Raw genomic sequence first — 144,179 nt, forward strand, 5'->3', positions numbered from 1 at the left:
TGATCAAATTATATTTTTCCTCAATCTACACACAATACCCCATAATGACAATACAAAAACAGGGTTTTAGAAATGTTTGCTAATTTATAAAAATAAATAAATAGAAATACCTTATTTACATAAGTATAAGATACACAAAAAGAAAATGTAAAAAATATTCCTATAATTGTAATATCATATTTGTGCTAATAAGTCTAATTTTCATTTATGTCTCAATAACATTGAAATACAGTATCAGACAAAAGTTTGGACACACCTACTCATTTAAGGGTTTTTCTTTATTTGTACTATTTTCTACATTGTAAAATAATAGTGAAGACATCAAAACTATGAAATAACACATATGGAATAATGTAGTAACCAAAAAAGTTACCACCTGATTCCATATGTGCTATTTTAGAGTTTGTGTCTTCACTATTATTCTACAATGTAGAAAATAGCCAAAATAAAGAAAAACCCTCAAATAAGTAGGTCCAAACATTTGACTGGTACTGTATATAAATTCAATGTCAAGCTATTTTGATTGTTTTTCCTAGTTAGATATTGAGAGCCACGCGGCGCAGTAATGTAGTCTGCTCTTATCTCTAGATTCCTTGACTTAGCTAGTGCTTAATCTGGTAATTAAGAAATTCTAACATAGTTGAAATAGTTAGAGTATTTGCAAGTACTGTAATATTCAAGCATTGTAAAAGGATGTGGTACCAAAATTATTCCCTTTATGGTGAGTCAGTATGTACATGGCCTGTTCCAGGTATAAGAGACATACAGTTGAAGTGGGAAGTTTACATACACTTAGTTGGAGTCATTAAACTCGTTTTTAAACCACTCCACAAATGTCTTGCTAACAAACTATAGTTTTGGCAAGTTGGTTAGGACATCTACTTTGTGCATGACACAAGTAATTTTTCCAACAATTGTTTTCAGACAGATTATGTCACTGTATCACAATTCCAGTGAATCAGAAGTTTACATACACTAAGTTGACTGTGCCTTTTAACAGCTTGGAAAATTCCAGAAAATGATGTCATGGCTTTAGAAGCTTCTCATATGCTAATTGACATCAAATTTTATTTGTCACATGCACATGGTTAGCAGATGTTAATGCGAGTGTAGCGAAATGCTTGTGCTTCTAGTTCCGACAACGCAGTAATATCCAACGAGTAATCTAACCTAACAATTTCACAAAATTACCTTATACACATCTCCAATCCAAAGTTAAATCTAGGATTGGCTTCCTATTTCGCAACAAAGCATCTTTCATTCATGCTGCCAAACATACCCTCGTAAAACTGACCATCCTACCGATCCTCGACTTCGGCGATGTCATTTACAAAATAGCCTCCAATACCCTACTCAATAAATTGGATGCAGTCTGTCACGGGCGTCATATGAATTGGACCAAAACACAGCGGGAATGTGAATGCTCATTATCTTTTTATTTAAAAAAATGAACACTGAACAAAAAGAACAACAAAAACAGTCTTGTCTGGTGCAACAAACACTAAACAGGAAACAACTACCCACAAATCCCATAGAAAAAAAACACCCCTACTAAATAGGACCTTCCATTAGAGGCAACGAGGAACAGCTGCCTCCAATTGAAGGTCAAAACAATAAACTAGACATAGAAAAACTAGAAAATAGAAATACAAAATATAGAACACAACCCAAAAACCCCGACAACACAAAACAAACACACCCCTGCCACGTCCTGGCCAAACTACAATAACCTCTTTTACTGGTCGGGATGTGACACTATCACAGTGCCATCCGTTTTGTCACCAAAGCCCCATATACTACCCACCACTGCGACCTGTACGCTCTTGTTCGCTGGCCCTCGCTTCATACTCGTCTGTAGCGCACCGGGCTTTGAACGCGCACTGGGGACACCGTGCGCTCCACAGCATAACACGGTGTCTTACCAGTACCACGCTGCTTCCGGTAAGCACGGGGAGTTGGCTCAGGTCTACCGCCTGACTCCGCCAATCTCCCAGTGTGCCCCCCTCCAAAATTTTTTGGAGCTGCCTCTCGTGCCTGCTGCGCTCCCTTTCCTCATACCAGCGCCTCTCAGCTCTCGCCGCCTCGATCTCCCACTGCGGGCGGCGATAATCCCCAGCTTGAGCCCATGGTCCTTTCCCGTCCAGGATTTCCTCCCAAGTCCACGAATCCTGAACGCTCCTCTCCTGGCGCTTCTCCTTCCTCCGCTGCTTGGTCCGTTGTTGGTGGATAATTCTGTAATGGCTGTCGTCAGAAGAAGACCAAGGTGCAGCGGAGGATGTGTTCATCTTCAGGAATTTATTAAAGAAAGAACACGTTAGACAAAAACAAGAAACCGACAGCCAAACAGTCCTGTCAGGTGCAAACACTAAACAGAAACAATTACCCAGAAACCCCAAAGGAAAAACATGCTCCTTATGTGTGACTCCCAATCAGCAACAACGAGCTTCAGCTGTACCTGATTGGGAGCCACACACGGCCCAAAACAAAGAAATACAAAAACATAGAGAAAGGAACATAGAACGCCCACCCAATGTAACACCCTGGCCTAACCAAAATAAGGAACAAAAACCCCTCTCTATGGCCAGGGCGTTACAGCTGGTCACCATAGCAGCACCCACCTGTAGCACGCGCTCCAGCAGGTATATCTCTCTGGTCACCCCCAAAGCCAATTCCTCCTTTGGTCACCTCTCCTTCCAATTCTCTGCTGCCAATGACTGGAACAAACTACAAAAATCTCTAAAACTGGAAACACTTATCTCCCTCACTAGCTTTAAGCACCAGCTGTCAGAGCAGCTCACAGATTACTGCACCTGTACATAGCCCATCTATAATTTAGCCCAAACAACTACCCCTTCCCCTACTGTATTTATTTATTTATTTTGCTCCTTTGCACCCCATTATTTCTATTTGTATTTTGTACTTTCTTCCACAGCAAATCTACCATTCCAGTGTTTTACTTGCTATATTGAATTTACTTCACCACCATGGCCTTTTTTGCCTTTACCTCCCTTATCTCACCTCATTTGCTCACTTTGTATATAGACTTATTTTTCTACTATATTATTGACTGTATGTTTGTTTTACTCCATGTGTAACTCTGTGTTGTTGTATGTGTCAAACTGCTTGCTTTATCTTGGCCAGGTCGCAATTGTAAATGAGAACTTGTTCTCAACTTGCCTACCTGGTTAAATAAAGGTGAAATAAAAATACACACAAGTGTAAAGGAATGAATAAGAATATGTACATAAAGAAATATATGAATGAGTGATGGTATAGAACGGCATAGGCAAGATGCAGTGGATGGTATAGAGTACAGTATATACATATGAGATGAGTAATGTAGGATATGTAAACATATAAAAGTGGCATTGTTTAAAGTGGCTAGTGATACATTACATCAAGATGGCAAGATGTAGTAGATGGTATAGAGTACAGTATATACATATGAGATGAGTAATGTAGGGTATGTAAACATTATATGAAGTGGCATTGTTTAAAGTGGCTAGTGATACATTTATTACATCAATTTTTCCATTATTAAAGTGGCTGGAGTTGAGTCAGTATGTTGGCAGCAGCCACTCAATGTTAGGGATGGCTGGTTAACAGTCTGATGGCCTTGAGATAGAAGCTGTTTTTCAGTCTCTCGGTCCCTGCTTTGATGCACCTGTACTGACCTTGCCTTCTGGATGATAGCGGGGTGAACAGGCAGTGGCTCGGGTGGTTGTTGTCCTTGATGATCTTTTAGGCCATCCTGTGACTTCGGGTGGTGTAGGTGTCCTGGAGGGCAGGTAGTTTGCCCCCGGTGATGCGTTGTGCAGACCTCACTACCCTCTGGAGAGCCTTACGGTTATGGGCGGAGCAGTTGCCGTACCAGGCGGTGATACAGCCCGACAGGATGCTCTCGATTGTGCATCTGTAAAAGTTTGTGAGTGTTTTTGGTGACAAGCCGAATTTCTTCAGCCTCCTAAGGTTGAAGAGGCGCTGCTGCGCCTTCTTCACCACGCTGTCTGTGTGGTTGGACCATTTCAGTTTGTCCGTGATGTGTACGCCGAGGAACTTAAAACTTTCTACCCTCTCCACTACTGTCCCGTCGATGTGGATAGGGGGGCGCTCCCTCTGCTGTTTCCTGAAGTCCACGATCATCTCCTTTGTTTTGTTGACGTTGAGTGTGAGGTTATTTTCCTGACACCACACTCCAAGGATCCTCACCTCCTCCCTGTAGGCCGTCTCGTCGTTGTTGGTAATCAAGCCTACCACTGTAGTGTCATCTGCAAACTTGATGATTGAGTTGGAGGCGTGCATGGCCACGCAGTCGTGGGTGAACAGGGAGTACAGGAGAGGGCTGAGAACGCACCCTTGTGGGGCCCCAGTGTTGAGGATCAGCGGGGTGGAGATGTTGTTACCTACTCTCACCACCTGGGGGCGGCCCGTCAGAAAGTCCAGGACCCAGTTGCACAGGGTGGGTTCGAGACCCAGGGTCTCGAGCTTGATGATGAGTTTGGAGGGTACTATGGTGTTAAATGCTGAGCTGTAGTCAATGAACAGCATTCTCACATAGGTATTCCTCTTGTCCAGATGGGTTAGGGCAGTGTGCAGGCGATTGCGTCATCTGTGGACCTATTGGGGCGGTAAGCAAATTGGAGTGGGTCTAGGGTGTTAGGTAGGGTGGAGGTGATATGGTCCTTGACTAGTCTCTCAAAGCACTTCATGATGACAGAAGTGAGTGCTACGGGGCGGTTGTCATTTTGCTCAGTTACCTTAGCTTTCTTGGGAACAGGAACAATGGTGGCCCTCTTGAAGCATGTGGGGACAGCAGACTGGGATAAGGATTTATTGAATATGTCCGTAAACACACCAGCCAGCTGGTCTGCGCATGCTCTGAGGACGCAGCTGGTGATGCCGTCTGGGCCTGCAGCCTTGCGAGGGTTGACACATTTAAATGTTTTGCTCACGTCGGCTGCAGTGAAGGAGAGCCCGCAGGTTTTGGTAGCGGCCGTGTCAGTGGCACTGTATTGTCCTCAAACGAGCAAATAAGTTGTTTAGTCTGTCTGGGAGCAAGACATCCTGGTCCGCGACGGGGCTGGTTTTCCTTTTATAGTCCGTGATTGACTGTAGACCCTGCCACATACATTTGAGTCAATTGGAGGTGTACCTGTGGATGTATTTCAAGACCTACCTTCAAACTCAGTGCCTCTGTGCTTGACATCATGGGAAAATCAAAAATAATCAGCCAAGACCTTAGAAAACAAATTGTAGGCCTCCACAAGTCTGGTTCATCCTTGGGAGCAATTTCCAAACGCCTGAAGTTGCTACGTTCATCTGTACAAACAATAGTATGCAAGTATAAACACCATGGGACCACGCAGCCGTCATACTGCTCAGGAAGGAGACGGGTTCTGTCTCCTAGAGATGAACATACTTTGGTGCAAAAAGTGCAAATCAATCCCAGAACAACAGCAAAGGACCTTGTGAAGATGCTGGAGGAAACAGGTACAAAAGTATCTATATCCACAGTAAAACGAGTGCTATATCGACGTAACCTGAAAGGCTGCTCAGCAAGGAAGAAGCCACTGCTCCAAAACCGCCCTAAAAAAGCCAGACTACGGTTTGCAACTGCACATGGGGACAAAGATCGTACCTTTTGGAGAAATGTCCTCTGGTCTGATGAAATAAAAACAGAACTGTTTGGCCATAATGACCATCATTATGTTTGCAAGCCGAAGAACACCATCCCAACCGTGAAGCACAGGGGTGGCAGCATCATGTTGTGGGGGTGCTTTGCGCAGGAGGGACGGGTGGACTTCACAAAATAGATGGCATCACGAGGGAGGAAAATTATGTGGATATATTGAAGCAACATCTCAAGACATTAGTCAGGAAGTTAAAGCTTGGTCACAAATGGGCCTTCCAAATGGACTATGACCCCAAGCATACTTCCAAAGTTGTGGCATAATGGCTTAAGGACAACAAAGTCAAGGTATTGGAGTGGCCAACACAAAGCCCTGACCTCAACCCTATAGAAAATTGGTGGGCAGAACTGAAAAAGCGTTTGCGAGCAAGGAGGCCTACAAACCTGACTCAGTTACACCAGCTCGGTCAGGAGGAATGGGCCAAAATTCACCCAACTTATTGTGGAAAGGTTGTGGAAGGCTACTCGAAGCGTTTGAACCAAGTTAAACAATTTAAAGGCAATGCTACCAAATACTAATTGAGTGTATGTACACTTCTGACACACTGGGAATGTGATGAAAGAAATAAAAGCTGAAATAAATAATTCTCTCTACTATTATTCTGACATTTCACATTTTTAAAATAAAGTGGTGATCCTAACTGGCCTAAGACAGGGGATTTTTACTAGGATTAAATGTCAGGAATTGTGAAAACTGAGTTTTAATGTATTTGGCTAAGGTGTATGTAAACTGCCGACTTCAACTGTATACCTGGAGGGCCCCCAACCCTAAAAAATAGGGAACTCAGTTGGGGTCAACTTACTGAGAGTAAGACTAATAGAATATACACTGAGCAATTTAGAAATTTAGTTGTGCCAAAGCGGTTTTTCTCTTGTTACAGTGCCTTTAGAAAGTATTAACACCTCTTTACTTTTCCCACATTTTGTTGTGTTGCAGCCAGAATAAAAAATTGAGATCTACACACAATACCCCATAATGTCAAAGTGGAATTTTGTTAGTAGAATTTTTTTTTAACTAATCAAAAACTAAAAGCTGAAATGTCTTGAGTCAATAAGTATTCAATGTATTTGTTATCCCAGGCAGTGGGGATTTTAGCATGTAAATCTAGGTTGGGCAATGCCGGCAAAAAAAAAACAACAATATATTAATTGCACTATAATGGTGACAAACGGTGCCCACAAACTGTTAGGTACTACATAAAGCTGTCCCAACAGCAGTCCCAACATCTTACCACTGTTACACCTGGCTATCAGCAGAGCCTTGTCTGGCAGCAAAACAGTTCATTTAGCCTCATTTACTGCCTTTTAAAAAAACATAGCTGATATGGCTGACTTGCTTAAACAAATGTGGTTTCTAATGACAATTAAGATGTACAAACTATGGCATAAGTGGACAGCAAGCAGATTAGAGGCAATCTGTAATTTTGATTAAGATGTTAATGAGCGAGCTAGGATGGATGTAGTCAATATAACTATTTGTTTAGTACCTTTGAAATGTACAGCGACAGAATTCAGAACTTGGGCCGTTTTTACCGGCCAAGTTGGGCCGTTCTGCCCCTGAACAAGGCAGTTAACCCATTGTTCCTAGGCCGTCACTGTAAATAAGAATTTGTTCTTAACTGACTTGCCTAGTTAAATAAAGTTTATATTTAAATTAAATGTAAAAAATACAGTGTTCTCCCTGTACACCAAGTCAGAAGCATAGGATAAATAAAGGAGGTATGCTTGCAGACTATGAAAATTCTTACAATATTTGAAGATTTCATTTCTCTAAAACAGGTTATAAGCTACATATGCACCAAGTCAGATCATACTTCATTGACAGCATGGCCAACGTTAAATGTTTATCAATTTAAACTTGGAAAAGAGCCCCGTTATCCCAGATGTAGGACCACACAGACACTCCATTGAATAGCAGGCTAGTGATTGCTTTGCAATGCTTGCAGTTAGCCACTGATTTCTTCCAAACCACTCATTGTTGAATTTGCGATTTCCAACTTGTTGTGTAATGTTTATGTCCAATGGCCAATGAGCACCGATACGTTTTATCTATAATTTCTCTTCATTACTTCTCTTCATATGACAAGGATTAAAAAATATTTTCCATTAGATTGTCGACTTGATTCATGTTGATCACGGCTAGCTAAGATTTTGAAGGTATGATGTTGACCTGTTCAGTCCAATCAAAGCTACTGTACATATAACGTGATTTGACATCATTTTATCTGTGGCCAATGACCTTGAGCCATCTTGGATTGGCACATCTAATGTAACTCTATGGCAGCACCCAGGGGGATAGAATTTTCTAGCTCTACCCCGATCACTGAGCCAATCCCGGTTCAACGCTTCGTGTTATCTGCTGGCTTGCCCCACCACCACAGAAAGCACTGAGCTAGGCTGAAACACCTGCATTTTGGAGCTTCCTTACTCAAGAAAACAAAAAAGAGACCATGTTTGTATGCGGCTTTATTAACTCAATTATATATATATTTTTTACATTGTTTGCAAACTGATATGTGACACGTATTAATGCCAAAATAACATGCAAAACAGGCAAGACCCCCCCCCAAAAAAAATGTGGGGCTTAAAACAGGTGGGGTTCTGGCCCACCTACTCTGAATGACGGGTCGCCACTGATGCCAGGCCTAAATAAGTTCAGGAGTAAGAATGTACTTAACAAATCGAATAATACGTTGCAGTGGTTAACATGATTTTTGAATGACTACCCCATCTCTGTACCGCACACATAAAATTATCTGTAAGGTCCCTCAATCGAGTAATGCATTTCAAGGACAGATTCAACCACAAGGTGAGGTTTGTCAATGCCTTTTAAAGAATGGCACCGATTGGTAGATGTATAAAAAAAAAAAAAAAGCAGACACTGAATATCCCTTTGAGCTTGGTGAAGTTATTAATTACTCTTTGGATGATGTATCAATACACCGAATCACTACAAAGACACAGGCGTCTTTCCTAACTCAGTTGCCGGAGAGGAAGGAACTCCTTAGAGATTTCACCATGAGGACAATGGTGATTTTAAAACAGTTACAGAGTTTAATGGTTGTGATTCGAGAAAACTGAAGATGGAGCAACGATATTGTAGTTACTCCACATAACTAACCCAAATGACAGAGTGAAAAGAAGGAAGGCTTTACACAATAAAAATATTCCAAAACATGCATCTGTTTGCAACAAGGCACTTAAGTAATACTGTAAAAAAAATGTGGCAAAAAATATACTTTTTGTTCTGAATATGTTTGGGGCAAATCCAACACGACTGAGTACCACTGTTTATATTTTCAAGCATGGTGGTGGCTGCATCATGTTATGGGTATGCTTGTCATTGGCAAGGACTAGGGAGGTTTTTTTTAGGATAGAAAGAAACGGGATACAGTTATAAGCACAGGCAAAATAATAGAGGAAAACTTGGTTCAGTCAGCTTTCCAACAGACACTGGGAGACGAATTCACCTTTCAGCAGGACAATAACCTAAAACACAAGGCCAAATCTACACTGGAGTTACTTAACAAGACAACATTGAATGTTCCTGAGTGGCCTAGTTACGGATTTGACTTAAATTGATCTAGCAATGATCAACAACTAACTTGACAGAAGGGCACAATGGCAGTAGGTGGCACTCGATATTCTGATGCTAGCAATTCTCTGGTTGCCATCTCATACTCCTAACAGATTTCCATTTAACCCTGGGATTCAGACCATCAACCCTGCAGTTACTGGACTGCTTCTCTAACTTAGAGGCTAGTGTAGAAGCAGGAATCATAGACAGACAGACAGACACTGGCAGATGGGCAGACAACCAGACAGACAGACAAACAAACAGACAGATAGCCAGATAGACAGACATGGACAGATAGGCAGACATACAGACAGACGGTCAGAAAGACAGACAGACAGATTTGTATTTAACATTCCCCTCTCGTCAAGTTGGTGGAATCGCGAGGTACAGTGCGTGTGTATGAATACCTCCAATGCCCATATTAAACATAGTAATCAAGGCCGACATTTCCCTGGAAATAAATGTCTAATATAATTCTTAAAATAACAATTAGCCTGCAAATAGATGTGGGGTGATTATAAATTCCTTTCAGGAGGGGCGGCTTGGCTTTAAGCTGGGGGGATGGGTGGCAGGGAGATCTGGAGGAGTCATGCGGTTTGGGGATGAAGGGGGGGGGCAACCAGTCTTTGCAATCAGCGTTAAATAGAGCAGTTTTGTGCCTGTGTGATTGTCAAGTGGGCCATTACTGGCTGATAAGGGCACTTTTTCCCCCACGTCGCCCTGATTGGGCCCGAGGACGTCGCACCACCTCGCATGCTGTCCTGATGCAATCAGAGCCCTTTTGCCACTGCCATTTTCACCGCCGTGATTTCTACTGAATCCCTCATCGGCCCCCAGTCAACACTAGGCCCCCTTGAGCCTCAACGAGGAACCATTCACATCAAGGAGAAAAGGTCACGCCAAAGTCATTGTTTCAATTGTAAACCACCACAATTTGGCCTCATTTCAATGAAACAAATAAGTAGTTGAAGCCCCAAAGTTTGAAAGAAAGCAAGGAAGTAGCAAATTATGGGATTTTAGAAGACTCCTTTTTGGCCAATGCTTGTAGTTTCTATTATCAATGATGCCCCAAATCTTGCACCTTAATCTTTGATCAAGCGGAATTATTATCTGTTCAAAACCCTTGAATGAAACTATTGACATAATGACGATGTTTTGTTTCTATCAAATTCTTAGAGGAATCTCAAATAATCTACTACACTTATATTTGGTTGTGTGTGTGACTGGGCCCGGTTCCCCAAAAGCATTAGGGCTATGTTCATCGTTAGAACATTTGTTGGAGCATTGTTAAATCTCTGAGCTGTTTCCAAAACCATTGTTACTAAGGTTGCTCTTGAAAGCCCTTGTTATTTAACGACTGTGTTTTTTTTTTATATAAATGAGGATTGCCGAATCATTTTGGAAGTAGGCCTACACGGGGCACGCGATGTCACCGTGTAACTATATACACTACATGACCAAAAGTATGTGGAGAGCTGCTCGTCGAACATCTCATTCCAAAATCATGGCATTAATATGGAGTTGGTCCCCCCTTTGCTGCCATAACAGCCTCCACTCTTCTGGGAAGGCTTTTCACTACATGTTGGAACATTGCTGCAGGGACTTCCATTCAGCCACAAGAGCATTAGTGAGGTTGGGCACTGATGTTGCGTAATTAGGCCTGGCTCGCAGTGTTCCAATTCATCCCAAAGATGTTCAATGGGGTTGAGGTCAGGGCTCTGTGCAGGTCAGTCAAGTTCTTAATCTCGACAAACCATTTCTGTATGGACCTCGCTTGGTGCACGAGGGCATTGTCATGGTGAAACAGGAAAGGGCCTTCCCCAAACTGTTGCCACAAAGTTGGAAGCACAGAATCGTCTAGAATGTCACTGTATGCTGTAGTGTTAAGATTTCCCTTCACTGGAACTAAGGAGCCTGATCCAACAGCCCCACACCATTATTCGTCCTCCACCAAACTTTACAGTTGACACTAATGGAAGTGAGCTTTACACCACTCCAGCTGACCCTTGGCATTGTGCATGGTGATCTTAGGCTTGTGTGCGGCAGCTCGGCCATGGAAACACATTTCACGAAGTTCCCGACCAACAGTTATTGTGCTGACGTTGCTTTCAGTTTGGAACTTGGTAGTGAGTGTTGCAACCGAGGACAGATGATTTTTACGCACTGCGCACTTCAGCTCACAGCGGTCCTGTTCTGTGAGCTTGTGTGGCCTACCACTTTATGGCTGAGTCATTGTTGCTCCTAGACGTTTCTGCTTCACAATAACAGCACTTACAGTTGAAGTCGGAAGTTTACATACACTTAGGTTGGAGTCAATAAAACTCATTTTTCAACCACTCCACAAATTTCTTGTTAACAAACTATAGTTTTGGCATGTCGGTTAGGACATCTACTTAGTGCATGACACAAGTAATTTTTCCAACAATTGTTTACAGATAGATTATTTCCCTTATAATTCATTGTATCACAATTCCAGTGGGTCAGAAGTTTACATACACTAGGTTGACTGTGCCTTTAAACAGCTTGGAAAATTCCAGAAAATTATGTCATGGCTTTAGAAGCTTCTGATAGGCTAATTGACATCATTTGAGTCAATTGGAGGTGTACCTGTGGATGTATTTCAAGGCCTACCTTCAAACTCAGTGCCTCTTTGCTTGACATCATGGGGAAATCAAAAGAAATCAGCCAAGACCTCAGAAAACAAATTGTAGACCTCCACAAGTCTGCTTCATCCTTGGGAGCAATTTCCAAACGCCTGAAGGTATCACGTTCATCTGTACAAACAATAGAATGCAAGTATAAACCGCTCAGGTAGGACGCTTTCTGTCTCCTAGAGATTAACGTACTTGTGTGCGAAAAGTGCAAATCAATCCCAGAACAACAGCAAAGGACCTTGTGAAGATGCTGGAGGAAACAGGTATAAATGTATACATTTCTTCAGTAAAACGAGTCCTATATCGACATAACCTGAAAGGCCGCTCAGCAAGGAAGAAGCCACTGCTCCAAAACCGCAATAAAAAAGCCAGACTACAGTTTGCAACTGCACATGGGGACACAGATTGTACTTTTTGGAGAAATGTCCTCTGGTCTGATGAAGGAGGGACGGGTGCACGAAGGAGGGACGGCAGGAGGGACGGGTGCACTTCACAAAATAGATGGCATCATGAGACAGGAATATTATGTGGATATATTGAAGCAACATCTCAAGACATCAGTCAGGAAGTCAAAGCTTGGTCGCAAATGGGTCTTCCAAATGGACAATGACCCTAACCATACTTCCAAAGTTGTGGCAAAATGGGTTAAGGACAACAAAGTCAAGGTATTGGAGTGGCCATCACAAAGCCCTGACCTCAATCCTATAGAAAATTTGGCGGCAGAACTGAAAAGTGTGTGCGAGCAAGGAGGTCTACAAACCTGACTCAGTTACACCAGCTCGGTCAGGAGGAATGGGCCAAAATTCACCCAACTTATTGTGGGAAGCTTGTGGAAGGCTACCCGAAACGTTTGACCCAAGTTAAACAATTTAAAGGCAATGCTACCAAATACTCATTGAGTGTATGTAAACGTCTGACCCACTGGGAATGTGATGAAAGAAATAAAAGCTGAAATAAATTATTCTCTCTACTATTCTGACATTTCACATTCTTAAATAAAGTGGTGATCCTAACTCACCTAAGACAGGGAATTTTTACTCGGATTAAATGTCAGGAAAAGTGAAAAACTAAGTTTAAATGTATTTGTCTAAGGTGTATGTAAACTTCCAACTTCAACTGTACAGTTTACCGGGGCAGCACTAGAAGGGCAGAAATTTGACGAACTGACTTGTTGGAAAAGTGGCATCCTATGATGCTCGAACGTTGAATGTTGAGCTCTTCAGTAAGGTAATTCTACTGCCATTTTTTGTCTATGGAGATTCCATGGCTGTGCTCGATTTTATACAACTGTCAGCGACGGGTGTGGCTTGAATATCCGTATCCACTCATTTGAAGGGGTGTCCACATACTTTTGTATATATATTGTAGCTCCACTACACATTTTATTGTAAATGTCTACTGTTTGCAAAATCCATTTTTTCAACTAGGTTATGAAATAATGTTTTTTTGCAGGACAAGAATTGTCCTGACTTTCAAGAATGCCTAAATTGGTTCATCTTACTATTCTGGTTGGCTGGCAAGTTTCATCATCAACTATTTCAGATCTACAGGTGTGCAGGTTTCACCATGGCACATACCGTGGTGACAAGTTGGCACATGATAATTATTAGAATATGGCAAATATTAGTCAATTATTACATTCTAGCCATGAAACAGATAGCCTGTATGCCCTCCCACCTTTCGTGAATTTGTTTGCCTAAAAGGGTAATGGAAAAACTTCAACCACTACATTTGTATTGCAAAACAATACATGTTATTTATCTACACAATATAGTTGTGCTAAATGGAAACACACCCTAGAATGCAGGCGATTGTCGCATCTATTTTCTGTCCGAATTTAAATATCAAAGAAAAAAAAAATCACTGGGCAAGTTCATGGAAATGTTGCTACTGATAATAATACAAAGTTACCCATTTCTTTGCATATCTAGTGAAAGATATAGATGCTTCAAATGAAAACCGAGAATATTGTTTTAAAATTACTGTAGTTTTTGCCTTGATATATTTTGTGATGTGTAACATGTGCGCAATGATGTGCCAAATCTTGATTTAGTGCATTATTATAGGGTAAGCATTAGAATAAGCCTCAATATTTGTAACCATAGGTGATAATATTTCTCTAGAACAGTGGTATTCATACTTTTTCAGCAGTGACCCTTTTTTTTGGCTCCAGAATTTCCGGGGACCCATTATATCCCCAAGAATTTCTCCCCACCCCAACCTAAATCTATAAATTGGCAAATTTTGGGATTTGTCTATTTATTTAAAAAAACAAACAATTACATCAACAAATAACATTCAATTATAATGCATTTTCATCTAAAAGAAACCAGTAAATACATTTACTCAATATATTTTTTTCCCTGAAATTATGTTTCTCAAAAACATTGTCCCATAGAATAATTTGTAATCTTTTTTACGACTTTGAATATCACTGCTCTAGGAGCTGATCTATCATCAGTAGGCCATTGTGTTTGAAGGCTCCGTTGCGAGATCGACACGACATACTTTCATTTTTTATTTAACTAGGCAAGTCAGTTAAGAACTAATTCTTATTTACAATGACGGACTACTGGGGAAAAGTGGGTTAACTGCCTTGTTCAGGTGCAGAACGACAGATTTTTACCTTGTCAGCTCGGGGATTCTATCCAGTAACCTTTCGGTTTTTTCGGCATGTTTAAGATTTTCGGCATGTTTTTACAAAAAGATAGATTCAGAGTTACATAAACTTAGATTTTTTGGAAGGGGCATATACAGGATGCTACCCTCCACAACATAACCTTCACTCCGAATCAAAACTCCCAACCTGATTTTGGACGGACTTACCTGGAAGGCTTCCTAATACCAATGATTATTATTCCCAAACTGTACAGCAAATGCTCTGGCAAACAAACAAAAACCTGAAAACACCATCCAACCTGGAACTGAGTGAGTAATGTTAAGTCTGAAGTTATTTTTTATTTTCAAAAGCCAAGAAGAAAAATCCATTACAATGATATATTTTACTTTATAAGGACTGAATGCTAAGTTAAGGCTACCAAGCTTGCTAGGACAAAGAGATACAACTTAATTTAGCACTGACGTGTGAAGTGAGAGGTGTCAAAGCCCTTGAGCCCAACAATGGCAGGAGAGTCGCACAGCCTGCCCCAACCAAATGCAGAGGCCTTTAAAGCCCCCTCCTGCTGTTCAGAGATAATTAAAATACAGTACCCTCTGTACGTAAAAAACAATAAGGCACAAAAAGAGTACAAAATGACACTCCTTATGGAAAATCAAGAGACACTTTTTGCTGACTGTTATAAAAATGGGAACATAAGCAACTTAATCTTCCACACAGACCATCCCCACAGACAATGCTATCAACACACAACTCCTCTGTTAATAAGAGGGGAGGTGTTACCGATGGGTGGAAACTCAGGATGCTAGACAACGAGGACTCTGAGTCAGCAAATGTGAACGTGTATACATCTGGAACAGTAAAGGTACAGGGAAACCCCAAACAGTTTCAGCTGGACTTTCACATTATCAAAGAGAGAGCTCAGCAGGATAATCTCTCTCTTGAGAAAGATACCCCCATCCCGAGCGTGTCATACCAGACCTCTTCATTACCCAACCCCACAGACGAGCCACCCCAAGCGGAAAGTTAACCTCCTAGCACAGAGTACACCCACTGAGGACATACACAAGCCACAGATTGTACTCCTTATGGACTCAATTGGGAAATATATACAAGAAAACTACTTTTTCCCAAACATACAATGTCTAAACACTGGTGTCCAAACACCCAGCGCACCCTAGACCTTCTGTCCAAGTAGGGTCACCCAGTGTAACGATCGTCTGGAAGAGGGGACCAAGATGCAGAGTGGTAAGTGGTCATAATGATTTTTAATGATACACTTCAAAAAAACAAACAGGGACAACGAAAGCCAACAGTTCTGTCGGTGCAAACCACACAACAGAAACAACTACCCACCAAACCCCAAAGGAAAACAGGCTGCCTAAGTATGATTCCTAATCAGAGACAACGATAGACAGCTGCCTCTGATTAGGAACCCTACTGGCCCAAAACAAAGAAATACAAAAACATAGAAAAAGGAACATAGAACGCCCACCCAATGTAACACCCTGGCCTAACCAAAATAAAGAACAAAAAAACCCTCTCTATGGCCAGGGCGTTACACCCAGCCACATAATAATACACACAGGCACAAATGACCTGAGAGCACAGCAGGAAAGGGTGGCCACAGCACTCAAGGGAGTGATTGAAAAAACTTATTCTACTTTCTCCAACGCACAAGTGGTTATCTCCACCCTGCTACCACGAAAAGACTTTCACCTTGCTACCATACAGCGGGTAAATGCAAGTATTTCCCGTGACTCTGCCTCAAAAAAAAATGTTTACCTGGCTCCACCCTGGTCCACCTATACAAGGAAGCAGTGCCCACCTTCGCCCGGACCCTAAAGGACATCGCCCTTAACCGCAGTCCCAACACATCACACAGGAGCAACAGATCAATAGACACTCCGCCCAGACCAGCGAGACACTCTCCAAGACCTGCGGGACCCACTGGCTGCCCTCTAGGTTACAGAAATCTGGTAGTCCCATCCACCAAACTACCAAGTGTGAAACAGGGAAGGGACTCGGGGGGTATGCTAATTTCGTATAGAGCAGACCTAACTCACTATTAAATTTATCAAAACAGGAACATCTTACATTTGGCTAGAAATTCAAAAGGAAATTATTTCAACAGAGAAAAATGTCCTCCTGTGTGCTACCTACAGTATATCCCCCCACTAGAATCCCCATACTTTAATGAAGACATCTTCTCCCTCCTGGAGGGGAAATCAATCATTTCCAGGCCAATGGACATGTACTAGTCTGTGGCGACATAAATTCCAGAACTGGACAAGAACCTGACACTCTCAGCACACAGGGGGACAAACACCTACCTGAAGGTGACAAGATTCCCTCCCCCATATGACCCCCTAGGCGCAACTGATGTTGCTCTTGCTGCGGGTGATTCCCTGATCCACCTCTATGCAGACGACACTATTCTGTATACTTCTGGCCCTTCTTTGGACACTGTGTTAACTAACCTCCAAACGAGCTTCAATGCCATTCAAGACTCCTTCCGTGGCCTCCAACTGCTCTTAAACGCTAGTAAAACTAAATGCATGCTTTTCAACCATTCGCTGCCTGCACCCGCCCGACTAGCATCACTAGCCCGGACGGTTCTGACCTAGAATATGTGGACAAGTACAAATACCTAGGTGTCTGGCTAGACTGTAAACTCTCCTTCCAGACTCATATTAAACATCTCCAATCCAAAATAAAATCTAGAATCGGCTTTCTATTTCACAACAAAGCATCCAAACTTACCCTAGTAAAACTGTCTATCCTACCGATCCTCGACTTCGGCGATGTCATCTACAAAATAGCTTCCAATACTCTATTCAGCAAACTGGATGCAGTCTATCACAATGCCATCCGTTTTGTTACCAAAGCCCCTTATACTACCCACCACTGCGACCTGTATGCTCTAGTCGGCTGGCCCTTGCTACATATTCGTCGCCAGACCCACTGGCTCCAGGTCATCTATAAGTCTATACTAGGTAAAGCTCCGCCGTATCTCAGATCACTGGTCACGATAACAACACCCATCCGCAGCACACGCTCCAGCAGGTATATCTCACTGGTCATCCCCAAAGCCAACACCTCCTTTGGCCACCTTCCCTTCCAGTTCTCTGCTGCCAGTGACTGGAACGAATTGCAAAAATCCCTGAAGCTGGAGACCCTAACTTTAAACATCAGCTATCTGATCAGCTAACCGATCACTGCAGCTGTACATAGTTCATCTGTAAATAACCCACCCAATCTACCTACCTCATCCCTATACTGTTTTTATTTACTTTCTGCTCTTTTGCACACCAGTATCTCTACTTGCACATCATCATCTGCTCATTTATTACTCCAGTGTTAATCTGCTAAATTGTAATTACTTCGCTACCATGGCCTATTTATTGCCTACCTCCTCACGCCATTTGCACACACTGTATATAGACTTTCTTTTATCTATTGTGTTATTGAATGTACCCTTGTTTATTCCATGTGTAACTCTGTGTGTTGTTCTTTGTGTCACACTGCTTTGCTTTATTTTGGCCAGGTCGCAGTTGTAAATGAGAAGTTGTTCTCAACTAGCTTACCTGGTTAAATAAAGGTGAAATAACATTAAAAAAATTAAAAACTGCGACAACATAACCAACAAAAATGGGTCACAACTCCTGCAGCTCTGTCGCACGCTGGATATGTACATAGTCAATTGTAGGCTTCGAGGGGACTCCTATGGTAGGTACACCTATAGCTCATCTTTTGGCAGTAGTACTGTAGACTACTTTTTCACTGACCTCAACCCAGAGTCTCTCAGAGCGTTCATAGTCAGCCTACTGACACCCCTATCAGAAAACAGCAAGATCACAGTCTACTTGAACAGAGCAATACTCAATCATGAGGCATCAAAGCCAAAGGAATTAAATAATATCAAGAAATGCTATAGATGGAAAGAAAGTAGTGTGGAAACCTACCAAGAAACAATTAGACAACAACAAATTCAATCCCCTTTAGACAACTTCCTAGACAAAACGTTCCAATGTAATAGTGGTGTAAACTTCGCAGTAGAAAACCTAAACAGTATATTTGACCTCTCAGCCTCCCTATCAAATCTGAAAATGTCAAACAGAAAACCTAAGAAAATTAACAACAATGACAAATGGTTTGATGAAGAATGCAACAAAAACTAAGGAAGAAATTGAGAAACCTGCAGTGGGGGGAAAAAAGTATTTGATCCCCTGCTGATTTTGTACGTTTGCCCACTTACAAATAAATGATCAGTCTATAAATTTAATAGTATGTTCATTTGAACAGTGAGAGACAGAATAACAACAAAAAAATCCAGAAAAACAGATGTCAAAAATGTTATAAAATTATTTGCATTTTAATGAGGGAAATAAGTATTTGACCCCTCTGCAAAACATGACTTAGTACTTGGTGGCAAAACCCTTGTTGGCAATCACAGAGGTCAGACATTTCTTGTAGTTGGCCACCAGGTTTGCACACATCTCAGGGGGGATTTTGTCCCACTCCTCTTTGCAGATCTTCTCCAAGTCATTAAGGTTTCGAGGCTGACGTTTGGCAACTCGAATCTTCAGCTCCCTCCACAGATTTTCTATGGGATTAAGGTCTGGAGACTGGCTAGGCCACTCCAGGACCTTAATGTGCTTCTTCTTGAGCCACTCCTTTGTTGCCTTGGCCGTGTGTTTTGGGTCATTGTCATGCTGGAATACCCATCTACGACCCATTTTCAATGCCCTAGCTGAGGGAAGGAGGTTCTCACCCAAGATTTGACGGTACATGGCCCCGTCCTTCGTCCCTTTGATGTGGTGAAGTTGTCCTGTCCCCTTAGCAGAAAAACACCCCCAAAGCATAATGTTTCCACCTCCATGTTTGACGGTGGAGATGGTGTTCTTGGGGTCATAGGCAGCATTCCTCCTCCTCCAAACACGGTGAGTTGAGTTGATGTCAAAGAGCTCCATTTTGGTCTCATCTGACCACAACACTTTCACCCAGTTGTCCTCTGAGTCATTCAGATGTTCATTGACAGACTTCAGACGGGCCTGTATATGTATTCTTGAGCAGGGGGACCTTGTGGGCGCTGCAGGATTTCAGTCCTTCACGGCGTAGTGTGTTACCAATTGTTTTCTTGGTGACAATGGTCCCAGCTGCCTTGAGATCATTGACAAGATCCTTCCGTGTAGTTCTGGGCTGATTCCTCACCGTTCTCATGATCATTGCAACTCCACGAGGTGAGATCTTGCATGGAGCCCCAGGCCGAGGGATATTGACAGTTCTTTTGTGTTTCTTCCATTTGCGTATAATCGCACCAAATGTTGTCACCTTCTCACCAAGCTGCTTGGCGATGGTCTTGTAGCCCATTCCAGCCTTGTGTAGGTCTACAATCTTGTCCCTGACATCCTTGGAGAGCTCTTTGGTCTTGGCCATGGTGGAGAGTTTGGAATCTGATTAATTGATTGTTTCTGTGGACAGGTGTCTTTTTTACAGGTAACAAGCTGCGGTTAGGAGCACTCCCTTTAAGAGTGTGCTCCTAATCTCAGCTCGTTACCTGTATAAAAGACACCTGGGAGCCAGAAATCTTTCTGATTGAGAGGGGGTCAAATACTTATTTCCCTCATTAAAATGCAAATCAATTTATAACATTTTTGCCATGAGTTTTTCTGGATATTTTTGTTGTTATTCTGTCTCTCACTGTTCAAATAAACCTACCATTAAAATGATAGACTGATCCTTTCTTTGTCAGTGGGCAAACGTACAAAACCAGCAGGGGATCAAATACTTTTTTCCCCCCACTGTATCTGACCAAAAACAGAGAGAGACCCAGAAAACCTGAGCCTACGCCTTCACTATGGTGAATCACTAAAACAATACAGAAATACACTACGGAAAAAGGAGGAACAACACGTCAGAAATCAGCTCAATGTATTTGAAGAATCCATAGACTCTAATCACTTCTGGGAAAATTGGAAAGCACTAAACAAACAACAACACGAAGAGTTATCTATCCAAAATGGGGATGTATGGATAAACCACTTCTCCAATCTTTTTGGCCCTATAACAAAAAAACAAACAGCAAAAACATATACATGATCAAATACAAATCTTAGAATCAACTATTAAAGACCAGAACCCACTGGATTCTCCAATTACATTGAATGGACTACGGGACAAAATACTAACCCTCCAACCCAAAAAAGCCTGTGGTGTTGTTGGTATCCTCAATGAAATGATAAAATATACAGACAACAAATTCCAATTGGCTATACTAAAACTCTAACGTCATCCTTAGCTCTGGCATCTTCCCCAATATTTGTAACCAAGGACTGATCACCCCAATCCACAAAAGTGGAGACAAATGTGACCCAAATAACTACCATGGGATATGTGTCAACAGCAACCTTGGGAAAATCCTCTGCATTATCATTAACAGCAGACTAGTTCATTTCCTCAGTGAAGACAATGTACTGAGCAAATGTAAAATTGGCTTTTTACCAAATTACCGTACGACAGAACACGTATTCACCCTGCACACCCTAATTGACAAACAAACAAACCAAAACAAAGGCAAAGTCTTCTTACGTATTGTTGATTTCAAAAAAGCTTCTGACTCAATTTGGCATGAGGGTCTGCTATACAAATTGATGGAAAGTGGTGTTGAGGGGAAAACATACAACATTATAAAATCCATGTACACAAACAACAAGGGTGCGGTTAAAATTGGCAAAAAACATACATATTTCTTTCCACATGGCTTTGGGGTGAGACAGGGATGCAACCCTCTTCAACATATATATATATATATATAAACAAATTGGCGAGGGCACTAGAACAGTCTGCAGCACACAGACTCAACCACTAGAATCTGAAGTCAAATGTCTACTGTTTGCCGATGATCTGGTGCTTCTGTCAGCAACCAAGGAGGGCATACAGCAGCACCTAGATCTTCTGCACATATTCTGTCAGACCTGGGCCCTGACAGTAAATTTCAGTAAGACAAAAAATAATGGTGTTCCAAAAAAGGTCCACTTACCAGGACCACAAATACAATTCCATGTAGACACCATTGCCATAGAGCACACAAAAAACTATTACATACCTCGGCCTAAACATTAGCGCAACAGGTAACTTCCACAAAGCTGTGAACGAGCTGAGAGACAATGCAAGAAGGGCCTTCTATGCTATCAAAAGGAACATAAAATTCAACATACCAATTAGGATCTGGCTAAAAATACTTGAATCAGTTATAGACCAAATTGCCCTTTATGGTTGTGAGGTCTGGGGTCCACTCACCAACCAAGAATTCACAAAATGACTCTGCATGCAGAATTTTGCAAAAACATCCTCTGTGTACAACGTAAAACACCAAATAATACATGCAGAGCAGAATTAGGCAGACACCCGCTAATTATCAAAATACAGAAAAGAGCCGTTCAATTCTACAACCATCTTAAAGGAAGCGATTCCCAAACCTTCCATAACAAAGCCATCCCCTACAGAGAGATGAACCTGGAGAAGAGTCCCCTAAGCAACCTGGTCCTGGGGCTCTGTTCACAAACACAAACAGACACCACAGAGCCCCAGGACAACAACACAATTAGACCAAACCAAATCATGAGAAAACAAAAAGAGAGGGCACTACAAACTTGACACATGGGAAAGAATAAACAAAAAAACTGAGCAAACTAGAATGCTATGTGGACCTAAACAGAGAGTACACAGTGGCAGAATACCTGACCACTATGACTGACCCAAATTGAAGGAAAGCTTTGACTCTGTATAGACTCAGTGAGCATAGCCTTGCTATTGAAAAAGGCTGCCGTAGGCAGACCTGCCTCTCAAGAGAAGACAGACTATGTGCACACTGCCCACAAAATGTGGTGGAAACTGAGCTGCACTTCCTAACCTCCTCCCAAATGTATGACCATATTAGAGACACATGTTCCCTCAGATCCACAAAGAATTCACAGATCCACAAAGAATTCGAAAAATAAACCCAATTTTGAGAAACTCCCAAATCTATTGTGTGAAATACCACAGTGTGCCATCACACCAGCAAGATTTGTGACCTGTTGCTATAAGAAAAGGGCAACCAGTGAAGCACAAACACCATTGTATTTATTTTCCCTTTTGTACTTGTTACAACTATTTGCACATTGTTACAACACTGTATATAGACATAATATGACATTTGAAACGTCTTCTGTGAGTGTAATGTTTACTCTTAATTTTATTTCACTTTTGTTTATTATCTACTTCACTTGCTTTAGAAATGTTAGCATATGTTTCCCATGCCAATAAAGCCCTTAAATTGAAAATAGAAATGAATTGATATGGTCTCTGCAGATGGCAGGAGATTAAAACGTCTTGCGCTTTGCTGAGCAGTGCAGAGCTGTTGAGCAGAGCTCTTGTAAAGGAAGTGAGTTTGTGTTTATACAGGACCTCCTGCCCTCACCTACCGTCAACCAATCATGTCAATGCGGAGCTATAGGAAGCCCTCCGCATTGTTATAACATTTGGGAGGTGCACGGCGATGCGGTACTGAGCTCAGTTTGGCCTCTGCATGCCTCTAGAGCTCCACGATTGCATCACATCCTCCATATGGAGCCTCCAACCACATTTTTGGATCAAGCATAGATTGGCTTGAAGTTCCATCTACCATTTTTTTCAAACGCATCTGTCATATTCTGTTTTTTTCATATTTATTTTGTTACCACAGAGCAAGACTCTACAGGATGGTAACATCAGAAAGTTGAACAATGATACAATATTTTTGAAATGGAAGGGTCCGTTGGTACTTAAAGAATACGATGTCAGATCAGTCATTGTTTTGGTAGATTGTTACTGATGATGATAGGACGACAGAAGTGTATATTTGAAAGTCTACACATTCTAAACTCAGCAAAAAAATAAACCTCTCACTGTCAACTGTGTTTATTTTCAGCAAACTTAACATGTTTAAATATTTGTATGAACATAACATTCAACAACTGAGACATAAACTGAACAAGTTCCACAGACATGTGACTAACAGAAATGGAATAATGTGTCCCTTAACAAAGGGGGGGGTCAAAATCAAAAATAACAGTCAGTATCTGGTGTGGCCACTAGCTGCATTAAGTTCTGCAGTGCATCTCCTCCTCATGGACTGCACCAGATTTGCCAGTCAAAATCAAAAATAACAGTCAGTATCTGGTGTGGCCACCAGCTGCATTAAGTTCCGCAGTGCATCTCCTCCTCATGGACTGCACCAGATTTGCCAGTTCTTGCTGTGAAATGTTACATCACTCTTCCACCAAGGCACCTGCAAGTTCCCGGACATTTCTGGGGGGAATGGCCCTAACCCTCACCCTCCGATCCAACAGGTCCCAGATGTGCTCAATGGGATAGAGATCTGGGCTCTTCGCTGGCCATGGCAGAACACTGACATTCCTGTCTTGCAGGAAATCACGCACAGAACGAGCAGTATGGCTGGTGGCATTGTCATGCTGGAGGGTCATGTCAGGATGAGCCTGCAGGAAGGGTACCACATGAGGGAGGAGGATGTCTTCCCTGTAACGCACAGCGTTGAGATTGCCTGCAATGACAACAAGCTCAGTCCGATGATGCTGTGACACACCGCCCCAGACCATGATGGATCCTCCACCTCCAAATCGATCCCACTCCAGAGTACAGGCCTCGGTGTAATGCTCATTCCGTCAATGATAAACGTGAATCCGACCATCATCCCTGGTGAGACAAAACCTGGAGAGCACTTTTTGCTAATCCTGTCTGGTCCAGCGACGGTGGGTTTGTGCCCATAGGCAACATTGTTGCCGGTGATCTCTGGTGAGGACCTGCCTTACAACAGGCCTACAAGCTCTCAGTCCAGCCTCTCTCAGCCTAATTCTGTGGTCCTGCGACTCACAAACACGACAGCTCACTGGCTAACACTGTCAAACAAGCTCAGAATGAACACCCACAAGCTTATTATCATAGGCTTCGTTCAGCTTACTTTGGCCTACTTAACTGAAACAGGAATGGAAGAGCTGTTACCATTCAAACAAATGTTTCTGTTGAACATGTATCTCAACTTCATTACCTACTTGGGCCTTACCGCCCACGTTGGTTTGCCAATCTCTGAACTCAGACAGCTTACGCGCTCAGCTTTTGAGGCATCAAAAGGTGTGCAGCTCTGAGAGCCCTGACATCCCAGTTCTGAAGTTTGAACAGGAGCACACACTCCAGTTAGAGAGTGCATTGTTAGGTATTGAAACATCAAGAGATGACACACAGCAACAGTTTCTACCACGAAACCACAATACTAATACCCACCGCGGTGGACATAACTGTAAAGTACGTCGCCAGCGAAATGGCTACCGTTACAATCGACCGGATTACTACGTTCCTGCACCCCATCCACCCGAAGTGTCAGAACACAAGGGTGACGAAGGGTTCAATAATGACTGAAACATACGTGAATACTCTCTAAAGCTCTGCTAAGAGAAGTAAAGAAAAAATGTGATAACCCAGACAAGTCACTATGACTAGACGTGGAATTGCCGAACAACAGGTCAGCCAGAATTTACACCCTTAGCAAGGACGTTAACAATTAAATTACCCCCGCTCTCACTCAAGACCCTATCCTGGGCCAGCTAGAGCAAGACACAAGCATGCAGGCTTTGTCTACAGGCTCTGATAAAAAGGTTGCGAAGAAGATCAAAAACTTCGCAAGATCCAATTCCACTCGAAACCCGAGAAGTCAGTCTGTTTTCACCATGAACAGAACGACACACCACGTCATTGCAAACGACCACCCCACTTTGTGGGCTACATGGCCACAAAACGCAACTCAAGGCGCCCATACCTGGAAACAGTCCTGGAGGACTGCTTAACCTGTCATGTGCTAATTGATTTGGGCTCGAGTAAATGCTTTGAACTCAGCTAAACGTTTGTTGAAAACAGAACGATGCAATACTTTCCTTTGAGGTGTCACTCAGGCTACCTCGCCTCTCACAACGCGAATCATGCTGAAACTACTTTTCCAAGACGTATCGCTTGTTCACCCTGTGTATGTTGCCAGCCTCGAATCTGAACCACTGCTACTCGGAACAGACTTGATGGATCGTTTGATCCCTCTGATGGATTGGAAGACCAACCAAGTATGGTCACAGGCAACTGTGCAGTCTCCACCGACCACACTGTCATCTCCAACCGCTGACTGCAACACAGTCACCCACAAGAACCATCTATCACAAGGACCCCTTTTGAAAAGGATGTCTCAACACTTCTCGGTGCTGTATCTGACCCAAGGAGATATTACGGTATCTCGTAACCTTCAATCAGCAAACCTGATTGAAAAGCCTATTCATGATTTAGAGCCAGCAGTCTCTGTGAATGACCAGCTTCCCTCCTCCTTGGAGTCATGCGATACTGTTGTTGAGATTAACTTCTCTTGTCCTCCGGACACTTCCGCAAGCACTGCAGCAGTCTCAGGATTAAAAGCATTGACGCGCAGAGTGTACTCTGCTTCCGATGATACATTTTCCGATTTGAGGGGGACTGACACCCGCAACTGACCCGATGATTCCCACTGGTGAAACGCTGTGCCATATTGCAAAACCATATCCTCGTCTCAGTTCGCAGGTACTGGAACGGTCGCCACACACGGACGCTGTGGTGACTGACAGGCCTCGACAGCCACTGAGCGTTTTGAAGCACAAACACCAGGAGATTTGGTTGAATGGTTACAGCCAATCTACAACCTACGCGGCTGCTGACAACTCGTACACAGGGTCCGACCTTTTCATTTGTGCCTCGGATACCCACACCAACATCTGGTGGGGGGGTCCCGAGACACAAAGGGGGGAATACCAGCCCAGAACCATGAGCCTCCTCGAGGCCGGTGGGGGGGTCGAGACTATGAGCAGCATCGTACGAGGCCGCCAGAGCAGGAAAAAAATCTATCTGTAAACTTTCCCATGAGAACAGAGAGGAGCGGACAGGCTCCTCGATGGGGATAACTCAGAACACATCTGAGATATCACTGAGGTGTACCACACTAATCGTAAAAGAAGTCCAGTGGACCTTTCCACCTCCCCAAAAAATTGCAACAATAATGATTCTTTGCCATGTGTAGTAGCCACTAGAATGCAACTAGTAAAGTGCTCTAATCATTTATTCCAGTAGGATAACATTTCAGAACAAATCGGTAGGATACCTGGTCCCCTTGAGTACCAGTACCAATGCCAGCAACAGTTAGTCCAGCTACAATCAGTAAGAAGGTTAGAGACCTAACAAATCAAACCTTGCACTTCACCAACAGCACTCTTCCAATGGTTAACATACATGCCACTAATAAATAGAACCCTCCATTCAGGAGGAAAGTTATTAGAAGTCATGAACCATGATCACACCACGTACGACTGGTTCAGTGCTTATAGAGTACTTCCGTCGTGAGGTTAGCTCCTCCGTGGATATCATAGCTATGAAATAGTCTTCTTCATACCTACCGCCACTACAATAGTGGAAGACACAATGACTTGTAGTAAAACCACTACAGACTCCCTCGACACCAATTCTGACTGACCTCCAGGCATTGACCTGAAAATGACCTGATTGTGTCAGACTCATTCTGAACAAGTTGTAGGAGACCAGGATACTTGGTTTTCTTCCCTTGGCACGCACGCTTGTGTAAGCATAAACGCACATGTACATCGGAACATTCAATGAGGATTGTGGCTAGGATCACTTAATTAAAAATTTACCTTGAGGCCTTTGACCCTACTGCCGCCGTACTCACCAGTTTCTCCCCAGAAGTCCATAGGTCTTGTAGACTGCCCAAAACTAGTTCCTCACAGCTGTGGACTTAACATCTAGTTATCAACTTAGGATAGTGCCCTAAGCAACACACCACAAATTAGGTATGCCCTAGACATGGCATTAGAGACAATGCCATGATAGTCATTTTGCCAAGACCTTGGACGTATATAGAATACAGTCCAATTAGAGGATTAAGGTGTGATAACTATATTTTGTATTTATCTTTTGTTTATGCTTTTATTAATTTTCTTTCATTTTCTTTGACACTTAGGAAGTGATAGAGCCAAAAATAACTTCCCCATACAACCATCAGTTAGTGCCACAACGCCACTCATTTGGGAGGAAATGTAATTATATATTTTGTGAGTGTGTGTGTGTTGTTAACATCTGCTTAAGTTACTGCCCAGATCCTCCAGTCTGGATGACCAGACGACAGGTCCGGAACGGCGATCCTCAACCCGGACATCAATCAATCAAATTTATTTATAAAGCCCTTCTTACATCAGCTGATGTGTAACGGCTGTCTGAGGAAAAAGTGGACCAAAATGCGGCGGAGTTAGGGTTCGTCATATTTAATACAAGAACACTATGCAATTCACAAAAAAACAACAAAACTGACAGCCAACACAGTCCTGTCAGGTGCAACCACAATGACAAGCACAATTACCCACGAAACACAAAGGAAACATAGGCAACTTATGTGTGACTCCCAATCAACCACAACCCTCTACAGCTGTGCCTGATTGGAAGTCACACGGCCAAAATCAATGAAACAATAAAACACACACACTCCCTTCTGCCACGTCCTGACCCAACTACACCCTCTACTGGTCAGGACGTGACAGTACCCCCCCCTCAAGGTGCAGACCCCGGGATGCACCTAAAAAAGGAAAACACAAGAAAATCCCCAATACCCCAACAAAAAATAACACCTAAACAATAAGGGGGGGCCGGAGGGCAGGAGGGCCCCTCGGGCTGGGCCGGAGGGCAGGAGGGCCCCTCGGGCTAGGCCGGAGGGCAGGAGGCCCCCTCGGGCTGGGCCGGAGGGCAGGAGGCCCCCCTCGGGCTGGGCCGGAGGGCAGGAGGGCCACTCTGGCAGGACCGGAGGGCAGGAGGGCCACTCTGGCAGGACCGGAGGGCAGGAGGGCCACTCTGGCAGGACCGGAGGGCAGGAGGGCCACTCTGGCAGGACCGGAGGGCAGGAGGGCCACTCTGGCAGTTCCGGGCAGTCTGGCCACTCTGGCAGTTCCGGGCAGTCTGGCCACTCTGGCAGTTCCGGGCAGTCTGGCCACTCTGGCAGTTCCGGGCAGTCTGGCCACTCTGGCAGTTCCGGGGAGTCTGGCCACTCTGGCAGTTCCGGGGAGTCTGGCCACTCTGGCAGTTCCGGCTCAGGATTCACCAGGCTGGGGAGACCCGCTGGAGGCCTGGTTTGAGGAGGTGGCACAGGAGAGACCAGGGTGGAGAGACCCACTGAAGGACTGGTCCATGGAGGAGACACGGGCTTGACCAGGATAGGGAGACCCACTGGGGGACTGGTCCGTGGAGGAGGCACGGGCTTGACCAGGATAGGGAGACCTACTGGAGTACTGGTCCGTGGAGGAGGCACGGGCTTGACCAGGATGGGAAGACATGCAGGAGGCTTGGTTCTGGGCGTAGGCACAGGACGTGCAGGGCTGGGAAGACATGCAGGAGGCCTGTTTCTGGGCGCAGGCACAGTCTTTACCAGACAACCAGCACGCACCTCAGGACGAGGATGGAGAGCTGCCTCAGGTGACATCATTCCCACGACACGCTCATTAGGGCGAATGCCGTATTTTATGCACCATACTAGCAGCTCTCTCATCTCTCTCTCTCCTAATTTCCCCATTAACCCCGTCACAGTCTCTGCCTCATATCCCTCGCTCACCTCCAATGTCATCCCGACTGGCTCTGGTTCCGACCTCAGCTCCACCGACTGTCCCGTGTGCCCCCCACAAAAAGAATTATTGGGGCTGCCTCTCGCGCTCGTTGCGCTCTCTCTCCTCGTAATAGCGCCTCTCCGCTCTCGCCGCTTCAATCTCCCACTGCGGGAGGCGATAATCCCCAGCCTGAGTCCATGGTCCCTCTCCGTCCAGGATCTGTTCCCAAGTCCATTGGTCCATCACGCTGTACTCCTGCTGCTCCTTCCTCTTCCGCCGCTTGGTCCTGGTTTGGTGGGTAATTCTGTAACGGCTGTCTGAGGAAGAAGTGGACCAAAATGCGGCGGAGTTAGGGTTCGTCATATTTAATACACGAACACTATGCAATTCACAAAAAGAAAAAAAAACTGACAGCCAACACAGTCCTGTCAGGTGCAACCACAATGACAAGCACAATTACCCACGAAACACAAAGGAAACGTAGGCAACTTATGTGTGACTCCCAATCAACCACAACCCTCTACAGCTGTGCCTGATTGGAAGTCACACGGCCAAAATCAATGAAACAATAAAACACACACACTCCCTTCTGCCACGTCCTGACCCAACTACACCCTCTACTGGTCAGGACGTGACATGATGTCACAAAGTGCTGGACAGAAACCAAGCCTAACATCCCCTGGCCATTCCTGTGGTATGTTGCAGCATCCAGAAAACCTACCAAGGTAAACCACCAGAGGGGGACAGCAACGATGACCCACAACCAGGACAACCCACAACATTTTTATGTTGGTTTGCTTCTTGCAGGATAATCACAAGATTGAACCCAACAGAGGGGGACTGTCATGACTTAGCCCTGTTGGGTGAGGGTCATAACCCCCCCCCCCCCTTTCTTTCTCCCCCCCACCAGTTTATGACCTTTCATAAATACCGAAACTCTCTCTCCACTCTACAGAATGGACTTTTGGAAAGCCCTTTTGTTACCACAGAGAAAGACTCTACAAGATGGTAACATCAGAAAGTTGAACAATGATACAATATTTTTGTAATGGAAGGGTCCGTTGGTACTTAAAGAATACGATGTCAGATCAGTCATTGTTTTGGTAGATTGTTACTGATGATAGGACGACGTAATTGTATCTTTGATAGTCTACACATTCTAGTTATCAGATTTACATCAAAATGTTGCAAAATCTTGTGATTAAACATGAAACTATTTGTGAGAAGATAAAATGTGATTTTAGCTTCGAAATGAGAGAATTGAATCATAAGTTAACTTATGCTCAATCCGTAACCCCACCCATGGGAGCACAGACATTGGTTAGAAGGATGAAACATGCCCCTTCTCCTCCCCAGTACAAAAGCCCCCATAACGATCATTAACATTTAGCTCAAGAAATGTTTAGAAGGGCGAATTTCAACGTGGAGGTGACGATCACCACGCTGGAATGGTGAATTTCAACTAGACCAGCCAGAATACAGCACAAGCTGGTTATGGCAACTTGGTATGAACTTTGAACTATTATTCACTAAAGAATAAGTGATAGATCCTAGACATCGCGTTATCAGCTGCAGCTGTAAACGTACGTGGCCTAGGAAAGGACAGGCAATCTCCTAAGAACGACAGGGTACTTCAATGTATCCGCTCTACAACACTACGACCAGAAAGATTCTTCAGAGGACAATGGCGATCTCTGCTGGGCAAACGGGTCTTCCATCTATCGAAGTGCAGCTCTGAGTAAATATATATCTTGCATTTTCCTTTCCCGAATGGGCGGTTATTAGAATGCATAAGATTCTGTATTTATGGTAGCATAGCTTCTCAAGGTTTTTATTCAGAAGACAGCAGCTCTATAAACATGCTTCCGTGGTGCCCAAGGTTATTAATGAGTTAATTGTTGCATGGTTTAATTCAATCAGAAGCTCAAGGTCCTAAACGATATCATAACCACCATCGATGAAAAGTAGTTCTGTGCAGCCGTCTTCATCGACCTGGCCAAGGCTTTCGACTCTGTCAGTCACTATATTCTTATCGGCAGTTCTCGGGCCGATATGTGGACAACTATAAATACCTAGGTGTCTGGCTAGACTGTAAACTCTCCTTCCAGACTCATATCAAGCATCTTCAATCCAAAATTAAATCTAGAATCGGCTTCCTATTTTGCAACAAAGCCTCCTTCCCTCATGCTGCCAAACATACCCTCGTAAAACTGACTATCCTGCCGATCCTTGACTTCGGCGATGTCATTTACAAAATAGCCTCCAACACTCTACTCAGCAAATTGGATGCAGTCTATCACAGTGCCATCCGTTTTGTCACCAAAGCCCCATATACTACCCACCATCGCCAAACCCACTGGCTCCAGGTCATCTATAAGTCTTTCCTAGGTAAAGCTCCGCCTTATCTCAGCTCACCGGTCACCATAGCAACACCCACCCGTAGCATGCACTCCAGCAGGTATATTTCACTGGTCATCCCCAAAGCTAACACCTGCTTTGGCCGCCTTTCCTTCCAGTTCTCTGCTGCCAATGACTGGAACGAATTGCAAAAATCACTGAAGTTGGAGACTTATATCTCCCTCACTAACTTCAAGCATTGGCTGTCAGAGCAGCTTACAGATCGCTGCAGCTGCACACAGCCCATCTGTAAATAGCCCATCCAACCAACTACCTACCTCATCCCCATATTTTTTTTCTGCTCTTTTGCACACCAGTATTTCTACTTGCACATCCTCATCTGCACATCTATCACTCCAGTGTTAATTGCTAAATTGTAATTACTTCGCCAATATGGCGTATTTATTGCCTTACCTCCTTACTTCATTTGCACACACTCAATACATATTTTCTATTGTGTTATTGACTGTACATTTGTTTATCCCATGTGTAACTCCGTGTTGTTGTTTTTGTCGCACTGCTTTGCGTTATCTTGGCCAGGTCGCAGTTGTAAATGAGAACTTGTTCTCAACTGGCCTACCTGGTTAAATAAAGTTGAAAAATAATAATAATAAAAAAAATCACATAATCAATTAAACGTTAGGTAATCGATTTGATAAAACAGCCTGTCATCTCATTTAACCTTAGTCAGAGACATAACACATCTTAGGGCTAAGTTCATCTTTAGAACCTAGAGCATCGTTATTAACGTTGCACTTGAAAACTATCTTAATCTAACACCTGCCTCAGACTGCCTTTTAGAACAGCTAAGTGCGTTGTTACTTTTATATACGGAATATCTCCACTAAACCTAGAATCACATGGTTTATCCATCTCTCTGTGACCGCCATAACTTCAGATCAAAGTTGACAACAAGTACAAAGTTGCCAATGTCTTTGCAATTGATACAAGAAATGTATACAAATATGCTTCAAATGAAAACTGAGATGACTGCATTGAAATATAGATACAGTAGGCTATAGTTCTATTTCAATCATATTGAAATACATTTCATGTTCAATACATTTAGTTCTATTTTTCTACTTAGGCTACTGTCTGTAATTTGTCTCAATACATGTCATGATTTGTAGCCTCACATGTGGGCAATGATGTGCCAAATCTGTGATTTTGTGAATTTTTATTGAGTACGCATTAGAATAAGCCGCCTCACTGTTTGCAGCCGAGGTGGTAATCAGTGGTGGAAAAAGTACCCAAATGTCATACTTGAGTAAAAGTAAAGATACCTTAATAGAAAATGACTCAAGTAAAAGTGAAAGTCACCTAGTAAAATACTACTAAAAAGTTAAAAAGTATTTGGTTTTAAATACACTGCTCAAAAAAATAAAGGGAACACTAAAATAACACATCATAGATCTGAATGAATGAAATAATCTTATTAAATACTTTTTTCTTTACATAGTTGAATGTGCTGACAACAAAATCACACAAAAATAATCAATGGAAATCAAATTTATCAACCCATGGAGGTCTGGATTTGGAGTCACACTCACAATTAAAGTGGAAAACCACACTACAGGCTGATCCAACTTTGATGTAATGTCCTTAAAACAAGTCAAAATGAGGCTCAGTAGTGTGTGTGGCCTCCACGTGCCTGTATGACCTCCCTACAATGCCTGGGCATGCTCCTAATGAGGTGGCGGATGGTCTCCTGAGGGATCTCCTCCCAGACCTGGACTAAAGCATCCGCCAACTCCTGGACAGTCTGTGGTGCAACGTGGCGTTGGTGGATGGAGCGAGACAGGATGTCCCAGATGTGCTCAATTGGATTTAGGTCTGGGGAACGGGCGGGCCAGTCCATAGCATCAATGCCTTCCTCTTGCAGGAACTGCTGACACACTCCAGCCACATGAGGTCTAGCATTGTCTTGCATTAGGAGGAACCCAGGGCCAACCGCACCAGCATATGGTCTCACAAGGGGTCTGAGGATCTCATCTCGGTGCCTAATGGCAGTCAGGCTACCTCTGGCGAGCACATGGAGGGCTGTGCGGCCCCCCAAAGAAATGCCACCCCACACCATGACTGACCCACCGCCAAACCGGTCATGCTGGAGGATGTTGCAGGCAGCAGAACATTCTCCACGGCGTCTCCAGACTCTGTCACGTCTGTCACATGTGCTCAGTGTGAACCTGCTTTCATCTGTGAAGAGCACAGGGCACCAGTGGCGAATTTGCCAATCTTGGTGTTCTCTGGCAAATGCCAAACGTCCTGCACGGTGTTGGGCTGTAAGCACAACCCCCACCTGTGGACGTCGGGCCCTCATACCACCCTCATGGAGTCTGTTTCTGACCGTTTGAGCAGACACATGCACATTTGTGGCCTGCTGGAGGTCATTTTGCAGGGCTCTGGCAGTGCTCCTCCTGCTCCTCCTTGCACAAAGGCGGAGGTAGCGGTCCTGCTGCTGGGTTGTTGCCCTCCTACGGCCTCCTCCACGTCTCCTGATGTACTGGCCTGTCTCCTGGTAGCGCCTCCATGCTCTGGACACTATGCTGACAGACACAGCAAACCTTCTTGCCACAGAACGCATTGATGTGCCATCCTGGATGAGCTGCACTACCTGAGCCACTTGTGTGGGTTGTAGACTCCGTCTCATGCTACCACTAGAGTGAAAGCACCGCCAGCATTCAAAAGTGACCAAAACATCAGCCAGGAAACATAGGAACTGAGAAGTGGTCTGTGGTCACCACCTGCAGAACCACTCCTTTATTGGGGGTGTCTTGCTAATTGTCCATAATTTCCACCTGTTGTCTATTCCATTAGCACAACAGCATGTGAAATTTATTGTCAATCAGTGTTGCTTCCTAAGTGGACAGTTTGATTTCACAGAAGTGTGATTGACTTGGAGTTACATTGTGTTGTTTAAGTGTTCCCTTTATTTTTTTGAGCAGTGTATACTTAAGTGTCAAAAATAAATGTAATTGCTAAAATAGACTTAAGTATCAAAAGTGAATAAGGTATAAATAATTTCAATTTCCTTATATTAAGCAAACCAGACAACACAATTTTCTTGTTTTTTAAATTTACAGATAGCCAAGGGCACACACATAATTTACAAACAAGGCATTTGTGTTTAATGAGTCTGTCAAATCAGAGGCAGTAGGGATGACCAGGGATTTTCTCTTTAAGTGCGTGAATTTAACAATTTTCCTGTCCTGCTACAGTAAGCATTCAAAATGTAACAAGTACTTTTGGGTGTCAGGGAAAATGTATGGAGTAAAAAGTACATTCTTTTCTTTAGGAATGTAGTGAAGTAAAAGTAAAATAAATAAATAGTAAAGTGCAGATAACCTAAAAAAAATACTTAAGTTGTACTTTAAAGTATTTTTACTTAAGTTCTTTACACCACTTGTGATAATACAGTATCTCTCTAGGAGCTGAATTGAGAAAGAAAGGCAGTGGAGCTCTCAGAAAATATTTCTCAATTCAAATCTTACCTTAACATTATAATTATTTCACAATACTGACTACGGATCAGCTCTTAGAGAGATAGGCTATTACCACCTAGTCTGCAAATATTGAGGCAGCTTACTCTAATGTCCATCCAATACAAATGCACTAAATCACCGGTTGAAGTGTTTCCAAGTGTAATGGAAACAATACAACCACTACATTTTTATTACACACTTGGTTTTGCGGGATTTTTTAAAATGTTTATATAGGTGTGACGTCATTACGTCCAGCTGTTTTTATCGACACAAGATAGTTAAATGGAAACGCACCCTATTCTGCTAACGGTGGAACAGGCTAAATCTGATAATAACACAACAACAACTTGATGGCAGGAGCCAACTACTGTAGCTAACTAGCCAGCTAACTTCTGTAACTAGCCAGTAAGCTAGCTAGCAAAGCTAAAGGGATTGCAAACAGGTTAACATAACCCTAGCCAAACAACAACAACAACAACAACAAAAACATTTTAAAAATAAGCTAGCTGTCTAGCATTTATGAAACCAGAAAACACATTCCTCACACACTAGGAACGTATTTCCTCCAACATTTAATGAAAGAAATTGCCTCTTGCTCCCAAAACACACATTTTCTGGAGACTTGTAGGCGGAGTGCTGCTGACATCGCACACTGTATGCGCTTTTGGTAGCTTGATTGCATCCAGACCAAAGGTGACCCGTCATTCATGGTTCACCTGTTTTGAGCCACACCTTTTAGTTTAAAAAAGTTTTGCATGTTATTTTGGCATTAATACATGTCACATATCAGTTAGCAAACCGTGTAAAAAATAAATGAAAAATCATTGAGTTAATAAAGCCACATACAAACATGCAGGTGTTTCAGCCTAGCTCAGTACTTTCTGTGGTGGTGGGGCAGCCAGCGGAAAATATGGAGCGTAGGGGTTGGTAATGCTCTCTAGTTGAACCAGGATTGGCTCAGTGTTCTGTCACTCATGGGGACACTACATCACCGCCAAATCTAAAGGTAGAGCTAAAAAATTCGCACATCTTGGGTGCTGCCATAGAGTTACATTAGAAGTGCCAATCCAAGAAGGCTCAAGGTCATTGGCCACAGATAAAATGATGTCAAATCACATTATATCTACAGCAGCTTTGATTGGACTGAACATGTAAACATCATACTTTCAAAATCTTAGCAGCAGTCATCATCATGAATCAAGTGGACAATCTAATGGACAATCCTTTTTAATCCTTGTCATATGAAGAAAAAGAACGAAGAGAAATTATAGGTACATAAACATTACACAACAAGTTGGAAATCGCGAATTCAACAATCAGTGGTTTGGAAGGAATCACTGAAAGCATTGCAAAGCAATCACTAGCCTGCTATTCAGTGGAGTGAGTGTGTGGTCCCAGGTCTGGGTTTAAAGGTCTCTTTTCCAAGCTTAAAAGGATAAACATTCAACATTGGCCATGCTCTCTGTCCATCATGACTTCTGCCACGCTCAAAATAACTGGAAACTCAAAACTGGGAAATCTGACATCAGTGAGTTCAAGACAACTGGGAACTCTGGAAAAAACAACCTCTGACTGGGAAAATACATATTGAAATTGTAAGTCGGGAAATTGGGCTCTTTCTAGAGCTCCGACCTGAAGATCACTGACATCATCATGATTCGACCATGTTTTTTTCCGAGTTCCCAGTTGTCTTGAAAGAACCATAAATCCAGAGAATGCCAGACTTTGATGTTTGATGACAAAGTTTGCCCATGAAGGATCGCCACCCCACCTTCCTGTTCAAGTGAGAACAGCACAACAAGGTGAGTCCAATTATGTCTTGTATGCTGCTGCATAAATTATGTAATATGCCAGGGAAATATGTATACTGTAGCTAAGAAAGTAATACTAAGTGTATGTTGTGGAGTAAGCTGTTTGTAGCCCATGTGCCTCACCCTAATAATTTGGTCCCTTTTCCCCTCTTAATTTCACCTACTGTTCTGACTTGGTGGTGCACATGTATCTTATAGACTGTTTTAGAGAAATGTAATCATCGAATATTGTAAGAGGTTCCATTGTCTGGTTATCTCTTTATTTATCCTACGGTTCTGACATGGTGTACAGGGAGAATATTGTATTGCCCATGTTTAGAATTCTGTCGCTGTACATCTCAAAAGTGCTGAACAAATTGATATATTGACTACGTCCATCCTAGCTCGCTCATTAATGCCTTAATCGACATTGCGGATTGCCTCTTATCCGCTCGTCATCCCCTTATCCCATAGTTTCAATTGCCATTAGAAACCACATTTGTTTAAGCAAGTCAGCCATATCAGCTGTTTTTTTTTAAGGCAGTAAATGAGGATGAATAAACTGTTTCACTGCCGACAAGGCTTCGCTGATAGCCAGGTGTAAAGTGTTGGGACTGCTGTTGGGACTTTGCTGTTGGGACAGCTTTATGTAAGCCCTAAAAGTCTGTGGGTACCATTTGTCACAGTTATAGTGCAATTAATGTATTGTTTAGTGTTGTGTTGTGTAGTAGCTTTGCTGGCATGCATCAAAAACATCTAGATATTTTTGCCCCCCCAAGATTTACAAGCTAAAATCGCCACTGATCCAGACTGAAGAGAAATCTGCACATAATGTGTCCCTGATCACCTGAAGTGGTCAGCCAGATCTGAACCCAATCCAACCACAATGCAACTTTTGTTTGTCTAGACCTGTAGTTTTTATGCTTTCTTCGTATTATGATATCAGGTCAATGTCCCATGTAAGTGTCAAGTGTAGACACAGCCGTAGAACAGCTAAGTGCCTTCCCGAGTCACTTTATACACAGAAGATCTCTGCTAAACATAGAATCACATGGTTTAGCTCAGGGGTAGGCAACCCTGTTCATTGGCTGCAGTCCAAACCCATTCGTTTTCTCCCCCCAGCCCTTGCGCTAGTCACTTTCCCTCTGGAATCCCAGTAAAAGTCCAATTCATAAATGTAAAATTTAACCAACACTGCTGCATTTTCAGCATGTCAGACAAAACTATGATGCTAGCTCGCTAAAAAATATATATACTGTAGATACCATTGATTTTATCTTGAGTAAATTGGCTTAGTCTTGTAGTGAAGAGCCTAAAACGTAGCTAGATTCATAAACATATTTTTGGAATTCTGAAATGTATCGGAATAAATGACCAAACTATTACACTAGCTTGCCAGCTTGCCAGCTATGGGTAGCTAGCTACCTGACAGGAGTGCTAGCTAGCTATGTTAGCTTGCTAGGTGCATTAAAGATTTAGGTGGGTTGCTATTAAGCTCAACTTCAAGATTTCCACAAAGGACTTGCCTCTCTGATCATCACTCTCCCTCTCTTGGGCAAGGGACATTTAAGGTACACTCGGATGTAACGATGTAAAACGTCATTCAAGGGCTGAGGGTTTAGGGCTGTCTACTTTAAGTTTGGACTGCAGCCCTGGAGTGAGAATTTTGTTCCAGCTAGGTACCTCAACTGACCAACTGAGAAAACGGATCAGTTCAGTGATTGCCTAAATTCAACACACCTGGTCTTCCAGTTCAGTTCAACCAAAAACATGAAGTGCCTGTGGCACTGTAGACCTGGGTTGCCTACCCCTGGTTTAGCCTTTACATCTCTCTGTGACCACGATAACTACAGAACAAAGTTGACGACAAATAAAAAGTTGCCAGTGTTTTTGCAATTGATTCAAACAAGCAACATACACAAATACAATGTTGCCAATGTCGTTGAAATTGATAAAAAACAAGTGACATATAAAAATAAATGCTTCAAATGAAAACCGAGAGGATTGCATTAAAATATAAACAGTAGTCCTAAGCTATAAGCCTATTCAGTGGCAATTTTTAGCATGTAAATCTTGGTGGGACTAAAAAAAAAAGTGGGATGCATGCAGGCAAAGCCACTACACAACACAACACTAAACAATACATTAATTGCACTATAACGGTGACAAAAAGTGCCCACAAACTGTTAGGGCCTACATAAAGCTGTCACAACAGCAGAGTTCCAACAGCAGTCCCAACACCTTACCACTGCTACACCTGGCTTTCAGCGGAGCCTTGTCTGGCAGCGAAACAGTTCATTCAGCCTCATTTACTGCCTTTAAAAAAACATAGCTGATATGTCTGACTTGCTTAAACAAATGTGGTTTCTGCTAACAATTGAAATGTACAAACTATGGCATATGGGGACGACAAGTGGATAAGAAGAAATCCTTCATTTCGATTAAGACATTAATGAGCGAGCGACGACGGACGTAGTCAATATAACTATTTGTTCAGCACTTTTGAAATGTACAGCGACAGAATTTAGAACATTGGCCTTTCTTACAGTTTACTCCCTGTACAACAAGTCAGAACCGTAGGATAAATAAAGGGGGCATATAAGCAGACAATGAAAGCTCTTACAATATTCGATGATTACATTTCTCTATAACAGGTTATAGGCTACATGTGTCCCACCAAGTCAGAACAGTAGGTGAAAGTAATAGGTGAAAATAGACCAAATTATTAGGGTGAGGCACATTGAACGCCGGTTGGGTCTTTGCGTGTCAAAAACAATACACGTTATATACCACTATTTGACGCATTAAAACAAGCTTTTAATTTGACACGTCAAATAACACAATTCTAAAATAGAATGTTGTGTGTTCTGAATATGCACGTGCAAGCCAAGTGCCACCGCTACTATCAGTAGCACTGTCAAAGCTGTACAAAAAAAGTTTGCAATCAAGCACACACCAGGCCACGAACGATGTGTTTACAATACCGCGTTGGTGAAAATAGACCAAAAAAGACCAGGCACATGGGCTACTAACAGCTTACTACACAACATACACTTAGTATTACTTTCTTAGCTGCAGAATACATATCTCCCTGGCATATTACATCATTTATGCAGCAGCATACAAGACATTCTTGGACTCACCTTGTGAAGGTGGCGCAGCGGTCCTTTGTGGGCAAATTGTGTCATCAAAGTCTGCCATTCCCTGGATTTAAAAGACACAGCCACTCTATTAAATGGCAGGCTAGTGGTTGCTTTGCAATGCTTGCAATTAACCACTGAGTCCTTACAAACCACTCATTGTTGAATTTGTTATTTCCAACTTGTTGTGTAATCTTTATGTCCAATGGCCGATGAGAATCTATACGTTTCTATAATTTCTCTTCATTATTTCTCTTCATATGACAAGGATTAAAAATGATTTGCCTGTAGATTGTTGACTTGATTCATGATGATGACTGCTAACTAAGACTTTGAAAGTAAGATGTTGACATGATCAGTCCAATCAAAGCTACTGTACATATAACGTGATTTGACATAATTTTATCTGTGGCCAATGACCTTGAGCCTTCTTGGAAGGGCACTTGTAATATAACTCTATGGCAGGACCCAATGGGCTGACATTTTGGATGTCTACACTTACTAAGGATTTAAACTTGGCATGACGTACTGTCCACATGAGTGACAGAACACTGAGCCAATCACAGCGCAATGCTCGTATTTTCTGCTGGCTCTCACCACCACCACAGAAAGCACTGAGCTAGGCTGAAACATCTGCATTTTGGAGCTGCCTCACTCAAGAAAACAAAAAACAGACCATGCTTGTATGCCTTTATTAACTCAACGATATATATATATATATATATATTTAATTGTTTGCAAACTGATATGTGACATGTATTAATGCCAAAATAACATTGGGGGGGGCAAGCTCCCCCCGATTTAAAAAATATATATTATTTGGTTGAAAATGAGGGGCTCAAAAGAGCTCCACCTGCCCTGAATGACGGGTCGCCACTGAGACAATTTCAATGATATTGAAATACATTTCATGTTCCATCAATTGGGTTCTATTTTGTTACTTGTAGGCTACTGTTTGTAATTTGTCTAAAAATATATCATGATGTGTAGCCTAAGATGTGTGCAATGATTTGTCAAATTGGTGATTTTGTGCATTTTTATTGGGTAAGCTTTAGAATAAGCCGCCTCAATATTTGCAGCCGTAGGTGGTAATATCGCTCTAGTAGCTGATCCGTCATCAATATTGTGAAATAATTCCAATGTTAAGGCAAGATTTGAATGGAGAAAGCTGATCTGAGAGCAGCGCTCTCTTTCTTTCCGTCCCATCACCATCGACACATGCTCCAACAACGGACTTAGCGACCGTTATCTCTGCGTGGCGTTTTGGGAAAAGCATGATACATCTTCGGCCGTTGTAGGAAAGATGCATCGTTAAGATACCCGTAGGACTAAGTTCCATCGCTATCTGGAAAACGGTCACCAGACCGCGCCAGAGCTCACCCACGACAGTAAGGCAGTGATGGCAAGACAAAAGCAGGAAAAAAACTAAGTAAAATCAGTCCATAAGCATGTTGATAGAGGAGGCACTTCTACCCTCCCTCTTATCTCTCATGTTTTGTCTGGTCTGCATCATGCGATACATTTGTGGATTCACTCAGCCATGCAAATGCCTATAACTTTTAGAAGGAAAACCTCATGCCTGGTTCAAACCTTACCCATGAAACACTTGAAATCTGTCAAATATCCAATTGATATTGATTTTGTAATGTGATACACAGTGATGTAACGCAGGTAAAGAAGTAAATGTTATTGGTTTGATTCTGTGTTTAGATATCTGAGAGGATTCTATTAGGCACTCATAGCCATCTGAATTTTGGTGATGCATGTCCAGGGGCGCAGGACACACATTGCATTTGCCCCAGGCCGCTATTTTCATGCCACCCCCCAAAAGTGTTTGTCTGCTACAATGTGCCATGCTTGAGATGAGTCGTCTGATAGGAGAGTATTTATCTCCAGAAGGTGAAACAGGACGCATCTCGATGGAAGCACGCTAGGCCCTTTATCCACCACTGCAGCGGAACTTAGATGGAATGATAAGGCACATTGCTCATACCACCGCAGGTCTCCTTTCTCCTTGTGTGAGAGCGAATGCGTGCGTAGGTGCATGTGTGTGCGTGCATGTTTTTTTGAGTGTGTGTGTGTGTGTGTGTGTGTGTGTGTGTGTGTGTGTGTGTGTGTGTGTGTGTGTGTGTGTGTGTGTGTGTGTGTGTGTGTGTGTGTGTGTGAGAGAGAGAGGAGAGAGAGAGAGAGAGAGAGAGAGAGAGAGAGAGAGAGAGAGAGAGAGAGAGAGAGAGAGAGAGAAAATGCAAAACACTGCATGTGTGTATTGCTTGCAAGGCAGATATTTACAGAATTCCTTTTCCTCACTCCCACCCCTTCCCCTCATCTCACGTGTGTTGTTATCATCATCAATGACAAATGCGTCAATCCAGACAATTTGAGTTGAAAGAAAAATTGGTAGTGAGTCTTGTATGATAGTAACATTTAATGAATTGCCCCATATCATAAGATGAGATGAGATGGGTATGTTGATGTTGATGTTGATGATTTGCATGCTGATTTAGGAAGTATGGTAATAGTCATAAAACTTGTTTTCCAATAGCCACCTCTCAGTAATGCAGAAACACTGTCATCTGAATGAGTTTGCATTTTGAGAGCATATGAGCTGGCTCAATGGACTTCTATGGAGACTGTCAATTCAATTCAAGTGCAATGGAGATTTTTATTTTGCAGGTGGTTTATTATCAAAACCTGAGGGACTCGCCGAAAAAAACAATAAAGTGAACCGCCTAATCGTTCATTTAATTTAATCAATGAATGAATAATCGTTTTATGATGAAAATAAATACCTACGATCAATAAAAGGAATGTAAAATACCCCCCTGAAAAACACATGACATTCTAACCGACTGCAGCATGTTTCCAGGCTTGGGTGTGCCATAAAAGCGAGATAAGATGATAAATGAATTTCACTGAAGGTAATACAGTATATGACAATGAGGTAAAACTGATAGGTAAAACTTCCTAGTACCGGACATGTGCTATCATGTCAACTCCTTGTCCTGGAATGGCAAGGAGTGGCATGATGGCACAACAGACTGGCTATAACTTTCCTTCATCGGGACAAGTAAAAATATAGAGGTTGAGAGAGGTGGAGCTGAAAAGAACTTGAGGGTAAATTGAGATGACAAATCTTCACAATCTGACGGTATATGTAGAATTTGATAGTAAAATGACAATTGACTATGAAAAATCACTCAACACTCTAGCAAGCTTCGTGTAGAATTACTATTCCAATATCTTGTGATATTTTGTCATAAAGCATTTGTTATGAAACACGAGATACAGGCTGAAACTAAGTGACGTTTTGTTGCATCTTTTTAGTCAAATAAATTAGGTAGTCTAATGAACATGTTCAGGTACTATACAACCAGCCTTTCATGATCAATTCATTTAAATAAATATTGTATTGTCAAATGCCCATGCGATAAAAATAAAATACGCATTACTGCCTAGCCTGTCATTTCATTGTTTATGCTGAAACTGTTCTGTGCCGTTTCATAAAAACGAATTTGAATCGAAAGTGATTTAATTTGAAATAACCACTTCGGCATACACTTACATGCCTTTACATAGGCTATCAAATACTCAAAAACAATGGCACCAATTACAATACTCCATTGGGGTTAATTATATACCATTGAATGGCATTTTCCTCCTCCTAGACTTATACAGTGGGTCTATTTAAAAACAAAAACGATAGTGAACATTTGACAGGTAGGCGCGGCCTTAGCAGACAGGGAAATATGAATTATGTCCCTCCCTCAAGAAAACAAAACCTCCTGGGTTGGTATAGGCTAAATCTATAAGTAGGCTATTCTCGGAGTCGAAGGAGACAAAAGGAATAATCTTACCACAAATTTAACTACTCTTGAAAGGGATATTGACATTTGAAACTGTCAGGAAGTTGCTGTTGGGTTGTTCAGCGCACTACCGATAATTACAATTTAAATGCACTGGAAAAGTGAACAGAAATTAGAATGTTGCAATGTTGTTGATGAGAATGAAAACGTTTCCAACGATGGGGTAAGTTCTGTTTTTCTAGCCTAGGCCTAACCTACTTAAAAAAGAAAAGGATGGGTCAAAGATGCTGCTTTCATCGGAACAAGAATTGTGCCCTCCTTTCACAGCAGCTTGCAAAGATATAGCTATAAGTGTATTGTAAAAAAAGTGCGCAAAATTATAACAAAAGGGGTTGAAATAGAATTGCTTGAAATTACTTTGCCAATTATACCTGTCAATATTATATTGTCCGTCTTATATAGCGGCAGGTTCAGTGTTTTCACTTCTTAAATATTCAGCAATTAAGACTCAAGTAGTTAATGAGACCTCTTCACCTTTAGGTTGTCCCGGGCAAACGTTTGTGTCGAAATTAATTGGTGTTATTAAATAAATCAATTCCCTTTCCCTGTCTACCTCGCGCTGGTTTTGATTGACATGCGAAATTGATACATTGGGGAGTCAAGCGATGTGCTAAGCAGTTCAAAATCCCCAAATGCAAATCTCAAGAGCATAATGCACATTTGATAACTATTACCTCAAGTGTCGCCTGTATTTTTAAAGTAATGGCTATCCTTCCCTTTTTAAATGTAATTTTGATAATCGCTGGGGTTGTCATGTTAAAAGGTGAAGAGGATGATAGTTATGGGATGTAGCTTGGGGAGTTTTTTTTGTTGAAAGCCGCTGAGTGTGACAGACCAAAACCCCAGTTCCTATAGCTTGTAGTCATGTGTGAAGATTGCAAAGGCGACGTAGAGGTTATCAGCAGGTGGAGAGAGGGCAGGAGAGAAATTCGAATGGTAAAATTTCCTAATTTGATCTAATGAATAATTTGAAAACTAAACAATATTTTTTTGCTTACAAATTCACCACGCATTAGGCTACTCACATGCAATTATTTTTAAGTTATAAAGGTAGAGATGTTTGTTTGTTTGTTTTGTTTCAACCCTATGAGTCTGTCAAAATCAAAAAAATAAAAATAATTTAGCAAGTAAGAATAATAATTGGAATGGACCGGATAACCTGAGACGTCCAATTCCCGCATTAGTAATTGGCACCAATGCGTAATTTGCGCCAAAGTTTTTGTTAGCAGGTGTATAAAGTAATATTCCGCAGAACCTGCGTCTTAACCGCGGGTATGTTGTTCTATTCAGGGCACACCGGTGGAAGTTTTGGATCACGATTCCTGCTCCCACGGCTCATCCTCCCCGTCGCTACAGGCGATGGTGTCTGCACCTCTGTTGGGTAGAACTGTTTGTGCAAGTTGCAGTGAGGACATTTTGGATAAATACTTGCTGAAGGTAACATTTGTGATTGCATCTTGTTGCAACGTTTCACATTTTCTTGGGGTGGTCATTTTCGTGCATAGCTTGTACCTTTTTGTATTGATTTTAGTCGACTTACTGTACAACAATTTTTCTATTAGCATTAGCCTACTACGAAATAACGTAAGAATATTCTTGTTATTTCATTATTGTATGTTTTTTTTCATAGGTTAACGACTTGTGCTGGCATGTGCGTTGTCTCTCCTGTAGCGTGTGCCAAACATCGCTTGGCAGTCATACAAGTTGTTACATCAAAGAAAAAGAGGTCTTTTGCAAATTGGACTACTTTAGGTATTGGAAATTGTTCTTGAACACATATACAATCAAATCGAGTGTTTTTTTGTTTTGTTTTGAATGTAAGGCATTTCTATGCGTGTTCACATCATCGTATTTGGCCTAAATAATAAATAAATAAATAAACATATTATTATAATTTATTTGTAACATGTTATTTACAAGATTGGATAGCATGTTGCGGCTACATTTAAAAATGTATATTTTTTACCCTTATTTTACCATGTAAAATGACACATTCTCATTTACAGCAACGACCTTGGGAATAGTTACAGCGGAGAGGAGGGGGGGATAAGTTAATATGCTATTTATGATGTCCTTTTATTTGATTTAGCATTTAATTCCACGACTAAACCACCATCTAACCAAAATGGCAAGTATTTACCTGACTATTAAAACCTGCAGACTATTTATTGCAGAAGATATGGAACATGGTGCGCGTGCTGCGGTCGAAATATCCACTCTACAGACTGGGTCCGCCGGGCGAAGGGCAACGTGTACCACCTGGCGTGTTTCGCCTGTTTCTCCTGTAAGAGGCAGCTGTCCACGGGGGAAGAGTTTGCCCTGGTGGAGGAGAAGGTGCTGTGTCGTGTCCACTACGACTGTATGCTGGACAACCTGAAACGCGCCGTGGAGAAAGGTGAGCATTCTGCAGCAGAGTAATACAAATATTAGCACCATTTATACTGGTATAGCGACCTGAATTATGATAGAAAATAAATCGAGTAACTCGTTATAAAATGCAGCAATCTTTGTCAATTAAAAAATATACTAATGCTTATTTATTATCAACATAGGTCAAGTGGAGCCTAAATAAGTAGTACTAACAAAATAGATAATGTTGAAAGTGTTTCTTACTTACATTTCTGATATTTCCACCTGTTCCTGAATAAACCGATGCTTAATGTGGTGCCTGGAGAACTATTGCACCAGCAGCTCCCAACAACAATGTATATTGTATTATGTTTGTTAATACGTTCTGGAAACCACTGAGGAAAAAAACAATACGATGAATGCATTTTCTTTGATTCATCATTTCTGGTCAAATTGATCATATATATGTATACCTTTACTATACTGTAAAATACATCAACCAAAAGATAAAGCCCCTTGACATTTATAATAAAACAGCCTAAATTAGATTGTCAATTGATTATTTTTTTTTTTTAACTGCCTATTGTCTCTGATAGGGAACAAAAGTAACTTCCCATTTCTCAGATAAGAAGCCATTTGGTGTATAGATGTCAATAAACAAGATAAGCTTTAATATTATTGTCTTATGCTTGCCATGTCGAGTATCATGATTATGAGCTCATTAATTAAGAAGATCCATCATCTCTAATTAGGAAATGGTGTGAACCTAGAGGGGGCGATGCCAACAGAACAGGAAGTGAATCAGCCCAAGCCGTCGAAAAGAGCGCGCACCAGCTTCACCGCTGACCAATTACAGGTGAGTATCACTGTACTGTCAATCTCTCCCAAACATAGCCACAATATATTACATAGCATTTTGAGATAGCTGGATATTGAATTTTGGTTCAATATGGATTAATGCCACAGGTTTGTTCTATTGAGATTTAAAGTCTTAATGGGAGCATAAATTCTGCTTGGCAGGCATTAATTGTCAATAGTGTCTGACTGTTCCCAGTCAATGGGTTCAGGCCAAGTGAGGAACAATGGATGACCACATGGGATTGACCTGTGATTGACCTCTTTAGACCTTATGACCCCTCCAGGTGATGCAGGCCCAGTTTGCCCAGGACAACAACCCAGATGCCCAGACCCTGCAGAAGCTAGCAGAGCAGACAGGCCTGAGTAGGAGAGTCATACAGGTTAGATATTCATACACAGTTCTAATCGACGCATGCCTTAATCAACATAGGATATTACTGAATTTCTGCAGTTCATTTGTAATATTTTTGAGGATTTGTACCTTCCGGGTTTCCCGAAATGTCTTCAAAAACAGCATTCTGGGATTGGTACATCTGTTTACCAAAACAAGTGGTGGGGTGGCAGCTTTGTTGTTGTTTGAATGTCAGATTTCCCCTTTAACCCTCATACTACCAACATATTTTGCATAAATGGATTACCAACTGGGGTCATTTTGACCCAATAAGAAACACCATTAGACATGTAAAAATCAGTAATAAAAAAACGAATGAAAACAGACTGTTTAGTAAAAGTACAGATTAGCATATTTTGTTAAACAAAAAAATTATATCTAATAAATACACTACAGTTCAAAAGTTTGGGGTCACTTAGAAATGTCCTTGTTTCTGAAAAAAAAGCAATTTTTTTTTGACCATTAAAATAACATCAAATTGATCAGAAATACAGTGTAGAGATTGTTAATGTTGTAAATGACTATTGTAGCTGGAAACAGCTGATATATTATATATATATAAATAAATGTTGAAAAAGTGTGAATACTTTCTGAAGGCACTGTATGTGGATTGTATTATATATATATATACTTTGGAAATATTATATATATATATATAATACAATCCACATACAGTGCCTTCAGAAAGTATTCACACCCCTTTACTTTTTCAACATTTTGTTGTGTTACAAAGTGGGATTAAAATTGATTTAATTGTACATTTTTGTCAATGATCTCCACAAAATACTCTAATGTCAAAGTGGTAGAAAAATTCTAACATTTGTAAACAATTCATGAAACATAAAACACTAATATATCTTGATTAGATAAGTATTCAACCCCCTGAGTCAATACATGTAGAATCACCTTTGGCAGCGATTAGAGCTGTGAGTCTTTCTGGGTAAGTCTCTAAGAGCATTCCACACCTGAGTTGTGCAACATTTGCCCTTTATTCTGTTCAGCATTCTTCAAGCTCTGTCAATTTGGATGTTGATCATTGCTAGAAAACGATTTTCAGATCTTGACATATATTTTCAAGCCGATTTAAGTCAAAACTGTAACTCGGCCACTTAGGAACAGTCACTGTCTTTTTGGTAAGTAACTCCAGTGTAGATTTGGCCTGTTTTTTTAGGTTATTGTCCTGATGAAAGGTGTCTGGTGGAAAGCAGACTGAACCAGGTTTCTCCTCTTGGATTTTGCCTGTCCTTAGCTCCATTCCATTTCTTTTTTATCCTGAAAGACTTTGTAACTGTCTTAAAGTCACCATTGGCCTCATGGTGAAATCCCTGAGCGTTTTCCTTCCTCTCTGGCAACTGAGTTAGGAAGGACACCTGTATCTTTGTAGTGACTGGGTATATTGATACACCATCCAAAGTGTAATGAATAACTTTACCATGCTCAAAGGGATATTCAGTGTCTGCTTTTTTACATTTTTACATATCTACCAATAGGTTCCCTTCTGCGATGCATTGGAAAATCTCCCTGGTCTATGTGATTGAATCTGTGTTTGAAATTCACTGCTCGACTGATGGACCTTACAGATAATAGTATGTGTGGGTTACAGAGATGAGGTAGTCATTAAAAAAGTATGTTAAACACTATTCTTGCATACAGAGTGAGTCCAACTTATTATGTGAAACGTTAAGCAAATTTTTACTCCTGAACTTATTAGGCTTGCCATAACAAAGGGGTTGAATACTTATTGACTTTTCAGCTTTTCATTTTTTATTAATTTGTACAAATTTTGAAAAACATAATTCCACTTTGACACTATGGGGTATTCTGTGTAGGCCAGTAACAACAAATCTCAATTTAATCCATTTTAAATTCAGGTTGTAACACAACAAAATGTGGAAAAAGTCAAGGGGTGTGAATACTTTCTGAAGGCACTGTCAGTACAAAAAATCAGATTTAGCGTCAGTTAATTGTAGTATCATTTAGTTTTTAGAATTTTTAAGTAAATACTAATTATGTCATATTTATGTGGTAAAAACAACACTAAAATTCTAAATATACTTTATTTTATTGACAAAAATGTATTCATCCATTGATCCCAAGAGACAAGGCCCATGAACATGGTGTAGTTTTCTTTAAGTACTTACCCCACAGCCAGCATTAGCATCACTGATAATGAAACAATGGGAGTGGCAGTACCTATGGCAGGATGCTTCAAAAAGCATGCCCAAATCCTAAAAGTCACTTTAAACCAAATGTTACAGCAACCCAAATACCATAACAAGTTGAACATATAGAATTTTGGACAATATTATAGGAAGTCTGGTATTTATATAACATTTCCCAAATAATAACTTTTTTTCAGAGAGTAAACACCAATACAGCACTATGTACAGTGCATTCGGAGAGCATTCAGACCCCTTGACTTTTTCCACATTTTGTTACATTACAGCCTTATTCCAAAATTGATGAAATCGTTTTCCCCCTCATCAATCTACATACAATACCCCATAATGACAAAGCAAAATCAGGTTTAGAAATGTTAGCAAATTTATTTAAAAAAACCAAACTGAAATAGCACATTTGCAAAAGTATTCAGACCCTTTACTCAGTACTTTGTTGAAGCACCTTTGGCAGCGATTACAGCCTTGAGTCTTCTTGGGTATGACGCTACCAGCTTGGCACACCTGTATTTGGGGAGTTTCTCCCATTCTTCTCTGCAGATCCTCTCAAGCTCTGTCAGGTTGGATGTGGAGTGTCGCTGCACAGCTATTTTCAGGTCTCTCCATATATGTTCGATCGGGTTCAATTCCTGGCTCTGGCTGAGCCACTCAAGGACATTTAGAGACTTGTCCCGAAGCCACTCTTGCGTTGTCTTGGCTGTGTGCTTAGGGTCATTGTCCTGTTGGAAGGTGAACCTTCGACCCAGTCTGAGGTCCTGAGCGCTCTGGAGAAGGTTTTCATCAAGAATCTCTCTGTACTTTGCTCCGTTCATCTTTCCCTCAATCCCAACTGGTGTCCCAGTCCCTGCATCTGAAAAACATCCCCACAGCATGATGCTGCCCCTACCATGCTTCACCGTAGGGATGGTTTCCTCCAGACGTGACGCTTGGCATTCAGTCCAAAGAGTTCAATCCTGTATTCATAAGACCAGAGAATCTGGTTCCTCATGGTCTGAGAGTCCTTTAGGTGCCTTTTGGCAAACTCCAGCGTGCTGTCATGTGCCTTTACTGAGGAGTGGCATCCATTTTGCGACTCTACCATAAAGGCCTGATTGGTGGAGTGCTGCAGAGATGGTTGTCCTTCTGGAAGGTTCTCCCATCTCCACAGAGGAACTCTGGAGCTCTGTCAGAATGACCATTGGGTTATTGGTCACCTCCCTGACCAAGGCCCTTCTCACTCGATTGCTCAGTTTGGCCGGGTCTTGGTGGTTCCAAACTTCTTCAATTTAAGAATGATGGAGGCCACTGTGTTCATGGGGACCTTCAATGCTGCAGAAACTTTTTTGTACCCTTCCCCAGATCTGTGCCTCAACACTATCCTGTCTCGGAGGTCTATGGACAATTCCTTCAACTTCATGGCTTGGTTTACGCTCTGTCGTGCACTGTCAACTGTAGGACCTTTTATAGACAGGCGTGTGCCTTTCCAAATCATGTCCAATCGATTGAATTTACCATAGGTGGACTCCAATCAAGTTGTAGAAACTTCCCAAGGATGATCAATGGAAACAGGATGCACCTGAGCTTAATTTCGAGTCTCATAGCAAAGGGTCTGAAAACATATGTAAACAAGGTATTTCTGTTTTTTAATTGTAATACGTTTTCTAACATTTCTAAAAAAACGTTTTTTCTTTGTCATTATGGGGTATTGTGTGTAGATTGATGAGGATTTTTTTTTGTATTTAATGCATTTTAGAATAAGACTGTAACGTAACAAAATGTGGAAAAAGTCAAGGGGTCTGAATACTTTCCGAATGCACTGTATACATTTAGAGGGTTGCTAGTTTCTGTGTTACAGTTCTACCAAGTATTCATATGACTGAAATACTTTTATGAGCTGTTTTGACTGCAACTAAGCATATATGTAAGGTGATTTTGATTTTGTACAGTGTCATACATAGTTATAACTAGGTATAACCATAGGGCAGTACATAAGGTGCTCCATATCAGCAGGTGATCTGTCTATCTGGTCAAAATCACTAATACAGGTCCCCCTCCACCCACTGATGATACCATATGTATAACTGGATATAATGTCTCCAAAGAAACCTGGATTCAAAAAAATACTTTTTTAGATTTGGCCTACAGTAACTATTTTTCAGAGAAAACACACCAATACTGCTCTCTGTAGATTCAGAGTGTTTCTGAGTTCTGTATTGCAGTTCTATCAAATATTTATACCATTGACTAATGTTTTATACCACCAAGTAACTTTTTCTTTTGTACACAGTTGTACGAAACGTGGTATAGAAAAGTACAATTTCAGGCAAGAGTACATGGTGTGCTATATCTCGGCAGATGATCGGTCTATCTGGTCAAAATCACTGATACAGGTCCCCCTCCACCCTCTGGTGGTATGGATAACTTGATATTACGTCTCCACAGTAACCTAGATTCACGTAAAGGTCCTATTTATCAAATTACTACACTCTTAGAAAAAATAGTTCCATAACGGTTCTTTGTGGAGGGATAGGGTTCTACCAATAACATTTTTGATCAGAAGAACCCTTTTTGGAAGTCAAGAGTTCTTTGTAAGGCACAGGGTTCTACTAGGAACCTTTAGCATATTAAGAACTGTTTTTGGAAGAAAAAAAAAAGATTCTTTGATGATTCTTTGGAAGGCAAGAAGGATTATTTAAATCAAATGAAATAAAATGTTATTGGTCACATACAGATGGTTAGCAGATGTTAATGCGAGTGTAGCAAAATGCTTGTGCTTCTGGATCCGACAGTGCAGTAATATCTAACAAGTTATCTAACAATTCCCCCAACAACTACCTGTGAATGAAAATATGTACATATAAATATATGGATGAGTGATGACTGAGCGGCATAGGCAAGGTGCAATAGATGGTATAAAATACAATATATACATATGATATGAGTAGTGTAAGATATGTAAACATTATTAAACTGGCATTATTTAAAGTGGCATTGTTTAAAGTGACTAGTGATCCATTTATTAAAGTGACCAGTGATTGGGTCTCCATGTAGGCAGCAGCCTCTCTGTGTTAGTGATCGCTGTCTAGCAGTCTGATGGCCTTGAGATAGAAGCTGTTTTTTAGTCTCTCGGCCCCAGCTTTGATGCACCTATACTGACCTCGTCTTCAGGATGATAGCGGGGTGAACAGGCAGTGGCTCGGGTGGTTGTTGTCCTTGATGATCTTTTTTGGCCTTCCTGTGACATCGGGTGCTGTAGGTGTCATGGAGAGCAGGTAGTTTGCCCCCGGTGATGCGTTTTGCAGACCACACCACCCTCTGGAGAGCCTTGCGGTTGAGGGCAGAGCAGTTGCCGTACCAGGCTGTGATACAGCCCGACAGGATGCTCTCGATTGTGGATCTGTATAAGTTTGTCAGCGTTTTGGGTGATAAGCTAAGTTTCTTCAGCCTCCTGAGGTTGAAGAGGCGCTGTTGCGCCTTCTTCACCACACTATCTGTGTGGGTGGACCATTTCAGTTTGTCGTTGATGTGTACACCGAGGAACCTAAAACTTTCCATTTTCTCCACTGCTGTCCCTGCGATGTGGATAGGGGGGTGCTCCCTCTGCTGTTTCCTGAAGTCCACGATAATCTCCTTTGTTTTGTTGACGTTGAGTGAGAGTTTGTTTTCCTGACACCACACTCCGAGTGCCCCTACCTCCTCCCAGTAGGCTGTCTCGTCGTTGTTGGTAATCAAGCCCACTACTGTTGTGTCATCTACAAACTTGATGATTGAGTTGGAGACGTGCATGGCCACGCAGTCGTGGGTGAACAGGGAGTACAGGAGGGGGCTGAGCATGCACCCTTGTGAGGCCCCAGTGTTGAGGGTCAGTGAGGTAGAGATGTTGATTCCTTCTTTCACCACCTGGGGGCACAGTTCTTGTTAGCGGGCCGTGACGGTGGCACTGTATTATCCTCAAAGCGGACAAAGAAGGTGTTTAGTTTGTCTGGAAGCGTGACGTCGTTGTCCGTGACGTGGCTGGTTTTATTTTTGTAGTCTGTGATTTCCTGTAGACACTGCCACATACGTTTCGTGTCTGAGCCGTTGAATTGCGAATTCCCTTTTTCCCTGTACCGGCATTTCGCTTGTTTGATTGCCTTGCGGAGGGAATACCTACACTGTTTATATTCAGACATATTCCCAGACCTCTTTCCAAGGTTAAAGGCGGTGGTTCACGCTTTCAGTTTAGCGCGAATGCCGCCATCCATCCACGGTTTCTGGTTAGGGTAGATTTGGAAGCGAAGAAGGGTTTCACATAGAACCATGAATAATATTTCCCAGCATGCTCTATTGCATGGAGATTTTCAGAATTGTTTGTTTTACTTTATAAACTGGGTGGTTCAAGCCCTGAATGCTGATTGGCTGAAAGCTGTGGTATATCAGATTGTATAACATTGGTATGACAACATTTTTACTTTTATGTTGGTAACCAGTTTATAATAGCAATAAGGCACCTCGGGGGTTTGTGATATATGGCCAATATACCACGGCTAAGTGCTGTGTCCTAACACTCCGTGTTGCGTCGTGCATAAGAACAGCCCTTAGCCTTATCGCTTAAGTAATATCTGTGTTTTTCCATGCACATTGATTGGTTGATTAATTTAATGCTACACAAAGATAAATAACATACCGTTTTCTAAACGAATCCAATCTGTTTGTAATTGGATTTATTGCACCAGTTACTGAGATGGTTGCTACAGTTCAGATGATTGAGGTAGTCTCAGTATTCAATCTTCCCTACCTTGGCAGTCATTCTGAATGCAGGTTGTGGGTGATTAACAAATCCACTTGTTGGATATCCTAACTTTGGCTCGATTCCAATAGGAATTACACATCACTTTACAAGCCATAATGCATAATGTGACTTGCAGGCCTGAAAACCAGGGGATTCCTAACACCACTGTGTTAGAGTATAACTTGGCCCTCAAAGAAAGGCCTTATGATATACAGTACAGTATGTAATGTATTGTCATAAATAATACAATTTTAAAGGCTAATAAGGCTGGTGGAACCATTTATAGAGGGTTCTAGGAAGAACTCTCCAAAGATAAAAGGGTTCTCGTTAGAACCCATCACAGAGGGTTTTAGGTAGAACCATATAAAGGGGGTTATTTGAAGAACCCTACATATAGGGTTTTAGAACCCTCTGCAAAGGATTCTACCCAGCACCAAAAAGGGTTCCCCTATGGGGACAAACCGAAGAACCCTGTATGGTTCTACTTAGCACCTTTTTTTCTAAGAGTGTAAAGGCAGAATTAGGTCCTTTTGGCTGGGGTCAAAATTACCCCAAAGGTCCATATTGATACAGAAACACTAAACAATTATATGGATTCATTAAGAACAAGTTGATTGACACGGTCATGAAAAAGTTTATTAATTAAACAAACCACCCTAAAATGACCCCAGTCGGTAGGTAGTAAGTATGAGGGTTAATTAAATGTGTCACTATTGAATGCCAGTACTAAAACATGACAGACACTTCTTATATCCCATCCAGGTTTGGTTCCAGAACTGCAGAGCGCGCCATAAGAAGCATGTGAGCCCCAACCACTCCTCAGCCACCCCCCTGTCCTCCCTGCAGCCCGGTCGCCATTCCCAGCCCACCCCGGCACCAGAAGAGCTGCAGTACACAGCCTACGGCACCCCAGAGGGCTCCATGCTCACCGCGCTGCACTCCTACATCGATGGTAAGCTAAGAGATAGCCTGCGAGATAGCTTGCGTCCCAAATGGCACCCTAGTCCCTTTATAATGCACTACATTTTGGCCCTATGAGCCCTGGTCAAACGTAGTGCACTATAAAGTGAATAGGGTGCCATTTGGGACACAATTTAGGCTGCACCAGAGCCATATAGAAAGACATATGAGTATATCTCTGGGCTGCAGTGTGTTTAGCAGTCAAATAGAGTTATAGGAGCAGTAATCTCTTCTGGATAGACTGGAACATAAATGGTATCATTTAACGTTATGTCTGTCCAAAGACTGTGGGTTGCGATGACTTAAAAGAGACAGTGTTTCTGGTGCTCTGGTTTTCTGCCACTGGTTATTTGGACGTATCAGAATTGGGTGGCGGTGGTGCTTAAAGTGGGAGGGGGTATTTCTAGCAATGATTTCAAGCATAACGTTTTCAGAATGGGTTGAGTATCTGACCCAATTACTCAAGATTTTAGTTCTGGTTGTCTGAAATTATAGAAACAGATTTAATAGAAGAGATATTAGGGCTTTGACGAAACATTTGTTTTCAATATGGGATGCGTCCCTAATGGCACCATATTCCCTATATTGTGCCCCTACTTTTGACCAGAGCTCTATGTGCCCTATAAGACCAGAGTAGCGCACTATAAAGTAGTGATGTATGTATTATTAGTGTCTCATGCTTGTCCTCTATCTCCACAGTGCACTCCCCTCAGTCTATGCTGTTCCATCCTCTGCTGCCCCCCCACGCCATGACCTCCCTTCCTGTGACCCACGCCTGAACCCCCCCCCCCCCACACACACACAGAAACACAGAAACACACACACACACACCACACACACACACACACACACACACACACACACACACACACACACACACACACACACACACACACACACACACACACACACACACACACACACACAGATATTTGCCAGAGCCTCACACACCACCAGGGATCTTCAGTCTAGTAGGTTTCTTCTTAACAAATTAATTAAGTGTAACATTTCATGTGACTTGTCAGTAAGGGTCATGTTAGAAGCCTTATCTGTCTGAAAGGAGCCCCATACACACTTAAGTTGTACAACTGATGTTCAATGCATTTGTCACAACGGTTGATACAGCAGTTATTTTTCCCTTTCAAAAATATATACACAATTACTACACAAGTACAATGGTTGAGTAAACACGTTTGCACGTACAAACTCTTTCTTGTACAATACAAATATGAGTTGCATCACAACCATTGTCATACTTTATACATCAGTTGGATAACCGGAGTGGGTGCAGAGCTTTGTGTATTTATTGCAAAGTGCCACAGTTTGATGCCGATCTGTTATCTAAGGGGGGAAACTAGACTGCCATTGACAAACCATTGTGAAGTTTATCTTAAATTATGAATTATTTGTACATCAGTATTTAAATTGTTGTTTCATGTATTTATTGTATGTGATTAAGAAAATAAATGTTTATTGACAAAATGACTTTATAGAATAGTGACAGTTTCTACTCACACCAACAACCAACAGTACCACAATGAAGCTAAGCTAAACGGGAAAAATGGACTCAGTCAACATCATAAATGTAATGTACATTTTTTGAGAATGATACAAGGCATGGAAGGCACCTCCATATACTCAATAAGGCACAAATGGTTGATTAGCACCAATTTATAACAAAAACTAAAGCAAACCCCAATCAAATATTCTTGTTATTAAATAATATGCTTATATACAGTCCAAACATTCATACATACTCACTGTTGTTTAAAATAAAGCATATGCAAGATACGCAAAATTCTTTACATAAAAAAATAAAAACATCTCTGAACGAAGTTAGGAATCTACCATTGGAGAGAAGATACAGTAGGCATGCTGTATGCATCAGTCACAGACATGTCAGGCACTCTCTCCGCAAGAGTCTTTTAGCATCTTGTCGCCGTGCTGTTTGTGATCCGTCCATGCGATGTCCTTGAGAGGTAGAGGGGAATGTAAGGCACACACTAACCATGAGCTTTTACGTGTGTCTACTTGTTTACTGTGGCAAACCAAAATAATTCACTTCCTAAAGAGGGAGGGATTCCTCTTATTGGCCTCCTTGTCTGATTTGTCAAAGGTACAGTGTTCTACCACATGGCAATGGAATTGAGTGGGAGAGTAGAAAGATACATTACTCTACAGACTGTATATTCTTTTGTCATCTTGTACAGTTCCTTCAGAAAGTATTCACACCCCTTGCCTTTTCCACATTTTGTTGTGTTACAGCCTGAATGTAAAATTGATTACATTTAGATTTTGTGTCACTGGCTTACACACAATACCCCATAATGTCAAAGTGGACTTATGTTTTTAGAAATGTTCACAAATGAATAAAAAATGAAAAGCTGAAATGTCTTGAGTCAATAAGTACTCAACCCCTTATGGCAAAACTAAAGTTCAGGAGTAAAAATGTACTTTAATGACTACCTCATCTCTGTACCCCAACATTCAATTATCTTGAAGATCCCTCAGTCGAGCAGTGAATTTCAAAACACAGATTCAATCACAAAGACCAGGGAGGTTTTCCAATGCCGCGCAGAGAAGGGCACCTATTGGTAGATATGTAATAAAAATAAAAAAAACAGACATTGAATATCTCTTTTAGCATGGTGCAATTATTCATTACACTTTGGAGGGTGTGTCAATAAACCCAGTCACTACAAAGATACAGGCGTCCTTCCTAACTCAGTGGCCGGAGAGGAAGGAAACCGCTAGGAATTTTATGAGGCCAATGGTGACTTTAAAACAGTTACAGAGTTTAATGGCTGTGAACGGAGAAAACTGAGGATGGATCAACAACATTGTAGTTACTCCACAATACATGTACTAACCTAAATGACAGAGTGAAAAGAAGGAAGCCTGTACAGAATAAAAAAATATTACAAAACATGCATCCTGTCTGCAATAATTCACTTACAGTACCAGTCAAAAGTTTGGACACACCTACTCATGCAAGGGTTTTTCTTTATTTTGACTATTTTCTACATTGTAGAATAATAGCGAAGACGTCAAAACTATGAAATAACACACATGGAATCATGTAGTAACCCAAAAAGTGTTAAACAAATCAAGATACATTTTATATTTGATATTCTTCAAAGTAGCCACCCTTTGCCTTGATGACAGCTTTGCACACTCTTGGCATTCTCTCAATTTTTCTTTCACTTACAGATTATTTAGAGTAGATCGTTGACAAAAATTACAATTAAATCCATTTGAATCCCACTTTGTAACACAACAAAATGTGGAAAAAGTCAAGGGGTGTGAATATTGTCTGAAGGCACTGTACATACTATAGCATATGCATAGTCATAAATAGTTTATTAGCATCGTTGCATTAAAGTGGAACTGTTCTTTCATGGCAATAACAGGGAGAGAAGAAAGCACAGGTGCCTGTAGTAATCCATTGAAATTATTCCCGGATATGCATTACTTCCATATTTACATGATCATGAAGTTGTTGTGCCCTTACACAGGTCGAATTTCAATAACAAAATGGCGTGTGCATGTATGGGCATGTGCTACTGTATACCAGTGGAAAAGGATGCTCTATCTCTGATACTGGCAGTGATGCCACTATGGGACAGACATAGTAATGGCACATTATCTGTCCCCACGGTGCTGCTGCACAAAGAAGGAATGGGACGAAGACCAAAAACCTTGAATGGCATACAAGAGGGAAACATAATTTGTAACACTGTGTGATTTATGATCAATGGTGGCTAGAATCCAACATATACAGGTAAGGGTCCTCGACGCTGCATTCCTGCTGATTTCCATTGCTCTTTGGCACTTACTGAAGCACCTAATTGTAGGGCTATTACATACTTACAATTGGACAAGTTAGAAGGTTGATTCAACGAGACATTAGCATAACGGACAATGTATGGCAAATAGCTTTCTCAATAGGAGAAAATAAAAGTTAGTGCTCCAAGGAGCTTGAAGAGCATAATTATACATGGTAACTACGGACATTTCATGTACAGTATTAACCCAAGCAGCCGTTCACTCAGCTGCCTTGGTGTAACCTCTTGGAAGGTTTCTTAAAAGGCCCAGTGCAGTCAACATTTATATTTTCTGTTTTGGTGGGATGGAGTTTTGGCCTGCCTGGTGACATCACCAGGTGACAAATGAGCTAATAGACCAATAAGAACGAGAGTTCCTAACCTCTCTGCCAATACAAGCTGGTTTTCAGTTTCCCCCTCCCGACTCAGACCAGTTCCAGACAGTCCTAGCATAATTCTCGCTTGAGAAATTGCTCTTTTGCTAAGAAGCTGTTTTTGCTATTGAAACCACAGTAATGTACTTAATTGTTACCCAGACATGATTTGATATCGTGATTAAAAACAGCTGTACTGGACCTTTAAGATGTCCACCTTAAGAGTAGCATCTTGTGGCTGGTTTGAGTTCCTACATACAGAGTGACATGGACCTGCTGACAGGCAGTATGTGGTGCAACCTATTATTATACAAAATGTACACTTCGCTGTTCACTCAAGTAAGTGCTTCACAGTACATTGGTAAAACCAAGAACTTGCAGTTGCCTTTAAATGCACGATTTGGCCACAGTTAAGCTAACCGTACTGTTGTCATTGTGCATTCATGGTGATAGTTTGTTAGTACATCCAAGTACTGTAAGGCAAGATAAGACAATTCACATATTATGTCCAAAGAGCATAATAATAATGGTATCAGGTACAATATGGACCAGGATTAGAATTGTCTGTCTTCCATCTCTACATCATGCACCGGTGCCTTCCCCCATCTCCATCACCTCTCTCCTGCCTCTGTCTCTTCCAGTCACCCTGTATCTGTTCCTCTCTTCTCATCTTCCCCGCTATCTCTTGTCTTTCCTCCTCTTGCTGTTCTTCTTGTCGAGAATTTGTCTCAGGGTGCTGCTCATGTAGAAGGGTCTGGCAGCAGAGCCACTGTTCACCTCCAGATCCACCACTAAGGACAGGAACACACAGCCAGTCACATACTACAGACACTATGTTACATACCCCTTAACCTACCATTAAACATTCTCTAACACAGTCATATTACTCCAAATCTATTTGAAATACCAAACTCATTTTTCTGATACTTACTCTCGGTTTCATAAAACCCACTTGATCCCAACCAAACCATCTTTTATTACCTCAAACCCATTGTTTGACAACAGGTCTTCCCCAAATCCTTTGCAATACCACAAACCCAGCGTCAATGTAAATATTTCATAAACCCTCTGTTTAATACAAATTAAGATATCAATTACCCAAGAGTTGTGCTATAATGGAACCATTCACAAAAACAAACAAAAAAAAATTAAAAATGGAGTCATCAATACAAAAGAGTTCCGCTGTACAAAAACATTACAAATCCTCCAAACAGATGAGAGTTACAGTACCTAGTATTAAAAACAGCACTACTATTCCATATAAAATTACTAAAAATGGCTTTAACATCCTTTTAGAAACGGTATTTCTTTTAGAAACGGTTCTCGGCGTTAGAATGTAAAACCACAAAACAATAAGAGGAACGTTTCTCCCATGTGGAATTAGGCACGTTTACTAGCAACTGCATTCAGGAATTCCTCAAAACGCGCCAGGGTCTATTCAAATCTCATTCTTAGCATCAGCATCCGTGTGTACACGACCGTCTTGAACCGTCGTTAGCCAACATTACATCGGTCACTTACAGTAATATCAATGATTGTAAAACCAAACCGTCCGACAAGTGTCTGTGACTCTGTAGACTCATGGGCGCGTTCGGGTTTATCTGTGTAGCGTTACACATAAAGTTTGGAGCAGTGTTCTTGTGCCCAGGACTCTGTAGAAGTATCTGTAACAGTGTCAATAAATATGGTGGACCAAAAGTGCCTCTTCAACTAATGTTAATCATAAATATCCTAAAGAAAATGATCATGCTTGACAGAAAAGCCACGTCAAGGTTATTTTCCACACGAGTGCCTAAAACAGCTCTGGGGTTTGGTAAAACCTACCCCAATCCTAACCTTAAACCACTGGTGAGGAAAATGCTAAACAGACCAACCCAAGATCAGCGTCTAAGGGCAACTTCACCTTAAACATGACCTTAAGTTACAGTACATATAACCGTTGCACAAACACAGTAGTGTCAGAAGGGGGTGCCCTTGTACTGTGTCACCCCACAACTCCATAATGTCCTGACCATCTGAAAAAGTACACCAATTGCATCCGAAATACAGAGATCTCCTTTTGCAGTATGTGTGCCTCTTGCTATGTGTTGGGCTAATGGCAATTTCACCCTTGTCTCTCTCTCTCTCTCTCTCTCACACACACACACGCTGTGCTGCTGCAGCGCTCTCTAAGTAAGGCAGAGATCAGCAGTGTCGGCACGGCAGAGAAAGAAAGGGACAGAAGCATGACAGAGAAAAAAGGCAAGTATCAGAAGTATCAACGGCAGTGGCAGCGAGAGGGAGGAAGTTGAATTGACATAACCCCCACCCACATACACCACCCTATTGGGTCCTGCCATGTCCTGCAAAGGCCTTTCTGGTCAGTCCTGGCCAGTCTGGAGTCCAGCCCAGCCAATAGGCTCTGCTCTAGTATGCTCCAGACCACAAACACTCCCACTGGGCCATTCCTTCAGTGAGTCAGTGTTCTGGCCTATCACTAGGCAGATGTTCAGTGTGGTGGCCTATCAGGAGGCAGCAGAGAGTTTGGAGCCCTGCTCTCTGCGGAGGATTCGGTGCAATTGAGGGGACATGAAAAAGGGCTTGAGGGGCGAGCCGTCGTTCCTCTCCAGGTCTTCACCTTAACCGGGCCCCACGGGATAGGAAGCATTGCCACAGAGAAGGAGGAGAGGAGCAGACAACGTGTAGGTAGGAAGGCAGAAAGAGAGAATACGAGAGAAAGGAGTTAGCAGAGCCAAACAATTTAGAAAGTCAAGCAGCAAAATTAATTAGGAGAAAAGTTTAGAATGGTTTAAGTCAGCCAAAATGGCCAGTGAATTATAACCATCTAGTTCAGTGATTAGAGTGCAGCCAAGGCAAGGTTTGACAGAGGACATGCAAATAACAGTCTCCAGACAATTCAAATCGTTTAATAGTCTTCACTAATTCTTCACTGTAAGAACACGTGATAGAAATCATTTAATTGGTAAAACAATAATTACAGTGTAAAAACATTTAAGCAATAATAACCTTTCTGCCTGACTTATTTAAGAAAACTGTCCACCACTAACGTTCTAAGAGGGCCATATGACATGGAGAACCTTTCAACTCACCAACAAAGTTCCAACACAGACCCTTGTGTCTTTGTGTGTTCACTTTGTATCATATAAAAACACCCTTGCACCCCCAGACTGGGCTGTATTTAAAGAGATGAATGGTGTACTTACAGAAACAAAGGAATAAGGTGTCCACACACATAGCATAGACATTGAAGAAGCCATGGGCAATCAGGTAGGATCCAAATATCACCGTCTGTCAATGAGAGAAAAGTCGAAGTCCGTGAACACACTTTTCAACAAGCGTTGCTGACCCAAACTACATTTGATGTAGTGATATGTCTTACCAGCAGGGGGACCCAGTAGTAATTTAGTGATGGCACTTCTTCTTGAATAACTGGTATCTTACGGGTGAAGAAGAAGAACGCTAGAACACCTGGGGGGAAATAAAAAATAACAATAGAAAAATTAACGACTAATAACCAGAATAGAAATAGCGCCTTTCAAAGAGAAGCCTGAACTCAAGCATGCACAGTGTCACTGTTTCAAAGTACTCCTTCCCTTTGCGTATCGTGACTCATACAGTGGTTAGACATAGTCAGCACACCAGGGTGTGGGAAAGACAGGGAACTCACCAACACTCCCTGAAATAAGCACTTTTCCCAAGAAGAGCAGAAAGTCTGTCACCTTGTCCAGCACTGCCACCCTACAGAGGAAAGGAAACTCATTGGAGAAACCCAGAGGCCCAAGAGAGAGACAGTCACCCCCATGACAGACAGACTCACTCTATTCTAATGGAAAGCAAGCTTCACAGTGCCTTACCTCACTACGTTCCTCATCAGGAGGAAGAAAGCATCCTTAGCCGAGGTGCAGAAGTTCTTCCCATATATCGCGATCTGGTGCGAGAAAGTATTCATGTTTCCAACAGTTTGCGTAAGATGTTTATCAGAACTGCCTGATCTGCTGTTCTTGAAGGAATGGTATCGAAAGTAAATGTCTGAAAACAAGAGATTTAACTCTGCACCGTCCCAAACTCACCATGATGTAGGCGTTCCTGTTCATGAACTTGATGAAATGCTCCAGGCACCAGAAGCAGCATTTGAGACAGCAAATCAGGAAGCGGGTAAAAGCATTGTGCGCACCTGAAAAGGCATGATGATCATCGTCATGAAATGAAGGTAAAATAAATGTACACCACTGTATATAAACATATAAAAAAGGCAGTGGGTTTAGTATGAGCACAAAACCCACCTTTGAGTTTGTGATCCAGATACTCCAGAACAATGCGGAACATCTGCACTACAGCCAGAATCAGAGAGCCAAATGCCAGAGAGCCTGTGTGGTACCTGGAAGATACACCATATGCTGTATTACCAAACTGCTCATGTGTATGTTGAAAAAATGTGCTTACAGTACATTCGGAAGGTATTCAAGACCCTTGACTTTTTCCACATTTTATTACATTACAGCCTAATTCTATAATTGATGAAATAGTTTTTTTCCCCCTCATCAAATAACACACAATACCCATAATGACAAAGCAAAAACAGGTTTTTAGAAATGTTAGCAAATTTATTACAAATCAAAAACGGAAATATCACATTTACCTAAGTATTCAGACCCTTTACTGAGTACTTTGTTGAAGCACCTTTGGCAGCGATTACAGCCTAGAGCCTTCTTGGGTATGAGGCTACAAGCTTGGCATACCTGTATTTGGGGAGTTTCTCCCATTCTTGAGATCCTCTCAAGCTCTGTCAGGTTGGATGGGGAGCACCGCTGCACAGCTATTTTCAGGTCTCTCCAGAGATGTTAGATCGAGTTCAAGTCAGAGCTCTGGCTGGGCCAATCAAGGATATTCAGAGACTTGTCCCGAAGCCACTCCTGTGTTGTCTTGGGTATGTGCTTAATGTTGTTTTCCTGTTGGAAGGTGAACCTTCATTCATCGTTCCCTTGATCCTGACTAGTCTCCCAGTCCCTGCAGGTAAAAAACATCTCCACAGCATGATGCTGCACCACCATAATTCAACGTAGGGATGGTGCCAGGTGTCCTCCAGATGGTGCCAGTTTCCTCCTTCAATCTTGGTTTCATCAGACCAGAGAATCTTGTTTCTCATGGTCTGTCCTTTAAGTGTCTTTTGGCAAACTCCAAGCGGGCTGTCATGTGCCTTTTACTGAGGAGTGGCTTACATCTGGCCACTCTACCATAAAGGCCTGATTGATGGAGTACTGCAGATATGGTTGTCCTTCTGGAAGAATGATGGAGGCCAATGTGTTCTTGGGGACATTCAATGCTGCAGAAATGTTTTGCTACCCTTCCCCAGATCTGTGCCTCGACACAATCCTGTCTTGTAGCTCTACGGACAGTTCCTTCAACCTCATGGCTTGGTTTTTGCTCAAGTGTGTGCCTGTCTATATCAACTGAATTTACCACAGGTAGACTCCAACCAAGTTGTAGAAACATCTCAAGGATGATCAATGGAAACAGGATGCACCTGAGCTCAATTTCGAGTCAAAAGGCAAAGGGTTTGTATACTTATGTAAATAAGGTATCTGTTTTCGCTTTGTCATTATGGAATATTGTGTCTAGACTGATGAGGACAATTTTTTTATTTCATTCTTTTTTAGAATAAGGCTGTAATGTATCAAAATGTGGAAAAAGTCAAGGGGTCTGAATACTATCCGAATGCACTGTATACATCCACCATACACACTCACATCCCCCTTCAAATCATAGGCTTAAACACCTAAACACACTTAGGGCCAGTTTCCTGGACACAGATTAAGTGTAGTCCTGGACTAGAAGGCACGCTTAATAGAGACTCTCCATTAATATAGATTTATAGTGCAGGACTAGGATTACTCCCTTAGGGGATATCAACCCAACACCCTCCTCCTTATGTGCTAATCCCATATAACTGGGAAAGGGAAAGTCAGTTGTGTGACCTTCCGCATTTAACCCAACCCCTCTGAATCAGAGAGTTACAGGGGCCTGCCTTAATCGACATCCACGTCTTCGGCGTGCGCGGGAACAGTGGGTTAACTGCCTTGCTCAGGGGCAGAACGACTGATTTTTTACCTCGTCAGCTCGGAGGATTCGATCCAGCAACCATTCGGTTACTGGCCCAAAGCTCTAACCGCTAGGCTACCTGCCGCCCCATTCAATGAAGGTGGGGGTTTTCTGACGAGTGAAAAGAATTTGAGCCAGCCTACCTTACAGCCCTACTGAAGGAGGAGAACAGTGGACAGGATGGTATATCCTGGGGCTTCCTCAGGGCCCAGTAGTAGGAGGCGAAGGCCCCGGCCAGGGTGCATTGTCCCAGGGCGATGGTGAAGTTGACCAGCCACAGGAACACCAGCAGGTTACACAGCTGCAGCACAAAGATGTAGCGGTGGTAGAGGCTCTCGCCTCCGTAGAAGGCAAAGGTGCACTGGGAGCCAGGGCACACCTTGGTCACGTTGGTCTGACTGAAGGTCTAGAGAGATAAGGGAAGTTATTGGGTTAGAAGGAAATGGCACCTAATTCCCTATATTGAGCTGGTCAGAGCATACAACAGCACCCTTACCCCATTGTCGATTCCCTAGAATAGGGAGTAGGGTGCCATTTCATGAAAGACCGAATGTAACCAGAGCTCAGAGATGTTGTCACTGGCTAGCTAGTCACAGCTGAATGATGTGTACTCCTGTTCAGGATTTCAAGGCCAATAGCATACAGTAGTTTTCAATACAGCAATAACACCAATGTGATAAAGAGGAAGAGAGCAGAGAGAAAAACAAACCTCTGGATCACAGGTGAGGTTGGCATACATGCATTTGTCCTGCGTCGACATGACCTTGTAGACAGCATCGCCAGAAGACGCCAAGAAGCTGAGGGCAAAACCAGTTAAGGACAACACAGAGGAATGGAAGCAGAAACAAGCATCACAATTTGTACCTGCCTAAGAGCCATCAATATTGGGATTTCAACTAAGGGGTCAGCAGTTTCATTAGGTTCAATTCAATTCCAGTCAAGTTCAAGTATATTCCAATCACTATGACTCCATGGGTGATAGCTCAGAATGCTTCACCCGTAGCTACAATGGGTAACGCTGCATGTCAAGATAACTGTGTAAAGTGTGCACATAGTACAGTGAGGATGAGGCTTGGTAAATATATAGAGAGGATACACAGCAGTGACCGCCCAGTACGCTATGCAGATGGCCAGTAGCACAAAAGTGATAATCGGGTAGAAGAGAGTGGACATGATGTAGCCAATGGCCCTGGTCGAAGAGAGAGAGAATGGAGAGAAAGAGAAAGAGTAGTTAAAAGTTAGGTTAATGTTCCAACACTGAGCACACAGACGATGGGTTCTATTCAAAGTGACACAACAAGAGAAGGTCAGAGTCACTCTCCTGAGAAAAGATTGCCACTCACCTGCTCCCCTCCTTCAGCAGAGCGATGGCGATGCGCACTCTCCTCCTCAGGAATATCAGGATTATTATGATGACCGCCTCAATGACCGATAGGGAGATCACTGCAACACAAACGATTACTATTAAGCAGAAACAACGTGCTATTCCTCAGACCATCGCCTCTCCTGGCGTTTGCCCAATTCATTTAAGCAATATCATGTTGCATGCAGTTAACAGGAAATCCTATGGTTTCCCCATCTGTAATTAATTGACTGATTGAGAAGCAAACGCAACACCAGCAGACATGTTTTGCATCCAACTGCTTCACAGCAAGTTCAAGAGACTCTGCACCTTGTGATACACACAGTAAACGGAGCTGACAGCCTTGTGCTAGGCTTGTATTTCCTGTGCTAAACAAATAGATGGGAGAAGTGGATGCCCACGCACTGAAGATGAGCCAGGTCTGACTGAGCTGCAGGTAAACTCTGAAGTCCGTCTGAAAGCCGATGTCAGAGATGGTGACGTCACCATCCCCGTGCGGCTTCCCTCTCAGTGTACTGAACTCCCAGTAGCAGTGCCAGATCCCTGAGAAAGACAGAGAAGAGAGAGAGAGAGAGAGAGAGAGAGAGAGAGAGAGAGAGAGAGAGAGAAAGAGATGTGACACGGTGAGATACTGCACCTGTACATCTGCTACATTTCGCTTGCCATGACAACAGAGGGGTTGACTGACAGCTGGAAGTGAGAAGATGTGGACACTGTCTCCCACACAAATCTACATACTGTAGCGGTATGTTTACCTTCAGTACCGTATGGGCTGGTGAAGTGTGGATAATGTACTAAAGATGGCATTGTGCTCCTTTAGTGAGGCTAAAGTAGCTTTTGGGCCAGTGACGGAGAGTGTACTCTACTACTAACCGTAGCCCACCACAGCGATGACTCCGAAGATGATGAGCCACAGGAGCACTCCGGCTGTGAACCGCAGCAGCAGGATAAAGGCCAGGCTGACCACCATGGTTATCACCAGACCTCTAGAAACACACACAAACACACCTTTTGTGTAAGAGTGAGGACCACAGTAAAACATATACACATACAAAAATACATGCATGAATGCACGAGGACACACGTGTGTCGATCTTACATTAAGATCCAGTACCAGGAGTTGGCATAGTCCTCAAAGATCTTCATGCCAACCTCCTTGGCGTCTAGCAGACTGGTAATGCCACTGTGCGGGAGGGAGAGGAGAAGCGAGAGCGAAAGATTGAGTGAGAAATAAAGAATGAGAACATGCTCATTTACGGAGAGAACATTGGCCTGTGTTGTGTTGCAATCCTTCTCACTTGCACACACAGCACAGGGTAACGACACACTGCATCTTATGAGGGGGCTGTACAACGCTGGGAGACGGCACAGGTTGTAGGCAGGCGTCCCTTATAAATGTGTCACACGTCAACATATTAGTGTTATCAAAGCGCTAGGAAGCAGCAATGCTCTCTATGACTCTGAAGCAGCAGGTTACTACTCCACCACAGTAGCAAACGAACCCTCAGGAACGAGGATTATTAATACATACAAATGGGTCTTGAAGCTTAGTTATTCCTGTAGGCATCTCTTTCTGTCATAACTACATGAACAAGCAGAAAATGGTAACAGTTCAATGTACAGTACAAGCTGGACAAAGAGCTGATGGCAAAAATCACCAGGAATACTTCATCAGATATCCACCATAGAACCACTGTACCTACAGCTGTTCTGTGACAAAACATTGTGCAAATATCTGGCGTTGTGAGTCCTCATTACTGCATTGGTAAACTGACAACACTACACTCTTGGAAAAAAGGTGCTATCTAGAACCTTAGTGTTCTTCGGCTGTCCCCATAGGATATCCCTTGAAGAAACCTTGTTGGTTGCAGGTAGAACCATTTTGGTTCTACCTGGAACCAATAGGGGTTATCCTGTGGGGACAGCCGAAGAACCCATTTGGAACCTTTTTTTTTTCTCTAGAGTGTTATTGTAGATATCTGACCCAAAGTATTCGCTGATGCTTTTACTCACTAGATTATCAGACTCTACAGGACTGGTGAACAGCAGTAGCAAGAGACTAGAACCAACCTTCCCTGGAGCTGTGCAGAATGTCTCGTGAGTCGAGCACCAATCTCAGTCTGTTTTATGAGGACAGCTACCACCCGTCAGGAGGAAAGCTCACTCTAGGCATTTATTTCATCTGGACCATCATATTTCTCTAAAAAGCCCATGACCGTACAGCTATAATAGCACATAATGCAACCTACTAAAGTAATTTTGTTGTTAGGAAAAAGGAGCCCCAGTAATTCTGTGTGTACCAATGAAACCATAAGTGCTGTGCTATTGTGCCTAACGCACTCCACAGACCAGGCTTTAACAGATGGAGTTTGGCCAAACCTGTCGAAAACAAAATAATTGACGCTTTGTTAAAGTTTTTGGTGGGAGGCAGTGTAATTGGAAGGAAATGCTCTGTCCTTGGACAACTCTTTGAAGTGCTTGGCATTCAGGGGAAAATATGTGAAAGGCACTTATGGGCTGTTGACAAATCATGCGTGAGGGTGAGATGAGCCATGCCTGAGGGTTCACCATCAACAGAAGAAGAGCTGGAGAGATTTTTCTTATTTTTTCTTTGACAAAAACGCCCATCTACAAAGACTGTCATTTCTAATTGGAAATGGTGGCGCAGTCATCCTAACTACAGATGCCGAGGACATACACAGCTCAAAGTTTGGGCGAGATGAAAGATGGCATTACACCTGTCATAACAAAAGCATTACACCAGTCAAAACAATGACATTACCAGTCAAAACAATGACATTACCAGTCAAAACAATGACATTACCAGTCAAAACAATGCAGATGACATTAGATGACTAGTCACCTGTGTAACTCTATTTGTGTTCAAATATAGTCTATGAAAGTCAGAGCTAGGCCGATATATAAATAACTTGTGATAATTACTGTGGTAATAACACTAATTACTGCATTAATCTGATGCTGAGGCTGCTCTTATTCAGTTTCACGAAATGAAATCTTTGCAAACATTATGATAAGAAAATATCACTGAAGGGAGATGTTGATGAAAGCTAGGAGGTGACGTAACTCTCAGCTTTTAAAGACCAATATAGTACATTAACTGTAAGCTAAGTTGTAACTCTTTGTTAGGGCTTCAATATGGATGTTAGCTCCACATCAGGCAACATTTGAAGGTAATCTGTCCTCTTTCCTTTCCACAGCCACAGTCGGAGAGGAACAGCAGCAGATTACCCATGACGCACAGTCAGGTGGGAAGGTTAGTTTGCAGACAGTGAGCTCGGGGCTACAGAAGGCTACGGTTAAAGGTTAAAATACTGTAATTAGTTTGAGACCTTTCCACTCCTTGCTGCATGGCGGTAACTTGGCTAAAAAGGAAAAGCATTCAACTGGTCATAACATCCTTCTTTCAAAAGCAAACATGATGAACTAATGATGGCAGCTCGTTAACACAAAACTATCAAGACCCTGCATCTGCCTTAATTGCTCTTCTCTTATCTCTCCCACAAGTTAATCCATACGTATTGATCGTTTTATAGACTGTATATGCATAGCATGAGGAAAGTCACTTAACTGTACTACTCTGAAGCTACAGCGTGAGCTGCATTTCCATGCAAACATGCATAGACGGCTTTCAATGTGCATGAACGATCCACACTCCACACTCTACTGGGCATGAGTGATCATGGCCCAGTTGTCCTACCCTGCAATAGCTGTCCAGTTGACTCTGGGTTCCAAGTTAGAATCCCTATGACAATATAATAGTTTAAATGCATTTGAATTCCCAAACATGGCCTCAATGAGGCCACAGTGAACAGATTTGTACAGCGTTAATTAATCTTTCAGGTCTACTGGTCAAAAATATTAAACCATGTGAATCCACCAACCCTAATAGGCCTCCCACTTACACAATTCATCCCATAGTCTCTCTCGGCAGAAATTCCAAGATTTCGACAACAACAAAGGCTTCTGCAGAGCGACAATCGGGAGAGCAGGACTTACTTGGCAGCGTCTCGGAGATCGATCACGCTCCTTGTTTTACCTAAGCCGTCTTTGAAGACGGTCTTGTTGGCGACAGTTAGAGTCCCGTTCCTGGTGATGAAGTCTGGGAAGCACCGCTGGAGGACTGAAACACACAAACAGATATTTTGACAATTTGGTATTTAAATTTCATACACTGTGATATATATATATATATCCCTTTTCCAACCCGTCACATGCCCTCCCCTCCCACAGAATCTAAGTCTTAGGAATAGACAGTATGGAAGTCACAATAATGATAGTGGATGAACTGTGTGCAGAACCTGGATTCACTTACAAGGTCTGCTTGGCACTATCATGGAAGGGCAGTCCTCATCTCTCAAGACTTGTGCAACGGACTAAACAGAGAAAAGGCGAGAGGGAGAAGAAGTCAAACAATACCCACTTGGTGACGTCAAAGCCTCAGACTTGAGTTTTTATAAGTCGTCTGTTCTTTCGACGAATAAATTGGTCGGAATATTAAAATGTGTATTTTAGGTTAGGATGACTGGTAAGATATCCTATCATCATATCCTATGACTTTGCCATTATCCAACAGGACCATGAGGGGAGTGGGCGTGTGGCTGAGTTGACTCGGAACAGACGACTGTCTGTCATGCAGTACAGAACAGACTGGTAGGGAACCCTCTCTGATCTATCTTCTATTCCTCAGTTATCACTCTGCTCTGGGTACTGACTGAGTAGACAGTGTGGGTGGGAGAACCAACGATTCAGCAGTAACAGTGTGATTATGAGTTCCCACACACCATCTCTCACACTCTCCCTTCCCCCCTTTCTCTCTCTTTCTGTCTCTCTAAGTCTCATCTGATGTGCCATGCCAGCATGTCTGACGAACATGGACCAGTATCACAGAGCTGTGAGTGACATCAGCAGATGCCGCCTTCCTCACGCTTTTCTCTCACAGGACTTTCAAATGACATTCTCATTTGTTTCCTTACATAGTACATTAGGCCTAGTACTTACAGAAAAACACATCCAATGATATTGCTTTGTATCATTTCTATACAACAAGATATATTCTGTGCAACAACTAAATGACTCAATCTGACGCCAATAAGATTTGAATTCCTGAAAAGGAAGGGCCTTGGTCGCTACTATTGAACACTATTATTGATCTTATTTTAATTCCAAGAACAGAGAAAGTTCCTTTAAAGGCCCAGTGTGGTCAAAATAATGATTCTCCTGTGTTTTATATATATTTCCACTAGGGCTGTCCCCGTCTAAAACAAATCATGGTCGACCAAAAGTCGTCTGTTCTTTCGACTAATCGATTGGTCTAAATTTTAAAACGTGTATTTTCCATGTATAGACACACCGTTTGTGATTAAATAAAATCAACTATATGTATTAAGCTTATCTGATGCTTTAAGCACACTGTTTGATGAAATAAGACAGAAATTACTCAAGAGGGAGCCAAATAACAAGATAACCAGAAGAAAAAAACCTTAACCTGACCCGATCATCCTCCTCTCCCTCCTGCTGGCTTTTGCAGATTCTGCCGTTACTCTCCTGAAGTTGCTGGTAATAGGCTACACGAGGATTTGTCAACCTTTCTCATGTGGAATGCCAATTTATCTTACCATTTCTACCCATCTGCCTTCCAGTTATGGTTTTCATGTGCACATTTTCGTGGAACTGTTTCATTTCATTCATAATAACATCTTCATATCTCAAAATCATTGTCAAGTGGTTAATCTAAATTCTATCCAAATCTAAATGAAAGTGACACAAACCTAAAACATAGGTTGCCATTGCCAATGATGATACGCCTACTCCCGCCCCGGTGCTTGACGCCGCCAGACTACTAACCAATGGTCCTTGCAACCTACATTACGCACACCTGGCAACTATCATTACACACACCTGCTCCCCATCGTTATGCACACCTGGACTTCATCATTACTTTTATTACTTCACCTTCATTTAGCCTTCATTAGCCTCAGTCTTCAGGCAGTATTGGTTTTGTATATCTTCATGTTTCTTGTTATTAAACTTACCAACTGCACTTGCTTCCTGACTCCCTGTGTCTTCATTACAAACAATGTAAAAAAAAAAAAAGCCTACATAAAGCCAACAAACAAAAACATTGCAGCCTGCAGGTAGAAAATATCTGAATAAAAATAAATATCATATAAATCACATTGGCAATGCATGGCCTGTCTGCAACAAACTTGAAGCATTGTATCAACTTGGGTCAGGCCCAAAGCTTGTGCTAGCAAACTTGCAACATTGTATAAAATATCCTGGGAGCTTATTGTTTCCTGCACCAGTGAGCTCAGGACAGACACAGTTGTAGGCTATTTTGCGCAAGGGATAAGAGGTCATTAGGCAGGCCTGTTTCATGACGTTTCCACTGGATCACAGCATGATATTTTTTCCCTTTCATGCTGAGTGGTTATTGAAAGGAATAGCTGGAAAGATTTTTCAAATACATTGAGGAACTATTGTCATTCTCAATGGATGTAAAAACAGACTTTGTTTGCTTGCTGTTTGAGGTGAAGAAAACATTACTTTGAGAAGCTCCACAACTCATTAGTGGTGGTGCGTTAAGCCAATCAGAAATAGTATCAGATCCCCAAATGGGCACATTTACATGCCTACATTTGTAGCCTATAGACCTACTTCTATGCGTAATCAGGTGCGCGTCCTTACTCAACATTGACATGAGCACTCCAAACAAAAGACAATGACTAAATTGACAAAACTCGTAAATGGAATTAAATAAACAAAAATTGTTTCTCACAAGCATAGGTTGTGTGTTCTGCAAACAACGTGTCCACTCCGACAATGAGAATGATAATAGACTGAAATAATAATATATTGAATGCATGAATAGAAATGACCATAACATTGTAGATTAGATATGATAGGAATTAATGATAAATGTACTACTGGTGATATATGTAATGGTGAATTGATATACACTAACCATCCAACGCAAACAATTCACAAAATGAAGTTATGAAAGAAACAATAAATGTGCACAAATTGTCGGGAGAGAGCGCATTCTGCAGAGAGATGTGCATTGTGCATTTTAGCCACACTCCCCTTCTTCTTGGGCTGTGCCATCCCTACGGCCTCCGCAATGGATTCGTTTACTGAGATGGGTGCGAATCAGGCAGGTTTCTCGTGTGCCATAAAAAAAATAAAAAAATAAAAATGATATATATATATATATATATATATAGATATATATATATATATATATATATATATGCTACTGCTCAACAAAAAAAATATTGGTCAACCAACAGTCTATCGACCAAACAATCAACCAGTCGACTAATTGGGGTCAGCCCTAGTTGGAATAATACTGTGGAATTGTGTAAGAGCTGTCTGATAACACTGCCTGAAATTTCTGTCTATTTTGGTGGGATGGAGTTTTGGCCTGTCTGGTGACATCACTAGGCGGTAAATTAGTTAATAGACCAATAAGAAAGAGAGTTCCAAACCTCTCTGCCAATAACAGCTAGTTATCAGTTTTCCCCTCCCCACTAAGACCACTCCTAGACAGTCCTGGCAAAATGATTGCTTGCTCTTTGCTAGGAAGCTATTTTTGTTTCTTTTTGACCATTTTCATTTAAAACAATCACAGTAATGTACTTTAATGCTCCATAGAAAATATTTTAATATTGAGCTGAAAACGGCTGCAGTGGACGTGAGTACTCCACCGACTTATAGATAGATAACCATTACAGAAGATATCTGTTTCAGAACACTCAAGGACTTGATAAGTGAGACCATAAGTGACTGGAGGCATCAGTCTCGGTACCTTTCTAGGATTGTCGAAGCCCGGCTTGCAGAACTGCCTGTAATACTCCCAGTAGCTCTTGTTGTACCTGTAGTTGTACTGCATGTCTAGGTATGTGGCAAATCTGTCTGGGCACTTGGAGACACAGAGCTGGGAAGAGACGAGGAAAGGGACAGCCAAGCATTAATCAACGCTTAATGACAGAGAACAAGCGAGAAAAACGAGCGGGAACATAATAGCATAATGTCTGCAGCGTTAAGAGGCAGCTCTCACCTGGGTTGTAGGGCACTGGAGGTTAATGAGAACGGCAGGATTGGCACATTGCAATATGTTGAAGTAGAATAATATGGCTTTGTTGCTGTAACCACAGGGAAATGGAGAGAATAGTCATTAGTTTCTCAACACGAAGACAACGGCAGTTTTATTAGAGAACGCTGAGAACAAACGTTGTATTGAAAATCTAACAGCAGATTGATCTGTCTGTCAAACAGTGTTGTAAAAACACAGGGAGCAGGAAAGTCCGTGGTGGTTGTTCATGCTTCTTTATAAAGCGCTTTTCATACACGGTGCGCAAAGCACTCAATAAACTAAATATTACAGACTAATACAACTAGTAGGCAGCCAGTGTGATGCAGGAAAACCTATAGAAAAACTATATTCAGATTATATTGACAAAGATCAGCCTATGATTGTCATAACAGGACGCACAACTCCAACGTGTTTCAACTATAGTCTTCTTCAGGCAACGTTGCTCCTTATTTGTATTATTATACATTTTACCTGTATATAGTTCACAAAATGTTTTCCTGCATCATACTGGCCACCTACTTGTTTTCTTTACTAGATTACCTGCCATTTAGTGGGCCTACCTTCCACTGTCCACAACTCACTAAGGCTAATACAACTGACATGCTGAGGCCGGATATTAAATCGTAGGGAAAAGCAGTTTCTCTGCGTTATGATTTCTCTGAGATTGTTTGTGCCGTATTGCAGGTGTCAAAAGTGTTAAAGCCGACACACCTCCCAAGCTGCTTTGTATCTCTTTCAAGTGCACTAAAAGATTGGCATCTTTCTTTATACTCACGCGTTGGGGGTCCCCTGCTGTCCACAGAACTGTCCGTGGCTGTCGGTGGGGTAGACCACCTTCCTGGGGTCGCCATGGATCCAGGCTGCAACCAGACAAACGGCCACATCATTAGCCTCATTCCCTGCCCCTTCAACTGTCAATCACTCTGGGCATTTACGAGTCAGTGACAGGACCTCCCTGGCTGTGTGTATATGGGAATATTTTGCCCGCCTGTAACACACACTAACATAATCACTTCAGAATAAATTTAAAAAAGCAGGTCAAACGGGATCAAAAGGTAGACTCCTATTATGAATCACAATCAGAAAAGCCAGATATGAAAAGATTAGCGAGTCAAGCTGAGAGCTGGCTGTTCAGCAATTACAGGACAACCTGAAAACCTTGCGAGACTACCCTTACAGAATACAGAGAGATAATATGAGTGAAAACCACTGGGTCGTTTCACCAATTCGGTACCTTTTGAGAAGTGTAACTTAGTATAAAAACGTTTTGATTTCAACTACTTTTAACATTGTCATAAAGAGCACATGTTTAACTTCATTAAAAAAATACAAGTTTTCCCATCTCAAGAGGTTACATTTAAAAAATGACTTTAGTAAGTGCCTGTTAAGTGCCATATAAAGTAACAGCCAAAAATCCCCTTGTGACAGGGGGAATGGAAGCTTCATTCGTGCAACAGGGAGAGACAATTGAATGCAATACATTTAATTGTAAAAAAAAAAAATAGCCTATGGGTTACAGGGTTTACGTATTATGGTCAGTTTTCCATCACAAAACACCAGAAAATGGCCAAAAAGGGTAAAACCAGCTCACCTGCGTTTACACTATGATTTGACTATTAGATGTTCAATGTTTCTTTAGAAAATAACATTTAAAAAGGAATAGTTTACTCATATTAAATCGAGAGTTCTGCTTACGTAACAGGGTTGACCTTAAAATGAGGGACATACGTAAATGAGTCACTAATCACATTAAATAAATAATCATATTTTAGAAATTACTTTGTCAAGGCAAAAAAAAATTAGTAGGGTATAACAATAATGGTGAAAACTTGTTAAAATCTCCCTAGAAGTCACAGAACGTGCCTAGAGGGACATGTAAAAATGCTGAAATGTGGCACTTCAGCAAGTCTTTATTCATATAGAAAATCTGATTTGTTGAATTTTCCTTGAGGTCTATATTAAAGGGCACAATATTAAAAAAGGGCACTTCAAAGTCTTTTAAAATTCAATATTGGTGCACAATTTCTATTTTAAATATCAAAGTGATGCAAAAAGCATCCACCAACAAAACCAAGGCCAAGGTAATCCAATTATTGGAACACTCTTTCAACACCAGTCTGTATCTTTTGAGACTACTCTGAAATTCAATCCAAGCTGCAAATTTGTTTTTCTAACCTGTTCAAGACATTAACAGAAAATAATTACTTCAGAGGACAAGTCATTCTATTCTATTCCCTTTCTAGCCAACAACACGGTACCTGCCTCACCCAATAGTCAGGATGAAACGGAGAGCTTGTGCATGAGGAAGACCACGGGCGAGGAGAAAGAATGAAAAGGTGTTCACGAAATTGCGAACACGCCAGCGTCTATTTGAAGTCACCTCCATTTTCATGGCTCTGGCTCTCTTAAAGTAATTGGGCAACAGACAGTCCTTCCTCTGCCCAGACTGAGACGTGACTCCACTGCACATGGGAGTCAGAGGGACTGCACTTTGAGAAAAGACAGCTGATTTGACTAATTTAGGGTGTGTGTGGGGGGGAGGGGTGTGTGTTTGTGTGTGTGTGTGTGTGTGTGTGTGTGTGTGTGGTGTGTGTGTGTGTGTGTGTGTGTTTGGTTTTACTATCCTTCTGGTTCTCACAAGGAAAAAATATATTTTAGGCTTAGGGGTTAGCTTTAAGGTTAGGGTTAGGCTAAAGATTAGGGAACATAGGGTTTTGAATGGGATCAATTGTTTGGTCCCCACAAGAATAGCAAAACAAATGTGTTTGTGTGTGTGCACGCGTGTGTGTGTGTGTGTGTGTTTAAGCATGCATGTCTGTGTCTGTACAGACTGAGGTGTGTGCGTGTGAGGAGAGTCACATGATAGATTCCAATCTACTGAGAGGAACACACTGCAGTAAGGCTGCGTTTACGTCGCCACGCACAACTACTCAAAGTCCCTTAAAAGGAATGGAGGCCAGAGGATGTCACCCATAACTCTGGAGAACATGGTCAATCCCCCAATCAAGAGATTAGACGCACAGATTAGGGAGATGCCATACAGTAACCTCAGAAAGTGACTCACATAAAATCATTAGACTCTGATGTTGCTGACTCCCACTCATTAAGGAATGGGTCTGTCTCTGGGGAAATTCAAGTACTCATATTTCCACCTCCCACACACTTCACAATACCAGAGGCTCTGTTGCTCAATGCAAAACGGGATCCAATACAAAACATTATCTAGCATTTAAATGGCAACGCAGTCGGTGGAACGCAGTTCGAATCCCCGAGCCGGGCAAGGTGGAAAAAAATTGCTCCCTGGGCGCCGATGACGTGAACATCGATCAATGCAGCCCCCCGCACCTCTCTGATTCAGAAGGGTTGGGTTAAATGCATTTCCCTTTCCCACCCAAAGACTTTGTCAAGATGAGAGCTAGGCAAGCAGAAACTCATGAACGCAGACGAATGCCACACACACACACACACACACACACACACACACACACACACACACACACACACACACACACACACACACACACACACACACACACACACACACACACACACACACACACACACACACACACACACACGGGACTTAGACTCGCACAACGTGGAGCATCATCACAGGGTGGGCTGTGGTGTTGTGAAACCAACATGTCTGATGAAATAAGCAGCAACATGACAACTCACCCACGGTGCCCAGAGCGATGTAGCCGAGGATGCAGACGACGAATACGACACAGCACACCACATCCGTGCAGCCCCTGGAGAGAAGACAGAGAAAGAGAGGGACAGAAGGAGTGAGATAAGAGAGAGAGAGAGTGTCAATTAGATGAGCCTAGTACCAAGGGCTCTGCCCTTGCCATGGCATCCCTGACAGTGGGCTTGTACTTGAGCTCCTAAGCTGGGTGCAGCATTTGCAACCTGACAAGGCCAGGTGGCATCTCAAGACACAGGGCTCAGAGAAAAACATTCCGAGCTCCAATTTCTAATGAGACATGCTTCAACCCCCAGAGTTTATGCTCTCCACAGAGACCCCTCCAGAGGTTTTGAAGGTTGGATTGCACAATAGTATGTTACATCTCTGCTTTAGAGAGGGGAGGATCTCTCTCTCACAGCTGGGGTTTCTCCATCTGTCCACAAATAAGAAGTCCTCTCTCGTCTCTCACACTTCTCTCACCCCAGAGGAGCTGTCAGCCTTGCTCTGCCTTGGCCCCGTCTTCAAAAACCCTCCCCAACTTCCACCCTGTGGTGTCCCCTCAGACAGAGCAAGTGCAATCCAAGTCTGAACTTTATCATACAGAGCATGCTCTGTGAAGGCTACAATAAGGAACTACACACCCAAAAGTAAGACCTTCAAGCCCTCGTGCTTTAAACACTCCTCTTTCATCCCCAGGAAGAAAGCCTGTGTCGAGTGGAGGCCAGAGGCAGTTCTGCTGTGGTGCTCCTTTGAGGTAGCTGCTTGTCCTTGTTTTGTATGCAGCGTGATGCCACCATAGACTCCACGAGCAGCACATACGCACATTGCTTTTGAGCCTCCGAACACCATTTTGTGATTAAATAGCAGATGGTCCCGCGGAGCTCAGGCCACTGATGCACATAGAATATCAATTTCATTGCAATGGATATTAAAAAGGATAAACTACTTATATAGAGACATACACAGAAACAAATATGCTGTATACACAGACAAACACACATGCGAAAACGTTTAGGTTTAGGTTTACTAAGGGTGGCTCTTAAACTGATTTAGACTGAGGCAGTTGCACAGTTCAATCTTTGCATCGCAAATTATCCAGGATTGTTTCGCAAGTGCTGTTGCTACTAAGCAGAATGATCATAGCCCTACATAAATACTGTAGGTAATTGCAACTGCATTTGCATTTGCATTCCATGCTAATGAGAGAAAATGGGGCTTGTTGAGTTCAACATTAGTGAAGATTTAGATTCCTTCCCAGTTAAATGGCTGAGATCCAGAACTACAGTACCTATAACAAACTTATTTCTCACTGCTGAATTAAAATGGGCCTATTCTTACCAATCTCATCTGAATTACATGGGCTTGATTGCAACAAACAGTCAGAACTTAACATACTCCTGCAGGTTAACGCTGGATTCCTTTAAATCAAATCCAAATGTATTTGTCACATGTGCCAAATACAGCAGGTATTCGGCACATGTGAACTGTGAAATGCTTACTTACAAACCCTTAACCAACAATGAAGTTCAAGAAATAGAGTTAAGAAAATATTTACTAAATAAACTAAAGTTAAAAAGGTAATAAAAAGTAACAAAAAAATAACAATAACGAGGCTATATACAGGGGGTACCGGTACCGAGTCAATGTGTGGGTGTACAGGTTGGTCGAGGTAATTGTACATGTAGGTAGGGGTAAAGTGACTATGCATAGATAATAAACAGCAAGTAGCAGCAGTGTAAAAACAAAGGGGGTCAATGTAAATAGTGGCCATTTGATTAATTGTTCAGCAGTCTTATGGCTTGGGGGTAGAAGCTGTTAAGGAACCTTTTGGACCTAGACTTGGTGCTCCGGTACCGCTTGCCGTGTGGTAGCAGAGAGACCAGTCTATGACTTGGGTGACTGGAGTCTTTGACAATTTTTTGGGACTTCCTCTGACAACTTTGAGGATCTGGGGACCCATGCCAAATCTTTTCAGTCTCTAGAGGAGGAATAAATGTTGTCGTGCCCTATTCACGACTGTCTTGGTGTGTTTGGACCATGATAGTTTGTTGGTGATGTGGACACCAAGGAACTTGAAACTCTCGACCCGCCCCATTACAGCCTCGTCGATACTAATGGGGGCCTGTTAGGGCCTCCTTGTCCTGTAGTCCACTATCAGCTCCTTTGTCTTGCTCAAAATGAGGGACAGGTTGTTGTCCCTATAGGCTGTCTCATCGTATTTATTTTTTATTTTATTTATTTTTATTTCACCTTTATTTAACCAGGTAGCCCAGTTGAAAACAAGTTCTCATTTACAACTGCGACCTGGCCAATATAAAGCAAAGCAATGTGACAAAAACAACAACACAGAGTTACACAAACAAACGTACAGGTAATAACACAATAGAAAAATCTATGTACAGTGTGTGCAAAAGTAGAAGAGTAGGGAGGTAAGGCAATAAATAGGCCATAGAGGCGGAATAATTACAATTTAGCATTAACACTGGAGTAATAGATGTGCAGATGATGATGTGCAAGGAGAGATACTTGGGTGCAAAAGAGCAAGAGGATAAATAACAATATGGGGATGAGGTAGTTGGGTGTGCTATTTACAGATTGGCTGTGTAGTGATAGTTTGGCCATTTGCTACTCTGACATCTGATGCTTAAAGTTATAGAGGAAGATATAAGACGCCGGCTTCACTGATTTTTGCAATTCGTTCCAGTCATTGGCAGCAGAGAACTGGAAGGAAAGGCGGCCAAAGGAAGTGTTGGCTTTGGGGATGACCAGTGAGATATAGACCCTACGGTGTTGAACGCTGAGCTTTAGTCAATTAACAGCATTCTCACATTGGTGTTCCTTTTGTCCAGGTGGGAAAGAGCAGTGTGGAGTGCGATTGAGATTGCGTCATCTGTGGATCTGTTGTGGCAGTATGCGAACTGGAGTGGGTCTAGGGTTTCTGGAATTATTGTGTTGATGTTAGTCATGACCTGCCTTTCAAAGCACTTCGTGGCTACTGACGTGAGTTCTACTGGGTGCTAGTCATTTAGGTAGGTTACTTTCGCTTTCTTGGGCACAGGGACTATGGTGTTCTGCTTGAAACATGTACACTACCGTTAAAAAGTTTGGGGTCACTTAGAAATGTCCTTGTTTTTGAAAGAAAAGTAATTTTTTTGTCCATTTAAATAACAGCAACTTGATCAGAAATGCAATGCAGACATTGTTAATGTTGTAAATGACTACTGTAGCTGGAAATGGCAGATTTTTAATGGAATATCTACATAGGCGTACAGAGGCCCATTATCAGCAACCATCACACCTGTGTTCCAATGGCACGTTGTGTTACCTAATCCAAGTGTATCATTTTAAAAGGCTAATTGATCATTAGAAAACCATTTTGCAATTATGTTAGCACTGCTAAATCTTTCATAAATTTTTTAAAATATTTTTTAAAAACAGCTGAAAACTGTTGTCCTACTTAAAGGAGCAATAAAACGGGCCTTCTTTAGACTAGTTGAGTATCTGGAGCATCAGCATTTGTGGATTCGATTACAGGGTCAAAATGGCCAGAAACCAATAACTTTCTTCTGAAACTCATGTTTTTGCTGTCCTCTTGCTCAGTTGTGCACGTGGGCCTCCCGCTCCTCTTTCTATTCTGGTTAGAGCCAGTTTGCGCTGTTCTGTGAAGGGAGTAGTACACATAGTTGTACGAGCTCTTCAGTTTCTTTGCAATTTCTCGCACGGAATAGCTTTCATTTCTCAGAACAAGAATAGACTGAAGAGTTTCTGGTCATTTTGAGCCTGTAATTGAACCCAGAAATACTGATGCTCCAGATACTCAACTAGTCTAAAGAAGGCCAATTTTTTTGCTTTTTTAATCAGAACAACAGTTTCCAGCTGTGCTAACATAATTGCAAAATGGTTTTCTAAATGATCAATTCGCCTTTAAAACGCTAAACTTGGATTAGCTAACACAACGTGCCATTGGAACACAGGAGTGATGGTTGCAGATACAGTGAGGGAAAAAAGTATTTGATCCCCTGCTGATTTTGTACGTTTGCCCACTGACAAAGAAATGATCAGTCTATAATTTTAATGGTAGGTTATTTGAACAGTGAGAGACAGAATAACAACAGAAAAATCCTGAAAAACGCATGTCAAAAATGTTATAAATTGATTTGCATTTTAATGAGGGAAATAAGTATTTGACCCCCTCTCAATCAGAAAGATTTCTGGCTCCCAGGTGTCTTTTATACAGGTAACGAGCTGTGATTAGGAGCACACTCTTAAAGGGAGTGCTTCTAATCTCAGTTTGTTACCTGTATAAAAGACACCTGTCCACAGAAGCAATCAATCAATCAGATTCCAAACTCTCCACAATGGCCAAGACCAAAGAGCTCTCCAAGGATGTCAGGGACAAGATTGTAGACCTACACAAGGCTGGAATGGGCTACAAGACCATCGCCAAGCAGCTTGGTGAGAAGGTGACAACAGTTGGTGCGATTATTCGCAAATGGAAGAAACACAAAAGAACTATCAATCTCCCTCGGCCTGGGGCTCCATGCAAGATCTCACCTCGTGGAGTTGCAATGATCATGAGAACGGTGAGGAATCAGCCTAGAACTACACGGGAGGATCTTGTCAATGATTTGAAGGCAGCTGGGACCATAGTCACCAAGAAAACAATTGGTAACACACTACGCCGTGAAGGACTGAAATCCTGCAGCGCCCGCAAGGTCCCCCTGCTCAAGAAGGCACATATACATGCCCGTCTGAAGTTTGCCAATGAACATCTGAATGATTCAGAGGACAACTGGGTGAAAGTGTTGTGGTCAGATGAGACCAAAATGGAGCTCTTTGGCATCAACTCAACTCGCCATGTTTGGAGGAGGAGGAATGCTGCCTATGACCCATAGAACACCATCTCCACTGTCAAACATGGAGGTGGAAACATGCTTTGGGGGGGTTTTTCTGCTAAGGGGACAGGACAACTTCACCGCATCAAAGGGATGATGGACAGGGCCATGTACCGTCAAATCTTGGGTGAGAACCTCCTTCCCTCAGCCAGGGCATTGAAAATGGGTCGTGGATGGGTATTCCAGCATGACAATGACCCAAAACACACGGCCAAGGCAACAAAGGAGTGGCTCAAGAAGAAGCACATTAAGGTCCTTGAGTGGCGTAGCCAGTCTCCAGACCTTAATCCCATAGGAAATCTGTGGCGGGAGCTGAAGGTTCGAGTTGCCAAACGTCAGCCTCGAAACCTTAATGACTTGGAGAAGATCTGCAAAGAGGAGTGGGACAAAATCCCTCCTGAGATGTGTGCAAACCTGGTGGCCAACTACAAGAAACGTCTGACCTCTGTGATTGCCAACAAGGGTTTTGCCACCGAGTACTAAGTCATGTTTTGCAGAGGGGGTCAAATACTTATTTCCCTCATTAAAATGCAAATCAATTTATAATATTTTTGACGTGCGTTTTCTGGATTTTTTGGTTGTTATTCTGTCTCTCACTGTCCAAATAAACCTATCATTAAAATTATAGACTGATCATTTCTTTGCCAGTGGGCAAACGTACAAAATCAGCAGGGGATCAAATACTAATTCCCTCACTGTAATGTGCCTTCTGTATACCTATGTAGATATTCCATAAAAAATCTGCCGTTTCCAGCTACAATAGTCATTTACAACATTAACAATGTCTCCACTGTATTTCTGATCAAGTTGATGTTATTTAAATGGACAAAAAAAATATCATTTTCTTTCAAAACAAGGACATTTCTTAGTGACCCCAAACTCTTGAACGGTAGTGTAGGTATTACAGACTCGTTCAGGGAGAGGTTGAAAATGTCAGTGAAGACACTTTCCAGTTGGTGCGCGCATGCTCTGAGTACATGTCCTGGTAATCCGTCTGGCCCCACGGCCTTGTGAATGTTGACCTGTTTAAAGGTCTTGCTCACATCCGCTACGGAGAGCGTGATCACACAGTCGTCCGGAACAGCTGGTGCTCTCATGAAACGCTACTAATGGGGAGTACATGCACCTGCAGGCTAAACTAAGCTTTAAAAAAAAAACAAGCAGACCAGCAGATCTTACGCTGTTACGGTGTTAAGCCGGCTTGATACTAGACAGCGGAAATGGCATGGGGAATGGTCATTGTCTGCGTTCACTACCCCCACCCAAATGAAATAACAGCCTACCAGGAACAATTAAATCAAAATATGAAAAAGATAAATGGAAGAATGACATACACTACTGTACATGACCAAAAGTTTGTGGACACCTGCTCGTTGAACATCTCATTGCAAAATCATGGGCATTAATATGGAGTTGGTCCCCCCTTTGCTGCTATAACAGCCTCCACTCTTCTGGGAAGGCTTTCTACTTGATATTGGAACATTTCTGCGGGGACTTGCTTCCATTCAGCTACAAGAGCATTAGTGAGGTCGGGCACAGTTGTTGGGCGATTAGGCCTGGCTCGCAGTCTGTGTTCCAATTCATCCCAAAGGACTTTGATGGGGTTGAAGTCAGGGCTCTGTGCAGTCCAGTCAAGTTCTTCCACACAGATTTCGACAAACCATATCTGTATGGACCTCGCTTTGTGCACGGGGTCATTGTCATGCTGAAACAGGAAAAGGCCTTCCCCAAACTGTTGCCACAAAGTTGGAAGCACAGAATTGCCTAGAATGTCATGCATGCTGTAGTGTTAAGATTTCCCTTAACTGGAAGTAAGGGGCCCAGCCCGAACCATGAAAAACAGCCCCAGACCATTATTCATCCTCCACCAAACTCTACAGTTGGCACTATGCATTCTGGCAGGTAGCGTTCTCCTGGCATCTGCCAAACCCAGATTTGTCCATCGGACTGCCAGATGGTGACACCTGATTCATCACTCCAGAGAACGAGTTTCCACTGCTCCATAGTCCAATGGCGGCGAGCTTTACACCACCCCAGCTGACGCTTGGCATTGCACATGGTGATCTTAGGCTTGTGTGCGGCTGCTCGGCCATGGAAACCCATTTCATGAAGCTCCCGATGAACAGTTCTTGTGCTGACGTTGCCTCCAGAGAGTTTGGAACTCTGTAGTGAGTGTTGCAAACGAGGACAGACGATTTTTATGCGCTTCAGCACTCGGCGGTCCTGTTCTGTGAGCTTGTGTGGCCTATCACTTCGAGGCTGAGCCGTTGTTGCTCCAATGTCACACCCTGATCTGTTTCACCTGTCTTTGTGATTGTCTCCACCCCCTTCCAGGTGTCGCTCATCTTCCCCTGTGTATTTATGCCTGTGTTCTCTATTTGTCTGTTGCCAGTTTGTCTTGTTTGTTCAAGTCAACCAGCGTTTTGTGTCTCTGCTCCTGCTTTTCCCAGTCTCTCTTTTCTCGCCCTCCTGGTTTTGACCCTTGCCTTTCCTGACTCCGAGCCCACCTGCCTGACCACTCTGCCTGAGCCTGCCTGCCGACCTGTACCTTTGCTCCCCTCTGGATTACCAACCTCTGCCTTACCCTGACCAAGAGCCTGCCTTCCGCCCGGTACCGTTGCCCCACCTCTGATTTACTGACCCCTGCCTGCCTTGACCTGTCTATCAATTTGTAAGTCGCTCTGGATAAGAGCGTCTGCTAAATGACGTAAATGTAAATGTATTGCCTGCCCCTTTTGGAATATTAAACTATTGTTTATTCATCGTGGTCTGCATCTGGGTCTTACCTTCATACCTGACATCCTAGGCGTTTCCACTTCACAATAACAGCACTTACAGTTGACTGGGACAGCTCTAGCAGAGCAGAAATTTGACAAACTGACTTGTTGGAAAGGTGGCATCCTATGACTGTGCCACGTTGAAAGTCACTGAGCTCTTCAGTGAGGCCATTCTACTGCCAATGTTTGTCTGTGAATATTGCATGGCTGTGTGCTCAAATAGCCGAATACACTAAATAGCCAAATTCACATACTTTTTTATATGAAATGCAACAACATTGCTAGACAATTAAAATGTCATTATAAAACAAAGCACTTTGCAACGGTTTCTTTGGTTAAGATAACGATTTCCAAATAATAAGAAATTACTCTCCCTACCACATTTCTTTCCAATTCAGAAATCCACGTTACGGAGTGGTAAATCGGTGACGGATGATGGTTGCAATTGACATCAGCTGTGCAGGTGATTTTAGAGCATAATGACGGTTTAATGAGAGATCAGCTGGTGATAATCTAGTGGCCATCAGTGATTGCAATTTTCCCATTAAGACCTGATACTTAATTGTGAATGTCCAATTTGAGATCTCTGCAAATTACATTGCCCATAAATCCCCTCCAGCTAATAGCTGACCCATAGACCATCTGTTCAGGTCTGTATTCTCCTGTCAAAGACCATTACCCACAAAAATCCTGACCGTAAATCATATTTGATGGCATAGACTCAAGGAATGACACAAGTCTATAACATGATGGTTATGGAACTGAGACATTAAAGGCTAAGCCATATTTCACAAACAAACCCAGTCCAAGGGAGCCGAGGCAGAAAATGTCTCCATCCTCACACCGACAACATTCCTGTAGAGACAGTATGATACAGTGTGAAGTGGACCTGTGATGCCCAAGGCACTGCCAGCTCAAATATTAAACACGGTATTAAAAAGAGGCAGACGAGGGACTACTTTTTCATTTCATTCAAAAGACAAGGAACAAGAGCTGTCGAGGTTGCCATGGTGAGTACTGAATTTCTCAGCGTCCATTAGGAGTTGAGTCAGGTAGTGTAGCGGACCAGAGGGTAGCTAGGGATCATGGGTGATTAGTCGATGAGTTCCAGGGGGTGGGACCCTGAAGCAGACCTTCTGTCACCTCTTCACTGCCTTACCGTGAAGTGAGTCTCCACTGTCTTCTACCCAAACCCCCAGGGCCTAGAGACTTCCTAGTCCTTGCCGATGACAAGCATACCCATAATATGACGCAGCCACCACCATGCTGACAATATGAAGAGTGGTACTCAGTAGAGTATGTGAGCGGAGTTGAGCAGTCAGAAATCCCACTCATCGCTCATGGAGTGGTGCTTTCCGGTGCTCAAAGTCCTTTCCAACAGCACCGCGAAAAAATGCTCCTCGCTCACAGGAAAAAATATGCCACTCCAAACGTGTTAGATTCATTAAAATCACAATTTAACCAACACCCATCTATTTTTTGTGGCTACCTAGGCCTACCATCTGGTTTTGAAGTATTGAAACCAAACTGTACGACTTGAATGAAAAGTATTTTCATAAACAACAGGAAAAGGTGACTGTAAGAAGCGCTATTCATTTCAAATAGGCTACATTAAACAGTAGAGACGACCTATTAAGGCAAAGTCAAAGCTAGCACTACAGAGCTAATACAGAACAACCTTTGAGTCAGGTGAACGCTGAAAGGAAGCTGGTAAATGAGACAAATAAACAAGGTCTCTTTCTCTCATCTCTGTGACGCAAACGCAGCCCGACTGCAAATGTGGTCCAATGCAAAATCCCAGTCATAGTCTAAAAGTCTTAGATCTCCATAGCTAAACCAAAAGCTGTCGGCTAGAACCATTTCCTTTCCCCTGCTGGGTGGGTATGTATGTGTGCTGCTATTCTAAGTGCTGTGAGGCAGTGGGTACCGGCTGGCATTCCTGTCAGTGACATGTGAAGCTCTGTGACAGAGCGTTCTATTCGTAAAGCTGACTCCACTTGGGGAGCCATGGCTGCCATGGCTGTGGTGGTGATGACCGGTCGACGCTGCCACAGAATAGCGTGGCTGCAGTTCTGGTGTGTCACCATTGACCGCCTGTTTCCACCACATAATGAAAATGAACAGGGAGAGAGTTTGGGAGAGAGGGGTAGAGATAATGGATTCCCACATGTTGGAACACACCAGGAAGTTTCTCACGGTCTGGAGAGCCAATAGATATAGCAGTAGAAGGCACAGGGGTTTTGAATGTTTTTCAACTTCCCTGCAGAAGTCTCAAGGACAAATGTACAGTCCATGTATGTGTCTTGACTAAAAGGTGTGCAGTCCACTATTCAGGCCGGGACGATACCAGTATCGGGATATTTTTTTCAAGGCAAAAATGAAAACAAAGCAGACCTTCTGTATGTAAAATATTGTGTGCTGTAGCTTGGAAAATAAATGTGACTCTGGATGACAACATAATGATGTTGGTTTCCAACATTTGGGCTGTTTTCCTAAAGAATTTAAATCTGCTTCGCATTTTGTTTCCTTGCCACGATACTAATGGGAATCCCGATACTGGTATCGTGCCGGCCCTAGTCAATGGCATTATTCAATTCTTACATTATTATGATGTACTTTATGGATTGATTTATCACCCGTACCGCAGCATAATGGCAGCCGGAATTATTCAGAGCTACAATGCATCTCCATTTTCTCTACTCTTTGGAGGACTGTTCAGTAACCACAGACACAGAATTAATTTAGGCAGTGAGCTTCTGAGACAAAAAGACAACCGGAGGAGAGTCAGTTCTCTCTCAGTTCTCATTTAAAAACACCTCTAAGCCAGATAAACATCAAAGCGTCTTCACTTTAGTCCACAGCTGTAGGAGTAAAACGAGCTGGAGAGGGTGAGATAAAAGCTCGGGGGGGACCGGAACATGCTTTCCCCACCAGTGTATGAAGCTGGTCTTGAATATGTCTATTCTACAGTATGAAGTAATGATACGCTTCAGGGCAGAAATTAGTGGTGTAAAGAGTAAAACCATGAAGTTGAAAGGCTATAAGACATACACAGCTGCATCCTAAATTGGTAATTGAGCAATCTTGTTTACTATGTTGTCTTGTGGGATGGCGGACTCAAGTGAGGGCCAATGACAATCCAAACAAATGTAAACAAGACATAGCAACAGGATATTGGTATATGTACTAGATAAAGCCAGGCATTCAAATAAAGCCAGGCATTCAAATAAAAAGGATGTAGCCAGGTTATACGTGAATGGTATATGTGGAAAGAAGTACTTAATTGGCAGCTTCCCTGTGATATATGAGTTTGTGTTCCTCCGGTCTCCCAGGCTGGTTAATAATGTGTGTCATTGGGCTAACGCCAGCCGATCGTGTAACTAATAGCTATTGATCTGCGTGATGTAGCGAAGACAGCTGCCAGCACTCAGCCTCCCTCTCTATTAACAGTGCCTGACAAACGATCAATCCGTCAACACATAGAGTGACATGCAAAAAAGCTTATGAAACAATAAGGTCAATATTTTCATTTGGGGAAAAAATGAAAAATATAAGATGTGTAGTGGTTTTGATAGAATGCACAATTAAATTCTATGGCAGATTGAGAAGATGACTATAGGCCTATTTTTGGCGCAAATCAAAAAGAGAGAGAAAAAACCCCATTGGGGAATAACTATCAATACGCTGTTGAACGTCCATCATGGAGTCAATTACAAGCTTATTACTGTACATGTTTCTATTGCTTCTTCATGCAAGGGAAGTCAGAGGAGACCAGAGGATACAGTACCTGTTATGGATAGGTCCTCTGAAGCCCGGGTCAAACTTGCGTGGCTCACCTGTAGGCGAAGCAGATCATTGCATGGTTAGCCTCTAACATGCGAAACAACTGGGCCTTGGTGAACTACTAGGCTTAGAAACAGGAGCATCCATAGTAAATCTCTGATACCCAGACAAGTGACATCATGGAAGAGAGCAAATGATAAGTTATTGCATGTAGACTTAAGACTATAGAGCAGAAACTGTCCTCGAGCAACATACGATAACTGCACATGGCATTACTGATAGGAATGCTCATGGTGATCAATGAGAAGAGTAAATCAGCAGCACATCTACCAGTAGTCATAACATTGTGTCTGGTCCTGTCCTGCAATAAACCTAACATGCAACTGCCTGGGAGAGCACTAACTAGGTCAGTTCACAGCTCCTCTCTGTGTCTGTGTCCAAAATGGCACCCTATTCCCTATATAGTGCACCACTTTTTACCAGGACCCATAGGGCTCTGGTTAAAAGCAGTGGACTATGTAGGGAATAGTGTGCCATTTGGGACACAGCCCTTGTAGCTGTACTGAGGTGCTAACATGATGCCAAGCTCCTATAGATCAGGGGTTCCCAAACTCAGCACTGGGGAACATACCAAGTCTACTTCTGTCTAATACTCACAAGCCTCTTGTTGGTGGAAGGCTTATTTCCTGCAATCCTACACATTTTGTCATAGGGTGAACAGAGCATTTTGCAGTTTTAAAGCTAATTGTCTTGTAATTCAATACATTTTGCCATGTCGTATGTGTATTCATGTGATATTTGAGTGACTCAAACATTACAACAAAATCTATGGTCTTAAAAAACATTAGCTGACATAGGCTAGTTGTTCTGGACATTTCTGACAAGTTATAAATAGATCTCTAAGGTATGCAATGACTGACATGACAAGAGGAAAACTACCCAATTTAGAAATTGCACCTTGTGCATTCTACTACTACAACTTTCAAGAGTAAGTTGAAAGCCGGGACTGAGTCCCAGCCCACAGTTTGGGAACCTCTGCTACAGATAACAGAAAGTTCTGTGTTTCACACAGAGCCTTTGGGGGTTTATAAATCATCTAATTTAACTGCACAGAAGCACAGAAGGCATATCTGGGTCACTGCACAGGAATCTCCACTTGACACTGTAAATGTTATCAGTCCCACTTTAAACCCACTATAGCCCACCCCACGTGGCCCTCCTAAAAATCTGGTTGTGTGTGTGCATGCGCACGTGTGTGCCTGTTGCGTGTATACTTGAGTGTGTGTGTCGACGTGTATACCCACACGTGTGTGTATGCATAATGCATATGTTTGCTAGTGCCCCCATGGAGTTGCAGTATGAACGGTTCCTGTGAGCACATTCATCATCACACAGAGTGTAATTTCTCAGAGCAGCATGAGTGGGCTTATCTCCCATCTGCCTGTCTCTGAAGACCTGCTTCTGCTCTGAGAGATACAGCTCACTTGGCAGAACCCAGCACCATGGATACTGTACTATGCACTTGGCCTCCTAACTGGGCACTCATTAATCACTGGATGTCATTGGCTGAGACGGAGAGAGTGAAAAAGACGCATGGAATTTCTCTTACGTTGATGATCAATCCCATGTCTGTGACGTTCATTATTTCTGGTTTAAGACATTCTCTCATCAGCACTGTTCCGATATTCAGGGATAACATTCGGAAGAGTCATTAGTTATTTAGCAGATGCTTTTATCCGAAGCGATGTACCGAATGTAAAGTATCAGATCCAAGGGAATTGAACTCATAACCCTTGCGACAGAAACACTATAATCCAAACCACTGAGTACGCAGCCTATTGTTCTGTACTGCTGTTGTGTTTTGATTCTAAATAAAAGATGGGACCTTGGAGGTGTTCTTGGATAAATCTGCATCTCTCAGCCAAGGACACGTAGACACACGACCAGGTGCAGTCGTAGTTGATGTGTGTTAATAGCCTGGTCATGTTTTGCATGACAATGACCACAGGAGTTTGCAAGACAGCCCAAACCGATCTGGGACCAGGCTAGTGTGTTACCGCCTTATACAGCACATTTACTTATTTTAATTGGCAAACTACATCGATATGATTGAGACACGGATGCAAATTGATGCTATAAAGATATGAGACATCAATGATGCAGTGAAATACCAATTACTGTACTATGGCAGTATGCTTTAGCTTGCCATGTTCCAAGACGTGAAGGTCATGACAGCAACACCATCTATTTCCTCAGGCAAAAGCAGCAAAAACAAATCTGCATTACAACATTACAACATCTGCAAGATGTTGGAATGGGACCCAGGACACTTGCACCAGCATGGTCCTATAGACCTGGGGGTTTCAAACTGGGATCCGCGGACGAGGTTCTGCAGGGGGCCCATGATTTTATTTTGGGGGGGGATTTGGGGGGATTTTTGATGTGGAACATTATTATTTTATGACCATCACTAGCTGCAACAGAATACCTTCGTGGATACCCATTTTATGTCTCTGCATCCAGGAAATTATAGTCATTGGAGCAAAGGTTTTTTTTGTATAGAAAATTCTTAGGCAGGCCATCTAAGTGTTAATTTTAAAGGATGGAAAATCTGTTTCAGAGTCATGTTTTAATATTACGATCTTTGAAAACTAAAGCCTCGTTCACACTGCAGGCCTTAATGCTCAAATCAGTTTTCCTTTTCAAATCCGTTTTCTTAGAAGTGACCAAATCATATGTGTGTGTTCTGACAGCAGTCCTTTGCTGACATGGCTACGCTAGTTGTCATGGTAACGATGGGTCCGTGCGCAGTGGTGTAGGCTGATTTATGGTGGTGCTTGTGCTTCCTATCACTCAGAAGTTATGTAGCAAGCTAAGGTGACAACAATGCTTGCCATGGACGTTTCCCAGTTGCTTTGAATGTTCAAAATCATAGTGTGATAATGATCTGGACTTACAAAACAAGTCCTTTTTGGCTAGCCACAGCAGTCAACTAGCTAGCTAGGTAGCTGCTTAGCTTTCTAGCACATTCCCTACTTGTTTCTGAACAATTAACAAGCTAGTTAGCTACCACATGTCCTCATCAAACTGTCAACAGAGTTGCTAGCAAGCAACAAGATATGCCAAATAACAGTCTAAAAACCACTTGAGGGGCAAATATATCCGATTGGCCAGGAATCAGATTTGGATATCATAAGGTGAATACACCAATTTGTAAGTCGCTCTGGATAAGAGCATCTGCTAAATGACGTAAATGTAAATGTAAAATGTATCTGACTTCAAACAACCTATGAAGGTGGTTTTAAAATGTGGCTTAAAATATCAGATTCCATGTGCTTTTTGGCTGTTCAGACTTCAAGAAAAAGAACACTTTTGAATTGAATATGATTTGAGTCACTTCAAACTGCCAATAAGAACAAGGCTTTACAATCAAATAAAAGCTAGACACTCAGGGAGAATCAAAAGCGGCGGAACATAGCATTAGTCATGGCAAAATGCATAGAATTGCAGGAAATTAGCTTTAAAACTGCAAAATTGTCTCTCAGCTCCATGCCAAACTGTTTAGAATTGCTGGAAATTATCTTTACAACAGCAACATTTTCTCTACACTGCCAAGATACCTTTCTAGCTAATAGACTTAGATGTTAGTTTATACTCCCTCTTCCAATGAACTGTGGGGAGGTCAAAATAATGACACCGTCTACCAAATCTATTCATTTGAAATGTTGATTACTTATTTTCCATTAACATTCACTTCATGACAAGACGTTACTTTTTTTTGTTGATAACATGATGGGGGTCCCGGGGTTGCCAGTTTGCCTGTGTGGGGGTCCCAGGGCAAGAAAAGTTTGAAATCTCCTGCTATAGACGCTTCCAACAGAACTTTCACAGCTAGCTCAAATAACTGGCAATGACTATTGGCCAAACAGATTCACCATTGACAATTCCTACAGTATATGGCTTCAGAGTAGATATTGAAAGTGGGTCCCGTGCAGTAGGAGATTGGTTGGATCCGTGTCAGCACTTCCACAAGGCGTATGATACTAATAGAAACTTGCTACCTCTCTGTGATGCATCATTAGTTGCCTTAAGTTGCTTTTATATCCCGGTGGATGTTCTTACAAACCGGCGGCTGGCAGGTTGCATCACATTAACTCATATCAGAGCTAATTAGAGCTCCAGCTGCCGGGGGTTGTGAGCTGGCTATCTGTTGGACCGGGACTCAAGCAACCAGGCAGAATGCAAATAGACAGAAAACATTTTTTTCATTGATATTGCTATGGTGTGTGAATATTTCAAGCGACTGAGTGCTCCCTGGTCTTTGTCAGCCATCGTGGTGAAAACAGACTGGTCGGTATCAAGGGGAGGATTGAGAATGCGAATTCATACAGAGATGAAGGGAAGCCAACGGCAAGAGGACAGATTGCGCAACAGCAAGGGGCAAGGAGGAGATTGTCTTGGGAGAGCCTGAGATATCGCTCTGTCTCTATGTCAGTGATGAACACTCAGTAAGTCCATGCAGAGGCCTGCCAGTGGGTTCTACTGGGGAACCAATGGGGGCCGTGGGTATCAGCCTCTTGTTAGGGTGTAAAAAGCGGTCACCAGCTTGGCGATCAATGTCACCATACGATTGGGTGCATATACTCACAGAGGTAAATACCTAAATGCGAGTTTCCAGAGCACTCTTACAACATTAATCAACAACATGAGTGGCTGAAATTCACTAGATTCTCATCAGTACAAACACACTAAACCAGGATTTGCTTATTGGGCACAACCTGTGAATCCTGAACGCTTGGCTTTATTGGTGGATTCACCACAGTAGCCTGGCGTTTCCTCCTCTCAGAAGGCCTCGGAGCTTTACTCTGGTTCACAAAACTCGACTATACTCCCATTATATATTACCGGGGGGGCCTGACATTCATCAGTAACACTGAACCACCAGTATACTTGGCCTTGGTTGATGACTGTACTTAGACTTGGCCAGTGCAAAGAGAGTAGTTGATGTGTGATGTGTTGCTGGGGTCAGGATGAAAACGAAAGGCTATAGTCAACAACATTTGGAAAATGCCTGCGAGACATATTGTGGCAGTTGAACCCGTGCACAGCAACATCGATGGTGCAAACTGATGGTGCCTGATGTCCTAAAGATAGCAGCATCATTTCTGAAGGTAAATATTGAACTTCTGCTAAATAAGGTGTTCAATAAACAGTCAAGTAATATATATTTATTTCAAATTTGATTCACCAGTATTTATAACTGCATGATTTTCTAAGCTTTGACTGTCATGTTTCTAACTAATTACTTCAAGAAATGTCTTCAAATGTGTCTGTCACATTTTGTTTCCAAACGCTGACGTTAATGGAGAATTTCTGTGCAGCCCTGAAGATTATACTGTATGTGTAAGCACTAAGCAGAGATGAATAAGGCTTGGAATTGTGAGTCAATGCTAAGAATTTTGTCGAAGGGAATGGACTAAATGTGGAAGAAAAATGTTATACAATCCTTTTTCAGGACAATGCACATCATTTTAAATTCTAAATTGCTGATCTGCAATGAATACACCTAATTACTAATTCCACTGTCCACACCAACATTGATGGTTTTTGGTTGCAGGTTCAGGAATGGCTGAAGATTTAGCTAACTCTGCAAATAGCACTGCTAGGTGATTTGAAAAGACATAATCAGTCAATCAATATAAAAACATTGTATCTTTAATTTACAATCTGTAGAAACTATGAGAATAGAAAGGTGCAAGACTTTTGTGAAACATCACAGCATAGTTGACAAATATATGGCTAATAGAAGCTGAAGGGTCAGACTAAAAATAACAAATGTAACAAAAAACATAACTAATGTAAAATATGTGTCTGTAAAATGTATATAGTATGTATACGCTGGAAGTAGAAGTAAGTATTGTTGTCCATTAGTTTACTCAAATTAGGGGAGGGATGATAGGGTTAGGGTAAAATAATAAAGAAGGAAAATATAATAAAATAAATTTTTACAAAAAAATAATATGATGCAGACAATTACATTGATAGAAGTCACAATATGTCTGCAATATTAAAGCAGTTCTACCCCCTAACAATCTACCCAACACATTGATGGTGCAAACTGATGGTGCCTGCCTGATGTCTTTATGATAGCAGCATCATATTTGATGGTAAGATTGAACTTAAATTGAATATCTGTTCAATAAACGCTCAAGCAATATACATTATTTTATTGCACAATTCGATTCAACATTTCCTTAATCTTTACAGCTATGAAATCAGATGAAATAACCCAAAGGCAATCAACAATGCAGATTCAATTCTAGAATTGTTTTAAATAAAATATTTACAGATTAAGAAGTAATGCAGTGTGTTTATTTTATGTTACATTTAAAATATATATTTTTTAGATGCATTTCCACAATACATTAGATAATATAAAGATTTGGCCAAATCATATATTTTTCTAAAATATATTTAATACATTTATCAGAAACATTTTTAAATGCAATTGTCTCAAGGCCTCAAAATCCTTCTTTAACATGTCTCCTTCCCTTCATCTACACTGATTGAAGTGGATTTAACATCAATAAGGGATCGTAGCTTTCACTTGGATTCACCTGGTCAGTCTATGTCAGGGAAAGAGCAGGTGTTTATAATGCCCAGATGTATTTCAATGTATTAAATACATTTTTGATAATTATATGATTTGGTCAATTCATAATATTTTCTAAAACATCCAAAAATATGTTTAAATCTATTTTTCTTGTAAGGGCGACTGGTGTCTGCTAGGCCCCTCGACTGACATTGTGTTAGTCTATCTCACGTTCAGACTTTACTTATGAAATTAGGGATGATGGTGCATGTTGTGCACGTAGGGCACAGACAAATATGTTGTCTGTAGTTATCTGTAGTTGGTATGTCTGTAGTTGGTTTGTGTTTATAGTGTTTAGATACAGAATGAGGATGTTAGCAATATGTATACACAAATGCCATGTATAGTTTGCAAGTATGTGTGATGTGTGCTGTAGTGAGGGGTTAGTTTTTTGCAAAGCCAGATGCCGTAGTCTAGATATCGAGGCCAGTGAGGGGTTAACATGGTCATTATCTGTCCAGGCAAATAACAAGCCTCAGCAAATCTCTCATGTCTAATGTTTGCCATTTCTGTAGGAGAAAAACAATATGATTTCATCATCCACTGCAAATGAACTGGTGATTATAGCTACTCTCTGGGGTATTGAGAGCAGACTGGGTATAGAATTACATATCACAAATCATTGTACTCCAATCCCATTTGCATCCTCTGTCTGCCAAAGCAACAGATTATGGGTCAGTCTACACCATAGCATTGACCTGCCATCATTGACTGTGACATAACAGATTGATGGTTTAACAAAGTTGTGTCACTCCCCTCAAATTCCACATTCCAATTCCAATCATTCAGTGGTTAATCAATGGATGTCCTTGAAGATATACACTCACTTGACAGTTTATTAGGTACACCCATCTAGTACCGGGTCAGACCCCCACTTTGCCTCCAAAACAGCCTGAATTCTTCAGGACATTCTACAAGGTGTTGGAAACATTCCACAGGGATGTTGGTCCATGCTGACGCGATGGCATCATGCAGTTGCTGCAGATTGGACGGCGGTACATTCATGCTGCGAACAGCCCGTTCCATCTCATCCCAAAGATACTCTATTGGGTTGAGGTCTGGGGACTGCGCAGGCCACTCACTGTCATGTTCCAGGCAATGTTTTTTCACTCCTCAATTGTTTAGTGTTGGTGATCGCGTGCCCACTGGAGCCGCTTCTTGTTGTTTTTAGCTGATATAAGTGGAACCCGATGTGGTCGTCTGCTGCAATAGCCCATCTGTGACAAGGATTGACAAGTTGTTCATTCCGAGAGGCCGTTCTGCACACAACTGTTGGACTGCACCGTTATTTGTCTGTTTGTGTCTCGCCTGTTAGCTTGCACGATTCTTGCCATTTTCCTTCGACCTCTTGACATCAACGAGCTGTTTTCGCCCACAGGACTGCCGCTAACTGGGTGTTTTTTGTTTGTCGCTCCATTCTCGGTAAACCCTAGACACTGTCGTGCGTGAAAAGCCCAGGAGGGCGGCCGTTTCTGAGATACTGGATCCGACAATCATACCGACGATCATACCACGCTCAAAGTTGCTTAGGTCACTTGTTTTGCCCATTTTAACATTCAATCGAACAGTAACTGAATGCCTCGATGCCTGTCTGCCTGCTATATATAACAAGCCATAGCCATTTTCCTAAACGGGGTGGTGTACCTAAAAAAAAATGGCCGGTGAGTGTTATAGGACAGCTTCACCTAGACAGTCTTGATTTCAGTCAGGCCGATTCCAAACAGTGCTAAAGTAAGCTGAGTGGTGAGAAGCAACTTCAAAATGCCTGTGCTGGAGCCTTTCCTAACGTAACAGCCCGGCGTGGAGTGATAAAGCTCAGCGCTTCAGGGAAAATAATTTGAGGGTGTTTTTCATCAGGTTGTATTTCAAGTTTTTTGGTGGAAGAGAAAATAATGCTGTTATCCCTTTGCTGGAGCCCTCCTGATGGGGCTGGTTGTAATAGCGTAGACTTATGCGTTATGGAGACAGTTAGTGCTCAAACCGATTCACCAGGCAAAGAGTCTGTCTGATTCTGGATAATTTATCAATTCATTCAGTCAGTTCTTGGTCTAGTTCTATGTGAGAGCAATGTAACTAAAGCAGAAACTAAAATGTCTCTTATTACTGGAAAAAAAACTACTGGGTAAAGATATTTTCAAATTACTGTAAATGGGACTTTTTACTGAACTGAGTCATTATTTTTGTGTCATTATCCTTGGTAGGACAGGATATCCTTGGTAGAGGGCCGTGATAGGGCTGAAGAGGCTTTGTAAGAGGCTTTGTAAAAGGCTAGAAAGGGATGCCAGACTGAATGTATTTGTGTCTGTTATAAAATCATTATTCGGGGATGAGTTCAGGCCAAAAAAATAGCAGTATATTCCTTGATTAAATGCCTCTTTATGGAGATATATTGGGCTTTTGCATTTTTGTTGTCCTCATATACACTGTTGTCAATGTCAACACAAGTACAGTATGGCACTGTATCCCCCTGCTCTCTCTCTCATCTCTCTCCCCTCCTCCTCCGACTTTCTCAGCCTTTCCCCATAAACACATCCAGTACACAGACACAACAACACAGGCGGACACAGGCACCAGTGTCCTCATGTTCCACTATGTAACACAGGCTTCTTTCATAGGGTGGCCAGGCAAACGGCTCCACCACTGCAGGTGCAGCGCCTGGGTTGGAGCTGAGACGCCTTTCAGTTGGCCTTTTCCATTCTGCCCATTCATGAACATAATTAGACAGGGAGTGACTGGCTGCAGAATGTCGGGTGTTCCTCAACCCCTTTCACCCTTTTTTCAGCATGGTGTCATGCGGGAAAAAAATCTTCAACGTTCTGCATTGCAAATATCAACAACTTCGCAAAGCAAGCACAGTGTGCAGGTTTGAGAGAACTTCTCTTTTCATTCATATTTGATGAGGCAAAGCCCTCAGCAGATCCGACGTTTCAGCCTTATTCTAAAATAGATTTTTTTTTAATTCATCAATCTACACACAATACCACATATTGACAAAGCAAAAACAGGTTTTTAGAAATTTGAAATATCACTTTTAAATAAGTATTCAGACCCATTACTCAGTAATTTGTTGAAGCGCCTTTGGCAGTGACTACAGCATTCAGTCTTTTTGGGTTTCTCCCATTATTCTCTGCAGATCCTCTCCAGCTCTGTCAGGTTGGATGGGGAGCGTTGCTGCACAGTTATTTTCAGGTCTCCAGAGATGTTCGATCGGGTTCAAGTCCGGGCTCTGGCTGGGCCACTCAAGGACATTCGGAGACTTGTCCTGAAACCACTCCTGCCTTGTTGTCTTGGCTGTGCACTTAGGGTCGTTGTCCTGTTGGAAGGTGAACCTTTGCCCCAGTCTGAGGTCCTGAGTGCTCTGGAGCAGGTTTTCATCACGGATCTCTCTTTACTTTGCACCGTTCATCTATGCCTCGATCCGGACTAGTCTCCCAGTCCCTGCCGCTGAAAAACATCCCCACAGCATGATGCTGCCCCTACCATGCGTCACCATAGGGATGGTGCCATGTTTCCTCCAGTTGTTTCCTCCAGGTCAATCTTGGTTTCATCAGAGCAGATAATCTTGTTTCTCATGGTCTGAGGGTCTTTAGGTGCCTTTTGGCAAACACCAAGCGGGCTGTCATGAGCCTTTTACTGAGGAGTGGCTTCCGTCCGACCACTCTACCATAAAGGCCTAATCTTTCCGATTTGGTCCTGCCGTACATACCTACACGTACGCTACGGTCACAAGACGCAGGCCTCCTTACTGTCCCTAGAATGTCTAAGCAAACAGCTAGAGGCAGGGCTTTATCCTATAGAGCTCAAATTTTATGGAATGGTCTGCCTATCCATGTGAGAGACACAGACTCGGTCTCAACCTTTAATTCTTTATTGAAGACTTATCTCTTCAGGAGGTCCTATGATTGAGTGTAGTCTGGCCCAGGAGTGTGAAGGTGAACGGAAAGGCACTGGAGCAACAAACCGCCCTTGCTGTCTGTTCCTGGCCGGTTCCCCTCTCTCCACTGGGATTCTCTGCCTCTAACCCTATTACAGGGGCTGAGTCACTGGCTTACTGGTGCTCTTCCATGCCGTCCCTAGGAGGGGTGGTCACTTGAGTGGGTTGAGTCACTGATGTGATCTTCCTGTCCGGGTTGGCGCCCCCCCTTGGGTTGTGCCGTGGGGTAGATCTTCGTGGGCTATTCTCTGCTTTGTCTCAGGATGGTAAGTTGGTGGTTGAAGATATCCCTCTAGTGGTGTGGGGGCTGTGCTTTGGCAAAGTGGGTGGGGTTATATCCTGCCTGTTTGGCCCTGTCCGGGTGTATTATCGGACAGGGCCACAGTGTCTCCCAACCCCTCCTGTCTCAGCCTCCAATATATATGCTGCAGTAGTTTATGTGTCGGGGGGCTAGGGTCAGTCTGTTATATCTGGAGTATTTCTCCTGTCTTATCCGGTGTCCTGTGTGAATTTAAGTATGCTCTCTCTAATTCTCTCTCTTTTTCTCTCCTTCTTTCTCTCTCTCTGAGGACCTGAGCCCTAGGACCATGCCTCAGGACTACCTGGCCTGATGACTACTTGCTGTCCCCAGTCCACCTGGTCGTGGTGCTGCTCCAATTTAAACTGTTCTGCCTGCAGCTATGGAACCCTGACCTGTTCACCGGATGTGCTACCTGGTCCCAGACCTGCTGCTTGCTACTCTCTCTACCGCACCTGCTGTCTCGAACTCTGAATGCACCGCTATGAAAAGCCAACTGACTTTTACTGGACGTGCTACCTGTCCCAGACATGCTGTAGAGACAGCAGGAGCGGTAGAGATACTCTGAATGATCGGCTATGAAAAGCCAACTGACATTTACTCCTGAGGTGCTGACCTGTCGCACCGTCAACAACCACTGTCATTATTATTATTTGACCCTGCTGGTCATCTATGAATGTTTGAACATCTTGGCCATGTGCTGTTATAATCTCCACCCGGGAACAGCCAGAAGAGGACTGGCCACCCCTCATAGCCTGGTTCCTCTTTAGGTTTCTTCCTAGGTTCTGGCCTTTCTATGGAGTTTTTCCTAGCCACCGTGCTTCTACACCTGCATTGCTTGCTGTTTGGGGTTTTAGGCTGGTTTTCTGTACAGCACTTTGTGACATTAGCTGATGTAAGAAGGGCTTTATACATACATTTGATTGATTGATTGGTGGAGTGCTACAGAGATGGTTGTCCTTCTGGAAGGGTCTCCCATATCCACAGAGGAACTCTAGAGCTCTGTCAGAGTGACCATCGGGTTCTTGGTCACCTTCTTTTTTACTCTGACAAGCCCTGTCAACAGTGGGACCTTATATAGACAGGTGTGTGCTTTTCCAAATCATGTCCAATCAATTGAATTTACCACAGGTGGACTCCAATCTAGTTGTAGAAACATCTCAAGGATAGTCAAGGGAAACAGGATGCACCTGAGCTCAATTTCAAGTCTCATAGCAAAGGGTCTGAATACTTATGTAAATAAGGTATTTCTGTTTTAATATTTAATACATTTCAAAGAAATTCTAAAAACCTGTTTTCGCTTAGTCATTATGGGATATTGTGTATAGATTGCTGAGGAATTTGTTTTATTTAATCCATTTTAGAATAAGGCTGGAACGTAACAAAATGTGGAAAAAGGGGACTGAATACTTTCCAAAGGCACTGTATATTTTTTGTAGCTGTCTATTTACCACCACAAACCAATGTAGACACTAAGACTGCACTCAACAAGCTGTATAAGGCCATAAGCAAACAAGAAAATGCTCATCCAGAGGCGGCGCCCCTAGTGGCCTGGGACTTTAATGCAGGAAAACTTAAATCCGTTTCACCTCATTCCTACCAGCATGTCACACGTGCAACCAATGGAAGAAGAAAAACTCTAGACCAGCTTTACTCCACACACAGAGACGTGTACAAAGCTCTCCGTTGCCCTCCATTTGGCAAATCTTACCATACTTCTATCCTGCAAAGCGCTACAGAGGGTAGTGCGTACAGCCCATTACGTCACTGGGGCCAAGTTTCCTACCATCCAGGACCTCTATATCAGGCAGTGTCAGAGGGAGGCCCTAAATATTGCCAAAGAATCCAGCCACTCTAGCAATACACTGTTCTCTCTGCTACTGCACGGCAAGCGGTACCGGAGCACCAAGACTAGGTCCAAAAGGCCCCTCAACAGCTTCTTCCCTCAAGCCATAAGATGGGTGAACAGCTAATCAAATGCCTACCCGGACTATTTGCATTAACCCCCCCTTTTTTTTTTACACTGCTGCTACTCACGGTTTATTATCTATGCATAGTCACTTTACCCCTGCCTACATGTACATATTACACTCAGTACCGGTACACCCTGTTATTTTATTGTGTTACTTTTTTAACTTTAGTTTATTTAGTAAATCTTTTCTTAACTCTTATTTTCCATAAAACTGCATTGTTGGTTAAGGGCTTGTCTGTTAGCATTTCACGGTAAGGTCTACACCTGTTGTATTCGGTGCATGTGACAAATACAATTCCACTTCATTTGATTTGAAAACAGTAGCAGTTATTTGAGGTTCATCTTCTTCTCTCTGGCCTGTATACTGTATCGACCCAGTCTGTCTGTGTTCTGTCATAACACTCCTCCAAACCCAACTTGTCACAGGCTTGGGACACCAAGGGTCAAGAGAGTGGATCTTTAGGGCAGACCTTAGGCTTCAAAGTGCAGTAGTATATTAGATATTAGTAAATCCCACTGAACGTGCGAGCATGCACACGCGCACACACACACACGCGCACACGCACACGCACACGCACACACACACACACACACACACACACACACACACACACACACACACACACACACACACACACACACAGAGAATGGCCTTAACATAAAACCACGCTGCGCCTCACATTGGGTGCAGCATGCTGATCACACTACCCACTCTCCCTGCTATGGCCCAACCTAAATAAAGGATTTGGAATCCATCACAGAATAAATCAAAGCAGTCTAAACACTCTAGAGGGCTGTATTATATTTCCGTTTATTAGGACATGCATACAACCACAGTCTCCCTCTCAGCACTGTTCCCTCTCTCTCTCTCTCACTAATGTCACATACACCTGGAAAAGTCGATCTTCTCCTTTAACAAACAAGAACTCCCAAACGTCTGCAATTATATCACAGACTCCTGAGTCCCTCACTCAGCTTAACTCAATTCCCCAATAGATCCTCTGCCCATGCAGGAATCACATCCACAACTCTGGCTTAACAACCACCACGCTCCAACCAAGTGAGCCACCAGAACCACAGATGCACTGTGGCTGGCGTATCTGGAGTGGACTCCAGATATGAGTGAGTACATATGAGCAATATTTAAACAGTCCCCTGTTCCAAAACAGTAAGACACCACACTGACATCCACTCTGTAAGGGGAGAGAGGCAGCAGAGCACAGGGTGGGCTCCCCCAGGGGGTTAGGGTTAGCATTTCAGTCTCAGCCTCTGACAGCTAGCCTGCAGCAGACAGAGCCAGAGTAGAGAGAAAGAGAGGCAAGCAGGCAGTGTGTTTGGGGGGAATGTGACCTTGACTACTTGTTTGATGAAGCAGGGTGTGATAGGAGGGAAAAAAGCTAGGTCCCCAGGCGTGTCAGTAGTAGCCCCGTTTTCCTGGGAAATTAGTCTCATGCTGGACCAGCGACAGGCTCAACTGGCTTTGGTTTGGGTTGATATGGATTTTAGGGGTGAGACGCGGGAACAGCGTCTGTTTATTCATCTCGATTCACCTTCGGCGGCTTGTGTAATATGTAGGTTTGGGGAGGCACCACAGCTTAAATGCTAAATCAAGTACGCACACACGCATGCACAATGTTCTTCCTTTATTGTTATTAACACACTAAATATTGCATTTCATACTAAATCCTCTCCCTAATACAGTGATCAAATCAAATCATATGTGATTGGTCACATACACATATTTAGCAGATGTTATTGCGGGTGTAGCGAAATACTTGTGTTCCTAGCTCCAACAGTGTAGTAGTATCTAACAATTCACAGCAATACACACGGCAAGCGGTACCAGAGCGCCAAGTCTAGGTCCAAGAGGCTTCTAAACATCTTCTACCCCCAAGCCATAAGACTCCTGAACATCTAATTAAATGTGACATTTCAATGACGTGCACAACAACTCTCTAATATCAGTCTGTTGCCAATTTGACTAAAGTTGTATGTGGTGTTACAGCCAGTACCCAAAACAATCACTTAGTTAACTTAATTGATTAAGTGACAGTAAGAATTGATTTTTGGGGCCTTGAGGGAGGGCCAGCCTCTTAATGTAGTTAAGAACTACTTGGTGCTTATCCTCAGGCTAAGGGATTCTCATAAGCCTATGCCTCTAGCGCTTCTTCCTTTCTCGCTCTCCTCTCTCTTCCTCTCGGTCATTTTCTAATTCACATCGTTGTGGAATTGGCTGAGAACCCGGTATAATAGCATATCCCTGAAGTGTTTTACATAAGGCCCTCAACCTCTGTGGCCCCACATACAGAATAAATAGCACGGGAGCAGCAATCGCTGACATTCATCTCAGGATAATGATCCAGCTGTGTGTGGAATCTGTTGATAGACCATGAATCATTCGGCACGGTGTATGCTCCACCACAGTCATCATCATCCCCGACCTCACAGTATCACAGACTCAAACAAAGACCTGAAGCTGTTTGCATGCTTGTGATTGCAGCCGTCTCCTTCACTCTGTCTTTGGGCTGTGCTTAATAAATCACTGTCATTGTAAGTTAGCCCAGCAGTCCAACACAGAGAGGGACTGTATCCGTGCTGCAAATTGGATATTGAAGCAACGCCTGTGTGCATAGCGTTGCCTGAAACAAAGAGACATAGTTGTCCATTTACAGCCAACTCTGTTCAATTTGCACAGGGTCAAGAAAAGGCAGTTCATGATCGCCTGACTTGATACAATGTGAGTTTGTGGAAGTTTTTAACTGACTCAAGTCTGTCATCATCTCTAAAAACGGTCAGGCAACTGTGATAAGCTCCACTGTAATAGTCTGAGAAAAGTGCTGAGGCATTTCACAGGGGAAGAACATAACCTCGTTCAAAATAATGAGTACGAGCATCATAAAGAGTAAACGAAGGTGTGTAGGAGTACCACACTGTGATACCATCAGTCTTCATATTGACTGAGTGGTGGCAGAGAGCCGAGGCACTTAAAAGCCAATCATGGGTATAAAAATGCCACACTCAGGCAAGCTGATCATGCGAGAAATGTGTTAATTATCAAGGTGCCCAGCTCATCATTTTCTGACGGTGAACGCTACTCTATCTAAATTGTCACTTATGAACGGTTTTTGATTGTCTGTGAAAAAGCACTGGAAGTGTGAAAGTTGGTGTGATAGAATGTGCACAAACTGAGCATGTCTCCAAGTGTGTATCGAATCAATGTGTATTGTTGCTTGCTTGCCTAGTGTGTGTGTTTGTGTGTGTGTGTGTGTCGCCATCTCATCCACTTCCATTTCGCTAGAGGCAGGTTGGGGAGGACGATATAGTTTGTACCCCTAGTATGCCTCTCTGCCTGTGAAAGACCATTTGGACAGGCTGGCTGACTGAGCAACAGCACCAGAGAGAGGCCATTTGGACAGAGCAGCTGACCTAAACATGAGGAGTCAGCACAACTCCATCCCATGCTCCACTAACTAAGTCTCCAACTGCCCAGGCTGCATTTAAAGACGCAGAGCCTCAATTCCCTTCTCAGATGGAGGAGCTTATTCCCATCCTTTTGATAATTACAGCAACATTACAGCAACATGTTGCATTGGCACTCGAGTGATCAGGTAGTTTACACCATAAGCATACAAAAGTACAATCAAATGTTGAAACTTTATGTTCAGAATGTTGTAGTAAAGCTTTCTCTCTAGCTCTGCTTCATCACAGTGTTAAAGGGATAGTTCAGGGTTTTGTGTGAAGCCCTTTATCTACTTCCCAAGAGTCAGATGAACTTGTGGTACCATTTTTATGTTTCTGCGTCCAGTATGAAGGAATTTGGAGGTAGTTTTGCGAGACTTCGTTAACTAGCTTAGCGCAAAGACATGCTAGCTTTTCCCGAAGACATCCAGTCTTTGCGTTAAGACAACGCTAACACTAGTTAGCAGTGGACGCAGAGACATAAAAATGGTACCATAAGTTCATCTGACTCTGGGGAAGCGGATAAAGGGCTTCATTGCCAAAATCCCGAACTATCTCGTTAAAGTGTGGGCTGAATCCTGAGTTTGGGGTAAGAGGTCAAGCTCCAGCTGACATGCTAGAAACATGATTGGCAGGGGCCTGGAGTCATGGGAACCGAGTGACACACAGGGTTAGTGTGGAGAGAGATGACAGACACTGCAGCTTTCCCATGAAGTCATACTGAGTATACTGACCATGTCACTCACAAACAAAGACAATTAGGTCTACTATATACACTCCCCTACGTATTTATTTAGAATTTGGCTCTATACTTTGGCTCTATACTCCAGCATCTTGTTTTATGAGGTGACAGTACATAATGTCACCTTTTATTTGAGGATATTTTCATACATACAGTATATTTTTTACCATTTAGAAATGAAAGCACTTTAAGTATCTAGTCCTTCCATTTGAAGGTGTCGTAAGTATTTGGACCAATTCACTTATCGCGTATTACACTTAGTCAAACATCTAGTATTTGGTCCCATATTCCTAGCACGCAATGACGACATCAAGCTTGTGACTCTTCCAACTTGTTGGATGGATTTGCAGTTTGCTTTGGTTGTGCTTCAGATGATGCTATGCCCAATAGAAATGAATGGCAAATAATGTATTGGGTCATTTTGGAGTCAACTTTTATTGTAAATAAGAATAGAATATGTTTCTGAACACTTCTACATGAACGTGGATGCTGCCATGATTAAGGAAAATCCTGAAAGAATCGTGAATAATGATGAGTGAGAAAGTTGCAGATGCATAAATATACAACCAAGAAAATCCTAACGTCTTCAGTTGGTGGTAACGGTGATAGCTTAGCATGTTATGGGGCATGACCATTCTGCATCTATAACGTTCTCACTCATCATTATTCTCAATTCATTCATGATTATCTGTAATGATGGTAGCATCCACATTAAAGGGATACCTCAGGATTTTGGCAATGAAGCCCTTTGTCTACCGCACCAGAGTCGGATGAACTCGTGGATACCGTTGTTAATGTTTCTGCGTCCAGTCTAAATCACGTTAGAGGTAGTTAGGCGAGCCAAGGCTAACTAGCGTTAGCGCAATGACAAAGTCTATGGTAAAACTAGCCTGCTAGCTTTTACCATAGACTTCCAGTCATTGCGCTAAAGCTAGTTAGCAATTTCCTTCAAACTGCACGGAGAGAGATAAAAATGGTATCCACCAGTTCATCTGACCCTGGGTAAGTAGATAAAGGGCTTCATTTTCATAATCCCGTAGTATCCCTTTAATGTAGAAGAGTTCAGAAACATATTTATATTCTTATTAACAATAAAAGAGTGGCTCCAATATGACACAATATATTATTTACCATTCAATTCTATTGGGCACAACATAATCCCGAAACATAACCAAAACAACTGCAAATGCATCCATCATGTTTATAGTCACAAGCTTGTTGTAGTCATTGCATGCTATGAATATGGGCCCAAATACTAAACTTTTGATTCAGTTGAATACACTATATGACACATTCAAATGGGGGGATTAGATACACTATACAGTGGAAAGAAAAAGTATGTGAACCCTTTGGAATTACCTGGATTTCTGCATAAATTGGTCATTACATTTTATCTGATCTTCATCTAATTCACAACAACAGACAAAATAGTGTGCTTAAACTAATAACAAACACATTATTGTATTTTTCTTGTCTATACTGGGTACATATTTTAAACATTCACAGTGTAGGTTGGAAAAGGTATGCGAACCCCTAGGCTAATGACTTCTCCAAAAGCTAATTGGAGTCAGGAGTCAGCTAACCTGGAGTCCAATCAATGACACGAGATTGGAGATGTTGGTTAGAGCTGTCTTGCCCTATAAAAAACACACACAAAATTTGAGTTTGCTATTCACTAGATGCATTGCCTGATGTGAACCATGCCTCGAACCAAAGAGATCTCAGAAGACCTAAGATTAAGAATTGTTGACTTGCATAAAGCTGGAAAGGGTTGCAAAAGTATCTCTAAAAGCCTTGATGTTCATCAGTCCACGGTAAGACAAATTGTCTATAAATGGAGACAGTTCAGAACTGTTGCTACTCTCCCTAGGAGTGGCCGTCTTGCAAAGATGACTGCAAGAGCACAGCGCAGAATGCTCAATGAGGTTAAGAAAAATCCAAGAGTGTCAGCTAAAGACTAACAGAAATCTCTGGAACAGGCTAACATCTCTGTTGACGAGTCTACGATATGTAAAACACTAAACAAGAATCGTGTTCCTGGGAGGACAGCACAGAAGAAGCCATTGCTGTCCAAAAAAAAACATTGCTGCACGGGTGAAGTTTGCAAAAGTGCACATGGATGTTCCACAGCGCTACTGGCAAAATGTTCTGTGGACAGATGAAACTACAGTTTAGTTGTTTGGAAGGAACACACAACAATATGTGTGGACAAAAAAAGGCACAGCACACCAACATCAAAACCTCATCACACCTGTAAAGTATGGTGGAGGGAGCATCATGGTTTGGAGATGCTTTGCTACCCCCGGTGCCTGGACAGCTTGCTATCATCGACGCAAAACTTTATTCCCAAGTTTATCAAGACATTTTGCAGGAGGCTATCTGTCCGCCAATTGAAGCTCGACAGAAGTTGGGTGATGCAACAGGACAACGACCCAAAACATAGAAGTAAATCAACAACAGAAGAAAATACGCTTCAACAAAAGAAAAAATGCCTTCTGGAGTGGCCAAAGGAGGGTCAACCAGTTATTAAATCCAAGGGTTTACATACTTTTCCCACCCTGCACTGTGAATGCTTACACGGTGTGTTCAATAAAGACATAAACTTTTAATTCTTAGTGTGTTATTAGTTTAAGCAGGCTGTGTTTGTCTTTTGTTGTGAATTAGATGAAGATCAGATCACATTTTATGACCAATTTATGCAGAAATCCAGGTATTTCCAATGGGTTCACATACTTTTTCTTGCCACTGTATATACACACATTCACTTATAGTGTTTTCAATTTAGTAAAAAGTTTAGTATTCGGGTCCATACTCATAGCATGCAATGACTACATCAAGCTTGTGACTATAAACTCGTTGGATGCATTTGCAGTTGTTTTGGTTGTGTTTCGGATGATGTTGTGCCCAATAGAAATGAATGGTAAATAAGGTATTGTGACATATTGCAGTCACTTTTATTGTTAATAAGAATAGAATATGTACAGTACCAGTCAAAAGTTTGGACACACCGACACATCCCTGGGTCGCGAACGACTGGAACGAGCTGCAACAAACACTCAAACGGGACAGTTTTAGCTCAATCTTTTCATTCAAAGACTCAATCAAATCAAATTGTATTAGTCACATGCAACGAATAGAACCTTACAGTGAAATGCTTACTTACGAGCCCCTAACCAAAAATGCAGTTAAAATTTTTTTTTTAAATGCGAATAAGAAATAAAAGTAACAAGTAATTAAAGAGCAGCAGTAAAATAACAATAGTGAGACTATATACAGGGTACCGGTACAGAGTTAATGTGCGGGAGCACCGGTTAGTTGAGGTAATATGTACATGTAGGTAGAGTTATTAATTAAAGTGACTATGCATAGATGATAACAACAGAGAGTAGCAGCAGTGTAAAAGAGGAGGGGGGTAGGCAATGCAAATAGACTGGGTGGCCATTTGATTAGATGTTCAGGAGTCTTATGGCTTGGGGGTAGAAGCTGTTTAGAAGCCTCTTGGACCTAGACTTGGCGCTCCGGTACCGCTTGCCATGCGGTAGCAGAGAGAACAGTCTATGACTAGGGTGGCTGGAGTCTTTGACAATTTTTAGGGCCTTCCTCTGATACCGGCTGGTATAGAGGTCCTGGATGGCAGGAAGCTTGGCCCCAGTGACGTACTGGGCGGTACGCACTACGCTCTGTAGTGCCTTGCTGTCAGAGGCCGAGCAGTTTTTTTATTTATTTATTTTTATTTCACCTTTATTTAACCAGGTAGGCAAGTTGAGAACAAGTTCTCATATACAATTGCGACCTGGCCAAGATAAAGCAAAGCAGTTCGACACATACAACAACACAGAGTTACACATGGAGTAAAACAAACATACAGTCAATAATACAGTAGAAAAATAAGTCTATATACAATGTGAGCAAATGAGGTGAGATAAGGGAGGTAAAGGCAAAAAAAGGCCATAGTGGAAAAGTAAATGCAATATAGCAAGTAAAACACTGGAATGGTAGATTTGTAGTGGAAGAAATTGCAAAGTAGAAATAGAAATAATGGGGTGCAAAGGAGCAAAATAAATAAATACAGGAGGAGAAGAGGGAGTTGTTTGGGCTAAATTATAGATGGGCTATGTACAGGTGCAGTGATCTGTGAGCTGCTCTGACAGCTGGTGCTTAAAGCTAGCAAGGGAGATAAGTGTTTCCAGTTTCAGAGATTTTTGTAGTTCGTTCCAGTCATTGGCAGCAGAGAACTGGAAGGAGAGACGGCCAAAGGAGGAATTGGCTTTGGGGGTGACCAGAGAGATATACCTGCTGGAGCGCGTGCTACAGGTGGGTATTGCTATGGTGACCAGTGAGCGGAGATAAGGGGGGACTTTACCTAGCAGGTAGAGGTCGACCGATTAATCTGAATGGCCGATTAATTAGGGCCGATTTCAAGTTTTCATAACAATCGGTAATCGGTATTTTTGGACAGTGATTTGCCGATTTATTTAGTTGTTTTTTTTTCTATATTTTTTTTTTACACCTTTATTGAACTAGGCAAGTCAGATTAAGAACATATTCTTGTTTTCAATGACGGCCTAGGAACGGGGGTTAACTGCCTTGTTCAGCGGGGATTCGGGGATTCGTTTTTACAACCTTCCAGTTACTAGACCAACGCTCTAACCACCTGCCTTACATTGCACTCCACGAGGAGCCTGCATGGCAGGCTGACTACCTGTTACGCGAGGGCAGCAAGAAGCCAAGGTAAGTTACTAGCTAGCATTAAACTTATCTTATAAAAAACTATCAATCTTAACATAATCACTAGTTAACTACACATGGTTGATGATATTACTAGTTTATCTAACGTGTCCTGCGTTGCATATAATCGATGCGGTGTCTGTTAATTTATCATTGAATCATAGCCTACTTCGCCAAACGGGTGTTGATTTAACAAGCGCATTTGCGAAAAAAGCACTATCGTTGCACCAATGTACCTAACCATAAACATCAATGCCTTTCTTTAAAATCAATAAACAAGTATATATTTTTAAACCTGCATATTTAGTTAATATTGCCTGGTAACATGAAATTGTGTCACATCTCTAGTGTTCATTGCACGCAGAGTCAGGGTATATGCAACAGTTTGGGCCGCCTGGCTCGTTGCGAACTAATTTGCCAGAATGTTACGTAATTATGACATAACATTGAAGGTTGTGCAATGTAACAGGAATATTTAGACTTAGGGATGCCAGCCGTTAGATAAAATACGGAACGGTTCCGTATTTCACTGAAAGAAAAAAACGTTTTGTTTTCGAGATGATAGTTTCCGGATTCGACCATATTAATGACCTAAGGCTCGTATTTCTGTGCGTTTATTATATTATAATTAAGTCTATGATTTGATAGAGCAGTCTGACTGAGCGGTGGTAGGCACCAGCAGGCTCGTAAGCATTCATACAGACAGCACTTCGTGCATTTTGCCAGCAGCTCTTCGCTGTGTTTCAAACTGTATAATGACTTCAAGCCGGGTGGGTAAAATTTGTGGAACGTTCCAACAGGAATCTATTCCAAAAACTAACAAGGTTGCCAAAAAACAACGCATATAAGAACATCCAATAGTCAATGGTATATGAAATACAAATCGTATAGAGAGAAATAGTCCTATAATAACTACAACCTAAAACTTACCTGGGAATATATTCCAGCTTTGATATGTTCCCATGTTCTGAGCAAGGAACTTAAACCTAAGCTTTTTTATATGGCACATATTGCACTTTTACTTTCTTCTCCAACACTTTGTTTTACATTATTTAAACCAAATTGAACATGTTTCATTATTTATTTGAGGCTAAATTGATTTTATTGATATATTATATTAAGTTAAAATAAGTGTTCATTCAGTATTGTTGTAATTGTCATTATTACAAATAAATAAACAAAAAACAAAAATCGGCATCGGCATCGGCTTTTTTTGGTCCTCCAATAATAGGTATCGGTATCGGCGTTGAAAAATCATAAATCGGTCGACCACTACTAGCAGGGTCTTGTAGATGACCTGGAGCCAGTGGGTTTGGCGACGAGTATGAAGCGAGTGCCAGCCAACGAGAGCGTACAGGTCACAGTGGTGGGTAGTATATGGGGCTTTGGTGACAAAACGGATGGCACTGTGATAGACTGCATCCAGTTTATTGAGTAGGGTATTGGAGGCTATTTTGTAAATGACATCGCCGAAGTTGAGGATCGGTAGGATGGTCAGTTTTACGAGGGTATGTTTGGCAGCATGAGTGAAGGATGCTTTGTTGCGAAATAGGAAGCCAATTCTAGATTTAACTTTGGATTGGAGATGTTTGATGTGAGTCTGGAAGGAGAGCTTACAGTCTAACCAGACACCTAGGTATTTGTAGTTGTCCACATATTCTAAGTCAGAACTGTCCAGAGTAGTGATGCTGGACGGGCGGGCAGGTGCGGGCAGCGATCGGTTGGAGAGCATGCATTTAGTTTTACTTGTATTTAAGAGCAGTTGGAGGCCACGGAAGGAGAGTTGTATGGCATTGAAGCTCGTCTGGAGGGTTGTTAACACAGTGTCCAAAGAAGGGCCAGAAGTATACAGAATGGTATCGTCTGCGTAGAGGTGGATCAGAGACTCACCAGCAGCAAGAGCGACATCATTGATGTATACAGAGAAAAGAGTTGGCCCAAGAATTGAACCCTGTGGCACCCCCATAGAGACTACCAGAGGCCCGGACAACAGGCCATCCGATTTGACACATTGAACTCTATCAGAGAAGTAGTTGGTGAACCAGGCGAGGCAATCATTTGAGAAACCAAGGCTATTGAGTCTGCCGATGAGGATGTGGTGATTGACAGAGTCGAAAGCCTTGGCCAGGTCAATGAATACGGCAGCACAGTATTGTTTCTTATCGATGGCGGTTACGATATCGTTTAGGACCTTGAGCGTGGCTGAGGTGCACCCATGACCAGCTCTGAAACCAGATTGCATAGCGGAGAAGGTGCGGTGGGATTCGAGATGGTCGGTAATCTGTTTGTTGACTTGGCTTTCGAAGACCTTAGAAAGGCAGGGTAGGATAGATATAGGTCTGTAGCAGTTTGGGTCAAGAGTGTCCCCTCCTTTGAAGAGGGGGATGACTGCAGCTGCTTTCCAATCTTTTGGAATCTCAGACGACACGAAAGAGAGGTTGAACAGGCTAGTAATAGGGGTTGCAACAATTTTGGCAGATAATTTTAGAAAGAAAGGGTCCAGATTGTCTAGCCCAGCTGATTTGTAAGGGTTCAGATTTTGCAGGTCTTTCAGAACATCAGCTGACTGGATTTGGGAGAAGGAGAAATGGGGAAGGCTTGGGCGAGTAGCTGTGGGGGGTGCAGTGCTGTTGACCGCGGTAGGGGTAGCCAGGTGGAAAGCATGGCCAGCCGTAGAAAAATGCTTATTGAAATTCTCAATTATAGTGGATTTATCGGAGATGACAGTTGCAATACCAGGCAGTGATGCAACCAGTCAGGATGCTCTAGATTGTGCAGCTGTAGAACCTTTTGAGGATCTGAGGACCCATGTCAAATCTTTTCAGTCTCCTGAGGCGGAATAGGTTTTGTTGTGCCCTCTTCACGACGGTCTTGGTGTGCTTGGACCATGATAGTTTGTTGGTGATGTGGACACCAAGGAACTTGAAACTCTCAACCTTGCCAGTTGGTCAGTGCATGCTCGCAGTACACGTCCTGGTAATCCGTCTGGCCCTGCGGCCTTGTGAATGTTGACCTATTTTAAAGTCTTAATCACATCGGCTGTGCAGAGCATTATCACAAAGTCTTCTGGAACAGCTGGTGCTCTCATGCATGTTTCAGTGTTATTTGCCTCATGTCACTGGGCAGCTCTCGGCTGTGCTTCCCTTTGTAGTCTGTAATGGTTTGCAAGTCCTGCCACATCCGATGAGCGTCAGAGCCAGTGTAGTACGATTCGATCTTAGCCCTGTATTGACGCTTTGCCTGTTTGATGGTTCGTCGGAGGGCATTGCAGGATTTCTTATAAGCTTCCGGGTTAGAGTCCCGCTCCTTGAAAGTGGCAGGTCTAGCCTTTAGGTCAGTGTGGATGTTGTCTGTAATCCATGGCTTCCGGTTGGGGTATGTACGTATGGTCACTGTGGGGACTACGTCATCGATGCACTTATTGATGAAGCCAATGATTGATGTGGTGTACTCCTCAATGCCATCTGAGGAATCCCGGAACATATTCCAGTCTGTGCTAGCAAAACAGTCCTGTAGCTTCGCATCTGCTTCATTTGACCACTTTTTTATTGATCGAGTCACTGGAGCTTCCTGCTTTAATTTCTGCTTGGAAGCAGGAATCAGGAGGATAGAATTATGGTCAGATTTGCGGGAGAGCTTTGTATGTGTCTCTGTGTGTGGAGTAAAGGTGGCCCAGAGTTTTTTTACCTCTGGTTGCACATTTAACATGCTGATAGAAATTTGGTAAAACTGATTTAAGTTTCCTTGCATTAAAGTCCCCGGCTGCTAGCAGCGCCACCTCTGGGTGAGCGTTTTCTTGTTTTCTTATGGAGGAATACTGCTCATTCAGCGCGGTCTTAGTGCCAGCGTCAGTCTGTGGTGGTATGTAGACAGCTACGAAAAGTACAGATGAAAACACTCTAGGTAGATAGTGTGGTCTACAGCTTATCATGAGATACTCTACCTCAGGCGAGCAAAACCTCGAGACTTCCTTAGATATCGTGCACCAGCTGTTATTTACAAAAATTGAGCACACAGCCTTGCAATGTCCATAGACACACATTGGCAGTAGAATGGCCTTACTGGAGAGCTCAGTGACTTTCAACATGGCACCATCATAGCATGCCACCTTTCCAACAAATCAGTTCATAAAATCTCTGCTAGAGCTGCCCTGGTCAACTGGAAGTGCTGTTTTTGTGAAGTGGAAACATCTAGGAGCAACAACAGCTCAGCCTCGAAGTGGTAGGCCACACAAGCTCACAGAACGGAACCTCCATCTGTCCTCGGTTCCAACACTCACTACCAATTTCCAAACTGCCTCTGGAAGCAACGTCAGCACAAGAACTGTTCGTCGGGAGCTTCATGAAATGGGTCTCCATGGCCGAGCAGCCACACACAAGCCTAAGATTACCATGCGCAATGCCAAGCGTCGGCTGGAGTTGTGTAAAGCTCGCCGCCATTGGACTCTGAAGCAGTAGAAACGCGTTCTCTGGAGTAATGAATCACACTTCACCATCTGGCAGTCCGACGTACGAACCTGGGTTTGGCAGATGCCAGGAGAACGCTACCTGCCCGAATGCATAGCGCTAACTGTAACGTTTGGTGGAGCAGGAATAATGGTCTGGGGATGTTTTTCATGGTTCGGGCTAGGCCCCTTAGTTCCAGTGAAGGGAAATCTTAACGCTACAGCATACAATGACATTCTAAACGATTCTGTGCTTCCAACTTCAAATCAAATGTTATTTGTCACATGCGCCGAATACAACAGGTGAAATGCTTACTTACAAGCCTTAACAACAATGCAGTTTAAAAAATGAATTTAAAAAATAAGAATAACAAACAAAAGTAACAAATAATTAAAGACCAGCAGTAAAATAACAATTGTGAGGCTATATACAGAGGGTACCGGTGGCAACAGTTTGGGGAAGGCCCTTTCCTGTTTCAGCATGACATCGACTTCGGCGATGTCATTTACAAAATAGCCTCCAATACCCTACTCAATAAACTGGATGCAGTCTATCACAGTGCCATCCATTTTGTCACCAAAGCCCCATATACTACCCACCACTGTGACCTGTACGCTCTCGTTGGCTGGCACTCGCTTCATACTCGTCCTCAAACCTACTTGCTCCAGGTCCTCTACAAGACCCTGCTAGGTAAAGTCCCCCCTTATTATCTCAGCTCACTGGTCACCATAGCAGCACCCACCTATAGCACGAGCTCCAGCAGGTATATCTCTCTGGTCACCCCCAAAGCCAATTCCTCCTTTGGCCGTCTCTCCTTCCAGTTCTCTGCTGCCAATGACTGGAACGAACTACAAAAATCTCTGAAACTGGGAACAGTTATCTCCCTCACTAGCTTTAAGCACCAGCTGTCAGAGCAGCTCACAGATCACTGCACCTGTACATAGCCCATCTATAATTTAGCCTAAACAACTCCCTCTTCCCCTACTGTATTTATTTATTTTGCTCCTTTGCACCCCATTATTTCTATTTCTACTTTGCACTTTCTTCCACTACACATCTACCATTCCAGTGTTTTACTTGCTATATTGTATTTGCTTTTCCACCATGGCCTTTTTTTGCCTTTATCTCCCTTATCTCACCTCATTTGCTCACATTGTATATAGACTTATTTTTCTACTGTATTATTGACTGTATGTTTGTTTTACTCCATGTGTAACTCTGTGTTGTTGTATGTTGTCGAACTGCTTTGCTTTATCTTGGCCAGGTCGCAATTGTATATGAGAACTTGTTCTCAACTTGCCTACCTGGTTAAATAAAGGTGAAATAAATAAATAAAATACCTCCGTGCACAAAGCGAGGTCCATACAGAAATGGTTAGTCAAGATCGGTGTGGAAGAACGTGACTGGCTTGCACAGAGCCTTGATCTCAACCTCATCGAACACCTTTGGGATGAATTAGGACACCAACTGTGAGCCAGGCCTAATCGCCCAACATCAGTGCGCCGACCTCACTAAAGCTCTTGTGGCTGAATGGAAGCATATCCCTGCAGAAATGTTCCAATATCTATTTGAAAGCCTTCCCATAAGAGTGGAGTCTGTTACAGCATCAAAGGGGGGACGAACTCCATATTAATGCCTATGATTTTGGAATGAGATTTTCGACGAGCAGGTGTCCACATAATTTTGGTCATGTAGAGTACATGAAGTGCATTCATTTCTAAATGGTAAAACAGATAGCTATGCATGAAAACATTTGATCTCAAATCCAGAATGCTGGAGTATAGAGCCAAATAAAAAATGTTTGTTTCACTGTCCAAATAAATACTAGGGAAGTGTAGCCTACCTTTGCCTGTTGTCTCAAAGGCTAAATTGTGGATAAGATACTGTGTGTGTTCAGATAAGCTGCTTGGACTGGGCTGGCTCACACACTGGTCTTGTGACTCATTCAGCTATTATATGGATGACCCAATTATAATGATTGATCATGCACAGTAATGATTGATTATAATGGAGGGTCAAGCCATCCTATAATCATGACTGTAAAATCACTACTTATAAGATGTTGTGACATGTACTTTCTGTAATAACAACACACATTAGTAAAATAGCCTTCAGTGTATTGACTATTACTCTGTAATTACATAAGCCATAGCTAGAGCTTACATATATATCTCTGCCTGCAATACTGTATCAGTGCTCCTTTGTCTCATAATCTGCGGTAAACTGTATGATTACCATATTACTGCTCATAAAAGCTGTCATTTCACACTTGAAATACTGCAGTTATGTGGCTTCTATGGCATCTGGCACGAGTCCAGGATTATATCATTTTCATAAACAACCTAACAAAGAGGACCAGCTAATGGACAGTAAATCTGCCCAGAGATTGAATATCCATATGCCAACCATTCAGAAAACTGTCACTTAGGGACAAAGGGAAACAAATATTGTCTTTACATTGTTTGCCTATTTGCCAAATAACAATGGCCATCGTTTATGAGCATTGTTGTTTATCTTGGCTTTCAGATGCAATTCACTTGGTTTCTTAATCAAAACAATACATTTAAGTTATCTATTGTCAAGGGTTGAACAGGAAAATGGAAAGTTTTAATAATAATTGGAATTTAACTAGAGTATGTGTTTAAAACTGTAACAATAACCTTTGTACCAATATGTTTGTGTACACTGCACGCCAAGTGTTAATCCCTAAGAGGATGCACTGTATTCTGTGATCAACAAATGCAGAGTTTCATAGCAAACTATAATAGAAAGTTTCACTTGTGTTACATTTCATGACTGGACTGAATTAAACAATATCATGGCATTATTATATCCAGTAGGCCTACTTTCGAAATTAAAATATTTTTATTTTGGTAGCCTTCACTCATGGTTAATTCGGCATCCAGTTTTGTAACAAAGTATCGCTTAATATGAGCGTTACATTTGCATAATATTGTATTGTATCTTGCTTCAATGTTACATTTACAAAATCTGTGCTAGCGCCCAGAAGCGACCCAATAACAAAAGTCAGAATAGCGTTCGAAGCACAATGTTGGAGGCTATCCTTTGTCATGTCTTGAAGAAAGAACGGTTAACCCGACATTAAACAAAGACGAACGTGGCGACTCACCATAGTATGAAGGAGGAATGTCCGTCTTCCTAGCCATTGCACCTCAGACAGGAGATTCTGCAGATATCATATGAGGATGTGAATAGCGTTTTAACGGCCCAGTCTACGTAAATACAGTAGCCTACCTCGAGCCCTTGGTATGAGCTGTCTCTCCGCCACGCAGCTGAGCGAGCCGTGTTTACAGCACGAGAGAGCGTCATCAACTGTGTGATAAAAACACTCTTAAAGGAGACGCATACAGAGACTGGCACCAAGGTAGGCACGCTGATGGCAAATAAACATCTTAGACATGAATCTCGATATAGCCCTGATTCACACTTGACACGGTCACCATAATCTATATTGTGAATGTATTAGTCAAATTGGAAAGCAATGTATCAATCACATTTATTTATAAAGCCCTTCTTCATCAACTGATGTCACAAAGTGCTGTACAGAAACCCAGCCTAAAACCCCAGACAGCAAGAAATGCAGGTGTAGAAGCACGGTGGCTAGGAAAAACTCCATAGAAAGGCCGGGACCTAGGAAGAAACCTAGAGAGGAACCAGGCTATGAGGGGTGGCCAGTCCAGCACGGTGGCTAGGAAAAACTCCATAGAAAGGCCGGGACCTAGGAAGAAACCTAGAGAGGAACCAGGCTATGAGGGGTGGCCAGTCCTCTTCTGGCTGTGCCGGGTGGAGATTATAACAGAACATGGCCAAGATGTTCAAATATTCATAGATGACCAGCAGGGCCAAATAATAATAATGACAGTGGTTGTAGAGGGTGCAACAGGTCAGCACCTCAGGAGTAAATGTCAGTTGGCTTTTTTTGTTGTTGAGTGAGTGATACGAGAACACTTTAAAAATGATAATTACTTTGATGAAATCTATAGCTAGCTATAGGTTGACTGATATAGTAGGTCTATATCCAGTCGGCTCTATTGCTAATATCCACCAGAAGTTAGAATGGATTGATAGCATATAACCTAATTCTGTGGTCTATACTTGAGCTTATACTTATACTGAGCTTTCACTCAGACAACGTTCACTATTTCACTGTGCAGCATCCCTTGACTGTGACATGGACCCTTTGTGGAGAATCACTGTCCTCTGCAGGGCTTCTTGTGGCAGCACAGATCCCATCTCTGCCTGCCAGGATTTGGGAGAAATGTCATGTTAGGGTCAAGGCAAAGCAATGGTTATACGTGTTAAACTCAAGAAAAAGTATCCAATTAACATTACTAGTCATGAATGACACAAAGTCTGTACCCCTAACCAGTTAAGAGTGGTTTGAGAGAGTCCTCACATAGAGCTCCTGTAAGCATGTGACATCCAGTGGAGAAAAGTGGTGTTGAGCTGAGAGTGTCCATCGCAGTATGACAAGTTAATTATCGAGTGACTCTTACCATTGCTCAAATTCTTTGGGAACGTCTCACACACACACACACACACACACACACACACACACACACACACACACACACACACACACACACACACACACACACACACACACACACGCTACAGTAGATTAGCATGGCCAGGAAGTGGCAGCAGAGGGTAGAAAAAGCCATAAACATACTGTAGGTTTGGTACTGGCAGGATGTAATGTGCATATCTGCCTATTTGTACTGAATATTTATGTTTTATGTACTTCAACATGAAATACAACTTCTTTATCATTATTTTACAACCCATACCCTGCGTTCAAATAAGGGAGTCTGTTTTAAAGGGATGGTTTATCCAAATTACAAAATTACATATTGTTTTCCTTACCCTGTAAGCAGTCTATGGACAAGGTATGACAGCAAACCATGTTTTGGTTTAGTTTCCCTGGCAATGTTCCCACATGCTAACATTTTAGCATTTGTGTCACAAATCCCATTGAAGCGCATCATGTTCAAATCATGTATAAGTGACTTTGTTGAGCTTCACAATACATTTTAGACACTTTCGAATGATTTTGATATTAGCAAAAAATGCTAATATCGGTACAATAACTTGAATAGGATTTGTGCCACAAATGCTAAAATGTGCCATGGAAACAAAACCAAAGCATGGATTACTGTTATACCTTGATTGCTTCTGTCTCTCTCTAATGCTGCAGTCGATGAAACCCATTTAAAGTACTAAAGTTTCAGAAAAGCAATCAATAAAAAGAGATTGATTTCCCCCAGGCAGATTATATGGTGATTTACTGATTTGCTGTATTGAAACGAGGAGTTGCTTTTTTCTGTAGTTGCTTTTTTCTGCTTTGAAGTAACTTTCATCTACATCCTGATTAGTCCAGGAGATCAGAATGCATTCAATGCAGTTGAAGATATTCAATTCCTTCTGAAAATATATCTCTGGTATTATCAGTGGTGACTCGTCATTCAGGGCAGGTGTTCTGAGCACCACCTGTTTAGTAAAAAAAAAATGTATATGTATAAATATACAGTACCAGTCAAAAGTTTGGACATACCTACTCATTCAAGGGTTTTTGTTCATTTGAACTATTTTCTATATTGTACAATAATAGTGAAGACATCAAAACTATGAAATAACACATATGGAATCATGTAGTAAACAAAAAACGTGTTAAACAAATCAAAATATATTTTACATTTTAGATTCTTCAAAGTAGCCACCCTTTGCCTTGATGACAGCTTTGCACAGTCTTGGCATTCTCTCAACCAGCTTCATAAGGTAGTCAGTCACCTGGAATCACTATTTTTCTCGCCCTTCTGGTTTTTGACCCTTGCCTGTCCTGACACTGAGCCCGCCTGCCTGACCACTCTGCCTGCACCTGACCATGCCTGCCGACCTGTACCTTTGCCCCACCTCTGGATTGTTGACCTCTGCCTCCCCTGAGCCTGCCCGCCGTCTGGTACCGTTGGCCCACCTCTGGTTTACTGACCCCTGCCTGCCTTGACCTGTCTATTGCCTGCCCGTTGGAATATTAAACCATTGTCAATTCGACGTGTCTGCATCTGGGTCTTACCTCAATTCCTGATACACTCCACTAAATAGCAGGCTAGTGATTGCTTTGCAATGCCTGCAGTTATCGTTAGCCACTGTCACTGATTACTTCCAAACCACTCATTGTTGAATTTGAGATTTCCAAATTGTTGTGTAATATTTATGTCCAATGGCCAATGAGCACTGATACATTTTATCTATAATTTCTCTTCATTATTTCTCTTCATATGACAAGGATTAAAAAGGATTTGCCAGTAGATTGAAGACTTGATTCAAGATGACTACTAGCTAAGATTTTGAAAGTATGATGTGGACATGAGCAGTCCAATCAAAGCTACTGTACATATAATGTGATTTGACGTCATTTTATCTGTGGCCAATGACCTTGAGCCTTCTTGGATGGACACATCTAGTGTAACTCTATGACAGCACCCAAAGGGCTAGAATTTTCTAGCTCTCCCCTTAGACTTGGTGGTGACGTAGTGTTCCCATGAGTGACAGAACACTGAGCCAATCACGGCCCAACACTCGTATTTTCTGCTGGCTTGCCCCACTACCACAGAAAGCACTGAGCTAGGTTGAATTACCTGCATTTTGGAGCTGCCTTACTCAAGAAAGCCAAAAAATACCATGTTTGTATGCGGCTTTGACTCAATTATATATACAGTTGAAGTCGGAAGTTTACATACACTTACGTTGGAGTCATTAAAACTCGTTTTTCAACCACTCCACAAATTTCTTGTTAACAAGCTATAGTTTTGGCAAGTCTGTTAGGACATCTACTTTGTGATTGACACAAGTAATGTTTCCAACAATTGTTTACAGACAGCTCATTTCCCTTATAATTCACGGTATCACAATTCCAGTGGGTCAGAAGTTTACATACACTAAGTTGACTGTGCCTTTAAACAGCTTGGAAAATTCCAGAAAATTATGTCATGGCTTTAGAAGCTTCTGATAGGCTAATTGACATCATTTGAGTCAATTGGAGGTGTACCTGTGGATGTATTTCAAGGCCTACCTTCAAACTCAGTGCCTCTTGTTTTGGCATCATGGGAAAATCTAAAGAAATCAGCCAAGACCGCATACATTTTTTTGTAGATCTTCACAAGTCTGGTTCATCCTTGGGAGCAATTTCCAAACACCTGAAGGTACCACGTTCATCTGTACAAACAATAGTACTCAAGTATAAACACCATGGGAACACGCAGCCGTCATACTGCTCAGGAAGGAGACGCGTTCTGTCTCCTAGAGATGAACGTACTTTGGTGTGAGAAGTGCAAATCAATCCCAGAACAACAGCAAAGGACCTTGTGAAGATGCTGGAGGAAACAGGTACAAAATAATCTATATCCACAGTAAAACGAGTCCTATATCGACATAACCTGAAAGGCCGCTCAGAGGCTTGCAAGCCGAAGAACACCATCCCAACCGTGAAGCACGGGGGTGGCAGCATCATGTTGTGGGGGTGCTTTGCTGCAGGAGGGTCTGGTGCACTTCACAAAATAGATGGCATCATGAGGTAGGAAAATGTGGATACATTGAAGCAACATCTCAAGACATCAGTCAGGAAGTTAAAGCTTGGTCTCAAATGGGTCTTCCAAATGGACAATTACCCCAAGCATACTTCCAAAGTTGTGGAAAAATGGCTTAAGGACAACAAAGTCAAGGTATTGGAGTGGCCATCACAAAGCCCTGACCTCAATCCTATAGAAAATGTGTGGGTAGAACTGAAAAAGCGTGTGTGAGCAAGGAGGCCTACAAACCTGAATCAGTTACACCAGCTCTGTCAGGAGGAATGGGCCAAAATTCCCCCAACTTATTGTGGGATGCTTGTGGAAGGCTACGAGAAACATTTGACCCAAGTTAAACAATGTAAAGGCAATGCTACCAAATACTAATTGAGTGTATGTGTAACCGATGTGAAATGGCTAGCTAGTTAGCGGGGTGCGCTAATAGTGTTTCAATCGGTGACGTCACTCGCTCTGAGACCTTGAAGTAGTTGTTCCCCTTGCTCTTCAAGGGCCGCGGCTTTTGTGGAGCGATGGGTAATGATACTTCGTGGGTGTCAGTTGTTGATGTGTGCAGAGGACCCCAGGTAGGGGCGAGGAGAGGGACGGAAACTATACTGTTACATATGTAAACTTCTGACCCACTGGGAATGTGATGAAAGAAATAAAAGCTGAAATAAATCATTCTCTCTACTATTATTCTGACATTTCACATTCTTAAAATAAAGTGGTGATGCTAACTGACCTAAAACAGGGAATTTTTACTAGGATTAAATGTCAGGAATTGTGAAAAACTGAGTGTAAATGTATTTGGCTAAGGTGTATGTAAACTTCCGACTTCAACTATATATATGTTTTACATTGTTTGCAAACTGATATGTGACACGTATTAATGCCAAAATAACATGCAAAACAGACAAGCCCCCCCCCCCAAAAAAATATGGGGATCAAAACAGGTGGGGCTCTGTCCCACCTGCCCTGAATGACAGGTCGCCACTGAGTGGTTATCTAGCAGGCTCCATACACCTGTTCAAATCAAGGTTCTCTGATGCCATCTCACCCTTTAAATAAAATTCTAGGAGCACTAGGTTTCACTACAGAAAATAAAGGGATATTCCACAAAAATAAAGTTCATACAATTTCTATACCACAATAAATAAACCAAAATCTCAATACATCTTCTTTCACATGCAAAATCACTCTAACACACCACCCCCTATTGTGACAGCCATGAAGCTAAACAATAACATTTTCAGTACAGTCCAAAGAAAATGACAATACATATACAATGGACAATACTTGGGTCCTTGAGTGGGTCTTCATGTGTGCATGTTAACCAACTTCATATAGCCAACCAGAAGAAAGGCACACAGACACCCACACTTCAGGTTGACTTGGTTTTTATCTGCAGTAAAAGACATCAAACTAATGACAGGCATTGAAAAGATGGTTACAGCCACACGTTCACTGATCTCAGAATATCTCTCTCAGACTCAATCCACAAAGTGATCATATAGTATGTGTTATATATAAAAAAAAAGAATAACAAAAATACAGAAAAGCATACCTGCAGTAAAATATTTAAACAGTGATGACAGGCATTGACAGGACGTCACGTTCACTCGTTAGGTAGGACACAATATATATTTTAGATAGGAGCAACAGTAATGATACATGCCCTCAATGTGAAGTGACATTAATCCATAATTACAGAACACAACCCTTTTTATATAAACCTTTTAAGGTAGTAAGAAAATAAACATTCACTTAATATTTCAACAAAGAAATATTGAAATACGAAGAAATCACCTGCTAGCAATAGCTAGCGTGACATTACAGTGCACTGACTGACGGTGCTAGTTAACTCGTCATTAACATGGCTAGCTAAGCCAGCAAACACTTGATTAACTTTCCGAAATAGGCTTTAAATACATTAAAGGCAACGTAGCTCAATCCATGTTAATACAATACAAACCTGTTATGTTTAACATTAATTCCCCATAAGCTATGCATCACATTTAGTTTAAGAAAATATATCCCAACAATAGTCACATTCGCTATTGACTTTGGGATATATGAACCAGTTTTCCAAAAGCACTATTTTGTTATAGAGTTGTAAACAGTTTTTATATACAGAATGAGACACAAACCTGCTCTCAGAATATCTCTCTCAGAAGGGTAGACAGACCAACTTTCCAAATAGGGGAGAAGCACTCAAAACCCACTAGTTGTTCTTTCAAGGAAAATAATACAAAAATGTTAAGTCTGAAGACCTCCATTGTGGAAAGGGTGGCAATACGCCAACCTTTCCACAATGGCAGCAAATATTTTTATGAATTCGACAACATAATGAAAGGAAACTTTATTAATATCACACCTTTTTCTGAAGTGAATGGTTTCATCTTCTATTCTGCCCGCAAACAGCAGAGTTCTTTGATATCTACATTTTCCGCAGCTCGAGCAAGGTTGATCAAAACTACACTTTTACTGTGTCACACATGTAATGTCGATTCTTCATGAACGAAGGTATGTTCTTCGGCAGGTAGCCTAGCGGCTAAGAGCATTGGGCCAGTAACTGAAAATCACTGGTTTGAATCCCTGAGCCAGCAAGGTGGAAAAATCTGCTGTTCTGTACTTGAGTAATGCAGGTAACCCAAACAACTGCTCCTTGGGTGCTGATGACGTTGATTAAGGTAACCCTCTACACTTCTCTGATTCAGAGGGGTTGGGTTGAATGCATTCAGTTGTGCAACTGACTAGGTTTCCCCTTTCTTTGTGTATTTATGTGATGGTCTTCATGTAACGGGTGATGGGTATGAATATACTGTACAGTATGTGTGCTTGGGCTGAGAGAGAAAACTGGTTAGACCAGAACAGGTTTGTCTAGACCGGAAACAGGTTTGTCCTCTCCCTCCCCTCCCGGAGGACCTGAGCCCTAGGACCATGCCTCAGGACTACCTGGCCTGATGACTCTTTGCTGTTCCCAGTCCACCTGGTTGTGCTGCTGCTCCAATTTCAACTGTTCTGCCTGCGGCTATGGAACCCTGAGCTGTTCACCAGATGTGCTACCTGGTCCCAGACCTGCTGTTTGCTACTCTCTCTACCACACCTGCTGACTCGAACTCTGAATGCACCGCTCCAGGTCATCTACAAGACCCTGCTAGGTAAAGTCCCCCCTTATCTCCGCTCACTGGTCACCATAGCAGCACCCACCTGTAGCACGAGCTCCAGTAGGTATATCTCTCTGGTCACCCCCAAAGCCAATTCCTCCTTTGGCCGTCTCTCCTTCCAGTTCTCTGCTGCCAATGACTGGAACGAACTACAAAAATCTCTGAACCTGGAAACACTTATCTCCCTCGCTAGCTTTAAGCACCAGCTGTCAGAGCAGCTCACAGATCACTGCACCTGTACATAGCCCATCTATAATTTAGCCCAAACAACTACCGCTTCCCCTACTGTATTTATTTATTTATTTTGCTCCTTTGCACCCCATTATTTCTATTTCTACTTTGCACTTTCTTCCACTACAAATCTACCATTCCAGTGTTTTACTTGCTATATTGTATTTACTTTGCCACCATGGCCTTTTTTGCCTTTACCTCCCTTATCTCACCTCATTTGCTCACATTGTACATAGACTTATTTTTCTACTGTATTATTGACTGTGTGTTTGTTTTACTCCATGTGTAACTCTGTGTTGTTGTATGTTGTCGAACTGCTTTGCTTTATCTTGGCCAGGTCGCAATTGTAAATGAGAACTTGTTCTCAACTTGCCTACCTGGTTAAATAAAGGTGAAACAAAATTGTTCAATGAAAAGCCAACTGACTTTTACTCATGAGGTGTTGACCTGTTGCACCCTCTACAACCACTGTGACTATTATTATTTGACGCTACTGGCTACTGGTCATCTATGCTCTACCACTGTAGCTCAGTTGGTAGAGTATGGCGCTTGCAACACCAGGGTTGTGGGTTTGATTCCCACGGGGGGCTAGTATTTAAAATGTAACAAAAATGTATGCACTCTAATGACTAAAATGTAAATGTAAAAAATTTGAACATCTTGGCCATGACTAATGACTAAAATGTAAAAAATGTGAACATCTTGGCCATGTCCCGTTATAATCTCCACCCGGCACAGCCAGAAGAGGACTGGTCCACCATCAGAGCCTGGTTCCTCTCTAGGTTTATTCCTAGGTTCCTGCTTTTCTAGAGAGTTTTTCCTAGCCACCGAGCTTCTGCATCAAATCAAATCAAATTGTATTGGTCACATACACATGGTTAGCAGATGTTAATGTGAGTGTAGTGAAGGACTTGTGCTTCTAGTTCCGGCAGTCCAGTAATATCTAACAATTCCCCCAACAACTACCTAATACACACAAATCTAAAGGGATTAACAATATGTACATATAAATATATGGACGAGAGAAGGCCGATCGACATAGGCGAGGTGCAATAGATGGCATTTATTTATTTAACTAGGCAAGTCAATTAAGAACAAATTCTTATTTTCAATGACGGCCTTCCCCTGAACTGCCTTGTTCAGGAGCAGAACTGCTTTGTTCAGTCAACAACCATGTCAGCTGGGGATTTGATCTTGCAACCTTTCGGTTACTAGTCCAACACTCTAACCACTAGAATACCTGCCGTATAAAGTACAGTATAGACATATGAGATGAATAATTTAAGATATGTTAACATTATTAAAGTGGCATTGTTTAAAGTGATCCATGTATTAAAGTGGCCAGTGATATGAATCGCTATGTAGGCAGCAGCCTCTCTAAGTTAGTGATTGCTGTTTAGCAGTCTGATGGCCTTGAGATAGAAGCTGTTTTTCAGTCTCTCGGTCCCAGCTTTGATGCACCTGTACCTCGCCTTCTGGATGATAGCGGGGTGAACAGGCAGTGGCTCAGGTGGTTGATGTCCTTGATGATCTTTTTGGCCTTCCTGTGACATCAGGTGCTGTAGGTGTCCTGGAGGGTGGGTAGTTTGCCCCCAGCGTTGGGCTGACCGCACTACCCTCTGGAGAGCCTTGCGGTTGCGGGCTGTGCAGTTGCCGTACCAGGCGGTGATACAGCCCGACAGGATGCTCTCAATTGTGCATCTGTAAAAGTTACACTGCCATGTCTGGCTGTCATGTTTTTATTTTAACCTCCCATTCCCTTATCTACACTGAAATAATATAATTTCAGCAGGCCTCTATAATTATAATTTTTTTCTATCTCGCATAGCTCATTAGTACACTCTTGTGGTTGATTATATATGTCTATATTGTAGGTCCTAGGATTGGTACAGTTATGTCATTCATTTATTTTCACAGATTTTTTTGTACACAATCAAAGTCTAAAATACTGAATTCTGTTGTATGGAATATAGAGGAGGTGGTTGCTGTGTGGGTGGAAGGTTCTGCCTGTCACTTGTTTTCAACAGGCAGCCAGTCTCGGAAGGGGGACGTGAAGAGGGAGACTGCAAAGTCCAGGCACTGCTGCTCTCTTTGTTCTGAGTGTTTGCAGTGCTTGTGTTTTTAGTTCATCTGTGTATCTCACATATTATGAGCCCAGTATGATGGAGCAAGAAAACCTTCTTAGCAGATGCACATGACAACAACAGTAGCTGTAGAGGATGTAATGAAAAGTTGGAGGGTGGATGGGAATGAAGGACATCAGGTGGATCCACGTCTGAGTGTTGGGCAGAACCCCTAGGACCTGGAGAACAGGAGGAGAGTTAAATGGAACAGGGGAGGAGACAGAAACGTAAACAAGCAAACACAGATTACACTTTACTAAGAGAACAATTTGATGGATTAGTGTAGTGTTATAAATGGGAGATATGTACTTTTCAACACTTTTGGAAGGTATAGCCTACCTCAAGCTGGTCCCCCTCCGACTCAGAGCACAGAGAATCAGACTGATCCAAACTCACTGGTGGGTGGGATACCTCCTGGGGGGCTCGGACAGTCTGGTCCTAAAGTCATTTGGAGAGATAAATTGAAGAGGTACATTTTTACAAGCTCAGCAGAACTACCATTTCTTGCTTTCTCAAATGTCAACCAAAGCTTAACACACTTTGTCTATTGGGCTTCACTGAAGTGTAGGGCGTCAGCGCTTTCAGTGATCGACCGTCCAACTGCTCCAACTGTAGAAGATTGTTGGCTTCCACCGAGGTAACTCTAGGAAGACAAAGATAAAAATATCAGTGTTAGGGAAACTAAAACTAGCTTCAGGACATTTTGTGTTGTGTGCAAAGAGAATTACCTTCAGGTTGTTCTCCCACCCTTCCTGGTACCAATCAAGGGACTTGCCCATGGCAGCCTTGAGAGTCTGGTTGGTCCATCACCAAACTGGAGGAGGAGTTAGGAAAGCGATATCTATTGACAATGTAAAATAGTAAAATATTGAAATATGTCTGACTCTGTATCACGGAAAAACAAAAACACCTTGTAAAAAATAAATAAAACAAACCATTGGTGACAGAATATAACCAATAACATCCTTACCTTTTCCAGGGTCCATGACCTCGGTCACTCAAGATGACCTCAGGAGAACCGTGGGTGTTGAAGATGTCCATCATCGCCTTGGAGGTGGCCTCGCCACTCTTGTTCTTGATGGGTATCATACAAAACGAAAATCAATTTTTGGTTCCAAGCACCCTTTTTTATGGGTTATAGAAGGGAATTTATAGTTAAGCACGTACTCTTCCTTTATTGACCTTCATGGGTATTGCCTCCATCCACTTGGTAAAGTTATCGGTCGCCGTCAGACACCAGCTGTTGCCATTCCTGGATTTAGTGAAGGGTCAGACGAGGTCCACCCCTAACATTTAGAGTGTTAGAGAGATTACTTTATTCTGACCCATATCTGTGTCATACAGTATGCACATTTTCATATTTATAAGGATACTGACACGCACACATTCTATAATTTTGAACTCTGCTGTGGTCAAATAAAGCGACCATTACAACAACAAAACATTTAATTGGGACACTTACCGATCATGTGCCATCGTGAAACAACTTTGATGGGCTTTAACTCCGGCGCCACAGTCTTCGCCCTCTCAAAATTCTGGCAGGCTAGACAGGATGCTGACCTTTTAAGCAAAAAGTGACAAATTGAAACAATGATATGACATTCATTGAAATCATAATATTTTCAGATATAATAGAATGTGATTGATAACCAAAAGGTTATTTCACTTGCCCAGCTGTCCCACTCCTTGACAATTCCCCATCAGAAGAAGCGTAGGTTGACTTTGGCAATCATGCGCTTCACCTCCGAAATGCCCAGCATGCATCTCGGTCAGCACGGCCTCTTTCTCCTTCTTAGTAAAAATCACCCTCCTGTGTGGCTGGCCATCCTCCCCCCGTAGGTACATATGATTGCCTAACAAGTTGGAAGAGAAGAGTTGTTGAAATACTCAAGTCTAAGTACATTTGCACTGCTATCTTTCTCTCTCTGTTTCTCTCTCCATCTCTCTCTCTGTCAGTCTTCCACTCTCTTCCCACCTCTCTCTCCCGCTCTCAATTTCATCCTATCTTTCTCACTTTATTCCTCTCTCTACCCCCCAATGTTGGCACATTGGCCATTATTTAGAAACATGTGTGGAATCATTCCTCTAAAACTGGCTGGCTAGCTAGCTAACAAACAGACAGTGCAGATAATCTTCAAATTCATTGTTTTACACTATCTTATCACAGCACTGGCAAGCCATGGTTGACCAATAACACACCTTACCGTTGTATCTATTAAAACAGACACCACCAAACCACCACCCTATGTGTGCTCCTATCACTTTATGGACAAGAGGCCGACTGAAGAGCATCCTTTCCCTGAGAAGTGGCTGGGCTATGATGCTCCAGTACAGACCAGAAGGTGACATCTCATCAGGACATCAACAAATACAGGTAGCTGTTAGCTAGCTGCTACTCGCTAGCTATCGTCACAGATGGGTGTCCTGAATCGAGCAGAAGTTAGCTAGCTTAGCTAATTATGTTACTAGTTGGTAGCCACTCCTAAGTCCTAACATACTGTACCTAGCTAACTGTTGCCTAGCTTACTCACTTAGCTGGCTAGCTTGAAGACAGCCCATCTGATACAGTTTTGTTTACTAACTAGCCTAGCTAGTTAGTCCCTACATTGTTAGCTATAAAACAACTTCTGTCTGACAATGTCACCCCCATGCCATGAGTATCCCCATCATTGCTGGCATGCCACAGGCGATGCTCATGACATGCCTAACTAGTAGCTAAATTATTAAACGTTCAACTATTTTCTTTTTTCTTTACCTAACCATGACCAGTAGGCTGTCTGTGTATTTTATTGTGTTAACCTTGTGGTCTCTCTTATGTTTGTTTGACAGATGAAGATAACTGTGGTGATGCAGAGTCTGATCTGCGTGCCAATGCCACCGCAGCATAAAGATGCTGATACTCAATGGGAGGTTCCAGCACTGACTGATCACAGCTACGTGTCAAGAGAACCAGTCAACAAACAAACCCAATGTGGTGGTGCAGAGCCATTGACCCACACCATCCTGAAGAATGACACTAGCTCAGAGTTGTATACTGGCCTTCCTCTTAGTGTTTTCTTTGACCATGTAGCGTTTCTGCAGCAATTCTACATGGCTAACTTCAAAATGCATATCACTGATCAAATACTGATAACCTTGATGAATCTGAATCTACTCCAGGGTGATCTCGTTGAAGGCTTTGCTGTGTACCAGGGAGTACTGAGCAGAATCCTTTCCTACTGGATTGACACAATGGAGGAGCACATGAGGAACTACATTCCATGGCTGCCGAGGGAGACGATCCAGAACACAATGCCTCAGTGCTTTAAAGAGATGTTCCCCAACACCACTTGCATCATTGACTGCTCTGAAACCACTCATCAGAAAGCACACAATCTCGATTCCAGATGGGAGTCATACAGCCACTATTATTCCAGCAATACTCTACAGTATTTGGTTGTCATTGCTCCATATGGAGGGAGATGCAGTGACAAGTTCATCACCCAAAACTCTGGCTTCCTGGAATACCTTAGGCCTGGAGATAAAGTTATGGCAGACAGGGGCTTCACCATCCGAGATCTGCTGTATGAGAGGAAGGTAAACCTTGCCATGCCAGCCTTGACTCAGAAAGGAGAGCAGCTGTCTGACGAGGATGTCACAAGCACGAGAAGGATAGCTAATGTACGTATACATGTTGAGAGTTATCAGACGACTCAAGGTGTTCAAAATCCTCTCCCAGACTGTTCCCATCAACCTGACGCACAAAATGGACAAGGTCATAGTGAGATCATCCATGAGGATGCCGAGTGAGCAGTGAGAATGTTCATATGAAATGTAACTCTATACACTATAATTTCATCCACAAGACACTGTGTGTATATATAGATTCCTACTTAATGTGAATCATTTTAATGTTCCTACATTATAAATGTACTGTAACTTTGCCTGTTCCTGATAATTACAGGCATCCAATAGGTGCCATTTATCATGCCTTCTTCAGTCTATTTAAAATACATTTTCTTCAACACCAAAATGTCTGTAACAGACCAACAAGGAAGACAACTGCTTTCAGGGAACAGGGAAGACACTGGTTTCTTAATTTGTGCCGTTGAAAACCAAACCCAGAATCAAAACAGAAAACACAATTTGAAACCTTTAGACATGCCTCCTCGTCCTTCCTTTCAAAATGTTAAGTATCAAAGAAAATGTCAACAAAAGTTTAATTTCAGTGTTTTTATTAACACCACGATTTGCCAAGTGCAAGATGAATTATGGTATGCTTAGATAAGTTCATGAAGTGCCATATGAAAACAGCTATACAAGGGACAATACAAATATGAATAAATAATAAGGAGTTATGCATAGGCATTAGATAAACATGTATGAAGAGAGCTGTACAAGGCATTGATATAAAAAAAACATCAAGAATTATGCAAATATAATCAGGTAAATGTGCATATCAAGATAACTGTGCAAGACTTAACAAACACTAATCAAGAGTTATGCTTAGATAATAAGGTAGAGCTGACAGAGAGCTTTACAAGGCACAAAATATTTGAGCTATTTAAAAACACAGAAGTATTAGGCATCTAGATACCACATAGATGAACATATTTGGAGCACAGAGTTAGTCTTCCTGACAGGAACTCATCTACTGTCCTTGGCAGTATATGTGTGAAATCGAATGCCTTCAGTTTAGAGATAACATCAGCACAGAACTTCACATCAAAAAGCACATCAATAACAATCTGCTCGGATGGAACCCAGGCAAGCAGTTTGCATCTCTCCAGTCCTGTGCAGAATATGCCCATTTGCACCTGCATGTAGTACCCACGGGCTCCATTATGGAACCCCATCCACCAGCTTCACATCGGTGAGTTTGCCAGAGAACAGTTCAGTCAGAGACTCACACTTCTTACTAAGAACAGGACATTTGATTTCTAATAGTTCTTGTGAGTTTAACACTCCATCTGGGCTTGCAGAAATCCATGTCTCATTGATACTCACTACTGTGCCTCTACTCTCCAGACTAAACCCACAGCTCTCCAGCCATGTGTAGGCCACCTGCTCGTTCTCCTTGCCATATGTGGTTGCGGAGTTCCCATGGAACCTGGGGAAGAGATGCTCCCGCACAAAACTGCCTGGATTTGTTGAGGTGAGCACCGGAACCTTCTTTGCTGAGCTAGCAGTGATCCGAAGTTTGCGCACGCATACCACGCATGGGAGGCAATCTGTGCTTTAGTGACCTCCTCCGAGCTGGCACATTTACACTCCTCCAGCTTAACATAAACGTCATAAAATGACGAGCCTTTCTGACACTGCATGTTGATGCCGTGTTCACCCTTAGGCTGCTGGAGCTGTGTGGCTGCTGCTGGAACCTGATGACTGTTTGGTTTAGCTTTGATGCACTTGTGCAGAAGGCTCCCCACTGGAACATTGGCCCCTTCCAAACTCTTCTAAAGTGTTCTGTGGGAGTGGTATGCAGGAGTTGGAGGTAGAGATGGAGAAGCGGCTGAGGTGCTGTCAGAGAACTCGTCCCTTGGTGTTTGACTTTTGAAACGGATCTCGCTCAACCTTTTTGGAACTAAATTCCGCTGCGTCCCTGAGTTTCACTGGCATTGCTCATCTGTACAGGACACCCCTATCAATCCTCCATACACAGCATTCTGCACCTTCAACAAAACACTACTGTTAGAATTGTCAATTACAGAACAGAACACTAGTTTACATGGTGTACACAGCTGACTAGTTTACACGGTTTCCTTCAAAAAAAATGTAACCTTTATTTAAATAGGCAAGTCAGTTAAGAACAAATTCATAGTTACAATGACGGCCTACTAAAAGGTAAAAGGCCTCCTTCAGGGACGGGGCCTGGGATTAAAAATACAAATGTTAATAAAAATAGGTCAAAACACACATCACGACAAGAGACACCACAACACTACATAAAGAGAGACTTAAGACAACAACATAGCATTGCAGCAACACATGAAAACACAGCATGCTAGCAACACAACATGACAACAACATAGTAGCAACAGAACATGGCAGCAGCACAACATGGTAGCAGCACAAAACATGGTACAAACATTATTGGACACAGACAACAGCAAATGGCAAGAACGTAGAGACAACAATACATCACACAAAGCAGCTACAACTGTCAGTAAGTGTCCATGATTGAGTCTTTGAATGAAGAGATTGAGATAAAACGGCCCAGTTTGAGTGTTTTTTGCAGCTTGTTCCAGTCGCTAGCTGCAGCAAACTAAAAAGAGGAGCGACCTAGGAATGTGTGTGCTTTGGGGACCTTTAACAGAATGTGACTGGCAGAACGGTGTTGTATGTGGAGGATGAGGGCTGCAGTAGGTATCTCACATAGGGGGATGTGAGGCCTAAGAGGGTTTTCTAAATAAGCATCAACCAGTGGGTCTTGTGACGGGTATACAGAGTTGACCAGTTTACAGAGTAGTATAGAGTGCAGTGATGGCCAGATGGTAAAGAACATCTAGCCGCTCAAGAGCACCCTTACCTGTCGATCATTAAATTATGCCTCTGTAGTCTAGCATGGCTAGGATGGTCATCTGAATCAGGGTTAGTTTGGCAGCTGAGGTGAAAGAGGAACAATTACGATAGAGGAAACCAAGTCTAGATTTAACCTTAGCCTGCAGCTTTGATATGTGCTGAGAGAAGGACAGTGTACAATCTAGCCATACTCCCAAGTACTTGTATGAGGTGACAAGCTCTAAACCCTCAGGGGTAATAATCACACCGGTGGGGAGAGGGGCATTCTTCTTACCAAACCACCTGACCTTTGTTTTGGAGGTGTTAAGAACAAGGTTATGGGCAGAGAAAGCTTGTTGGACACTAAGAACGCTTTGTTGTAGAGCATTTAACACAAAATCTGGGGAAGGGCTAGCTGAGTATAAGACTATCATCTGCATATAAATGGATGAGAGAGCTTCCTACTGCTTGAGCTATGTTGTTGATGTAAATTGAGAAGAGTGTGGGACCTTGGATAAAGCCTTGGGTTACTCCCTTGGTGACAGGCAGTGGCTGAGACAGCAGATGTTCTGACTTTAAACACTGCACTCTTTGAGAGAGGTAGTTAGCAAACCAGGCCAAAGAATGGAATGGAATGTTCTACCATATCAAAAGCTTTGGCCCACAAGAATGGAATGGTCTACCGTATCAAAAGCCTTGGCCAAGTCAATAAAAATAACAGCACAACATTGCTTAGAATCAAGAGCAATGGTGACATCATTTAGGAACTTTAAGGTTGCAGTGACACATCCACAACCTAGCTAAGTAACTAGCTAACGTCAAACGTATCAGTCATAGAAAAGGTTATGATAAATAAAAAGCCAGCGAGCTAGCTACCTTCCATAGTATTACAGCTGCATGACTGCAAGACTTCCCCAGCCCTGCAACACAAGAACACCCTGCAGTCTCCACCGTGCCGGCAGATGATACAAGAATCCAGCCAGAATGAGGGTGTGTTTTTTCTGACTGGGCTGGACATCTGCTTTGAGGAACACCAGGTTGTCATCCTCAAGACAGTGAATAAGCACCACCGAGGTAAAGACAGTTTCAAGTTGGATATTCAACGGATATTCGTGCTTTCAAACCTCAATAGCTTTCAAACCACTTGAGCCACAGACTCCAAATAAGTGTCAGGACGTTGGAAAAATTGCGCACAACACTGCACAGGTCTTATTTTCACGATTTGGACATTAATTCACTTTCCTAAGCTAATAAACGTGGAAATGTGAGCAGCATTTTTTATTCCTAGTTGAATTAGTTAGTAATATTTGATACATTATGAATATGGTATTCAGGTGAGGTTATCTATGAGATTATCGGTTTACTGTTGTGCGCATTCAGTTTGCCTACAAAATAGCTTTACACACATACCTCAATGGAATATTAAAGTACAAACTTTTTTTACATTCAAATTTCAATGGCTCCTTGATCATGTGACCTAGTGACTTCAAACAAGGTTAAGAATGTCCACTGACTACCCTTCTATATTGCATACCCTTTAGTTTGTCAATTTTCATCTCACAAGATTTTACATGCATTTTTCAAAATGTAAAATTTCAATAGCTCCTTGGTCATGTGACCTAGTGACTTCAAACAAGGTTCAGAATGTCCACTGAGTGGGCCTACATATTGCACACCCTTTAGTTTGTCCATTTTCATCTCACACGTTTTTACATGAATTTTTCCAAATTTACAATTTCAATAGCTCCTTGGTCATGTGACCTAATGACTTCAAACAAGGTTCCGTATGTCCACTGACTACCCTTCTATATTGCACACTATTTAGTTTGTCCATTTTCATCTCACATGATTTTACATGAATAAAAAAAAAATGAATTTCAATAGCTCCTTGGTCATGTGACCTACTGACCTCAAACAAGGTTCCTAATGTCCACTGACTATACCTTCATATTGCACACTCTGAGTTTGTCTACGTTCATCTCATTCTATTAGACTTAAATCTGTAAGCTTTGCAGGCCTTCATTTTACATGGGTGTTAAAAACATTTTTTTGAAGTTAACAAATGTTCCAGCCTCGCAATAACTATCTTTCACATGGACACTGAAAAGATCCGCAAATGGCTGTATGTGGTATGGATCAAGGACAGGAGAGGTGTTCGAACACAGGTGCTTAAAGGAAGGTGCACAGGTAGGCCTCATGAAAAACAATGTTTCATATGCTCTTTTTAATCACAGTAATAGGCAGTGATTTGTCAGTCAGAGTGAGCTTGATAACGTGAAAGAATCCTTTTCATAGCATCACTTTTATATACTGTACGTTAAGACAAATCCTTCTACGTTGAGTATTAGAACGCAGTTCACATAACCTGATAATGACTTGATATTTGAGTGCATTCACAACAAGCCACCTTCAGACAACTTATAAAATGCAATAGTGCATTTGAGGGTTCGTTTTTCTGATGAAAATAATTATTTGATGCATGGTCTACTATTTCTAACTGGAAAAATAAATTCCTACGTCTTTTGTAAGTAAAATCCTTTAGGTACATCTTTGTGAAGAGGTATGAGGGTTGTGATATGGGTCATTTAATAGTAAAATAATTTAAGGGATCAATACATTTCTATATTGCTTCCCCACTATCTGCATGAACCATCAGGCCAAGTGTTTTTGGTTGACCCTACTGGACAGAAAGAGAAGGAGGAATCGGAACACGCTGCATTCAAATTCAGGTCTTAGCTATTCCATTGTAGTGGATCTAATACATATTAGCATTTTACATACATTCACAAGTGTAATAATTTTGTATGACATACTGTGAAAAACTCTCTTGGCTGCTGGCTCTGTCACTTTCAGACATGCGCAGAGCAGACTGAAAGGGGAAGGGTAGCTCTTGACTTGAACCACAAGGGTTCTCTGTAAAGAGAGAGTAATCCAAAAGGCACAGACACACCCCTTGACTTTCAATTGGCACTGTTGACCTGTATGTATTCTCTCCTGATTGGCTCTGTGGTGCACAGTCTGGCAATCTGATTAAAGTGCCTAAAGTGTATGAGGAGAGACGTCCTCCTTTGTATTTATGGGAACAAATATTTCCTAACACTTTGGATCCTATTCTTGGGACAGTTAGAAGACACAATTTCTAATTACTGTCCATGAGTAACCTCAACCTTGTGGGTCTGTGGGTGTTTGGGCCAATAAAGTGCCAACTCAATTCTACCACTGACTCGTCTCTCATGTCCCTATGAACGGGGACACAGGGCAATAGTTTTTAATCTAAACCAGCCCTTTTTTACTGGAGTACATTAACCCCTAATTGGGGCTCTTTTCTTGACACATGGTAGCAGTTTACCAGATAAGAAGTCAAGAAGATCAAAAAGTAGATTGTTGTAAGGGTGTATTACGTCCTGTGCTGGCCCCATTGTCATATCCATTCTGGATTCTGAGTGGTAAAATCATAGCTGAAAAATGCCTCTATGTATGTGTATACATTTTCCGCCAAGACAGAACTGCCAAAGGGGGTGGAATTGCAATCTACTGCAGAGACAGCCTGCAGAGTTCTGTCATGCTATTCAGGTCTGTGTCCAAACAGTTCGAGCTTTTACTTTTAAAAATCCATCTTCCAGAAATAAGTCTCTCACTGTTGCCGCTTGTTACCGACCACCCTCAGCGCCCAGCTGCGCCCTGGACATCATATGTGAATTAATTGCCCCCCATTTATCTTCAGAGTTTGTAGGTTAACCTGGTTAACACCCTGGCCATCATACAATCTAAGCAAGATGCCCTCAATCTTACCCAAATTATCATGGAACCTACCAGGTACAACCCCAAATCCGTAAACTCGGGCACCCTCAGATATCATCCTGACCAACCTGTCCTCTAAATACACCTCTGCTGTCTTCAACCAGGATCTCAGCGATCACTGCCTTATTGCCTGCGTCCGTAATGGGTCTGCGGTCAAACGACCCCTTGTTTTGTTTCTTGTTTCTTAAATAAGGTGAATGGGTAATTGTTTACAAGTTGTTAGTTATCCCATAAAACCATCACCGAAAACCCATAATTAAATTTTCTTCTGTGGTTTGGTAACTTCCTGTTCTTCGACGGACTCTGGCTGGAATGAGGACAACGCACATTTTGAAACATGTAAAAGGTTGCGGTGTCCCTTCAACCGAAAGGGGGGCGTTGCATTTCCAATCCGTTGTGGATGTTCCCATCGAAATGCATGACATCAGGCGCAATGTAATGCAGTGCTTATGCGTCATTTGAATGAGGCTTGAGGCTAAGAATGTAAATTGTTGATCTGTATTTTGAATAAAAAAATCATAATAATAAAAAAATAAACAATATCCCCCTCCAAAAAAATATACACTGCTCAAAAAAATAAAGGGAACACTTAAACAACACAATGTAACTCCAAGTCAATCACACTTCTGTGAAATCAAACTGTCCACTTAGGAAGCAACACTGATTGACAATAAATTTCACATGCTGTTGTGCAAATGGAATAGACAACAGGTGAGAATTATAGGCAATTAGCAAGACACCCCCAATAAAGGAGTGGTTCTGCAGGTGGGGACCACAGACCACTTCTCAGTTCCTATGCTTCCTGGCTGATGTTTTGGTCACTTTTGAATGCTGGCGGTGCTTTCACTCTAGTGGTAGCATGAGACGGAGTCTACAACCCACACAAGTGGCTCAGGTAGTGCAGCTCATCCAGGATGGCACATCAATGCGAGCTGTGGCAAGAAGGTTTGCTGTGTCTGTCAGCGTAGTGTCCAGAGCATGGAGGCGCTACAAAGAGACAGGCCAATACATCAGGAGACGTGGAGGAGGCCGTAGGAGGGCAACAACCCAGCAGCAGGACCGCTACCTCCGCCTTTGTGCAAGGAGGAGCAGGAGGAGCACTGCCAGAGCCCTGCAAAATGACCTCCAGCAGGCCACAAATGTGAGGGTGGTATGAGGGCCCGACGTACACAGGTGGGGGTTGTGCTTACAGACCAACACCGTGCAGGACGTTTGGCATTTGCCAGAGAACACCAAGATTGGCAAATTCGCCACTGGCGCCCTGTGCTCTTCACAGATGAAAGCAGGTTCACACTGAGCACATGTGACAGACGTGACAGAGTCTGGAGACGCCGTGGAGAACGTTCTGCTGCCTGCAACATCCTCCAGCATGACCGGTTTGGCGGTGGGTCAGTCATGGTGTGGGGTGGTATTTCTTTGGGGGGCCGCACAGCCCTCCATGTGCTCGCCAGAGGTAGTCTGACTGCCATTAGGTACCGAGATGAGATCCTCAGACCCCTTGTGAGACCATATGCTGGTGCGGTTGGCCCTGGGTTCCTCCTAATGCAAAACAATGCTAGACCTCATGTGGCTGGAGTGTGTCAGTAGTTCCTGCAAGAGGAAGGCATTGATGCTATGGACTGGCCCGCCCGTTCCCCAGACCTGAATCCATTTGAGCACATCTGGGACATCATGTCTCGCTCCATCCACCAACACCACGTTGCACCACAGACTGTCCAGGAGTTGGCGGATGCTTTAGTCCAGGTCTGGGAGGAAATCCCTCAGGAGACCATCCGCCACCTCATCAGGAGCATGCCCCGGCGTTGTAGGGAGGTCATACAGGCACGTGGAGGCCACACACACTACTGAGCCTCATTTTGATTTGTTTTAAGGACATTACATCAAAGTTGGATCAGCCTGTAGTGTGGTTTTCCACTTTAATTTTGATTGTGACTCCAAATCCAGACCTCCATGGGTTGATAAATTGGATTTCCATTGATTATTTTTGTGTGATTTTGTTGTAAGCACATTCAACTATGTAAAGAAAAAAGTATTTAATAAGATTGTTTCTTTCATTCAGATCTAGGATGTGTTGTTTAAGTGTTCCCTTTATTTTTTTGAGCAGTATATTTAAAAAAAACGAGGCTTGAGGCTTCACTCCTTCATTACAATCCTAGCGAATCATTCTATTCCACTTTCAATGATACTTCACTGGACACACACTGGTTGACTCAAAGTTGTTTCCATGTCATCTTAATTAAAATACGTTGAACGGACGTGAAATAGACATTTCATTGACGTATGTGCCCTGTAGGACTGTTTCATTTACCTGACGTTGAAAATCCGCTTTTTTTCGGACGTTGAAATCAGTGAATGAAAGTTGAAAAAACATATTTTTTGTCATTGATTTTATGGCCAAATTTCAACTGTGCACACATTCTCAGTGAAGTACACTGCATGCACAATTATTAGACAAGTGAGTATTCTGATCTTATCATTATTTCTATTCACATTTTCAAACTCCAAACCATATAAACTTGAATGCTTATTGGATTTAATCATTTTCAGGTGATATGTATTTGTGTAATGAGGGAGGGTGTGGCGAAAGTAAATAACACCATATATCAAGGTGTGCATAATTATTAGGCAGCTTCATTACCTCAGGTAAAATGGGCCAAAAAAGAGATTTAACTGACACTGAAAAGCCAAAAATGTAAAATGCCTTTCAGACGGATGCGACACTCTTTAAATAGCTAAACTATTGAGGCGTGACCACCGGACAATCAAACGTTTTGTTGCGATTAGTCAACTGGGGCGCAAAAAACGCATGGGGAAGAAAAGGCGCAAATTAACTGCAAAAGACTTGAGAAGAATTAAACATCAAACTACCAGGAACCCATTATCCTCCAGTGCCACCGTATTCCAGAACTGCAACCTACCTGGAGTGTTCAGAAGTACAAGGTGTCAAGTGCTCAGAGACATGGCCAAGGTCAAGAAGACTGAAACAAGACCACCACTGAATAAGATTCACAAGTTGAAGCGTCAAGATTGGGCAAAGAAATACCTGAAGACAGATTTTTCAAAGGTTTTATGGACAGATGAAATGAAAGTGAATCTTGATGGACCAAATGGATGGGCCCGTGGCTGGATCAGTAATGGACACAGGGCACCACTTTGAGTCAGGTGAAGGAGGGGTACTGATATGGGCTGCTATCATTGAGGATGAGGTAGTTGGACCTTTTCGGGTTGAAGATGGACTGAAACTCAACTCCCAAACCTACTGCCAGTTTCTGGAAGATTATTTCATCAAACAGTGGTACAGGAAGAAGTCCTCAGCATTCTAGAAGGCCTTGATCTTTATGCAGGACAATGCTCCATCACATGCATCCAAGTACTCCACTGCTTGGCTAGCCAGCAAGGGCCTCAAAGATGCCTGAATAATGACCTGGCCCCCTTCCTCACCTGACTTAAATCCTATTGAGAACTTGTGGGCCCTTCTCAAACGTGAGATTTACAGTGAGGGAAGACAATACACCTCTTTGAACAGCATTTGGGAGGCTGTGGTTGCTGCCTCAGCGAAAGTTGATCGTGAACAGATCAAGAAACTGACAGACTCCATGGATGGAAGGCTCATGGCAGTTCTTGAAAATAAGGGTGGCTATATTGGTCACTGAATATTTTTGAAAGGCCAAAAATGTTATAGAATTGTAATTTTGTGTTACTTATCTGTTACACTTACTCTAAAAATTGAGAAGATTGAGAGGAATTATTTTTGTAATTTAGTTGCCTAATAATTGTGCACACATATATTTCCCTGAGAAAGACAAAACTTACTTTTCCTTTGTTAAACATTCAGGTTTGAGGTTCAATAACATTTTGGATTGACTGAGAGCATTGTGATTGTTCAAAAATAAAATGAATCCCGAGTAATACAATTTGCCTAACAATTGTGCACGCAGTGTAAGCTTCATATCACAATAATATTCTCAAATCAATTGAATACAGGAAAGAGGAGCTGCTGAAGATTGCAACATAGAATATTTATTATTTCTCCCATCTGTCACATGTACTACAGTACGTAAGCTTTTAAAAAATAAAAATTCAACTGGCAGCGATGATAATCAAGGTAGTCTAACATACAGGATAAATCAACAGACCACTTCAACTACAATAACATTCTCAGTACCGGTTACAGAAATATATTTTTCTCGTTATGACTGTGATATGTTGTTGTTTATCTACCTAAGTTGCATGTAAGCGA

The 144,179-nt window shown here is 42.3% G+C and overlaps 2 protein-coding genes across 3 annotated transcripts; one reads left to right on the forward strand and one right to left on the reverse strand.

Moving 5' to 3' along the window:
- Positions 1 to 46,149: 46,149 nt before the first annotated feature.
- On the forward strand, positions 46,150 to 56,190 carry LOC106613985 (LIM/homeobox protein Lhx8). Its single transcript, XM_014216880.3, has 5 exons — positions 46,150 to 46,312; positions 47,019 to 47,122; positions 47,409 to 47,504; positions 55,205 to 55,394; positions 56,102 to 56,190. Exons 1-5 carry the CDS (start codon positions 46,279 to 46,281, stop codon positions 56,179 to 56,181), a joined length of 504 nt encoding a protein of 167 aa, XP_014072355.3. The 5' UTR covers positions 46,150 to 46,278; the 3' UTR covers positions 56,182 to 56,190.
- Positions 56,191 to 56,821: 631 nt separating this feature from the next.
- On the reverse strand, positions 56,822 to 119,874 carry slc44a5b (solute carrier family 44 member 5b). 2 transcript variants are annotated; one of them, XM_082956725.1, is made up of 22 exons: positions 119,682 to 119,874; positions 90,326 to 90,374; positions 78,857 to 78,930; positions 75,954 to 76,038; positions 75,143 to 75,227; positions 74,891 to 75,019; positions 71,396 to 71,456; positions 71,080 to 71,203; positions 68,162 to 68,245; positions 67,936 to 68,048; positions 67,468 to 67,605; positions 67,043 to 67,142; positions 66,796 to 66,888; positions 66,409 to 66,496; positions 65,843 to 66,105; positions 63,884 to 63,978; positions 63,671 to 63,774; positions 63,455 to 63,528; positions 63,268 to 63,338; positions 62,980 to 63,068; positions 62,804 to 62,888; positions 56,822 to 60,391 (listed from the first exon to the last, which is right to left on the reverse strand). In XM_082956725.1, the coding sequence occupies exons 1-22, from the start codon at positions 119,716 to 119,718 to the stop codon at positions 60,279 to 60,281; spliced, it is 2,154 nt and encodes a 717-aa protein (XP_082812851.1). In that variant the 5' UTR covers positions 119,719 to 119,874; the 3' UTR covers positions 56,822 to 60,278. The 2 variants fall into 2 exon arrangements, with proteins under 2 accessions (XP_082812851.1, XP_014071389.3); XM_014215914.3 differs by having other exon boundaries at positions 56,822 to 62,217.
- Positions 119,875 to 144,179: the final 24,305 nt, after the last annotated feature.

The sequence above is a fragment of the Salmo salar genome, chromosome 10 (assembly GCF_965601325.2).
Source record: "Salmo salar chromosome 10, fSalSal1, whole genome shotgun sequence".
Classification (NCBI taxonomy): domain Eukaryota; kingdom Metazoa; phylum Chordata; class Actinopteri; order Salmoniformes; family Salmonidae; genus Salmo; species Salmo salar.

Coding starts and splice junctions, on each gene's coding strand:
- slc44a5b (XM_082956725.1), bottom strand. CDS start 119,718: ATGGCTAGGAAGACGGACATTCCTCCTTCATACTATG. Junction 76,039..78,856: donor CATCGCTCTGGGCACCGTGG/GTGAGTTGTCAT, acceptor GTCTGGTTGCAG/CCTGGATCCATGGCGACCCC. Junction 62,889..62,979: donor ACTACTGGGTCCCCCTGCTG/GTAAGACATATC, acceptor TCTCATTGACAG/ACGGTGATATTTGGATCCTA.
- LOC106613985 (XM_014216880.3), top strand. CDS start 46,279: ATGCTGGACAACCTGAAACGCGCCGTGGAGAAAG. Junction 46,313..47,018: donor GAAACGCGCCGTGGAGAAAG/GTGAGCATTCTG, acceptor ATCTCTAATTAG/GAAATGGTGTGAACCTAGAG. Junction 47,505..55,204: donor TGAGTAGGAGAGTCATACAG/GTTAGATATTCA, acceptor TATCCCATCCAG/GTTTGGTTCCAGAACTGCAG.